General features: G+C 44.4%; 2 protein-coding genes and 1 non-coding gene across 6 annotated transcripts in view; 1 reads left to right on the top strand and 2 right to left on the bottom strand.

Annotated features, from left to right (window-relative positions):
• The first annotated feature begins 17,792 nt into the window (after positions 1–17,792).
• Positions 17,793–72,274, top strand: HLF (HLF transcription factor, PAR bZIP family member). 3 transcript variants are annotated; one of them, XM_024757670.1, is made up of 4 exons: positions 17,793–18,297; positions 20,476–20,811; positions 62,735–62,955; positions 67,946–72,274. In XM_024757670.1, exons 1-4 carry the CDS (start codon positions 18,183–18,185, stop codon positions 68,162–68,164), a joined length of 891 nt encoding a protein of 296 aa, XP_024613438.1. In that variant the 5' UTR covers positions 17,793–18,182; the 3' UTR covers positions 68,165–72,274. The 3 variants fall into 3 exon arrangements, with proteins under 3 accessions (XP_024613438.1, XP_024613439.1, XP_024613440.1); XM_024757671.1 differs by having other exon boundaries at positions 67,949–72,274; XM_024757672.1 differs by lacking the exon at positions 67,946–72,274 and adding an exon at positions 63,388–64,088.
• Positions 72,275–101,267: 28,993 nt separating this feature from the next.
• On the bottom strand, positions 101,268–101,374 carry LOC112408160 (U6 spliceosomal RNA). The gene has a single exon (XR_003004894.1). It is a non-coding gene; the product is annotated as a U6 spliceosomal RNA (small nuclear RNA).
• Positions 101,375–117,978: 16,604 nt separating this feature from the next.
• MMD (monocyte to macrophage differentiation associated) overlaps positions 117,979–144,179 on the bottom strand; it is a 27,360-nt gene continuing 1,159 nt past the window's right edge. The window contains exons 2-7 of one of the 2 annotated variants that reach the window (XM_024757680.1): positions 137,614–137,695; positions 133,374–133,534; positions 129,634–129,708; positions 127,907–128,008; positions 125,660–125,729; positions 117,979–119,890 (exon numbers count right to left, since the gene is read on the bottom strand). In XM_024757680.1, the coding sequence (XP_024613448.1) occupies positions 119,690–119,890; positions 125,660–125,729; positions 127,907–128,008; positions 129,634–129,708; positions 133,374–133,534; positions 137,614–137,695 (691 nt within the window). In that variant the 3' untranslated portion in view covers positions 117,979–119,689. The remainder of the gene's footprint in view (positions 119,891–125,659; positions 125,730–127,906; positions 128,009–129,633; positions 129,709–133,373; positions 133,535–137,613; positions 137,696–144,179) is intronic. The other variant, XM_024757681.1, reaches the window with a different exon arrangement.

Consider the following 144,179-nt stretch of genomic DNA (forward strand, 5'->3'; position numbering starts at 1 on the left):
AAGAAAAGATCACCTTGCCTTTCCCTGACTTTGCTGTCTGGGATGCAAACACAACAACAGCAGAGGGAGCAGCCACCTTGGGTTCAGAAGTAGAAGCATTATCTTAAGGATTGCCTGGCCACCTCCTGATCCTAGGCTTCCTACTTATGGACAGTTATGTGAGAGAAATCAAATCAACTTCCAACTTCTAACCTGTTGGAACCTCTATACTCTTGGCGTCTCTTTGTTACATCATCTTAGATCCTACCTAACTGATATATTTCCTTTCACACTTAAATCTGAAGTCCTTAATGAGAAGACCAGTATGCATAGGGAGGTCAACACCTAGCACAGTGTTTGGAACAAAGTATGCACTAAAAATATGAGTGTCCTGTCCCTCCCCCCACTTCACTCAGCACATAATTTTAATGCCTGGAAACCCCAAGGTCAATGTGACTACGTTTTAATGGGAAACTAAATACCGATAATTACAAAAGGTTGTTCTTAAGAGGATAGCATCACTACATATGTTTGCCAGGAGATATCTTGCTATATTTTTGACATTAAAAAGTTTCCAGTTCTTTGGGAAAGTGAGGCATTGTTGATTTCAAGCCTTATAACTGTCATAGATAGCTCTTCATCCAATCTAAGCCTTAGTTTTCTCACACTTCTCAGAACGCCTGCAGGAACGGATTCATTAGACATTCAGTGGCAGAAGCTTGATGTGTTAGCCCCGTGTGATGGTACAAGCTCTTTTCTTACACTGTTAAGGCCTGTGAATGTCAGCCCACTGCCAGGGCATTAATTAAATTGGGCAACAGTGAGAGCCCTGACTAGAAAATCCGTGGAATAGTGAAGAGAGGTTTCATCTTGTTCAGCCTCCACCAGCTGCTGCCACTACAGAGAGGAAAAGGCAGCCAACAGGGTTTCTACTAAATACCAAGAATGAGACAGGTGCTTTACACACATTGTTTCCTTCATTACTCGCAAGAGCCGGATAAAATTGTCATTACGATCTCCGTTTCATTGATGAGAAAACTGAGGCTTAGGAGACTTGGCTATTTGTCCCCAAGTGCTGAACAAGGAAATTATGAAGTCAGATTTTCTTGTGTTTGTTAAAAACTCATGGTTCTTCTATCCACCCACCCTGCCCCCACCCCCAGGCTTCTGACACTGTGATGAAGGGATGTGAGTTCTGGGTGGGGCCCAGGAAAAGGGGTTCTCAGGACCAGGCACTCGGGGCTCAGTGTCCTTGTCTGAAGGCCGTGGGTGCTGGGGTTGAGCTAGACTATCTCAGGCTCTTGTGGGAAGAAGGCTGTGGAACCTGCAGCTGGTTAGGAATGACACAAAGTGCTTCCCAATCCGCACGTTGGGCCAGTGTCTCTGTTCTCTTTCTTGCAGCCACACACACGCCCTGGGCCGGAGCTTCCTCACAGGCCCCGAGACAGCCAAGGATCAAGGGCTTCATTCACAAAATATGTATTGAGCACCTTCTAGGAGCCTGACCTTGTGCCCTGGTCACACTGATCAACAAGACATGCATGATTCCTGGCTGCATAAAGCTTATACTTTAGTAGGGGGCACAAGCCAGAAACAAACAATTACCCAGTTTTAAAAGTATTTAGGGGCTTCCCTGGTGGTGCAGTGGTTGAGAATCTGCCTGCTAATGCCGGGGACATGGGTTCGAGCCCTGGTCTGGGAGGATCCCACATGCCACGGAGCAACTAGGCCCGTGAGCCACAGCTACTGAGCCTGCACATCTGGAACCTGTGCTCCGCAACGGGAGAGGCCGCGACAGTAAGAGGCCCGCGCACCGTGATGAAGAGTGGCCCCCGCTTGCCACAACTAGAGAAAGCCCTCACACAGAAATGAAGACCCAACACAGCAAAAGTAAATAAATTAATTAATAAACTCCTACCCCCAACATCTTAAAAAAAAAAAAAAGTATTTAGAAAGAAAAAAATAAGGCTTTGAAAAAAAGAGAAAAAGAGTAACTCGACTTTAGAGACAGCAGCTGTGGGGGCAGGGGGCAGACCTGGGAAGGTTAGGTTTTGACTGACCAGTCCGGGCTGGAAGGACTCAGAGTTCTAGAGAAAGTGGCAGGAAGAGCTCCAGGCAGAGGGAACAGCGTGTGTAAAGGCCCGAAAGCTGGAAAGAACATACCAGGTTTGAGGACCGGAGGCTTGAAGAAGTAAAGCTGGAAATCGAATCAGGGGCCAGAATCTGCAAGGCAGGGCTTGAGAGCTGTACTAAGGAGCTTAGATTTTAGCTGAAATGCAGGAGAAAGCCAGAGAAAGATTTTAAACAGGGAAGAAAAGTGATCCAATGCCTCTGTCTTTTTTAATCCTCATGCTTTTCAGGGGGTAAATTTATTGAAGTTCATAAGTTCAGTAAAGTCCACTTATTGTAAGCGTTCGGCTCAATAAATTTTAACAATGTGAAGATCTCTAACCAGCACCCAGATCAAGAAACAGAACATCACCCCAAGCCCAGAATCTCCCCTCATGTCCCATTCCATTCACTTATCCATCCCCGTCTCATGCTGAAGCTGGCTCCTAGTGGCTTGTGAGTTATGAGGATGAAGTTTTCAGGAATTTATGAACTGGTTGTTAAACACAGCAACTATGAAAAAAATTTATACAAACTTCTAATTAAATAAATTATATTAAAAAGAAAGGTAAGAAATTCTAGGAAATGAATAATAATGAATAGTGACAGAAAACAGACCAGTGTATCCTGGAGATGAGGGAGGGCAGGGAGGGAAGGAGGAAGGGGTCGCACAGGGGCATCAGGATATGTTGAGGTTGGTGGATATGTTCATTATCTTGATTGTGGTGATGATTTTGTGGGTGTATATACAGATATCAAAACTTAGATTGTATCCTTAATCATGTGTAGTTTACTTTATGTCGATTGTACTTCAACAGAACTGTCAAAAAGAAAAACTGATTGGAACATAGCTTGCTAAATATTTGTTCATATGCTGAATAAATATAGATAGACTAGGAGGGTTCAAGAACGGTAGAAATCGGGCTTCCCTGGTGGCGCACTGGTTAAGAATCCGCCTGCCAATGCAGGGGACATGGGTTCGAGCACTGGCCCGGGAAGATCCCACATGCCGCGGAGCAACTAAGCCCGTGCGCCATAGCTACTGAGCCTGCACTCTAGAGCCTGCGAGGCACAACTACTGAGCCCATGTGCCACAACTACCGAAGCCTGCACACCTAGAGCCTGGGCTCCACAACAAGAGAAGCCACTGCAGTGAGAAGCCCGTGTACCACAACGAAGAGTAGCCCCCGCTCACCACAACTAGAGAAAGCCGGCACGCAGCAACGAAGACCCAACACAGCCAAAAGTAAATAAATAAAATAAATAAATCTATTTAAAAAAGAAAAAGAATGGTGGAAATCAAGAGGGTATTTGGACATTTGACATCATTTCAGTCCTATGTCTTAGAAGACATTAGCTGCTGGGGCTTTCAAATTTGCATGTGAGTGAGGCACTGGACAGGTCATTTAGTACCCAGAAAAAGGTAATAAATATTCAAAATTCTCCACTTCCTAAGCATTCTAATACATTTTATTAGTATTTATGCTCTTGAGGTTATTTACATCTGTCCAGTGGAAATTCCACATAATGTTGTGCTACAATATAGCTTTTCCCAACTCTGCATTAAATGACATTGCATTAGTAGCTTGAAATTGGCCGAGATAGAAGTATTTACACAGGGAAAACAGTCAATGCTAGAAATCTTGGCTTTCTTTTTCTGAGAGCCAACTGTTAAACATTCATCTGTCCCCCCACCCATCCCTCCAAGAGTAATGGCAACTATACTGGCTTCTAGACCCATAGAAACCTTATACACGGTGCATATACTCTTTTGAATCTTTATCTCTTTGGCTCCATCCATACTGTATTTGTGAGACTCATCCATGTTGTTACGTGGAGTGGATGCACTGAGGAGAGAATGAATAGCAGGGGTACAAGGATGGCAGAGGTAGACACCAGTGAAGAGGTGCTTTTGGCCAGATTTTGCTTTCAGGATAATATCTGAGAAGGGAGTTAGAAAGGTGAGGCAGAGCTTTGCGGTGGAACACAGTGTGGTTGGTTGTTGGCCTTGATCCCAATGTCAAGGAGGGTCACAGCTTCTGGAAACATTCTAAGACCTGGAGTTTTGGGGTAAGAGAAAGGATTGAGGACTGTATGAAAGGTAAAATGTGTCTTGTTTAAAGAGGGGGCAGCTATAGGATTTGTAACCTATAGTTGGAGGATTAGGTGTACAGGAAATAAACATACGGTAAAAGAGACGGGGCTCTTGTAGGCAAGGCAGTTTGCAGCCATGAAATTAAGACGCCCATACTTTTGCTGAAAAAGCAGGTATTATTGTGAATCCTTGGTTTCAAAGACTTCTTTAGTTTGAAGCAGGGGAAGGTGGCTAACACACAAAAAGAGAAAAAGGAGGAATCTTATCTCAATGGTAAAACCATACTGATAAGACATAGGGAAGAGAAAACCAGGATAAGGATTACAGGGAGGAAGGGCTGATTATTTTTCAAGGTTCAATATACAAAACCCTGCATGAGTTGAAAGAAGAGGAAATACTTCCATTCTTTTGTGTGTTTGTTCATTCATTCATGCATTTAATATCTATGTTTCCAGCAGTAGGTTCCATGCGTTTGGTGAAGAGGCAGCGTCTGAGCCTCAAACTTTGCTTTTAGAGCCAAAGGCTTATATTGGCTGGAAAGGAAAGGAATTCAAGAGGGGAGAGAGAGAGGGAGAGGGAGAGAAAAGAGGGAAAAGGAGGGGAGGGGAGGGGAGAGAGCAGTATGGAGCAGAGGAAGGAAGCCAGCCCTTCTGCACTTCCTCCCCTCCTTTTCTTCCACAACAGCAATGTGGGAAGGAAGATGTGCTCTGCCCAGGGGGAGAGCATTCTCTTTTATTTCTTATTTTTCAACTTACTAGTATTCTAGTGTAGAACTGTCTAGATATCATATAAACTAGTACAAAGATAAGCTCTAAAACTGATCCAGGACCTAGGGCAGCATTTTTACAGTATAATCCCAGAACTCCATAAATCAGAATAACTTTCTGTAGTGGGTCGAACTTAATCCCATCAAGAAGATATGTCCAAGTCTTAACCCCCAGTATCAGTGAATGTGACCTTATTTGGAAATAGCATCTTAGCAGATGAAATTAAATTAAGGATCTCCAGATGAAAGCCTCCTATATTTAGGATGAGTTCTAAATCCAATTACTGGTATCCGTATAAGAGAAAGAAGAGGGATATTTGAGACACATCTCAGAGGCAAAGGCCATGTGAAGGTGAAGGCAGAGGCTGAAGTGATGCAGCCACAAGCCAAGGAATGCCCAGAGCCCACAGAAGCTGGAAGATGCAAGGAAGGATTCTTCCTTATGTGCCTTTGAGGGGAACCTCATCTACCAACACCTTCAGTTTGGCCTCCAGAACTGTGAGAGAAAAATTCCTTTTGTTTTCAGACACCAAGTTTTTGGTAATTTGTTAGGGCAGCCCTAGGAAACTATATGCCTTGATGAAAAGGCAAATACTTAGACCCTACCCCAGACTACTGAACGAGAACCATTAATAGCAGGCCCAGGACTCTGCATTCTTACAAACCCCTCTAAAAGTTGGTATATAAAGCTTGATGGCTGCTGATAAAGAACAATGGAGTGTGGCTTCTGTCTTTCAGGACTGAAGTGGCCCAATATTTCAAGATTTTTTTTTTTTTTAATGAAAAAGGAAATCCCATAGGCTGCCTGCCATTTTCTTAGCACAGAACCTAGGATTATTAGGCAGAAGTATGAGATACCCAGATTACTAGTTATTGGAGACATAATTACTTAAGCCCTGACTGTGCAGCAACTGGAGCCACAAGCCTGGAGACCTGGTGGCCGGTCTCATTGTGGGAAACCTCTCAATTGTGTGTGCAGAAACTAATGAGGGAGGAGAGCTGAACGGTCATGGGTTGGTACTGGCAGGTAAACAGAAACCAAGCTGGAGAGGTAATGGAGAATCTGGGAAGCATTGATAACAAACACGACTAACACTTGACGTGGATAAAAGCTGACAGGTGAAGGTGGAAGGACCAAGCTACTGAACTCTGTAAATGATATTTTCCACGCCTTTGAATGTAGGCAAGTAGGAACAGCTGAAATGTGAGAGTTAGAGAAAACAATGGTTAGGTAAACTGATCGGTGCCTTTGGATGACCTGGGCAAACGACTCTAAATTTTGGTGTTGCCCCCATGCTATCTATATTTTTATGCCTTCAAACAGGTATTGTCTTCTATTTGGTGGTACAGAGTTAGGTATGGTGATGAACACCAAGAGGAAAGAACCACACCCTCGAGGAGCAGAGGGAGAGATGGACATGTAAGAAAGAGTTTCAGGAGTACAAAGGAGGAGGAAGTGTTTCTCAGGGTGTCAGGAAGGTTTCAGCAAGGAGTGGTAGCTGAGCTGAGCCCGAAGGTCAAGACAGGCATTCATCAAATGGGGAAAGGAAGGGAGCATGTGCTGTGAGAGCATGACTACTCATATTTATTGAGCTCATACTTTGGGCCAGGCTCTAGCCTAAATTCTTACGTGTATTAATGCATGTAATCCTCACCTGTGAGGTTGGTACAAGTGCTATTCTCATCTTATGACTGGGGAAACCGAAGCACCAAGAAGCTAAGTGACTTGCCTCAAATCATCCAACTGACAGATGGTGGAGCCAGGATTTGAGCCCTAAGGTCTTGTTCCAGAGGCTTCCACCTAAACACTGCATGCTGCCCCCTGCTGGTGGAGAGCAGCAGACGGCAGGAGCTAGAAAGAATCTGGAGGCTGGTGCTCAACTGGGACGGGGTGTCTGCTGCATGGTAAGAAGGCTGGGTTTCACTCTGCAGGTAGTGTGGAGACACTGAAGGCTCGTAAGTAAAACAAAACAAAATAAAATCCAATCAGACTTTTGGAAGATAACTTTGGTGGGAGACTGTTTTGGGGTGGGAGTGAAGAGAGAAAGTACAGGGACAGCAGTAGGTAAGGAGGCGCCCCTCTAAGGAGAGCTGAAGCAAGTCTTAACCAAGCCAACCGCACTGAGGACAGAGGGGAGGGGGTATTTCTGAGAAACAGATAGGATCTGCCTTTGATTTTAAATATTGCATTTAGTCCTCAAAAAGTCAGATTGGGGGGATAAGGAAAAAAGAAGGGTCAATTCTGTAGGTTCTAACTTGGTGACTTGGTAAATTGGTGCTAGTGGTGGCAGGGGGCCGGGGGGGGGGGAGAAGGAAATACAAAAAGGGGAGGAGTTAGTTTATTTGAGAGCAGGAGGAAAGTGGAGTATAACTTAGAGTTATATTGCAAAGAGCATTAGATTCTCAGCTAAGCTTACTTGGTTGAATTAGAAAATTGTGCTAACCAGGCCGTATTGTTTCCATTTTCTATTTTCTTCATATTATGATGGTTTGACATCTTAAAAACCTTTCTGGCTGGGGGGAGACTGCCCCTCTTGGTGCTAGACAATTGTTAGAGATAGCAGAGGACTCAGCTGGGAGCATGCCTTTGATTTACAAACCAACCAACCCAGAGCCATACCTCCTCTAACTGGCCTGCACACCCCTGAAGACAAAATTTCTTTGCCTTAATTATCCCAGGGCTGGGTGCTATGCAGCTAGGGACCATCTCTATAGCCTGGAGCCCGCTGAAATTATTAAATTAGCCAATTGTAGACTGTGTACCCTTCCCTGACTTGCCTTTCCTACAGAAACTCCAGTAAAGGCTGTGGCCCAGGTTCTCCCCTCACTCCTGCCCCTTCTGCCTCTTGACTAGCACTGGCGTTTTCCCATGTGGCCCCGCACGGAGTGCCGTGCCTCCCATTTCTAGGACCTGTGGGTATAATAAACTTGTTTTCCTGAGTCTCTCCTTGTCTCCTCTTGTGGCTGCACCTGACTGATCATCACCTGAAAGAATAAAAAAACACAGGCAAATTCACCAACTCTGAAGCCACAGACTGCGCTATTATCCTTGAGGGGAGAGATAGAAGAATATAGTTACCTCATTGCAAATCCATCTCTTCTCATGGAAAAACAGTTCTAGGCAGAGATAATACGTAATCCTCATATATTGAAAGCATTTTTTTAGACTATCAACTTTAATTTTGATAAAATAATTTAGCTCCAAAGGGTTTGAATTTAATTTTGTCCATTATATGGCATCTAGTTAGCATTTATGTGTACGAGTTGAACCCAGCACTTGAAAACAAGGAGGCAACTCTCTGACAGGGAAACTGATAAGACTCAAAACCGAAAAAAAGGAGGTTGAGATAACCCAACTTATTGTCTGTAAATGCATGGGGAGGAGGCCTGGGGGCCAGCAAAGACCAAGCAAGGTCCTTCGAGAGTGTGGGGCTGTGTAGGGGAGTGGTAATCAGTACTCAGATGGACCAGGGCTTCTCAGCCTTAGCACTACTGCCATTCTTGAGCCAGATCATTCCCTGTGGGGCTGCCCTGTGCAGGGTACAACTTTAGTAGCATCCCTCGCCAGAAGCAGCCCCACCCCCAACCAGAGTTGTGAGGAGCTGAGATATCTCCAGATGTTGCCAGCTGCGCCAAGGGGAGGGTGCAAAATCCTCCCTCTTTGAGAACCACAGAGAAAGACTTAGATTGGATTCCAGTTTCTGCTACTTATTAGCTGTATGACCTCAACATGTTAGTCAGCCTCTCAAGCTTCAATATCCCCATTCCTAAAATAAAGAATGCAAGGGGCATATGTGATTTTGTCTGCCAAGGACCCTCTCCTCTAACTGGTCTTCCTTCCACTCCAACCATTTGGTCCCAGTTGGGTGGTCACATTCTTACCATCTACAACCATTGCTGATTAATCCCAGAATGGGCAGCCAACTTAAGCTGGGCCCATCTGAGCCCTTCTCTGGGATTTTTTTTTTTTTTTTACTAAAACCAAGAAAGATCTGAAGTCAGGGAGCCTGATTCCTCCAGCTCTGTTTTTTTCTTTCTCAAGATTGCTTTGGCCATTCAGGGCCTTTTCTGTTTCATACAAATTGTGAGATTTTTTGTTCTAGTTCTGTGAAAAATGCCATTGGTAGTTTGATAGGGATTGCATTGAACCTGTAGATTGCTTTGGGTAGTATAGTCATTTTCTCAATGTTGCTTCTTCCAATCCAAGAACATGGTATATCTCTCCATCTGTTGGTATCATCTTTAATTTCTTTCACCAGTGTCTTATAGTTTTTTGCATAGAGGTCTTTTGTCTCCTTAGGTAGGTTTATTCCTAGGTATTTTATTCTTTTTGTTGCAATGGTAAATGGGAGTGTTTCCTTAACTTCTCTTTCAGATTTTTCATCATTAATGTATAGGAATGCAAGAGATTTCTGTGCATTAATTTTGTATCCTGCTACTTTACCAAATTCATTGATTAGCTCTAGTAGTTTCCTGGTGGCATCTTTAGGATTCTCTATGTCTAGTATCATGTCATCTGCAAGCAATGACAGTTCTACTTCTTTTCCAATTTGGATTGCTGTGGCTAAAACTTCCAAAACTATGTTGAATAATAGTGGTGACAGTGGGCAACCTTGTCTTGTTCCTGATTTCAGAGGAAATGGTTTCATTTTTTCACCCTTGAGAATGAATGATGGTGGCCGTGGGTTGGTGATATATGGCCTTCATTATGTTGCGGTAAGTTCCCTCTATGCCTACTTTCTGCAGAGTTTTTATAATAAATGGGTGTTGAATATTGTTGAAAGCTTTTTCTGCATCTATTGAGATTATCATATGGTTTTTATTGTTCAATTTGTTAATATGGACAGGACAGGAATAAAGACACAGACATAGAGAATGGACTTGAGGACACGGGGAGGGGGAAGGGTAAGCTGGGATGAAGTGAGAGAGTGACATTGACATATATACACTACCAAATGTAAAATAGATAGCTAGTGGGAAGCAGCTGCATAGCACAGGAAGATCATCTCGGTGCTTTGTGACCACCTAGAGGGGTGGGATAGGGAGGGTGGGAGGGAGATGCAAGACGGAGGGTATATGGGGATATATGTATACATATAGCTGATTCACTTTATTATACGGCAGAAACTAACACAACATTGTAAAGCAATTATACTCCAATAAAGGTGTTAAATAAAACAAATAAAAATAAAAAACCAAGAAGGAGAGTTAGTCCTTCTCTGGTGGAAGAAAGCCAAAGAGTTTAATGAAACTCCTAAACAACCAGAAGTCATATAGTGCACAGAAGAGGCCAGTTTGCAGAAAGAGGGAAGCAAGAGACAATGAGAAGGCAAAGAGGAGCCTTCCCAAGCTCCCCACACTTGCCTCAGCCAGTGTGACTTTGGCTTATGACACCCCAAGAATTTTCATCAATAAAAATATATTAGGGCTTCCCTGGTGGCGCAGTGGTTGAGAGTCCACCTGCCGATGCAGGGGACACGGGTCCGTGCCCCGGTCCGGGAAGATCCTACATGCCGCGGAGCAGCTGGGCCCGTGAGCCATGGCCGCTGAGCCTGCGCGTCCGGAGCCTGTGCTCCGCAACGGGAGAGGCCACAACAGCGAGAGGCCCGCGTATTGCAAAAAAAAAAAAAAAAAAAATTGTGCCCGTCTCATAAGGTTGTCTTGAAGATGGTCTGTGATGATCAAAAGTATTTAGTACAGAGCCTGGCCTGGTCTGTGTTCTGCAAATAGTCATTGTCATGGTTAAGATCATCTGTATCATTCTTATTCTTGTGAACTTGGCATTCCAGAAACTGAAGAGCCCGTAGTTCCAGCTGTGCTATTCCACACCTGTGTACTTTGTACTGGGCAGACCTCTCCTGTTCCCCACCTTCCTAATCTACTCCTATGCTATCTACAAAACCTTCCTGAGGCCCCTCTCTGAAGACTTCCTAAGCCATTCAGACAGAGGCAGTCACTTCCCTCTTCACACCCCCTTTTTCTCTCTCAACTGTTCAGATCATACTGACGTAGGTATCTAGTTAACTGGCTGTCTCCCCACCTGACTGCAGGGAACCCCATACTTCTCTTCTTTGCTTTAATCCTCAGCATCCAGCATGGCACTTGGCCCCGAAGGGTCCTGCATCAGTGTTTTGTGCACTGAGGAGAAGAGGACCTGCAGAATCAGGAAGACAGGCCCGCTGAAAGCTCCTCAATCTTCATGTTCCCTGCCTGACGTTAAAAAAAAAAGCACTAACAGATGGGGAATAGTGTGCTTGAAGTCTAGTAAAAGTGGCACCCAAAGAGTCAGGAAGCCTGCTTCCAGCTCTGTGCAAAGACCAGTAGATGTGAAGCCTGGGAGATATAACCAGTAGGAACGGTGAGCTTAGAACATGTCTGTCAGTGTGTGAGAAGACCTAGCACCACCTCTAGCCAAGAAAGGCCCTTTCTCCTGCTTCTCCCACTCTGGCTCTCAGCCTCTGTGATGTAAATGTCCACATCCTCACAGCTACTCAATGGGAGAGAAGTCCCAGCAAGACTGTGTGCACCCGGCTGGCTCTGCCTGGTGGCATTAAGGCCGTGCAACTCACTTGCCTTACTCTGACTCCATGCCCAGCAAGGGTGCTCCCACGGAGAGTGTCCCTATTATGGGGCAGGGAACACACTGTCCAGCTGACATGAATTTTTAAGGATTGCTTGAAGTTCAACATACCTGGTATGCCCAGAGCTCCTTTCCAAAGGAAAGCCGTGCCAAGTTAATCTGCTGGCACATAGTTTGTGCCACGTGTTTGAGTTAAACCAGCTGCCTTGGCCTCTAGTAATTGAATCGATTACCAATGTCCCAACAAAGACACACACTTATAGGCATCAGGTTGGCCAATCACTTATGAGATGGCAAAACTCGATATAGAATGGTGACGCTGTCTACGGATCAACCTTTGTCTTGGCGTGAAGACACAATGAACAGAGGGAAGTTTGTCCTGCATCCCTGCATGCGGAGAGCCAACTGTTCCTGTTCTCTCCAGGTCTGCGGGATGTGGTGGTCAGGGAAGTGCTTGATCCATGAGAGCGTGTGTCCTTAGCACGATTTTGTGGTCTTCCTCTCTGCATGTTTAGCCTAACAGTAAATTCTCATCACCTCAGGGCATCTGGCCTTACATTTTCCATGCACCTAAAAGAGCCTAATGTGCAGCTTGGAAATTATATTTTAGAGAGTGATTAACGCTAATCGATTTTGCTGAGCCTGATGGACCCTGGATCCTGAGAAAACTGAAGACTAGATTCTCGGTCATGGCAAGTCCTTTCCTCTGTAGCTCAGCTGTCTCTAACTTCCGTTATATTTACTAGATTTGAAATATTTTCACGTGTTAATTAAGCCACAAATTTCTATTCCTCAGCTTTTAGTAAGACAGGAAATGGGCATCCCTCCTCTACTCTGGCTGAAGAGCTATTTGGAATCTGCTTTACTTGATTGTTTCATTGAACTTCAAACTCATATGTCTTTTGGAGTCTGGGAGCAATAGAAGGTGGCTGGCCTGGGGAAAGGGAGAAGAGGGTGAGAAGAGAAAAGGACATGTGTGTTTGGATGAAAAGGAGCATCTAATGTCATGGACCAAATAAACAGAAATGCAAACACACAAGGGGGAGCATCCCTGCAAAGGAGCAGAAAAACAGAAAATGCAAAAAAGCCCCACTAAACAAGTTCTCACATTTGTTTAGTCCTTCACAATTTACCAAGCACCTCCATGTGCACTATCTCATTTAGTCCTCCAAGCGACTCTGTGAGCTTTAGTTTATATTTTACACAAAGAAAGTGGAGATCTGAGAGGTTATTCAAGGTCACACGACAGAGACAGAATTTGAACGAGCTGGAAGCCCAGCAAGTTTATTGGATGGATGATTGCCATTCATTTACTGTATGGAGGTTAAGAGCGTAAGATTTGCAGTCAAGCAGAACCGTTTTCAACTACAGCTTCTCCATGTCTCAGCTAGCCAGAGGACCATGGCAAGTCACTGACTTTTCTGAGTCACACTGCCCTTAACTGTAAAACAGGGATAACAATGCTCCATGCCCTATGCTGTTGTTGCAATTATTATTTTAGTAGGAGCAGCAGTACATACCGAAGTACGTCTCACCCCAAACTCTGTTTATTCTACTGTAACACACTGCATTTTTTTTCTCTCCCTTTTTCACATATATCTTTTTCTTTCCTTCTCTTCAACACAGCTTTTCTTCACCTTCCTTCCTATCACACATCCATAAAGCCTCTGGCTTTCAATAAACACACACATACTTGGCTTACTACCTATCTGTTTGTCCCAGTCTTCCTCACTCACATTTACTAAGCACCCCACGACCCAGAGCTGGGATAGAAAGTCCAGCCATGGTCCTTTGCACGAGTCATCCTTTGGAGGAGAGCTTAGCCTTCCAAACACGTGTTTGATTGTTTTTGGTTTGCATGTTCCTGCACCAAGAAAACAGATTTGAGGGTCTCCAGTAGTTAAGCTAATTCAATATAATTTTCCATTTTCGGTGTTTTAGCTGGGATAGAGGTTTCAGGAAGGAAAGAAAGCTGGGTTAGGTGTATCCAGCTCAACTCCCATGTGCTGCCTTTTACTTCTGATTTAATTCCCTGGATAAAGTGCCCTTTCTGGCAACAAGATGAACATCTTCATCTAGAAGTTTGGCTCGCTGGCATATAAAGACTTTTATAACCCCAGTGCTTATCTCTCTCCACCCAAGGCTCCTAGCCCCTGGTAGGGTACAGTGGCAGGCATTGTGTGCTCAACAAGGTTTCACACCCATTGGGAATCTGAAACACAGACACTATTTACCCTGCAAAGACCTTTCTGCAGACCTGCAGGGCCAGTGCCAAGGTGGCTGCATCACATCTGCCCCCACTGGGCTGCGAGAAAGACTTCCTTACCCAACCTCACTATTCAAACTCCTGAAATAAGACAGGTAGAAACCATTGGCTGGGCAGAAGGCTGATTTTCAGAGCTTCGGGGCAGAGTAGGGCTGTGCTGGCATCTTTTAAGAAGTGGATTCTGAGAAACCTTTCTTCTATGGTCATTTCTATTTTTAGGACAGTTCCATACCCTGGAAGCCTCTGTTATCCTTCCTCGCTTGAAGAGGCAACTGAAGAGTTTTCCACTGACTTGTCAAATGTTCTCTTTATAGTATTTATTTGTTTGGATTTATGCAACAGAGGTTTAGTTTTGATTTTTTTCCCCCTCAAGCACATGCAGGTTAGGACAGGAGTGCTAAAAATGTTCATAGTGTAACCAAAAACATCCAATAGACTTGATTATTTGCACATATACATAAAAAGCAAATTGGCCATTGCCTCTGACTCTAGGCTCTTATTTACCTTAATGTAGACAACTTTGTAGAAGGTCTTGTAACAAACCAAAGGAGCCATCGAAAGTGAGCCATTCATTTTAGCTATGAACTTGGATGAACTTTGTTCTGTTGCTTGATATGAATCAGAGCCCAGGAAACTTAGAAATAGCATTATTCTGTCCTTGGAAATAAAGCACCCACTTTCCCTTGGGGTCAAAGGTTTTGGTCACCCACAAATATACAATCAAATAATTTTCAATAAATGCACTAAAGCCATTCAAGGGGGAAATAAAAGTCTTTCAAACAGTTGCTGCTAGAACAATCAGATATTCCCATGAGAAAAAAATAGAACCTCAACCCCTACCTCAGTGCTATTCACAAAAATTAATTTGAGGTGGGTCATTGACCTAAAAGGAAAAGCTTAAGCTATAAAACTTTAGAGGAAAATATCTCCAAAACTCAGGATTCTTAGTTCACAGAAGGTAATAACCATGAAAAAATTTTAATAAATTTCATCAAATTAAAGTTCCATGAGTCCATGAGTTTTTGCTCATGGAAAGACAATGTTAAGAAAATTAATAGGCAAGCAACAGATTGGAAGGAAACACAACACATATATTTGTCAAAGGACCTGTACCCAAAGTATATAAAGAACTCCTAAAATTCAATAATAATAATAAAAAAACGATTTAAAAATGGACAAGGCACTTGAACAGACACTTTGCACGGAAAGATGTACAAATGACTAATAAGCACATGAAAAAGTGCTTACCATCACTTGTTATCATGAAAATTCAAATTAAAAGCGCAATGAGACATCCACCCACTTCAATGGCTAAAATACTTTAAAATTGACACCACCAAATATTGGTGAGAATCCAGAGCAACCAGAATCCTCAACTGCTGCTGGAAACGTAGAATAAGTCACCTACTTCAGGAAGGTGTTTGGCGGTTTCTCGGAAAGTAAAACATGTATCTACCCAATGAAACCATTTCCACTCCTATTTGTTTATCCAAGAGAAATGAAAACACATTCACAAATTGTCAGTTTCCTTTCTCCATATCTTTACCCATGTCATTCCCTTCTGGAATTCCCTTTTTCCTATCCCATCCCTGATTTCTGCATGTACAAATACTATGCAGTCTTCATGTCCTGTTTTGAGGAAGCTTCCTGGTTCCCTTCCCTTCTCTTTATCCTCCAGACCTCTTCTGTACTCTTCCAGTGTTTCTCATAGAACATCACTTTTCACATTGGTTACATATGGCATATCGCCAGCCAGTCTCTAAGCTCCCATCCGACCTGATCCCTCTGGTCTGATTTATCTTTGCACAGCCCTCAGAGCTTTACAGTACCGAATGAATGACTGAGTGGACACATATTCATCCAATGACATGCTGGACTTATGGTCAGAAGATCTTGGTCCAAATGCTGGCTCTGTCCAATGACGTTGGATAAATTCTCTGATCTTATTTGCCTTTATTTAAGATAAAATAACTTAATGACTGTGGTAGACTCTTACTTTGGGGGCCTCCCAATGAAGTATGCCACCCAACTTCCATGCCCTTGTATGGTACCTTCACACACCAACTCGAGGCTTGGCCACATGTCTTGCTTTGACCAGTGGAACATTAGCAAGAAAAGTCCTGATGAGCACTGCACACTGGGGCTTACCTTGGATGGATGGCTCTTGGCAGCCCTGAGCTGCCACGTCAGAAGTCAGACTACACTGCTGGAGAGACCACACAAAAAGACCATGTAAGGAGGCCACATGAAAGTAGAGAAACCTTGACCCTCCATAGAGAGGAAGAGAAGGCTGGCCATCTCAGAGTCCCAGCTGAGCCTAGGCCAGATTGCAGGATGATGAGAGAAAATAAAATGGTTGTTCTTTTAAGCCAGTAGGTTTTTGAGTGATTTGTTTGGAGATGTCACTTCCATCTATCCATTTTTGCTCATTTAAGACAATCTTATAATGCACATATATGCCAGGCCTGAAACTAAACTTCCTTGAGGGTTAGATATGTCTTATTCATCTTTTTCTCCCCAGTTCCAGCATAGTCCCTGGCATACAGTTGGTGCTCAATAAATGTATGTGGCATTAGCTAAGTCTGATGTTTTTGGAATTTGGTTGAAATCTGAAACATTACAGCACCGTCTCACTTAGAACGGTACCTCATCTTTCGTCATAATTTTCTAGTGAGGAGAAATGTAGAGGTCACTTGATCATGTGCCTTTTACGAGGAAACTGCAGCTCAAAGAGGGAAGGGCACTTGCCAGTAGTCACCCTGCCAGGGGCACCCTGCACCTGGTCTCCTGGCTTCCAGATGCCATCAGGGGCTCCAGGGAAGAGCCACTGAGACTCCAGCATATCCCACCTCAGAGGCAGTCTTTACAGAGGCCTTTCTGCCTCATTGAAAGAATGTTTTCTTTAATTTGTGCCCATTCCTTCTTTCAGTCCTTTCCCCAGATGACAGTACCCTAATCTTAGCGAGGAGACAAAGGTGGGGTGGAAGACCCCGATGCCTGCTGTGAGCTCTCCAAGCCTGGATGCCAGCGCTTCCACCCAACCCACACCCAGTTGCTGGCAGTGCTCAGCGACCACCAGTGCCCTGAGACCAAACTGGCAAAGCTGCAGCCGCTGCGATCGTCCTGAACGCCTATACCACTTTAAGGGAAACTTTGCAAAATTATTTCAATTACCGTGCAGATCTGTAACCCAGGCACAGTCATATGTTCTCTCCTAGAGCAAATATTTCTGAAATACCATGCCCTGTGTGTCTCTCTCCTGTCCTCACTCAACTTCAGGCCAAAGTTTATCCCTATGAATAGCCCCTTCAAAGCGTGGGAAACAGTTCACAACGAGTCTCTGTCGTCCCCCTCTCTGCTTTTTGTAACTCATTAGAACTTCTAGCAAGTACGGGGCAAGAGAGAGGGTGCTAAGCTTGGCTGGCGCCAGGAGAAATATTTAGAAGGGTATTTTCAATTCGATCTAAACCAATCATTGTCGAACTTGGCTGCTCCTTAAAACCACTCCGGGAGCTTTAAAAACTAATGTTGCCTGGATGTCAGGCCGGAGGTCCGATTTAATTCATCTAGGATGCGGCCTGGACATCTGGATTTTTTTTTTTTTTTTTAACTCCCTAGATTATTCCCAGGTTAAAAACTACTGAGATAAATTTCTCATTCCTCTTCTTGCTCTGAAAAAGTTAGATTCTCAGCCCAGGTCTGTGGCCCAGGGGACCTGATGCCCCGACGCCTGTCTCTTTGCAGCCCGCCAGAGCCACACGGTGCCAGAAAATTGGAGCGCGCGACGACGCTAAACACGCGGCGGCGGATGGGCGGGCCCGCGTGGGGCCCCGCCCCCGCACGCCTATCGGCGCGCGGTGCGGGCCCTGACGTCACTCTTGTCAGGCCGCGGCACATGGGCGGCCGGATGCGCTGAGCCCGGCGCTGCGGGGCAGCGGAGCGCGGGGGAGCAGCGGCCGCTGGCTCGGGGAGGGGGGTGGGGTGGGACGGCCCGCGGCCTCTGAGCTAGCGCTACGCGGCCGGGCGGTGCGGTGCCTTCCGCCCTCTGCAGCTGTCTGCATATTTTTTCTTTCTTTTTCGCAATTTTGAACATTTAACAAGACGAGGGGTTCGAAGCAAGTGAGAGCATCCTGCACGTCGTGGAGGAGCCCGCGGGCACTTGGCGCGCTCTCTGGGGACTGCGTTGGGAACCCGAAAGTTTTTTGTTTTTATATTTTTACGCAGATGTATTTATAAAGACATAAGTAATTTTTTTTTCTTCCCTGTCTGCACCGCCTTGAAAGCGATAACTTTTGGCAAAGGACGGAGGAAAAAGCTCAGCAACATTTTTGGGGGAGGTTGGGGTTGTTTTTTATTTTTTAAGAAAAAAAAAATTGAGTGCATCGCGATGGAGAAAATGTCCCGACAGCTCCCACTGAATCCCACCTTTATCCCGCCTCCCTACGGCGTGCTCAGGTCCTTGCTGGAGAACCCGCTGAAGCTCCCCCTTCATCACGAAGATGGTGAGCGCTGCCCTCCTGGCTGCCCCGCTCTGGGAAGGAACAACGCTTCCGGGGCCCCCTCCTGGGCCGGGCACCCCCGCTGGAGCATCCATACCCCTCCGTCCCTGCCCCCGGCACCCCGGCCTTGTTTTGATGAAATCGAGGAGCTCACCTATCGCCCCATCCCTCCTCCTCAAAAAGGGGAGGGACCCCCTCGCTGAGCAACGTTTAAAATAGCGTTGGGGACCCGGCCGGGCCTTCCCGGGTCCCGCTCGGGCGGCGCAGGTGGGAGATAGAACTTGACAGGTCAGTGTTCCCTAGATTGAGGTTCACCCGCACGCAGAGGGAAACCGCCTGCACGCAGGCAGAGTAGCGCGGGCTGGGAAGAGAAACCACAGGGCCGGCTTCCACGCGGGTGGGGGCTCGAGTCGGGGGGGTCTCACTGCGGAGCCTGGGTATTGGGATCGTGCTTATCGCTGCTGTTAGTTGTTAGTGTTTGGAACACCCGAGGTGAAAGCGGAGATGCCTGTTCTCCCGGGCTGGGTGCTTCAGAAAGGGGGTTGTTGGCTGGGGTTGGCTGGGGGAGTGGTCTCTGGGCGGGATGCCGCGCACGCCCCCAGCGCTGCCACCTTCCCAGTGCACTTTTCCTGGTGGGAGGGGAGAGCGGAGCAGGCTCACGTGTAACCGCGCAGGAGCCTCCTCTGGCTTGAGCCTTTTCTTGGTAAGTCCCAAACCTTCCCCAGGCAACCTTGGTTGGAGCGGGCCAGGAGGGGTCGTGCGAGGAGGCGCCGAACCCAGCTGGTGCCGCCAGGGATTTGCCGTTTGGGTTTCATGCCTTCGATATCATGGTAGCAGATATGAACCGTGCGGTGAACCGTGCGGCTCAGAGTGTAAAGTCTTGAAAGATCATTTGGCTACAAGTAGCCCGGGATTACTCGCATCTTCTTTCCTAGGGCAACCTGTTGCATTACAAGAGTTGAGGGGTTTGGTTCGCCGTCTGCAGAACATAGCTTCCCTCTTAACTCCCCTTTAAGGAGGAGCACTTGGGAGGAAGGTGCTGCCTGCAGTCTTTTGCATCTGTGGGTGTTTTAAAGTCAGATTCTTGAGAGATGAGACCGTAGAGGATTAGAATGAATGGCGATGGAGACTGTGTTTCTGTGAGGAAGAAGCTCAGAAGCCAAATTGCTTAATCCCAGATGCCACCCGCACCTGAGTACTAGACTTGTCCAAATCCAGAGCGCTGGTTAAAGACCTAATGGGGTGAGTGATACTTCCAGGTAGAAAGCAGCTGCACACCTCCATCACAGGTATCCAGAGGAACCACCTTTTCTGATATTTGTGCTTTTGACAGGTTGCATACATGTATAATTTTTGAGTTGGATCATACTTCAGTGTTTGGGGAAGAGGAGGAAGAAAACACTTCGTATTTAAAACCAAAACAAAACAAAAAACTCCTTTTGTAAAATACAACGTACCTCAGTGGCTTTAGAAGCAAAGCACATTGTGGGCTAGGCAGTTCTCAGCTTTCCGCTCTGCAATGTGAGGCATTGGTCAAGCTCCTATCAAGTCTCAGAGCCTCCGTTGCTTCATTGTGAATGGGGATCGTCGCTATTTGCAAGTTTATTATGAGATTCTTTTGGGGGGAAAATATATGGAAAGAACCAGGTATGTTAGTAGGTGCTCAGTACATGGTATCAAAGAAGGGTGGAGAGTCCCTGCTTTACCAAAATTAGAATTATGAATGCATGCACTGGCTTTCTAAATATGAATGACCTCATATTGTTACTGTAGTCAATTTCCTGGAGGATAAATCATGCCTGGTTATTGGCTGTGTTCTTAAAAATCACAGCAGTTGTATGTAATTGCAGGTGTTATTTTACCACTGTAGATTTAAATTATCGTCTCCTCAAATAATGCACTGAATCCTGTGCTGTCTTGTTTATATCCCAGATCAGTCTCTAGCCCTGTCCCGAGGACTAGTGCTTTCTTTCCAAAGTAAATAGGAAGATGTTGAAAAACAGGCAGAGATCCATGTCCTGCCTGAACTTTTAACTCTAGGTCCACAAGAACCAGCAGCTAGAGAAGGACCCCGGCATTTGTGGGAAGTAGTCTTGTAGCAGAAGCCAGGAGGAGTGATTAAAAAAGCAAGACTTTTTCATTTTCTTTTTTAAACTCCAATTCCCCCCCCCCTTTTTGCAGCATTTAGTAAAGATAAAGACAAGGAAAAGAAGCTGGATGATGAGAGTAATAGCCCGACGGTCCCTCAGTCAGCATTCTTGGGACCCACCTTATGGGACAAAACTCTTCCCTATGACGGAGATACTTTCCAGTTGGAATACATGGACCTGGAGGAGTTTTTGTCGGAAAATGGCATTCCCCCCAGCCCGTCTCAGCATGACCACAGCCCTCACCCTCCCGGGCTACAGCCGGCTTCCTCAGCTGCCCCCTCCGTCATGGACCTCAGCAGTCGGACCTCTGCACCCATTCACCCTGGCATCCCATCCCCAAACTGTATGCAGAGCCCCATCAGACCAGGTAAACTCTCAGAAGGTTCTCCCTTCAGGTGGGGAGGAGGGAGAAGGAGGGAGAGGGTGTGGGTGATATAAACGTCTTAACGAACAGGGGTGCTTTAGCACACTTGAAAAGTGGAGTCTTGTATTTCATTGTAGTGGTTGTCCCACTTCAATGAGCATATCACCTGGAGAGTCAGCTAAAGGCAGATTCTATGGAACCTACCCCCAGAAAGTCTGATTTTTCAGGTCTGGATGAGGCCCAGGGATATGCATTTTTAACCGGCCCCCTGGGGGATTCTAATGCAGCTGATCCAAGGACTGCAGTTTAAGAAATACCAACCTACAGTTAATGATTTGGATAATTTAGGCATCCATCTCATCTTCTGTCTCTTTTCCTCATTCCCCAAATACACAGATAATAGGACCTTGCTGAAGGATTTGGGTAGACTGTCTATAAGGCTGTGGTTTACCTATATGCATTGTTCTCTGGCCCAAAGGAAAAAAATGTGAGTCAGGGGTGTGGGGCAGATAGCTTTTCCATCCATTTCATCTTGTGTTGTCGTCGATTGAGAAACTAAATCTAAAAGCAGCTCTCACATTAAGCGTGGCTTAACCATCTTCAGCATCAGATCCCGCCTCTCTCTTTTCCCCATTCCTATAAACCAAATTGTTCTTATATATATTTTTTCATTTTCATCTGTTCACCACACATAATCCACTTTTATCAAAACCCACAAGGCCCCAAGGCTGGCTTTAAATGGTGTTGAAATATTACACAAAAACGTTACCTGAAATGACCAGTACTTCAAAACCCACCGCCAAATGCTCAGATATAAACACAAGTTGAGGGAGCTCTGTCTTCGTGCCTTTAGTACCCTGTCGTACAAAATGAACAGGAAGAAAGGCCACTTCACGAGCGAGCGCAGGTAACCAGGAACAAAGATGAAGCCAGATTAATTGTCAGGAAGGTCGCTGAGCCAAGGGCCTTAGCTGTGGGGAGGACAGAAAGCAGGACAATGGGAGACTTGTGCTAGAGATCATTCCTGAAGTCTATGTCCTCAACTCGTGTAGAATTTCTGTGACACACAGAGCGAGATTAAAATGAAACGAAACGGTGCAGAGGAGGAAGAGAACGCCCCTGCCTTGAAATGTTAGTGTTGAAGCTCTCCCATCAAATCTCTCTGTGCTGCCCCTTCTCCAAAACCCACTTTGAATTATAACTTCAAGGCTACTGGCTGGAATGGCTTTAAGTCTTAGCCTCTGACCACCTCAGAAGGCCACGGAAGCTTAGGGAAACACTCCTTTATGTGACCCTGAGCCCCTGTTACTTAGGACACACAGGCCGTTTTCCCAGAACAGACAACAAAATAAATAACCATTCAGAGTGAGAAAACAACCAGGAGGAAGGGGACAGAGCCTCAGGGAGAAGGCGCAGTTATGCCTCAGTCATCTTCTCTGCAGAATGAGACTGACCACTTCGTAGCCGTGTGACCTTACAAAGTGATACAGTCTTTCCGGGCCTCAGTTTCCCTTTGTGTAGGAGGGTATAATTTCTATTTGATTGGACTATTGTGAAAATTAGAGACAGTATGTATAAAGGGTCAAATGACAAGCACTAGTTATTTTTTAATGAGAGCAGTTACGATCATTATTCTGTGTCAACTTTTATCATTTATTCCAATTCCTGCCTTCTGAAATACCTTCATAAAGCAATTAGGTACAGTATATAACCCTTTTTTCTGGAGAGAAATGTCAGGAGATTTTGACCAATAGTTTTTGGCTTGGGGTATTCTAAGCCTAACACATATACTCAGTTGACAAGTATTTCTCAGTTTTCTCTCACGTACAGGATATGTGCCATGTTAGAAACTCTGTATTTTTTCCCAAGAGGCATTTAGATATTGGGACCCCACCCTTAGGTTTCTACTGAAAAATCAAGAATTGGGGTTTTGGAGTTTGAAGCTTCCTTAAAAGTCACTTGTCAGGCCTCACAGAATCAGTATTAATGACTTTCAGAAACGTCTGATGCCCGAATCAGGTTTGCAGTCCGTAACAAAGGACTGCTGAGTTTCAGTGGCTATCATTCGGTTAGGTTATGGAGTTAAAGGCACTAGGATCAGACGGGGCACTGGCATCTAGAAATAAGCTCTTCATGTAAACGTCCTTTTTCATAATGGAAACACACTTCAAAATAATACTCTTCAATTCAGTTAAACTCGGTGATAGTCCTGACAAAAAAGGAAAAGAAGTTAGAGCTCTTCTTAAAATACCAAATGCAGGTAAAACAACACTGCTTTTCGTACAGTGCCGGCCATTATAAAGGTGATGATGCAAAGTAAAGTTCTAGGCAGTGTTGGGTGGCGTATCCCAAGCAAACCTGAAAAAGGAGGAAGTTCCTGATCATTCTCTGTAATCACAGTGGTGACCAGAATAGAAATACCAAGTTAATCTTGAGGAAAATAAGTCCTCAGAAGGGAAGAGCACAGATGTAGCTGTGAACATTCTGGGAATTGTAGAATTTCAGTCTAGAGCAAGATTTCTCAGCTTTGGCACTGTTTGACGTTTCAGGTTAAGTCTTTGTTGTCAGGACTGTCCTGTGCATTGTAGGATGTTTAAGGGCATCCCTGGCTTCTGTCCTCCAGAAGGCAGTAAAACTACCCCCTCCCACAACCTGTGACAAGTAAAAATGTCTCCAGTTACTGCCAAATGTCCCCTGAGGGCAAAATCACCCGCGTTGAGAACTACTGATCTCGACTTTCGATTTGAATGACAAAATCTGGGCTTAATTCAGGGTCCTGTCACACACATGGATGCTTTTTACCTCCTGTAATGCTTTATGGCAAAACTTTTGAGAAGGTCAGGAGACCTTAAGTTGCCAAGAAGAAATATAATGTTAATAAGAGTATACTTACACACTTTTAGTTGATAAAACTGAGACATCAGACTAATCAGGAGATAATTGCAAAGCAATTTTATTAAACATTTGTTTTCTGCTCTCTGCTCAGCGTGCATCTTTTGAGTTACACTCAGTAACATTGTGCCATTAGTGCTGCCTGTGTGGTTGAAAGGAAATGAAGCTGTGAGGTGACAAATTATGCATTTCTAGGTTTACCCCAAGCGTGTCTTGGGACGACAAGGTGAGCGTTCTTGTGAATTCTCTTACCATTTACCCTCACTGCCCTCCAACCCCTTTCCTGTTTTATATACTCATCCTTATTCCTCTGTCTAGCTACCTGATCAAAGAATGAATTAAATATCTGAATACTATGTTCCTTGAAGAAATAACCCAGGGATCCATTGAAACCTCCTGTGGCTATGGGGTTATTGCTAAGCTTTCTGGGGTGACATCTTAATGAAGGAAGAGTGGTGGTTCCCGGATGCTATAGCCACCTGCATGGGCTTCTCAGTCACCTGAGATGCAGCTTCCTGGACTTTCCCAGGCAGGAAATCATCCTGACCACTTCGATGTTTGCATGTCAGATGCTATCAGAGGTGGTACCTGGGAGTGCTTTCCTGGAGGTATGTGCTGCGTACTGGAAAAATAAGAATCAGTTTGCCCTGAGAATTGAGCAATTGCTTTAAGGACAGCAGTCCCTTTAGGGAAGTCATCTATAGCAGACAAAGGCAGAGTTATTTTTAAATCACATGCTTGTAAAGCCAGATTTGAAATTGTTTCCTCTGGTGGTTTTTCTTTGAATAGCTTGAGGGTGTCCTACCACTTTAGACCCGTATTCAGCTGAGAATTACGAAGCCTCTCTTTCCAGTTCTGAGCACAGAGCCTAGGTTGTGATGAAGGCTGGTTACGGAGTGAAGTGAAAACCCTTACATGTGGTGGTGAGTGGGAAGAGGAGGGCATGAATGGGTGGCCCAAGGAGAGTGAGGAGGTAGGGGAGACCCCATGGTACCCTTGCAGGATGGAATCCGTGTCCTGGAATTGCCGACCTTGCCTTGTAATGAGCTTTTCACATGGAAGGAAGATGCTGGCTCTGGGTTCTGAACCATGGTGGAGGGGAGTTCTGTGCTGGTGGTTCTGGGATTATGAGTCCTGCTTAGGCAACAGGCTTCTTTTGGTTTTTCCAGTATCATGAGATGAAGCTTCAGTTTCTCCCTCCCCTTCAGGTCATGCAGTTCATATATTTTCCCTTCCAGCATGTTGATAAATCTGCAGATTGGCAGCGCCCTGATTGAGTTGAGGTGCACTGTGCCCCAGGTATATCTTGAAAGTGCTTTTCATTCATCAGGTTCAAGGAGATCACGAGGGGAGAGAGACAGCTTTGTTCTGGAAGCAGGCAGACTTTTTTGTTTCTTGTAAGGGTTTGTCTTCTCCACCACACCTTGTAGAGGACAGACCTGCCCTGTTCTCTTGGCTTTGTTGTGCGAAACATTGCCAGGACAGTGGATCCTAGCCTTCTGGCAAGAGGTATTCCCAGACAGGTATGGACAGCAAGGGTGACTGGGTGCTTAAGAGTATCAGCTCTGGACCCAGGGACTTGGGTTCACATCCTGGATTTGTAACCAGAGGTCAATTCCTTGACCTCTTTAAGCCTTGGTTTTCTCATCAGTAGAATGGAGACTGTAAATAATCCCCCTTTTGTGGGGTTTTAACAGGGTGTGTGGCACATGCATACTCAGAGCCTGGAGCTAGAATGATGTCGTGGCTTGCAAGTAGGGAAAGGAATGGCTTATTCCCAAACCTGTTCTCCATTTAGGGATTTGTTTCATCCAGTGCCCTTCCCTCTGCAAAAGTAGGACGTGCGTTTTTTTTTGTTGTTGTTGTTGTTTTTTCCCCAGCATGCCCAGGCCCTATTCCTTAGAGCCTGCCTGACTTTTCTCCTCTGCTCTGGGTTGAGACGAGCCACTTCCCTGACGTTACCCCAGCAGCTGCGCTTCTGGGTTAGCAACTCCTGTTCCTCCAGTGTGGAAACAGCCGCTCACTGGCTACCCAGCCCCCAGGTCTCGTGCGAGCTCCGGGCACCCTGGCTGCCTGCCTGCGTGACCGTGTGCTCCAGGCACGTGGCTGTGCCCTGTGGAGCTCGCCCAGCTCTGGGTGGCGTGCTGGCTGCCTGCCACCCTCCCACCCCCACTCTCGCTTCCCTTCCCAGGCCAACCACAGCGAGTGCCAGCGAGGAACTGTAATCCTGACCCTGGCATGAGAAAGTTGAGCTCTGGAGGGCCGTTCCCATGCCAGGGAAACCTGCTCTGCCCCACATTCTAGCCAGACCCCAAATGCGGCCCTCTCTCCTGCCCGTCTGCCCAGAGGCGCTGTGTTCTCTGCGCTGCTACAGGAGGCGGGATTCCTGCAGGCCAGCGCCTGCCAGGGGGCTTGTCAGAGTCTTTGCAGTTCAGCGCTGTGTCTACCAGACTAGAAAAATAGCAACATCAAGACAGAACTCGGTAGAGAAGGAAGGGGGTGGGGGTGTGGGTGCGAAGAAAGGCGCTGTGATAACGTCCTGGTGTAGAGAGCCAGAGGGTGAGAGACAGCGGTGACTTACTAGGTTTCTCAGAAACCTCCCCTCCAACCGGCACTAATCACTTTCACCCAGGAATCATTTTTTATGTCTCAGCAGTGGAAATGGAGGAGAGAGGGAAGGTAGTAGGGGAAGTAATGAGATTGAAAAAAACATCGGAAAAGAATACATGAGAGAGGGACGGGGAGGTACAGGGCCTGTATTTCGTTCTGTAAGGGAATGATTGAGAGTATTGGTCCCATCTAATGTCTTCCTTTATTATAATATTTGGTGTCCCCGCAGCAAATGTCTTAATCTGAAACCACTAAACCATTGTTTTGGAATAAACTGAAATGTGCTGCAGACCTAGATGCCTGCTGGCTCACCATTCAAATGTCCATCAGAATGACCTGTGTTTGAAAAGACACAGATCCATCCCGGCAAAATCCCGCCCCTGCCATGCCTGCTCACGATCTCAGGCAGGTCCTTCAAATGATCTGAGCTTCGGATTTCCCACCTGGAACTTCGGAGTAATCCCTGGACCTGCCTCCTAGGATTGCTGAAGTTTATATGGAGATTACTTGGCACAGTGACGGGCACACAGCAACGCCCAATAACAGCTGCTCCGAGTGGCTTTCTCATTACCATCTGATCTCATTTCTCATAGGAGGACCTCACACTGGACTCCTAGGCAGTCTCCATACTTTTCCCTTCCTAGCCAGTTAAGGCCTCTGGAGTTGGAATTCCTCCTCTGCTTCTCTGCCGAGCCTTTCTCGCCCCTCTCTTCGCCTCTGAGTTTTAAGTAGCCTTGGGTAGCTAACTTTATTCAGTCCTCCTTGTTCATGAGATTAAAAAAATCAAGCAAGCCAAACGCAGTTCAAAGAAGTTCTTGAGTAGAGGATTTCTCCAGGACATATATGGCTAGTAAATCAGTCAATCAACTGTTGTTACTATTGTGAATTTTTACTAGTAGGCAGTAATTATACTTGAAGGAAATACAGTGACCTCAGGGGTAAAGGAACCATAAAGGCGTGTTAGGGTGCTGGGAGAGGAGGGGAGTCTAGTTCATCTTCCTGCTTACAAGTAAGACTTTACATAAGCATTCCAGAATAATAATTCCTCCTTCCCCCCAGTGGTCCTTTAATGGATAAATCTTTCTCTTTCCACACATTTATTTTCTCATCTGCAAAGTAGCATTTTGGTTGGGTCGATGTGAGCTTTCTAATGTGCATGAAGGGCCAGCATGGTACCTACCCTAGTTGGCCAGCCCTTACCCGAGATCCATACCGTTACTTTCCTGCAGTCAATGGTATGAAGATGAGAAAGCCGCAGAGGAAGCTGGTGGGGTGGGGAGCCATGTGGACGGTCCCCAGCAATAACGCCAGCTTTGGCTTTGTGCTGCCCCCTGGGGAAGACAGACAAGGGTGTGATTTGGCTGTTGGTCTCCAGGAGATGGCAGCTTAGTAGGGAAGATAGAACTTGTAGGTAAAAAGATGAGTGACAGGACAAGCTCGCATGTCCTCAGTGCCAAGTGATGTGTACATAGAAGCCTCCAATATCTACTGAAAAGAGGAGGGTGAAACAGTAAGCAAGAAAGTGAGTAAAACATTTGAAAATTAATAAGGGAGCAGTGCAGACGGTGAGGGCTGCCAGGCCTCACAGGAAGCAGTCAGTGCCTGGGGCGAGAGGGCCTGGGGCGAAGCTTCTTGCAGGAGTTGGACCTTCCGTTGGGCCTTCAAGTGAGTGGTGGAGGAGCCAAGATGGTGAACGGCAGAACGTGGAGGCAGGGATGCCCATGGGTGTTTAGGGAACAAGGTGTGGATCCAGTTTGGCTGGTGCAGAAAATTCATATGAAGGAGGCAGGAGTGTGAGTCTGGAGAGGCAGGTGCCAGCCAGGCTGGCAGCTTCATGCATGCCAGGCTACCGAGCTTGAACTTGATCCAGGAGGCAGTGGGGAGCCATTGAAGGTTTTTGATCAGGGAAGTGGCATGTGGACGTTTCCTCTCGGGTTCAAGGTTGGATTTGAAACATTTTTAGATACTTCACAATAGTTTCCTCTGGCGAACCGGGACTTCCTTATTTTTGTTATTTCGAAAATAAATACTCTCCCTTGAACATAAAACAGCTTTTCAAAACACAATGTTCTAATGATCTAGAGAAAGTAATTCAAAAACACAGGGTTTAAGTTTCACTTCTGAAGCCCATAATTTTGGCAATTAGGGGAAACACTCTTTGGCAAGAAAATAGTTTGAGGGATTTGAATGATTCAGAATTTGAAAGTCCAAAAGCAGGCCTGATCTCATAGGAGTAGAAAAATAGATTTTAATAAGCCCAAGCCATTAATATTCATGACTTTACAATGCCTCTGTTATAAAGCTTACTGGGTTTGCAAACAAGTATGTTAAACCTATTTCTATGAGTGTAGGTTTTTGTTTTTCTTTGAGTGTGTGTATATGTGTATGTGAGAGAGAGAAAGAAGGAAGGTCTCAGTGATACAAATAGTACTTGATTATAAGGATTACCTGCAGCAGTAATATCAGGCTGAAAACACTTAGGCAAGTGTTTGGCCAGCTTAGTAATTTTACTCCTGAGAGACAAAGGAGTCCTTATTACAGTTTTGTATTCGTTTTTTTTTTTTTTTTTCCGGTACGCGGGCCTCTCACTGCTGTGGCCTCTCCCGTTGCGGAGCACAGGCTCCAGACGCGCAGGCTCAGCGGCCATGGCTCACGGGCCCAGCCGCTCCGCGGCATGTGGGATCTTCCTGGACCAGGGCACGAACCCATGTCCCCTGAATTGGCAGGTGGACTCTCAACCACTGCACCACCTGGGAAGCCCCAGTTTTGTATTCTTGAGTCCTGACCTTGTATTTGTGGCTCCCTTCTTCCCTGAAGCCAGAATTAGCTGCACAGCATGCAGAGATCTGGTGGCTGGGGTTGGGGGGTGCTGCTGGAGGAAAGGGACTTTGTGGGAGCAGACAGGCTCTGCGAGAGCAATGGGAGCTGCTGAATGGCACCTGCACAAAGTAACTCACTCAGGTACCCCTGAAGTGTTCTCTGAGATCAAGCCAAGATGACAGAAATAAGGAGGAGTTGCCCTAACCCAAACCAGTTCCCTTAAGTAAAAGAAAAAAAACAAAACAGTCAATGTGTGCAGTTTCACCTCCAGCTATGTACAATAGACAATTACAGGAGTGTTGGCAGAATCAGGCATCTGTTAGGGGAAAACTATTCAGTACTTGTTTCTGTCAAATTGGCTTCTGGTGGATATACACTCCATGACTTAATGTGAAAATTCCTGAAATGTTTGTTTTCCTTCTTTTCTGACTTTAGCAAGTATTGTTACTGTCTCAAGTCCCTAACCATCCAGCTCATAATGGGAATCCAGTCTCATTTTCTGTCCTGAAAAATTATACAGTTCTACTGTCACACAGATCTCCTAAAAGTTTTGTTTTTAGAAGTTTAATCTAGGATTTTTTTTTTTTCATTAATGATTTTTGGAAGAATGCTTTGGAATTTAGGGTCTTGTAATGAGAGATGGCTTGTGGCTAATTAAACCCCTTTCCCTCTCAAATCTTGCCTGGGAGACCCTAGATTCCTAAAAACAATGAGTGCATGCTGCAGAAGGGTGCTCCAGGGAGCTACAACATTAAATCATCTGTGACAAAATGTTCTCTTAGAAAGTGAGATTGCATAAATGGTTCAGCAGAAATAAGTGCTTTGGCAGAAACTCCTTGAGTGGGAAAGAGCAGTGCTTTCTTTTGTAATTAGCTCTGGGTAACAGTCTGCTTTGATGTCCTTGCAGTGGATCCCAAGCATGGATAGTGGAGCAGAGAAGGAAAGCCTCACTGCTGCTCTGTAAGTGTTTTTGCACTTAATGGAAAGAGTTAAGTGAGGCTGTCCATTCATGCACAATAAATGCCTCTTGAATTGAATTGAATGGGTAAAATGAAGGTTTGTTTGGGGAAGGATGCCACCAGGCCCTGACCAATGGGAATCAGGGCTGTAAACCAGATGAACAAGATCATCTAGATAGGCAGTAATCAGATTGCTCAGAACAGAGATCTCAGTACCCCAAGGTAGGAAGAGTTCTTCTAAGGAGAGTGACAAAGAGTCAAACTCCATCTGCCAAAAGGATTGATCAGAAGACTTAGTTCACCTTAGAATGGATTCATTGTGCTGTGGGCTTAGTATCACTGAAGGAGATTATGGAGGCTTTTACTAGAGAAAACTTTAAAAATAGGATGGAGATCTCATATCCAGTTGGAATAATACTGCTTTTAGAGACCAAATGCCACTGAAAGATTTATAGAGGAAAGAGTAAATAATATAAAATGTAAAAATAGAAATAAAGCCTTGATGGAGTTTCTGAGGCTAAAAAAGGAAAATTTGTAGAACTGACTTCATAGGAATTTCACAGAATTCATTTCATTACAGTTGATTTCTTTTTATTAATACACTTTACCAGGGGAGTTGGATGCTTTTTTTTCCCTCATGGAATCTAAAGTATGTTTATTTCAAATGGCCTGTAACACATGAATGATTTTTAAAGTAATATTTATATTCATGTCAAAAATATTTTTTAGCATTGTAAATGAAATTGGCCCAAATATAACAGGGCATTTAGTGATATTTAGTTATTGGATTCCTTAGATGTTTAAAGGCAAACGACAGGAAGTTTCAGTATTGCAAAAATTAGGTATAAAGAAGCAATTTGAGTTTACTTACAGTCTACTTATTTCTCTTTACCCTCAAGCTTACCTGGCAGTAACGTTGCATTGATTCAGATTTTGTGATCATTTGATCTTACACTGATGATTAAACTGAAATTGGTATCTTTGTCTTCTTTATAAAGATATTGCCAAACACATTAATTATGCAAATATAATTTTAGGAGGCACTTATTTGAGTACAAGATAGGCTTTAAAGACATTAGCTGCGTGTATATACATTGATGTTCTTAATCACAGCGTATATTAGCGAGGAGCAAAAGAATTTCTGTCCTTTAGATGTTTCAGTAATTGGGATTAGTGTTCCCACCAAGTTGTTGCAGTTTATCTCTCTCTGCCCTTCTCTCCCACTTGTCTCCACCCACTAAATTTTCATATTTTTAAACTTAGATTTTCATTTAAGGAAATATATGGAAACGAAAGAACGTTTTTGTTCAATTATGTACCGCCAGAGAGGATGTCATAGACCAATCTGCAAAGATGGTGGTTTTCTCTCGAATTTTACTAATGAAATAATCATCCCCTAGAGCAGCCTGCTCTCATTCTTCGCTTCCTCTCACCGACGGGCAGCATAATGTGGTTAAAATTCCAGACTCGGCTTAGATCTTGGCTCTCAGAGCCAGATTGCCCTGCTCTCTAACTCTTCTGCCTTTGTTTTCTCCTCTGTAAGTGGAGGTGGCAGTACCTGCTCGAGCCGATTCCTGGACCAGTAAACGAGATGCTCTAGGGGAAGCACTTAGAACAGCGGCCGATCTGAATGAAAGCTTTCACCACTTTCATTTGTATTCTTTTTTTTTTTAATTTGAGAGATTCTATTTCTTTTTTAAAAAATATTTTTCTATTTATTTATTTATTTTTGGCTGCGTTGGGTCTTCGTTGCTGTGTGCGGGCTTTCTCTAGTTGCGGTGAGCAGGGGCTACTCTCCCTTGCGGTGCGCGGGCTTCTCATTGTGGTGGCTTCTCTTGTTGTGGAGCGTGGGCTCTAGGTGCACAGGCCTCAGCAGTTGTGGCACGTGGGCTCAGTAGTTGTGGCTTGTGGGCTCTAGAGCGTGGGCTCAGTAGTTGTGGCGCATGGGCTTAGTTGCTCCGCGGCATGTAGGATCTTCCTGGACCAGGGCTCGAACCCATGTCCCCTGCATGGGCAGGCAGATTCTTAACCACTGCGCACCAGGGAAGCCCCATGTTTATTCTACGATTACTATTTTTCTCTTTTCCTACTTAAGTGGGAACGAATCTTGTGCTGTAGTAGTGATGGCCAGCGATGATTGCTGTAGCAATGCTCTCCGCCCCTTGAGTCATTGTAGGGAAGAAAGGGTGATGGAGAGGCAGAGCTGGAGCATTCTAGGTACTGACATCTGTGAGAAGATATACCCCACCCCCCAAAAAAACCCGTTTGTGATCCCGTAACAGTGTAAGTGCCTGTTTCCTTGGATAGCTCCGTGGGCAAGGGCTGTGTCTTTCATCTTCACACCCCTTACCATCCTCTGACTCTGTTCCTGGAAGACCTTGAGGGGGTGAAGGGGGAAATGTGACTTAATTCGTTTCTGTTAGTGCTCTCAAGCTTTTCCAGCGTGCTATAGGATTTGTGACTGGGGTTTCTCCTTTTTCCTTTTTTGGTGACACCTTTGGGTTGTGGAATGGAGGACTGGCAGTGCCCCTAGCTGTGAGTGATGGGCTGCTGAGTGGGGGAGGCAGGACCGAGGGTTTCCATGGTAACGAACCCCCTAGGCTTCTGCTCCCCCTGGTGTAAATCTCTCAAACATTTTCTTAACCCTCCCTACAAGATGAAAACCTGGCAGGGGGTGTCTTCAGAGAGGAAAAATAGACGCTTCTGTCAAGGTACAATGGAAACATGAGGAAACTGAGAAAACAGAGGTAAATTATTCAGAAGAAAAGTGTGAAAATAGTTTTTTACACAAAAGGGAAAGCTGTAAGTCAGTTAATTTAAGAATTGGGATTAACCTGATATAACTTTGCTTTGCAGCCAGATCAGAGATGTGGAGTTCTTGGCATGGGTCTTAATATAGTACAGTGTGTACATATGGGTGTGGCAGGATAAACCTTTTAAAGGTACAACAGTCCTGCCTTAAGGATAACAAAGTACATCAGCATCAAACTAGTCAAGACCGTTCCCTCTTGTGAGGGGCGTTTGAGTTCCCTCACAAGAGGGAACTAAAGCTCCCTCAGCATATTTTTACATCCGATCAGATACCTGAGCTTTTATAAAAGAGTAGGCACAATGCTCCTAAGTTTAAATGAGCTAATTGCATATGAAATCATAGCCATACCCATTATGTGTTAAAGCTGGGGTGCTGCCAAGCACTCAGTGGAAGAGGTTGTAGGAAATCAAGTCAGTCATATTAGAAATGAAATTGGGGGACTTCCCTGGTGGCACAGTGGTTAAGAACCCGCCTGCCACTGCAGGGGACACGGGTTCGAGCCCTGGTCTGGGGAGATCCCACATGCCGTGGAGCAACTAAGCGCATGCACCACAAATGCTGAGCCTGCGATCTAGAGCCTGCGAGCCACAACTACTGAGCCCTCACGTCGCAACTACTGAAGCCCGCGCGCCTAGAGCCCATGCTCTGCAACTAGAGAAGCCACCGCAGTGAGAAGCCCACGCACAGCAACGAAGAGTAGCCCCTGCTCGCTGCAACAAGAGAAAGCCCACATGCAGCAACAAAGACCCAACACAACCAAAATTAATTAATTAATTAATTTAAAAAAAGACATGTAATTGGTTCCTGGAATTTAGTCTGCTCGCAAGAGGATTGGCTGTTGAGGATTCACTGCCAAAGCGTGTTTTCTCTCTTCTTTGTCAGCCCTTCCATCCTGATTACAAGCTGCTTAAAAATAAATGTGGGCCCATCTCAGGGGCCAAAAACCATGGTGATCAGGATGAAATCATTTTTAGGCAGAAATAACAAGCTTTGATAAAGACATTCAGAGAAGCACAGTCTTCATAGCATCAGCACACTCTTGCTGGAGCCTTTAGACACCAAACTGTTATAAATCAGATTTGGAGTCAGAGGTCGCCTGAGAAGCCATGATACCCAGGGCAAGTCACTTAAATTCTGAGCCCTGTTTCCTCGTCTGGATCATAGCGACCTATTTTGTAGGAATGCTGTGAGGGTTAAATGCCATTAAATGGGCTAATCAGTGAGCAGACCTGGGAGAGTTGTCACTCAGTAAGTTTTAACTCAGAGTGATAAACTGGTATTTAAACATCACTTTCTACAAGAATGTACTTGTAGTTCATACCTTTGGAGTCTCACTTTTAGAATTCCGACTTGCTGGGCTGAGTCTTTTCAAGCCCCATGATGCTCCTTTAGGTACACTAACAGATCTAATTTATTGTCTCAGCTATGCTGTTAATTACCTTAAGCAAGTTGTCAGCCTCTCTGGGCTTCACTTCTTCATTTGTAAGATGGTAATAATCTATGTTTTTCTAACTTACAAATAAATATAAAATAAGATAGTCAATTAGAAAATTGACCAATCTAAATTCAAATCAAAGTATAAATTGTGTTAGCATTTTTATTTACATTGGGTTTTAAGTGGTAAGAGGGGAAAACACATAGCAATAATTTCAAGGTAGACCATTTACAAAGAACACAGAATTTGGAATCAGCCAATCTAGGTGCCGGACCTGGTTTGCAAGGATTGGTGGTGTGTCTCTGGACAGGTCATTGAATCTCTCAAGGCCTCAGTTTTCTTATCTGTCAAACACGGGTGCTATTTTTAGCTCTGTGACCCTGTATTCTAAGACTACTATGAATCGAAAGACAAATATTCAAATTTTGGTGCAAAAAATGTAAAGCTTCTTGGGGTGATGGTGCTGCTTCCAAGCTGGTCAATGGATTAAGAGTCTGACGTTCTGCCACTCACAAAGGATGACAGAGTTCAGAAACTAAAACTGTAAAGCAAAAGACATTTGACACCTTTGGGAAAAAAAGGCAACAGCATTAAAGCTCGTTACTTCCTAAAGAATGGTCTTCATTCTGAATGGGAACCACTGGCTTCTCTCTGGTGTTCAGCATTCCAGAGGAAGCCTGAAAGCAAGTTATCTGGCTAGAGTCATTGCTCCAAGGGTTAGATTTTTTTAAGCAGGGTTTTTTATTAGCCAGAGAAAAGAATTTTTAAGAAAGGAAAACCCCAAGACCCACAGCTAGCTTTGATGGCAACTTTTCTAGAAGGGCAGTTGCCAGCTGCGCTTTGGCTTTGCTCCTCTGGGCGGCCAGATCCCGGCTTGAAGGAGCTTCCCATGCAGCAGGTTTCACCTCGGCCGGTTTGGATGGATTAGTAGGTACCTGGAATGTCATCTCGAAAGACTGAAACTTGGTCTGGGCTCAGTGGAAAGAGTTCTGTGATTGATTAGGGATGTCTGCCCTGGGCTTAGGTAGGACCATATTTGTGCCAGGTGTTTGCTCTCCTGACAGAGCAGGTTATGAAGGATCCTTTAGTACTTGTCCCTCCAGTGGGCAGAAGATCAAGGACTCGGGCCAGTGCTGTTTCCGGTGTCCTGGAAAAGTGTTTATCCAAGACCCTGGCAAGTATTGTTTTTTTGTCAGCGGAAGTGTTAACTCTGGTTAGCTTCACAGAATGGAAGAAGGGAAGTCTGTTGATTCTGTACCATGGTCACAGGACAGGAGTGGCCAGGTGGAAGGAAGCTATAATTCCAACAGTCCCCGTCAGATTCCCGTGGATACTCCAGTGGAGCACAGACTGGGGTGCTTACTGCTCAGCAGAGGCAGCCACAAGCCATAGAGCCTGGCAGGCTGTGGCCAGCGGTCACGGCTGCAGAGTCCCTGGAAAACTGGCCCTTGGAAGGACGAGGAGGCTGGGCCCTCGGGACTCCACACACTGTGATTCTTTTTTTTTATATATATAAATTTTTTTATTTTTGGCTGTGTTGGATCTTCGTTGCTGCACACAGGCTTTCTCTAGTTGCGGCGAGTGGGGGCTACTCTTCATTGCAGTGTGTGGGCTTCTCATCGCAGTGGTTTCTCTTGTTGTGGAGCACGGGCTCTAGGTACATGGGCTTCAGTAGTTGTGGCACATGGGCTCAGTAGTTGTGGCTCATGGGCTCTAAAGCACAGGCTCAGTAGTTGTGGCACACGGGCTTAGTTGCTCCGCGGCATGTGGGATCTTCCCAGACCAGGGCTTGAACCTGTGTCCCCTGCATTGGCAGGCAGATTCTTAACCACTGAGCCACCAGGGAAGTCCCTACACACTGTGATTCTTGACATTGAATACAGAAGTTCTGTTACCTTCCTTAAAAAGCATTGGAGAATTTACCAGTCTCCTTAGGATTGGAGGTGACCTTCAGTTACCCATGTTAGTAGTTCTGAAGTTTTTTTCTCTTCAGCTTTGGAATGTGCTTTATGTTTTTGTGCTGTTGATCTGCTTTCCTAGAGATGTTTGAACGCTTCAGATTTTTCTTTTTGTAAAGCATGCTCTGGGGGAGTGTAGTGCTCTTCACAGCTCCCCCAGTGTGCTTCCCCTAGCCAGCCAAATGTCTTGGAGACCCCCTAATCTCCTAACTTTAAATCCATCAACTACACTAGTGGATTAATAATAGTTGCGATTTATTGAGCACTTAGTATGTGCCTCCAGGCACCAGGGTCACTGTGTGACAAGGGATTGGTGCAGGAGTGTATGGGGGCAGTGGGGTGAAGTGGGCTCAAGTTTAAACATTGTCTATGGAGAAGCTACAGAAGAGTTCACTGAGAGTGGACCTGACTTCCTCTGCTACTGCGGTTTCCTGCTGTTTCCAGTGACTGCACTTGAGCTGTGCATATTATTAACTTTCAGTTATCCTGAACCAATTAACCGGTTTGCAGATTAACCAAGGTGAAGGCTCACCTGGGCCTAGGAGGTGCTCATCATCTCCACTGCTCCATAATCAGCTGGTTATGGCTGATTGCATACCCCGTGGTCCAGGAGCCTGAGGGCTGGGCTGCTGCAAGGGAGGGGAGACAAGGAGCAGTGTCTTCTAGGACCTTCCACCCCCTTCAACGAGAGGAGCCCACTGGCTCATAAAATCCTGCAGTCCCTGGTACAGTCCCTGGGAGGTTCAGAGGCTCCTGGGGTCCTGGGTGCTCTGCCCCTGTCCCCGGTACCTTCCAAGTTGGGAAGATCAAGTTGGCTGGAGGGCACAGTGCATTTGAAATTCCCAGAGATGAAGTGATCTAATATGTTGAAAGGGGTGCAGTGAGCAGGGGCACTAATCCCCCTTTTCTTCCTCAGCCCGTGAACCACCCTTCCATCGCCACCCCAAAGATGTAGTTGACAGGCTTGAGACCCTGAGCAATGGATCCCTCCTGTGGTCATAGGAGGCCAAGGCCACAGTGGCAACGAGGTGGGAGTTGCCCATAAAAGCAAGGTGTTTGCCACACCTTACACCAGCCCAGAGTATACACAGTTTAACCCGGGAGCCAAACTCCTGCCATACTTGGAGTGATCTCAGTTTTGTGGGGAGGAACCTTGAATCCCAGGTAAACTCCAAATCTTGAGAAAGTGTCCATGACGGACTTTGGTCTATGGCCTGTCAAGGAGGAACAAGCCTTTGCACAGGATGGTGTTTGATGGGCTTCTGTGGATTATCTTTATGTCTTAAGCAGTGTTCACCCGAGCACCTGGCACGTCCTTTCACCTCTGACTCCGTGATCATCCTGCACCTGCCAGGCCTGGAGGCCTTGCCTCAGTACAACCCAGTTTGCCGACAGCTGCGTTCCCTTCTCAGCCTGAGCCATGGGTTTCCTTGGGTCCTTCTCTTTGGCTCACGTTTTCCCAGGGCTGCTTGTGTGTACAGTCTAGAGATCACATTTTATTAACACAAAGAAATCTGCTCGGGCTGCCTGGCTCTCACAGTCACATGGAGAGAAATGTGCTCCTTCGCTTCGCCAGCCCTCAGCTCTCTGTGCAGATTACAGCCGAGAGCTGGGCACCAGGCCAAGCTTACATTTCACTTTGGAACACACTTTCACATCACTCGTTGGCAGGACATCCACGGCGGTGTCTATTTGGGGGGTAAGTCAGAGAAGTGTTATTTCCCTCTTCTGCGTGTCGAGAGATAGGCCCTTTAAAAAATGTTTGACCAGGGCTTCCCGGGTGGCACAGTGGTTGAGAGTCCACCTGCCGATGCAGGGGACACGGGTTCGTGCCCCGGTCCGGAAAGATCCCACATGCCACGGAGCGGCTGCGCCCGTGAGCCATGGCCGCTGAGCCTGTGCATCCGGAGCCTGTGCTCCGCAACGGGAGAGGCCACAACAGTGAGAGGCCCGCGTACCGCAAAAAAAAAAATAATAATAAAATAAAAAAATAAAAATAAATAAAAAATGTTTGACCTTTCCCCATCCTTGTTGTCTGCAAGGTGCCCAGGTAGTTAGGTGATCCAGCGAAGCGTGGCAGCAGCACATGAGAGAAGCCCCCTCCCTCCCAGTGTCCCCTGTTTCCTAAATCAGTAAACATAGGCAGGACTGCCTGGGACAGAGAAACTCAGGCCAAGGTAATAACATCAAAACCAAAGTCCTGGAACTCTTGAGTAAACTAGTTACCCTCCCAGATAAAACAACTTTGTTGTCCAAATCTTCCTTTCCAAAGATCTAAGACTTTTCAAATGCTGGTCCAAGGCCAACCATTGAAAGAGAGAACTTCAGCAAGCCTCCTGGAATGGAAAACACTGTTAAAGTAAACAAACGAGCCTCTTCCATTCAGTTTTCCCTTACTGGTCTATTTTTATGTCTTATTTTACCACCCCCCACCCCAGTACTTAACATTTTGTAATACTCTCCCTTCTCCACTTCTACTCCCATCTCCGTCTCACTTTTCTCAGGGAGCAAGCTGATCATTTTGCCTTCGGTAGCACAGATATCCAATTTCAAAAAGAGGAGTTGGGGGAAAGAGGTGGTATAATTCACTTCTTTTGGTGTCCCCTCATACTCAGCTCTTGCACGTGGATGCCTGAAGCCTGACTTGGGTTTGAAAAGAAATTTGATCCTGGAATTTTAAACCCTTTTTAGGAAAGATCGGAATGGTTAGAAAACAAAGATTTACTGGAATAATACTGACTTTTCTCAATGAAATAGATCCCTCTTGAAACAAAAAAGTTGAAAGTAAACTCTTCCTTCCCCATCACACCAACCCATAAATTCCATGAGGATTTCCCAAGTGCCAAAGCTTATTCTGATTCTAGTGTTGACTACTTTGGGATGTTGCTTTTGCTGTCGGTCCCATCCAGCCAAGCAACAACTAATCAAGATTTAAAGAAACTTTTTCCCACAAGATGCATATGCCACCTGCTGCTTCGTAGGACAGGCCACCCGTGGGAAGCCCCCTCTCACTGAGAAGGATGCCCAGAACCTTGGGGACCCGGATGCAGTCTCCTGGGACCCGGATGCAGTCTCCTGCCAGTCACCTGGTGAAGCTTATGCTTACTCTGCAGAAGGGAGGTGGCAGAAACCCATTCCACCTGCAAGTAAGTAGCTTTAAAAATAATGCCAAGATCTCATATGGTGGGTAGGTGCCTCAGCTCAGTGCAGGGTGGAAAGAGTGCTACTTCACAGAGTAAAAACGTTGCAATCACATTACTCATTTCAGGAGAGGTCAGATAAAGTTTATTGGAGAGATGAAAGTCACCCTGCAGTTTCAAAGAGTTCTCCTGAAAGCATTGAGAAATGGTTGAAGTTCAGAAGTTGATTTGAAGCTTTGTTTCCCTTCCCCTTATAAGCGAGACAGGTATTTTTTAGCCACATTTTCCTTTTTGATGGACAGAAGATCTGGCGGATGACTGGGATGGTCTGATCTGCAGTCAGCGGCAGGTCTGTTGTGTGGGTCATCTGCTTTCTGCATGGGCCGTGGTGAATGTGTAAGCTCTGGCTAGTTGCCATCTGCCACCCAGCAAGACAGCACCTCGAGGCTTTAACCCTCTGCCCTCGCTTGGGGAGGTGTTCAGGGAATGTAATTTCATGTTATAATTAACTGAAGCAATGTGCAGTGCTTTTCCTTAGTGTGTTATAGTGGCACGACACTTATCACTCAGAATTGACTGTATCGGGACTGCTTTGACAATCAGTAGGTTAAGTGGTTGGGCCTGAGTTTGGCCTACTCTTGTGCCAGTGTGGGTACTTGAATCCTGTGAGAGTTTTGCATAAAACGGGTAGAGGTGTGTTGAACCCAGTTTTCCCCAAAGCACTTCTGTGGACTCGGCACTCGGCTTGCGAGTGTCTCAGAGGCACAGGAAAGGGTTTTCTCTAGGGCACCTAAGCCCATGCTTTACACTGTAGTTGGTGTAAGTGTTTACTCAGTAAACATTTGTTCAATGATTGAAATAACAAAGACATTACTTTCATTATAAATGGTTTTACAAGAGCACTTGTGCTCACTTTAATATCTTCAGTGATGCTGGCAGAATTCAGTTCAACATGGCGAGTCTTTGCACAAGGTCACGTGAGTGTGTTGAGCTCCTTTGGGGGCAGAACTGAGTCAGGGTGGTCTTGGAGGAAGGGACATGCAGACAGAACCCTGTGGACAGTGACAGGGCCAGGGCTCACCACAAGGCTTTGGTGAGCTGCTCTTCCATGTGAACTTTTTGCTATTTTCTGATTGGTTGTTAAATAGCCAAGGACGAAGTGTTTTCAGATGAGAGATCACAAGTAAAGGTGGATACTCAGCCCTGACTTTCCATCTTCAATGACAGACACAACTGGAAGTCAGCAGCTCCAGACTCTACAGTATTCCCAGATCACCTGTAAGAGTTCTTGAAACTCATCTAACAGTTTTTTTTTAAAATAAATTTATTTATTTTATTTATTTATTTTTGGCTGCATTGGGCTTCTTCGTTGCTGCATGCGGGCTTTCTCTAGTTGCGGAGAGTGGGGGCAACTCTTGGTTGTGGTGCGCGGGCTTCTCATCGCGGTGGCTTCTCTTCTTGCAGAGCACGGGCTCTAGGAGCACAGGCTTCAGTAGTTGTGGCACACGGGCTCAGTAGTTGTGGCTCATGGGCTCTAGAGCACAGGCTCAGTAGTTGTGGCACACGGGCTTAGTTGCTCTGTGGCATGTGGGATCTTCCCGGACCAGGCCTCGAACCCGTGTTCCCTGCCTTGGCAGGCGGATTCTTAACCACTGCACCACCAGGGGAGCCCATCTAACAGGTTCTTAATTGGAATTTTTTTAAACATGGAATTCATAATATTTTATTTTATTATTTTTTGGCCACTCCACGCGGCATGTGGGATCTTAGTTCCCCAACCACGGATCGAGCCCAGACCGCCTGCAGTGGAAGTGAAGTAGAAGTGTGGAGTCTTAACCACTGGACCACCAGGGAAGTCCCCTCTTAATTGGAATTTTAACTGAGCAAGTAAGAAGTCCCATGTTGGGCTGGGGGAAGGGAGGAATGGAGAGGGATGTCGATTTTTTTTAGAAAACACCAACTTATATTTCTTTGGCTAATAGATGCGGAGGAGGCCTCTCTGGCTGGCGTGTGAGGATGTAACTTCCTTGAGCATAGGATTTGATTGGTTTATGGAGTGGTGCTTCTGCCCTTACCTGCCAGTGGTTGGGGTCCCTAAAACACAGCCCTGCTGGAGAGGAGAGGTTCTTCCGAGGTCCACCCCAGGAGCAGCTGCAGCCCGCCACTGAGGGGTGTCAGGAGGCTGCCCTTCTGGCTCACTGCCTCCACAGCAACAGGTGAAGAGTTAGAATAGGTTGATGGCTGGACTTGTGATGTCCTCAGCAGTCCCTGAGCAGAATTCATTCTAAGCCCCCAACATGCTCTGTGCCCACACCAGGGAATACAGTGTGAAGCTTCTAGCAACACCCGGAGATGCTCGACCCTTCCCACGTATGCATGTTCAGTTTGCTGTATCTCAATTTAGTAGAACGTTGGGGAGAATAACCTCCCTCCTCCCAGGGTGAGGTTGCAAAGGTCTCTGGAAGGAACAGTGCAGAAAATTATTCAAATAACTGAGGCATGTGAAAAATTATTTTGAGAAAGATTTAAAATATTCTTAAAAATACATAGCAAGCACCCTTCCTCCATTATCCAGAATTAACAACTTGGCATATTTACCATATATGTTCGTATATAAATTTATATAGTCATCTATGAATTTAAACATTATAGATCAAGTTGGGGTCTTGGGGAACTTTTTAAAAAAAGCTGTGTGTGAACTCATAAGGCAGAGCAGAAATAACTCCAAATCTGCTTTCTCAGATGTGAATCCCTCCTGGCACTTTGGGTCTGTTGTATTAATAAATAAGCCTGGTTTTAGTCTAGTTAGAAAAGAAGGCCAGGCTGGTGCATCAGAGCACTGCATTCCTTTTGGTTAGACTTTGTCAGAGGACAGGCAGGCGGCTCTTTGGCACAGAGTTTCTGGGTGTTTCCCTTTGGAATATAAAAGGAGTATCCCTTAACCCCAGGAGAGACTGCACACCAGAGCCATCTTCTTCCCTCGGTGCTGAAGAAAAACAGACAAATACGCACAACCAACATTCAAGAAGGGCGTGGTGCAGCCTGAAGACAGGTAGTGAGCTGTGACACTGGCTCACTCCAAGGACTGCAGTGTCATAGGGATGCCCGTTAGAGGTGGCAGCCGGAGTGGTCACCATTGTGCCTTCTCTCCTGGTTGGTGAAATCCTGTGAATCAGGCAATCTACAGTGTGCACCAGTTTTCCTCTGAACACAGAGCTTCCATCAAACAGATGGGTGAAAAGAAACAGCGTGAGAGTAGCTAACCCTTCTCTAGTGTTTACTGTAGTCTGGGCACTAGGCTAAGTACATGTATTATCTCATTAAAACTCAAAACAAACCCTGGGCGCTGCTATTTTTAGTACTAGGTAGGTACTATTATGATGGTCCTTTCACAGATGAGAAAACCAAGACCCAGAGAACCGAGTAAATGCTGACGGGAGCCCAGTTAGTAGACAGCAGGGCTGGTACGTGCAGCCCCACGGCCTGGCACCAGCATCCATGCGCTGAGCCGCTACCTCTCCTGCTTCTCCATAGGAGGCACTTTGCTTCATGGAAGGTGGAGAACTCCTGGGACCTCAGAACTCCCATGTGGATGGCACAACACAGTGTCTTAGGTGTACTGGGAACCTGGGTGTGGAGGGGATGCAGACGAAAGGAGCAACAAAGCCAGGCCAGTCAAATGCATTGTCTCTGGCGGCCCTGAGGTCTCCGCAGCCAGGGCCTGGAGAGGCCAGCTTTCAGAGCACAGGCTTTACTTTTAAATCATGAAGGGTTTAATTTAAAAATGGATTCTGTGCTTTGGTGTGACTCTCAAATCCACAGTGCCTTCCAATTTCTTAAAAGTGAAACTCTGTGAAATGATAAACACAGACATCCAGAAAGAGTCAGGGACAGTCTAGAGGGGTATTGGGAACATGTCATGCCTTGGTGCCAAGCCCACGGCACAGTCCACGTGAGGCAGAGAGCAGGGATCATCCTCCTGGTGCCCATTCTTTGCAGATCTGCCCTGGTACAATAGTGAGACCCACCAGTCCAGAGAATCTCAGTCTTCCACGCAGAGATCCCCCACTTCAGCCGCCCTGAGAAGCCCACGTACAGAAGCATGCATGGCTGTGTGGATGTGCTGGGCGGCAGCTCTGCACTTTGCCGTCAGCCAGGTGGATGGAGTGTTCACCGTCACGTGCTTCTCAGAGATGTGCTTGCTGAGAGCTCCTTGCAGATTCAAAACATGGGGGACGTGTGTTCTTGAGAGCTGTGTATGTGAAGCAGCACAGAGCATGCCGCCGGCACTTGGTAAATATTAGTTCCCTTCCCCTTCCTGTGTGTGAGGCAAGTCGTACAAGGGAAGCATCAGCAGTTCGGATGCAAAAATAGATCTCCATGTGAGGATGCGGCCTCTTTTCCTTGAGTGTGGACCAGATGTCAGGCTGCCTGGTGAGGACTCCAGGAACGTGACAGCTTCCTTCTTAGGGGCTTCATTGCTTCTTCACTCTATGGAGAGGCCTCCCTCTCCATGCACTTCTTGCATCTGAAAAACAAGAATGAAAAAGAGGATGGTAATAAAAGTCCCAGGAATGAACTTTCTGTTTTCTCCTTCTTAAAAAGGATTTGCATGTTATTTGGATCTTACTTTCAAGTCTGATACCTGTTCATCACATCATTATCCCTGTTATTTAATAACGTGACAAAAATTAATGTAGAACCACAGCAAATGGACATTTGTTTTGAGTGTGTTTATCTTTTTCCTTACGTGACATTTACTGAGGGCCAACTATTTACCAGGCACTGAGCTAGGTGTTGGGAATTCAGAGATAAGGAAGGGTCTATCCCTTGAGCTTGAGCAGTTTATGAATTGCAAAGAGATAGTTAAATAATTGCGAATAAAGTGTTAAGGGTATGTACAAAGTGAAGGCAAGAGAGGTCAGCTCTGAATGGGGTGCGGAGGTAAGATCAGAGATGATCTTTGAATTGTGTATTGAAGAATAAGCACAAATTGTTCAATAAGAAGGATACATTTAAGTGACTCATTGAGTTTTTCTTGTCTGATATTAAGTTAATTTCCATTAAATATGCTCAAGAATTAATTCAGGTCATAGTGTTAAGGGACATGGGACTGGAATAAAAAAAAAATGAGGGGGAAAAAGGAGAATTAAAAAGAATGTATAGGGTGGTTAATCCACAGAGGGGCTAACTAACTCCCTCCTACCCAGAGAAGGGAAACCTTGCTGCATGGTGAGGGACCCGGGCTCTGCACTGCCAGGGCAGCCGAGCCACGTGTCTCAAACATGCCATGTTTAAAGAAGTTGGGAGGTTATAGGCGGCATAACAGATGTGATTTGACAGTTGCTGTGGCAACACACCCACTTCCAGAAAATCAGTTAGTGGGAGAGCAGGAGAACTCATGGTACTTGCCCTGGGCTGCCCTGTGCCCCACACTGCCTGTTCTGGGCCAAAGGTGTGGACAGATTGAGAAGGACAAATGCCCCACATGGCTGACTGCCACCTGCCTTTGTGGAATTGACTCTGGAATAAGATAGGAGATGCGTAAACCAGAACAAAGACAACAGGGGAACAGTGTGGGGGAGGAAGGGGAGTTCTGAGCAAGCAGTGCCAACTCCTTTCAGGAAAATACCTCCCAAGCATTGTATTTGAATATATTGAATGACCCATGGATTTCTGTGAAAAAATGCATATGGCATAAATATGTATAAATCTCCCTTTATGGAAGCAGCAGCAGCGAAGAATGCTGTAGGCATAAGTAAAAGCGTCCCTAGAGTAGCAAAAGGACTTGAGTTAATGAAAAATTGGTTTTGAAGTTTTGGCTGAAGAGCTGGGTGATTGCCTCTGTGGCACCACCTTCTGGCAAATCAGAGATATCACATGGTGTGAATCCTCGGACTGTATAGGTGGTGGGTTTTCCAAGCTTCAGTGTACCAGCTGCTTACCTCCACAGGGGCTATTTCCTCCAGACTATTGGTTCTCAACCTTGGCCTCACTTGAGAATCACCCGTGGAGATTTTGGAAAAAGTTATTTAGAAATATTTAATTACAAAGTAATATATGACCGTTGTAAAATAAAGTCAGAACTGTGCAGGTGTACAGCTTGAGTTCCTATATCCCATTCCTAGATTTAACAGTCAACAGTTCCTTGGATACTCATCCAGACATTTCCTTTGTGTTTATAAGCATATGTGAGTGTGTATATAAATATATTTGTACATATATTTATATAGAGATGGATTGTGTGTGCACAGAAGTATGGAAATATATGCATATGCACACACTATACATGGACTATATACTATACATAGTGCATATATACTATACATAATGTGCAACTTGCCTTCTTTACTTAATATCTTTTGGATATCTTTTCATACTAGTACATATAGATCTATCAGCTGCATGGAATCCCATTGCCTGGATATGCCATCATTTATTTAACAAGTACCTTTAGCTTGTTTCCATCCTTGGTTGCCATTCTCTGTACATTCAGCATACCTAAAGTTTAAATCCCTAGATGTGGAACTGTTGGATCAAAGTATGTAGGCTCCAGGGGCTTCCCTGGTGGCACAGTGGTTGAGAGTCCGCCTGCTGATGCAGGGGACTCAGGTCCGTAACCCGGTCTGGGAAGATCCCACATGCCTCGGAGCGGCTGGGCCGCTGAGCCTGCACGTCCGGAGCCTGTGCTCCACAGCGGGAGAGGCCACAACAGTGAGAGGCCCGCGTAGCACACACACACAAAAAAGAAAAACAAACAAAAAAAAAACTGTAGGCTCCAAAAGAATTGTACTAGTTCATACTCCCACCAAAAGTGTGTGCGAAGGCTATTTCTCCTTTCATAAATAAGTAAAACAAAACAAAAATACAGAGCCCCAGGCCCCATTTTCAGAGCTTCTGATTGAGGTGGGAGGGGTGCTGAGCATCTTTATTTTTTTAGATCCACAGGTGAACCTGGTCCATAACCAGGGTTGGGAACTATGGCCTTAGATAGAGGGGGTAAAGTTAGGAGCCGTTCTCCTAAATGCTGATGCCTTGGTTATGCCCTTTCAGACGCAAACAGCAAGATTTCCCTTGCTGTGGCCAGTTGGGGAATAGAGCTACCCATTTCCTCTGAAGTTCTTCTTAAACTAGAGATCTTTATTTAGACAGACATAAAATTAAATGAACCTGTATTTATTAGAGTAGGATTAAAGCTACAAGAACCAGAGAAGTAACACCTAGGTACAGTTTGATACTTTTCTCACTATTCGGTAATTATTTGTTCATAAGTCATTTCTCCTTTAAAGACTTTTAAGAAATAATTGTTTAATTCCTTTCCGTGTGGCTTCAGATTCTATTAGAAGAGGTAGAGTTTGTGGATATTAAAGTCAGTACCTTGTTCTCTGATTTCAGTATGAAGAGCCCCTGGGCTGGTAGGCAGCTGGCCAGCTTTGGGAAGTAACCAAAGTGTCTCCTTTATGTTGCTTAGTTAGCCACAGTAGGTGGAGAGAGAGAAAAATGGCATCTCTTTTCCAGAGAACCTGTTGTAAGCATTCTCCATCTTGGGGAATGATTCCTCCTTCACAGCCTGTTTCATTCCTCCCCTTGAGGCCGTGCCTTGCCATCCTCTTCTGTGTCTCTGTCCACTGAGCTGCTACCAAGGACGGTGTCCCTTGCTCTGTGGCATTAGGAAGCTGTGTCACGCCTTCACTCCTCCCACCAACCCGAAGACCATTGCCTGCAATCTAACAGCAAGTCTGTCTTTGCCTTTTTGAGGAAACACCCCTGCGCCTTCCCGTTTGTCGTTTGCCCACATTTCTTTTCAGTTGGTCTCTTTATCTCACTTCCATGTTTAGGTAAGAACTGCCTTCCGTTAAGTTTATATTAGGAAATCTGAGCCGATTGGGATGGTGGGGGGAAGGGGGCGGGGGTCTGGTGCGCACTGGAATGACAAAGGATCTCAGAGGTGCTTGGACACTCTGGGTCCACAGAAAGGTTGCAGGCTATGCTGGGCCTTCCCGTCTCATGTCTGTCTCATGCGTGGTCCTGACGGGCCCCGGCCTGAAGCTAAAGAAGAAGGTGTGCCACAACACTAAGGAACCCGCACAAGTGTTTGATGATGACTTAGTGTCTCATTGCTGTTTACCCAAGAGGCACACAGACCTCACCTGTGCCTGTGGAATAGAAAGGCAGATTTCTGCCCCATACAGATTTCTCTACATGAGGCAGGAGCCAGATGGGTTTAGCTTGGCTAATCTTAGTACAAGCTGGAAAATTCCAATTTTTCCAAAACAACACATTTCTCAGAAATTGTCTGGTTTAGAATATTATTCTAGCATATGTAAGGGAACCGCATGACTATGGGCTGACTTACTGCGGGCTTATAAATATGTATGAGAATTTACCTGCGGCTCCCTTTGTCCCGCACCAACGTGGTGGTGGTAAGAACTGCACTCAGTAAGCCCCTCCATTTTTATTCCTCGTCAGAATCAGTGGCTGTTGGGCAATTTTTCCCTTGTGTGGGACTTGAAGTTATTTGAGAAAACCTGAGTGTACGCCTTTTCCCAAGCCTTGGCTTGCATCTGGATGTAAAATCAGATGCATGACGCATGCTTATTGAATGTTGACTCAGATTATAGATCACTGGAAACTGTATGTGTTGCTCTTTAGTCTTCCCTTTTCCTCTGCCCAGATGACTGAGACTGAGCTGTCACTTCTTTAAAATAGAATTCCTCCCGTGATACCTCATCACAAATGTATATGCCGGTCAGGCGATAACAAGACCGATGAGTACCTACATGAAGCAGAGTGCCTGGCAGCTGCTGCAGAGGCTGGCAGTGCTCACCCCACCCCGGATGAGACACTGGGGGGCACAAAATCCATTGTGTTTAGTTACCAGCTGACTCTGTGGAATTAAGTTGATTTTCCCCCCAAGAATCCAGATCCCTGACTTAGCGTAACGCCACCCCTCACCCCCACCGCAGCTTCTGTTGCCTAGCAATAGTTATTTAGTAACCTTTCAGAAGTATCGTTAACTAATAAAGGAAGAGGAAGAGAACATCCCTATTCCGTGTTATATACACAGCCTGCGTTACAGACCTCTCTGTTGTTGGCTGGAGGGGGTGTCTACGGTCATTTTAATCTGTCACCCTCCCTCTCTCTCCATAGCCCCTGCCCTCCAGCCCGCAGCATACACTCTCTAGACCAAGAGTAAAAAAAGATGTCATAGGCCAACAACGTAATAGGCTGGGTCGCTCAACACCGCTCACAGAGATCTCCCTCAGAGAAGGCAGGGCAGACAGGAACGTCCTGAGGACCATGTCAGAGCCCCAGGATTCCTGCCACAGGTGGGGTCTAGGTGTGGGCTGCTTGAAGGGAATTGTTGGCCACCGGCCTGTGGCATTACTTTTGTGGGTGGGCACGTGCGGGTGGCAGTGGAAGTGTAGAGAGGAGGGTTAGGGCTTTGGAGCTGGCCCTGGTTTGAACGTAGGCTCTTCCAACTCACTAGCTGTTTGACCTTGAGCAAGTTACCCAAGCTGGTCGGTTGCTTCTCCTTTGTTCAGTGGAGATGATACAGCTCCCTGGTTTGGAGGCGCAGGGACTGCCTGTGAGGGGTTGATAACATAGCTAGGAGAACCCTTCCTCAGTCAGTCCCGCTGCACCAACCTGTCCAAGGATTAGTTTACCTCCTGCCTTTCTGGCTCCTCTAAAGTACTGTCCACGGGGTCCTCTTCATCTACCCATCCCTGAAATGTCCATGGCCCCCCAAGGCCTTGTCTTTGGTTTTCTTCTTGCTCTGTATTCTCTCCTGGGGGAATCTCGAGGCTATGAAATCTGCATCTCCACTTAGGATTGCTCTCCTGCAGCCTGGACTGATGTGTAAAGCTGAGATCCACGTCCTTCAGCATCTTTATCTGTAGCCCAGAGGAGCCTTGGACTTGAAGGATCCACAAGCAGATGCGGCCTTTTCTTCTGGATGTGCTCAGGACACTGTGTTCCGCATCTCAGTGAATTTTACCACCTCCTTTCTGGCTGTCCAGGCTGGAAACCTGAAAGTTAACTTGCTCTCTCCTTCTCTCTCCCTTATGTTGACTTGACTGAGACTTATATTAAAGTCTCTTAAAGGTTATTATATAATAACCTTTAAGGGTTATTAATAACCCTTAAATCTACCTGGTCCTCTGCCATTGATGTGGGCGAACCTCTCACCATTTCCTGTCTCCCCTCCGATGCCTTCTCCTCTTGGTTGCCACAGCGTTATTTCCTCGATTGCTCACCATTCCCTTGAGGATAAGATCTGACCATCAAGGGCCCCTCTCTGTCTGATCTCAACTCTTCCTACCCCTCTCCTTGCCCTCTGAGCTCTAACTACCAACTGCTTTCAGTTCCCTGCCTGGCCCATGAGTTCCGTCACATCTTCATGTCTTCACAGATTCTGTTCCTCTGCCTTGATTACCCCTTATCTCTTTACTTTCTGGCCAATTTCAAGAATCCACCAAGATGCCAACTCCCTCTGAGAAGCATTTCCTGATGCCCCTGCACTCCCTCCAAGGATCTGGATTAGTGATCCACTTTTGGATTCCACCCTTTGGTTCCCCGGGCAAAGCCCTCCCATAGCACTTAGCACCTGTACTATGAACACCTGTTTGCTTACCTGTTTCCACTTCCAGACTGTGTGCTCCCAGCCGTGGGTTTTATTTATATATTTCCAGAGCTTAGTCTGTAGTATGTCTCAATATATGTTTGTTAAACAAATCAGTGTTTTAATCAACAGGCCTTTGTTAATCATCTTCTATGTGAGGCATTGGTAAGGGCTTTGCCTGAAAAGATTTCCAGTCTAGTTTGAGAATAGATAATTGCTTAAAAGCTATAGAGTCACTTAACCTGATAAAACTTCCAGGCCAGCATGTGCTTAAGTGCAAGAGGATATAGATCTTAAGTGTGAGGGAAGTTGGAAGTTGTCACCAACACTGGGACAGTCAGCGGGATGAGGACTTGACTTAGGCCTTGAGGGATGGTGCGACAGGTAGAGGCAGAGAGGATGAGAAGCGAGACCAGTGTGCCCGGAGCAGAGAGCAGAGGTGGGAGTGAGGACGTCCTTGACCTCCAGATGGAGAGCTTGGACTGGAAGGCAGTGGGAGGCCACTGCTGCCGTTGATCATGGTAGAGATGTTCCAGGAAGAGGAACCTGGTGGTCGTGTTGCAGGACAGGATTGCAGGTGGCAGACAGGCCAGTTAGGAAGGCACTGAATTTGTCCAGGTCCTCAGAGGAATGGCCTGCCCTGCACTGGCCTGTGACAGGGATCTGAACCACAGCGGAAAACCTTCACTGAACTTAAGGATAATTTATTGCAAGAGCTAGAATGAGCCTTTGCTGTCATCCCAAACTGTTGTCCCATTATATAACGGGTGGTCAAACCGAAGCCCAGGGATTCTCCCCCACAGTTCCCACTACTGGCGTGGTCTCTGGATTTCGATCCTTCTGCATGAGAGGGGTGTGGTTAAAGTTCAGAGCGTGATGGAAAGGCGACGACAGTTCTCAGGCTGATGGTCCCTGGGAGCTTGGAGGATGAGTTTGGCTTTGAGACAACAGTGAGCCATGACCAGCAGCGCCCAGACCAGTGCAGGATTCTCTGTGAACTCTGGGGTGAGGGAATTTCAGAGAGCGCTGGCCAGGTGCCAAGGCAGGAGGCTTTAGAAAAGCTTGTTTACTTTTGGGTACTCAACTTGGAGACTCGCACAGGAAGGAATTTTTGTGGATCTCCTTGAGCAGCCACAGAACCACAGACACACCTGAATCCTATTCACGTTCATCCGGAAACTCAGGCTTTAAAACAATTCTGGTTTTCTTCCTATGTTTGTTTGGACTGGTTGGGGGGTTGAGAGAGGAGGAAGGGTGTTGCTCAGGAGAGTGTGGGCCACTTGTTTGCAGTCGGTTCCTGGGTTCACAGTGGACGTCAGCAAGCCCTGCACTTACCTCATGCTCTGCTTCACTCTCTCCTCTAAATCCAAACCAAAAACTCACATGGCCCAAAGGAGAATAGTCAGTTTAATAACTCAGCGTGACAGCAATTTGAAGACTGCGGGTTTCAAATGACTAGGCCTGCACATTTGGACCATCTCAGACAGTTAAAGAGACTCCAGGGACCGAGGTGGTGCTGATTCCAGCGGTGCATGTTGTCATTAAAGATGGAAAGAGCCTCCAGGTATAGAGAGCTTGTTTCTCTGCTTGATAAGAAGGTAGCCCCAGCCTAGGGGGACCTCAGTAAGTTGCTTAGTGGCTCAATTTCTCCGCAGGTAAAATGTGCCCATGGGCCCTACGTGCTTCGCAGGGTTGTCAGGAGGGCGGGATGAGGCTATAGATATTCAGCGTGCACTTGAACCAGGTCTAGATGCAGCACGTAAATGCAGGCAGGAGCCCCTCCTCTGCTCCTGCCTGGAAAGCTGACATCACCACCGTGCACACATGGGGGCTCTGAGGAGGGGCTGAGGTTAGGACTCTAGTCCCCTCTTTATCCTTTCCAGATGTCTCTTGTTGCTTATCCTCTAGCATGTGGAGTTGCAGAAGGGCTTGAAGTAGCCATTCTGGATTATAGCCACTATCACTGTTACAGCCTTGGGAGGATTGGGCCTCTGCTCTCTCAGAAGACATGGCTGCGGGGACTTCCCTGGTGGCTCAGTGGTTAAGAATCCTCCTGCCAATGCAGGGGACACAGGTTCAAGCCCTGGTCCTGGAAGATCCCACATGCTGTGGAGCAACTGAGCCCATGCACCACAACTACTGAGTCTGTGCTCTAGAGCCTGCGAACCACAACTACTGAGCCCGTGTGCCACAACTACTGAAGCCCACACACCTAGAGTCCGTGCTCCGCAACAAGAGAAGCCACCACAATGAGAAGCTCGCACACCGCAACAACAACAAGAGTAGCCCCCACTCGCCACAACTAGAGGAAGCCTGTACGTAGCAACAAAGACCCAGCACAGCCAAAAATAAATAAATTAAAAAATAAAAAAGAAGGGATGGCTGCTGCACAGAGCATTTGAAGACTGGGCAAGCAGGCAGTTGGTGGGACTCAACCTTGCACTTCCCAGGTCTTCACCCACCTGCATTTCCTACAAGTGCAGAGGAAGCCAGGAGGCCTGCTTTTCTCCAGCCATGCATGTTCCATGACTTGGGGTGGAGTGGCAAGGGACATGAGTGTGTGTGGGGGAAGAACAATGCACCTTGTTTCCAGCTTATGACACTCCCTACGCACCTGTGACGGGGCAAGGGTGGGGGTTAGTGTTGCAAGATCTGAAATCCAGTTCACGCAGGCTTTGGTCTCTGGCGCTGTGAGTACATTTCTGGCCACGCTGTTACTTGTCTGCACACGGAGGTGCTGTGACAGCAGTGGGGAGAGGCTCTTAGCCCCCGGGAGAGCAGGTGAAGGGGATTCTGCTGCTCTGTCTTGGGGACAGTGGCGTGGTGGCCAGGGGGCCCACACGTGCCCTGACCCCTGAATGGAAGTGATCTGCGCCATGTCACTGACTGCCAGCGGGCGTGGCTCTGAGCCGCTCTGCTCTCGCCTCTCAAGTTCACCTCAAGGAGGCAGGTTTCTTGCTGACTCCACTGGCAAGACACGTGGCTGATCCGCAGCCTTGGAATGAGAGGCCTTGCTAATCCAGTCGCAGCCTCTGCCAGATCAGGAGCTGCCAAGTCAAGTCAGGGCCATTTTGGGTACTGGTGCACCATCCCAGGGCAGCATGCTGGTCCTGGACACAGGTCACACTTGGTGACATCCGGCAGGCTTTTCTTGGGCTGCAGCCGGAGGGAGGTGTGTGCTGGGGGGCTCAGGGAGGGATGTGTGGACTCCACACCCCCGCCCCCGAGTGGCCTCCCCACATCCTGCCCATCCCAGCCGGCCCCAGCGGACAGAGGAGGGAGCAGTACTCTGCATGGGGGAGTGGCTGGCCCCAAGCCACAGAGCTATTTAGGGGCAAAGGCACCGTGAGTCCAGGTCTGTCTGTGCTTTCTGATGAACCGAGCCATCTCCCAGGATGGGTCAAAGTGAGGGACGAAGGCCAGAGCAGGAGCCTGGAACGGTGTTCCAGCTGTCTCTGCCCAAACCCAGACCCAGTATTAATTGGCATACTGATAATTCAAGGGTATAGACCTAAAACATGCCTCCCCCATGACGTGGCCTCTGTAGCCATATCCCATAACAGAATAAATGAGGCGTGGTCTCTGGCTATCCAGAATCTCTTTAAAGATGCCTGAGTGAGATGTAGTGTTGACAGGAGCCCTAGCCCTGAGGCTCATTAGTTGTTTTGTCATTGAAGGAGTGCTCTTGGCAGGAGCTCGCCATTCAGGAGGACCGAAGTGGTGGAGGAGGGAAGGGAGGGAAAGGAAATGGGGTGGCTGGCTGCCCAAAAGTTCCTGGGGCTCTTATTCATAGACAGAGGCATTCCTGCCTCCTTGGGGGACCATCTGCTGCCCAGGAACCCGGTGGGCCATGGGAGACTGAACCCCACCAACCTCCCTCCAGCTTTCTGGCTGCATGACTTTGTGTATGGGTGTTGGGGGCAGATTTCACCTCTGACCCTCCACTTCGTCATTCATAAAATGTGGCGCGAGCTGATGGGTCAGTGGAACATTGTACTTGAGGCCAGGAGACCCAGGTCCTGATGCAAAACTCTCAGTTGAGAAGCACACAGTCCCTTGCTGTCCTTTGAAGCATTTACATGCTTAAGAACTTGGGCTTTAGAATCAGAAGAGTTGGGAGGTGAGATTCCGTTTCATGTACTAGTTGGGCAACCTTGGGCAAATCATTTAGCTTTCTGAGCTTGTCTTAAACTGTCTGGAAAATGGGGTTACTAATGATTCCACCTTCACACAGCTATCTTTTTTTTAAATTTCTTTATTTTATTCTTTATTTTAGTTTGGCTGCATTGGGTCTTCATTGCTGCGTGCAGACTTTTCTCTAGTTGGGGAGAGGGGGGCTACTCTTTGTTGCGGTGCGCGGACTTCTCATTGCAGTGGCTTTTGTTATTGTGGAGCACGGGCTCTAGGCACGTGGGCTTCAGTAGTTGTGGCACTCGTGTTCAGTAGTTGTGGCTCACGGGCTCTAGAGGGCAGGCTAAGTAGTTGTGGCTCACGGGCTTAGTTGCTCCGCAGCATGTAGGATCTTCCCGGACCAGGGCTCGAACCTGTGTCCCCTGCATTGGCAGGCGGATTCTTAACCACTGCGCCACGAGGGAAGCCCCACACAACTATCTTGAGGATTAAGTGAGGTGATACACTGGCAGGGCCTTGGCGAGGGGGTGGTCCTCCCGGCCACTCATCACTGTGACTAACTGGTTACTCAGCGGGCAGGGGAGGCCTGTCTGCCAGCCCACGGGACTGCGTTTCATTCGCCCTCTCAGTAAATGGTAACAGACAGACCCTTCCTAATGTTTACAAGTAATGGATTGGGCTGGCTTCTCGGTGCTGTGCTTTACCCATAGTTCTGTTGACAGCCTGTTACTGGGTGGAGAGAGTTGTTGGAAAAGAGCTGCTTTGATCAAAGTAATCTTTATAGAGGACCTTTCAGTGTATTTGGTCCACAATCATAGACAGCACTTACTGGGCACCTTGTCTGGATATGGCACAAATGAAGTGTGTGTGTGTGTGTGTGTGTGTGTGTGTGTGTGTGTGTGTGTGTGTGTGTGTGTGTGAGAGATGGCAGGTGGGGATTTGTTTTTGCCTCGAAGTCAGTGTATCAGCTGAGTAAGGCTCAGGACACTTGAAAATTCTCAGGGTTATGACAGATTCCCAGCCGCTGGAGTTGAGAAGGACTCTTTCTAATATAATCTTTGGTTAAGCCTTTTCTTTCTCCTCCTCTTCTTCCTTTCTGGGGGTTTGAATGGTCTTTTCTTGACAGTATTTAACACAGCCTCTTGAAGGTTATATATGTGCAAAGTCCATTTTTAGAGGATAATTTTTATTTCTGTCTTTGAAAGTAAACGTTGCTCATTATAGACAATTTGAAAAATATAACAAATAAAAAGAAAAAATAGTCCCTGTTCCCCACAACAGTCCTTGTTAGGAACCAGGGGTGTTTATCTCCAGTTACTCAGTAGTTAGTACTAAGCATCTTCTCCATGCAGGCTCCTTCTAGAAGCCAGGGATGCAGCAGCAAAGAAGACAAGGTCCCCGTTCCCTGGAGCTTACATGCAAATGGAAGGAGGTCACTGACAAAGGTCAAACAAATACAAAAGATAATTTGGGTGGGGGGAGATAAATTTTGCAAAGGAAATGAAACAGGGTGGTTTGATAGGTGGTGAGTTGGGGCAGAGGAAAGTCAGAGGGTTTGAAGATGTGGCATTTGAACTGGTGTCTAAAGCGTGCAGAAGGACCAGGCAGGCAGAGAGCAGGGGGAAAGTGTTTAGGTGGAGGGAATACTAAGGACACAGGCCTTGGGGGAGGGAGGTGCCCTGCTTAGGGCAGTTGAGGAGCAGAAGGAAGGCCGGCATGGCTGGGCATGTGCGGTAAGGAGGGGCCTTGAGTGTTACCATGTGTGGCAGTGCAAAGCCTTTGGAGGGTTTGAGGTAGGGGGTGACCTGCATAGGTTTCTGTTTTTAGAGTGTTTCCTAGTGGCTGTGTGGAGAGTGCATTGTGGGGACTCCAGTGGAAGGAGGGGAACAGTAAGGAGGATGTGGAGAGATGCTCAAGGGAGATACCGTGCCAGCTTGGATGAGGAGGCAGTCTTTTTACTTGATTTTTTTTAAAGTATCTGGGATCATAGTATCTGTCTATCTCTATATATATTTTGGCTTGCGGCTTGCAGAATCTTAGCTCCCCAACCAGGGATCAAACCCGGGCCATGGCAGTGAAAGCGCTGAGTCCTAACCACTGGACCACCAGGGAATTCCCCACAGTATCTATACTTTATATTTGTGTTTACGTGGAGACTACTGATTGCTTTCCAGGCACTGTGCATTATGTTAAGCACTCTATAAATACCTTGTCTCATTCATGTCTCACGTAGCCCTATGAGGCGGGCATTGTAATCTCCATTTGCAGATGAAAAAACTGGAACTAAGAGAGGTAGGTTTAAAAAAAGGAAGAAAATTCACCAGTAGTTCCTGTCCTCACAACAGACCTTACTAGGAAATGCGGAATATTTCTTTCTGGCCCTTTATTCTCAAACACTCAAGTTTATACCGTATAGGTGGTGGAATGAGAATCAAACCTAAGTCTGACTCACTTCACAGCTTAACCACTACCCGGTACATTTTAAAACCTTACTGTGATATTAATGTTATTGTATACGCATGTCCCCAAATATACTAGCTCAGCTTGTAGATCAGTCATCTATTGCCATGACAGTGTTTACCAAACACTCACAAATACTTGGTGGGTTTATTGTTCACTCGTCTGAAATTGCTGTGGGTTGGTCAGGTAGCTCTGCTGATCTTGGCTGGACTCGCACATCTCAGGAACAAGTGATCTGGGCTGACCTAGACTGGCCTGCCCCACGTGCCCTTCACACCCCCGAGGAGGCTAGACCAAGCATGTATATATGGTGGTGACGAAAGTGCTACAGAGAACCAGCGGGACATGCAAAACCTCTTTAGGCCCAGCCTCAGAACTGACACTCTGTCACTTCTGCCACAAGGCCAGCCCAGATTCAAGGGGTGGGGAAATAGACTCAGCCTGGAACTGCAGAGTCACGTGGAACAGGACATGGGCAGAGGGAGGGATGAGACCTCTGGCCGTTAGGACATTGTTGCCTTTGCAGAGTGCTTGTTGGACAAGTTAACAGGTTCCTGCCATCAGAATAGAGACTAGCTAAATCATCCTCAGAGTTCAGAAAGCCTGCATCCTGAGGGTGTACTTTTGAGGCCTTTATTTAATCTCCGTACCTCGTATGGTAACACTTTACATACCCTCGAGTGTTACTGCAGTCTTCTAAGTTAATTGGCACCCTGTAATGTAAGGATTCTCGGAAGCAGGGTGTTTTGCAGTGAAGGGAGCCCCGATGATGGTTCTCTTCTGAAAGCAGTTGGTACAAAGAGGGTCAGAAGTGCTATTTCAAACTCAAATTATGACTCTCTAGGGTCAAAGAGGTCGTGAGAGGCAAACAGACCACAGACTGTTTATGGGAAGGAGAGGAAGATGATGAACCAAACTGAATCACAAGGAATTTCACCCATCAGTTCTAATAGAGAACCCACGGGCCCAAACCAAATCGTTTTCTCTCTTCTCAGCATTCTTTATAGAGGATAATGTTCATCAGCTGGCCGATGCTCGTCAGTGGTAACACTAGGATATGGCGTCTGTCCTGACAGTACGGCTGTGTTTAACTTCCTGAATGGGGAGCACATCAGAAAGGTTGGAGATGCTGTAGTTAGTCTTGAGGGTTAAATTGTAAGCGTAGCTACAGTTTATTACTTTGTTGCAGCCGTAAACTAAAGAAATAAACCATCAACTTCAGATTGGGACACGGAACACAGATTGTGGCTGTACCCATTCATTGATGACTTCTAGCTAATCAGCTAATTGAATGTGAGATGCTAAATTCTTGTTAAGTATGTAAGAATAAAAAACATCCTATCTTCAGTTATGCTATTTGGAGGTTTAGGCATGCCTGCTCTATGACAAAAGTGGAGGCCAATTTTGGGTTTGAAGGTAAAACTTCTAATCTTCTAGATTTAAGCCCTTTGTTCCACCCTTTCCACCAGAAATCCTCCTTGGCTCTCCTGGAAGTGACTTTCATTAAGATGCTTTTAAAAAGAAGAAAACAATGTTCCAGCAAACTGCAGTCTACACCGTGGGGTTGATCCTGTCCACCCCTGATATTTCAAAGAAAGCCTTGGAGAAATACCAAGCTCAGACTTAACAAATACAGGAAAAAACCACATGATCGTCTCAACAGATACCAAAAGAGTCATTTGAGGAAATTTAATATGTGATTTCTGATTTTAAAAAAACAACTCTCAGTGCAGTAGGGCTGGAAGGGTTGGAAATGCCTTAGCTTGTCAAACTGTTATCTGCTAGGATTCTATAACAGACCTTAAGGATATGAAGCATTAAAAGTTTTTTCATTAAAGTTTGGGACAAGCAGGGACCTCCAGTCTCATCCCTTTTACCTATTGCCTTGCAGAGCCCAGCCAGTGCAGGGAGGTGTTTTTTTTAAGGTAGGAATTATAAACATTGAGGCAACAACTATCTCTAGAGGCAGAAAAGATTATTTACCTAGAAAACTCAGAGAAGTTAGAACTATTAGAACTAATAAAGGAGTAAAGTGGCTGGATATAAACCCAGCATTTTAAAACCAGTAGCTTCTTATATGTCAGCAGTAACCAATTAGTAAGTCTAACAAGGGAAATTTACATTAGCAACAATTATGAGAAAACATTGAAGGGATAAACTTAGCAAAAAATGTGAAAGTTTAAAGTGAAGAAAACTGTGAAACTTAAAGATGTAAGAAAAAGAACAAAAAATAAAAATGGGGAGTATACTAAGGTTATATTGAATATTTAAAAGGTATCAGTTGTCCCTAAATTAACCTATGGCTTTCATGCAATCTTCATTCAAAAATTCCATTAATAATTTTAAATATAACTTAATATATCCTGAAATTCATCTAGAAGAGTGTAAGAATACTGAATAAAATTTTACGAAAAGAACAATAAAGAGGGAAGAACTTGCCCTATCAAATATCAAACCTTACTTACCATTATATTAAGACACTTGGAGAATACTGTGTAATGCCCCTTGCATGTACTTTATACAAAAATAAATCTTAGGTGATTCAAAATCCTAAAAATATAAATTAATTATAGTTGTATTAGAGAAAAGTATAGAGTAATATATGTACACACACGTATGTACACACATGTATATGTATACAAACATACTTGTATACGTGCATGCATATAATATAATTTGGGGATAGAGAAGGTATGAAATTAGAAGCCATAAAGGAGAAAATTTTAAGACATTATTACCATATTACAGTGTAAGATCTTGTCAGTAGTGCAAAACTCTATAAGCAAAGTTAGAAAACAAACAGTCTGGGAGAAAATATTTTCTACAAATAAAACAGATGAAAGGATTATATCCATCGTCTATAAAGAGTTCTTTCTATAAAGAATTCTTACAAATGAATAAGCAACAAAATCCATTTAAAAAGAAGCAAAAGATATGAAGAGGGTGGTATACAGGAGAAGAAATGGATCCAATGGACATGTGAGATGCTCAGTCTCACTAGTAAGGAAATGTAAATTCAACAATAGTGATATTTGTATATATCAGATTGGCAATATTTTAAAAATTCATATTGTACAAAACTGCACTCTTAGAAATGTTGGTACAACTATAAATAGATAAGATTCAGCAATGCTTTTAGAAATATAAAATATACATGTCTTTTGCATGAACAGTCTCACTTCTAGACATCCCTTCTATAAAAATACTCACATATCTAAAAATCCTTCCATTGGGGAATGATTAAGTAAATTGTTACATATCCAAGCTATGGAATACTACTCACCCTTTAAAAAGCACAGAGTAGTTCTGTTTGTACTAACATGGGAAATTGCATATGGTATACTGGTATATTGAAAAAGTAATTTAAGATCTGTGGGTAGAATAATCCTATTTGGGTTAAATCATTTATATGTAAAAACCAAGGATTGAGAGGTTCACAGCAAGCAGTTAAGGGTGGTCTCCTCTGGGAAGAGCAGCAAGGTAGATTGGGGGCAAGGGAGACACATTTCTGCATTTGTTGAAATTTTGCAATGAACATCTTTGGTAATTTAAAAAAATTAATGTAGGGCTTCCCTGGTGGCGCAGTGGTTGAGAGTCCGCCTGCTGATGCAGGGGACACGCGTTCATGCTCCAGTCCGGGAAGATCCCACATGCCGCAGAGCAGCTGGGCCCGTGAGCCATGGCCTCTGAGCCTGTGCGTCCAGATCCTGTGCTCCGCAATGGGAGAGGTCACAACAGTGAGAGGCCCGCATACCGAAAAAAAAAAAAAAATTAATGTAATGATGCATTCTTAACTTGAAAATTCTTATATTAAAAATTTGCAAATCCACAAAAGGTAGGAAAAAATAATAAAGATCTTCCTCTCTGTTACTCAGTGATACTGTGGACATTTAGGAATAAAGGGGGGAAAATGAGTCCAGCAGAGTTAATACAGTAGAAAATATAGACAAACAAGATGATGCAAGGGTATCTTGGGAGAAAAGAGACCGAGCTGTGTTTCTCATGTACTTTGCTGGTTGCTCTGTGATGCTGGGGAAGCTATTGAAAGCCATTGACTCGTCTGTGGTCCAGTTAGGTTTTCTCTGTGCTGCAGGTAGGGCTGACCTACTTCCACTGGGAGAAAGGGCTCGAGAGAAAGAATGCAGATAAAGCTTCTGCCTAAATGTGAAGTGTTATTGTTAGAATGTTCATGAATGAATGTCAGCGCCCAGCATCTCAGAGGGCCCCCGTTAAATGAGGAGTATTCTTTGTAGAAGCAGAACTCTGAAGTAGGCACCACCGTGAGGAGTGGGGTGGGGATAAAATAGAGAAAACATGAAAGACCATGTGGTCTGGTAGAGGAGGGTGTGTGTGTGTGTGTAAACCTTAACATGTATAAATCAATAAGGGGGATTTAAATACAACATAATTAACAGAATACTGAAGTACTAGGGAAGAACTTGAAGTAACTTTGAGCAATTAGATTTGGGAAATATTAATTAAGACATGCTTCCAGAGGGGAGTAGAGGGTGTATCTACCTGTGGGTGTGTGTATGTGATGCGGGGGTGACGCATGGGGCGTGGTGGTTGAACTGAGAGGGCATTGGGTAGCTTTATTATTAAGTTCAAAGAGAGTTTCTAAAGGGAAAGTAAAATACCTGTTTGACTCAGATATGGTCCATTTTCTAAGGCAATGTCGAGAGGCACAAGATCAAATTTAGCTTGACCCCATCCAGTGCAGAACTCAGCAGCCTCTAGAAGCTGGAGCTGAACTGAGCGTGGCTAATGAGAAATCTCCATCCTCTGCCAATGCCTTGGGACCCATCTCTTCCTCTTTGGCAAACAGGATACAAAGAGAGCTCAAAGCAGAGTGGGGACCAAAAGGTCCCCAGAACGTTCATTCTGCAAGCTCCCCACCAGGCCTTTCTGGAAAACAGACGAGCCTGGTTTCACAGGTTAGCCAGAAAGCAAGTCGATGGCTTTGCCCTTCAACCCGGAGTAGTTTCTAATGGCACCTACAGGATACTCTGCATGGTGTCCAGCCTTCAGCAGTGAGGGAGAAGAGGACTTGTGCTAAGCTGAGCTGAGCTGTATCCTCTCATTTATTCTCTGGGCATGAAAGGGGTGATTGTAAAATTCAAATGGAACTAGAAGTTGAGGTTCAGAGCTCCCCACATAAACGCTGCAGTCTGTTATTCCAAAATGCAGTCCACCCTCTTTCGAGGACCTTTGTGCATTTCAGTGGTTTGGTTTGCAGAACCGTCAAGTGGAAGTTAGATCATCTCCGTTGCATCTTTTCCATTTTGCTCAATATTCCTTGAATGCACACATGGCTTAGCACCACAGCCTGGTAGCTCATCTCCTGTCTCCAGTCCTGCCCCCTTCAGTTCACTCCTCACACTTCTTTCCACACTTCAGCTCTGCTTCTCACTTCAGTGCTCAGAACCCCTCAGTGACATTCAAGGCCTTTTATAACATCCCTACTGCCCACCTTCCTTGACCACGTCTCTTGCATTTATGTCTCTCTCCTTTCCATCTTGTGTTCTGATACAGCTACCCAAGACTACTTGTGGTTCCTCAAAAATGCAACCCTCTGTCTTGTATCTGTCCGTGGATTACGGTTTTTACTAATTAATGTGTGTCTCAAGACGCCGCTATACCAAGCATCTTCTCTAGGAGTGTTCCCTAACCTGCTTCGGGTTATGTCCTTTCCCCCCACACTCTGGAAGCACGTGTGGTTTCCTTTCATCCCTTCACTATATCTCACTGGCTAGTTTTGGTCTGATTCCCTGACTCACCTGGAAAACACCTTAAAGGTAAAAAAGAGTACCTGACACATAGTTGGTGCTTCATGAATATGTTGTAGGACGGAATGAATGCATGTATTTTTTAATTTAGTTTGTGAATATGTGTATGTGGGTCCTTGTTTTCCCTGATCTGACATGAGTAAAGCCATTCAGCCTGCTGTGCCTCAGGAACGATGTTAGAGTCACATTAAAGTAAGTTTAAGACTCTTGCCCTCATCCTCATACTTGAGCATCATCAAGTAGCTGTCTCCTGGGCCTCCATAGAGTGTGCATGAATTAAAACTCCTGTGTTGTTCCAGGCCAGCTGTTGCCAGCCAACCGCAATACTCCGAGCCCCATTGACCCTGACACCATCCAGGTCCCGGTGGGCTATGAGCCAGACCCGGCCGACCTTGCCCTCTCCAGCATCCCCGGGCAGGAAATGTTTGACCCTCGCAAACGCAAGTTCTCTGAGGAAGAACTGAAGCCACAGCCCATGATTAAGAAAGCTCGCAAAGTCTTCATCCCAGATGATCTGAAGGTAAATTGGAACTGGTAATTAGGCTGTGGGCAAGTGGAGAGTGGGATCAAGAGGCAGCTTAAAAGGGTGACCCCAGGAAAATCACACAAGCTAGTGAACAAAGACTTGTGATTTCTGATCCCATTTCTTGGCACGTGACGAGGCAAGTTGCTTCCTCTCTGGGTGTCTTCTGAACTACGCCTTCCATATCTTGATAATGCATAGATATAAGGAAAAGCAATAAAATGGAGTGCTTTGCAGCCCATGAAGGAAGCAAACCCACTACTATCTGCAAGGAAACCTATGAAAGCCTAATAAAATCAAACCAGGATCTTTCAAGGTTGAAAAGAGAAAAAAAAATTACTTGGGAAGGGCATCTGGACCTCATAGTCTCCAAGGGTTACCTTTCCTTTGGGAATTTAACACTAATTAACTGCTTCCATTTCTCTGTAGGCCTCAGGGAGTAACAGCCAGAGACAGGACCTCTCTCCACATTGCCAGACTTGGATGCTAGGGTGGGACTTTTAAGGAAGCTGGTGGGTTTCCTGACACTATTTATAAGTAATATTCACTCTGTGTCTCAAGTAAAGATCACCTGAGTATCTCAACAAAAGGTTAATTTGGGGTTGGTTTTTCTCTACTATGTTGAAGGCACACATTATTTATAAAGGAAAATAGCCTTACCTTAGGAAATCAGATACAACTTAAAATTAATCTGACACATTTAATGATACCTTAGGAAGAGAATTCTTTCTAAACTTACGCCACGCCTACTAATACCAAAAAAGAACCATTTTTGATTGCCCATTGCTTAGAATTTTTTGTGTTTATGTTGCTTTCCAATCATATCTTCCAATAGAGATATGATTGTATACATTCAAGGCATTGGAAGCAGACATAATTTCTAACTGCTGACCACCATTTCTCAAACCTAAATATGGTTCACATGAAGAGACACTCCTGTTGGGAAAATGGGAGTTTGGGACATTGTCCTGGAACTGATTTAGACCATTTACTTCTGCTTTTCACATATACAAAGAGCACTGGAGGAAAATGTACCCGGCAGATTTAAGTCACTGCTGTCATCCAATACCTCAGATTACCTTCAGTGATGCAGAATCATAAAATGTCCGGGTTTTGGGACTTCCCTGGTGGTGCAGTGGTTAAGAATCCACCAGCCAATGCAGAGGACATGGGTTCGAGCCCTGGTCCGGGAAGATCCTACATGCCGCGGAGCAACTGTGCCTGTGCACCACAACTACTGAGCCTGCGCTCTGGAGCCCGCGAGCCACAACTACTGAGCCCGTGTGCCACAACTACTGAAGCCCACATGTCTAGAGCCCATGCTCCACAACAGGAGAAGCCACCACAAGGAGAAGCCCTCTCACCACAACGAAGAGTAGTAGCCCCCGCTCGCTGCAACTAGAGAAAGCCCGCACGCAGCAACAAAGACATAATGTAGCCAAAAATAAATAAATAAATAAATTTATTAAAAAATAAAATGTCGGGTTTTAAAAGGGACCTCAGAGATTCACTGGACCAAAGTGATCATTTTACCACTGAGGAAATGGAAACACAGAAAGGTAGAGGTGAGCACTGCTAGTTAGTGTAAGGCCCAGCTTCGTCCCCAAGTCGGCTAGCTTCCAGAAAGGTCACTGAAGCATGTTGGCCCTGACAGGAGCTACATCGGGAGCCTTTGGGTGACAAACCAATAGCTGTCACCCTGAGAATCAAAACAGGAAAGTGCATAGTAAAAACACCAGAAAATTGAAGCTAGTCAGGGAATCGATGGTTAGACTAAGATGGGGTAAGAAAGGGGCCCCGTGGGATTAGGTCCTGGGTGATTAGGCATCTTCTTTCAGCTCATGCTTTTCCTCATCTTGTGTTCTTAGCCATACAATTCTGTGTGCACTTTGGAACTTGCCTCTTAAACTAAACTGGGGAGCCCATTCAGTAGGGATTTCCTCTTGAATGGAGGCAAGTTTGAAGGGATGCTGCTGAGTAGTAGATACAACTTCCAGCCAGACCTGCACATGGTCTCCAAATTTACACATTTAAAGCAAAGAGCAGGCTTACTTAATTACCCTGGTAACCTCAGCCACAAAGAGGCCACGTGAAAAACGTCTGTGCTGGAATTATGCACGTTACTGCCACCGTGGCTGGGCCTGGCCTTCTCACGTGCCAGTGAGGGGAGCGGGCAGGAACACTGTCCTGCCAGGTGTCCCTGGATTCCTTCAGTTGTGAGTAAAGTCTCAGGCCCCAGAGCATGAGCAATGGTGAAGCAAGAAGCAGAGCTGTAAGATGTTTCTCGTGTGGCAGGAGGACTGAGCTGGGTGGGGCAGGTGACCTCCAGCCCCGGATGAGCAGACCGAGTGAGTGAAGTGGCTCTCCCTGCCACTGCCTGCACTCTCTCTCTGGAGCCATTCATTTGGGTTAGCGGGCAGCCCCAGGAGGATGAAGGGGTGGCATGCTGATTCCTAGCTGAGAATCAGTTTAATCGCCTTGGTGTCTTTCAAACACCCATTCATTTACTTGATAAATATTTTTCAAATGCTAGTGTCTGCCAGGTCCGATGTCAGGGCCTGGGGATTCCAAGGTGAGCCACTACTGACATTGTTCCTGCCCCCAAGTGAGAAAAAGGGAGTGTTGACATGTCAGGGGGGGCCTGCTGGGCAGAGGTGTCATCAAACACCAGACCCTCAAGAAGATGGGACTGGACTGAGGAGTTCTTTGCCAGGTAGGGGTACCTCCGTAGCCAGATGGCATCTGCCCCTGGGAGATAGAGGGAAAGGGTACAGGTGATGTATCAGCCCCACTCAATATCCCGCTCTCCCCGCCCCCCCATTTCTGTGCTGACAAAGGTGGGAACGCTGGTTTTTCTTGTCTGGGACAGTCCTCCTATCCTATCCAGTCCTCCTATCCTCCGGTCCTATTCCCAGCTCCCCTCCCACCTGAGATGGTCCCCATTCCACACCTTGCCCAGCTCATCTGCACATGTGGACAGGTGAGGCTGGGAAATGAAAGCACCTTAGAAGTGAGAAGAGCTCAGAAACTGGTTGCTACACTGAGGTCAGCTGGTGACTCCCCTGGTCCTTAAGACCCGGTCACAAACCACCAAGTCCATAGCCTATGGTGGTACCGCTTCCCCATCCTCCTGCGTGCTGCACACAGCTTCTCCTTGTTCTCATGTAACCCTTCTCTCCCCGGCCCCTGTGTGCGGGTTCTGATACATCCTAAGCCAACCCCTCTTTCCAATCATCTTGGAAACTACACTCCTGGGAACACTAATGAGTATGGTAGATTCACAGATTGACCAAGGGGGTGGAATTGGGGCTTACAAAGTAACGCAGACAACTTGCATCAGAGCTGGAGCTTTCACTCTTGTTAATGTGCCTTAGGCTGTCTCACCCCTGTGGAGTCTTGTGCTCTCTCAGCTCCTCCCAGCTTCTCTGGGCCAGCGCCCTAGTCTCTCACCCCTTCCTCCCGCCTCTGCACCCTTTCTGAAGGAAAGCAACAAATCCTGCCCCAAGCTTAATTATCCAGGTATTTTCCAAAGGACAACCTCCTCTCTAAGAAGAATTCTGGCACTAGCTATTATGAAGATCACCTTTTTCACTTTGTTACACATTATTATGAAATGTATAGCAAGCTGGGAGTGGTTTATAAATAAGAGAACAGTACTAGCCTGTGAAGGGCAGATAGAAGGTGCTTGCATATGCTTTCTGTCTCACACTTCCTGTCTTTGTGCTGGGCAAGTGTTGGCTCAGGATAAATGGCAGGGATGGCACAGACCACTGACCTTGGACTTTGCTCGCAGCCTTGGCCTCAAACCATGTGACCTCCTCCAGTGCCAAATGCCTCTTGGAATCCTGGGGGAGGGGAAGAACTGGCTCACTCACTTATTCTGGGTGGCACATAACTGCAGGTATTAGCTTTGCTAGGATTGAGGAATTTACTGTTGCAAGTTGTTGAAAAAAGGGGGTTGCAAAACCCACCAGGTGGCACCATAAATGGAAGAAGACTTACATTTCTTAGTCCTCCTAGGAAGGTTTTCCCTTTTTTGGCAGTGATGGGGGGGGAGGGAAAGGAGGGATTGCTTTCATGTTGACCACAGTTAAACATCACTTAGGCTAAGACAGCCTAGAAAACAGTTGAACAGGAAATTCGAGTACATTATTTAAATGTTAGCCACCAATATGAGTATATTGAGCAGTGGCAGGTGGAACTTTTTAAATTTGTTTTTAATTGCCAAAGTATACATGCCCATTATAGAATATTCTAGTAGTTCAGAAGGATATAAAATAAAAGGTGAAAGATCCTACCTCTCTCCTTGGCTCCCTCCTTCAATCCCCTTTCCAAAGCCACCACTTTTAATAGCTGCGTATAAATCTTCTGGGCCTCTTTCTATGAATATATATTATTATAATTTTTAAACCAAAGTGGGATGAGGAACCTATTGATCTTCAAATTGCCACTGTTTCTACCCACATAGTGATATGTCGCTAGCATCTTTCTGGTTCAGCTGGATCATTATTTTTAACAGTTGTGTGAATTTATCATGATGTAGTTATTAAAGCTCCTGATAATTAGGGGGGTTTGCCCATTATTTTCTATTACAAACAATGCTGCAGTAAAAATTTTGTGCCCGTGTGTGCGCACGAGCGTGAGGACTGCGCTAGGGTGCGAGCCCAGAGGCACGGTGCAGATACTGCCTGGTCGCCTTTCAACAATACTGTATCAACTTATTCAGGAAGGCACGCTCCCAGGGAAGAAAAGGGTTTAACATTTCCAGCAAAGAGAGGGAAGGAGTTAGGCTTGTCCTTCAGGGAGTGCGGGAGGCTAGGCTTTGCTTGGGGACGTGCGCTCTGTTGGGCGGGAGAGGCGGCCCGGCGAAGGGCGGGTGCCCTCGGCTAGCAGAGCCGGAGCCGGAGCCTGGGACGGGAAGCCCGGTGGGGATGCGGGACGCGGGCCGAGGTCTAACCGCGTCGGTGTGTGTTTCCCCCGCCCCGAGCAGGACGACAAGTACTGGGCGCGGCGCCGGAAGAACAACATGGCGGCCAAGCGCTCGCGTGATGCGCGGCGCCTCAAGGAGAACCAGATCGCCATCCGCGCGTCCTTCCTGGAGAAGGAGAACTCGGCGCTGCGCCAGGAGGTGGCCGACCTGCGCAAGGAGCTGGGCAAGTGCAAGAACATCCTGGCCAAGTACGAGGCCCGGCACGGGCCCCTGTAGGCCGGCGTCCGCGGGCGGCCTCAGGCCCCGGACAGGGGTCTCCTGGTTGGTTGCACCGCACCTACCGACCTTCCTGACATCAGCACTTTACCAGATGCATCAACAGGACGGACTCACATTTTGGCGTGGGTGTGTGTATGTGCTTGTGCTCATGTGTGGTCAACGTGTGTGTGTGTGTGTGTGTGTGTGTGTGCGCGCGCGCGCGCGCGTGCGTCCCTTTGCACTTGCCATTTTGATAGCCCTCCATCGTCTTTTAGTTCCAAAATGAAAGGTGCCATGTTTTTACTGGACTGCGGAGACCTCTCGTGGGTTTCCTGACCCCCTTCCTCCTCCACTCCTGCCCTTTCCGCGTGGCTTCGTGTTGGCACTTACCTACTCTTCCAGGACCCTCTGGTGGGGTTCACTAAGAAGGGCCCTGGTGAAATAGTAGATCTTGGTTTTCAAGACCACAGGCTCTTGTTTCTGTTTAATCTGTAAGTTACCATATGCTAATAAGGTGCACAGGATAATTTAGCACTACGCTGCAGCTCCATTCAGTTACAGGTTGCTTCCCTCCTATCTTCCGTTTTGGTGATAATCGTCTTCAAATTTAAAGTGCTGTTTAGATTTATTAGATCCCATATTTACTTACTGCTGTCTACTAAGTTTCCTTTTAACTCTACCAACCCCGGCAAGTAAGAGTACTATTATAGAACACAGAGTGTGTTTTTGCACTGTCTGTACCTAAAGCAATACTCCTATTGTACGCTAGAGCATGCTGCCTGAGTATTACTAGTGGACGTAGGATATTTTCCCTACCTAAGAATTTCACTGTCTTTTAAAAAACAAAAATTACGGTAATGCATTTGAGCATGACCAGAACATCCCCAGGACAGAGAAGCAGAGGGAAATGCCAGGTCTAAGAACGAGGGGTTAACTTATCAGTATACAGCCAAAAAAATGCATCTTGGAACAGTTTTTGACATTGATGTGTTTGCTTTTGTTTTCTCCTCTTTCCCATACCCTTAGCCCCCAGTTTTCTAGTTAACTTTTTCCACATCCCTCTTGATATTCAATACAATTCAATTAAGATTCAGTTTTCCCCATTTTTTGTAATATATATGTTTTTGTGAATTATACCTTGTCGTTTTTAAAAATCAGTCAGTTAAGTTAATAAGTTGATGTTTTGTAAAACCCTTTTTCCTAGTGGTGTCATTTTTGAATGCTTCATAAATTAATGATTTTGGAGCTTATGTTTCTTATTCTCTGTTTGCTTTTGAACGTATGTGCTCTTATAAAATGGACTTCTGAAAAATGAATGTAAAAGACACTGGTGTATCTCAGAAGGGGATGGTGTTGTCACAAACTGTGGTTAATCCAATCAATTTAAATGTTTACTGTAGACCAAAAGGAGAGATTATTAAATTGTTTAATGTTTATACAGAGTAATTATAGGAAGTTCTTTTTGTACAGTATTTTTCAGATATAAATACTGACGATGTATTTTGGAAGACATATATTATATATAGCAAAGAGAAAAGGAAAACTATTCCATGTTTTAAAATTATATAGCAAAGATATATATTCATCAATGTTGTACAGAGAAGAAGTGCTTGGGTGTTTTTGAAGTCTTTAATATTTTAAGCCTATCACTGACACATCAGCATGTTTTCTGCTTTAAATTAAACTTTTACAACAGTATCGAAGCTTGCTGTGACAAATTCTGCTCTAAAACATCAAAGGAGCTTTCTTATTTCCTATTAGGTCTCAGAAAGAAGTCACTTAACATCACCCAAAAGCACAAAGTGGATGTTAGTCAAATATTTATTGGACGATACAGTGTTTTTCAGGAAAAGCATCTGCCACAAAAATGTTCACTTCAAAATTATGAGTTCCTGGAATGGAACATCACTGCAAGCATCCCAAACAATTCTGTTCTCCTCTGTGAGCACGTGCGTCTGACGCAATATAAGGTTAACATTGGTGCTATGTGGATGGTTTATCATTTGATAGATGTTTTGACTTTAAAGACAATTGTTCTTTTGTGTCACTAACTTGGGTCGAGAGATTCTGCTGTTGTTGCAAAGAAACATTTTCCGCAAGATTAAAATACCCTTTTAATCAGTGGGGTTTTCTAGTTTCCTGTGTCCAGAGTATGTAATTCTTTAGTGACCTGGTGGTCTCCTTGTCAATCCGTCAGCAATGCTTCTCTCATAGTGTCATAGTCTTGGAAAATCTGAATAGTAAAATATTCCTGCTAGGTATCCATTTTGTCCCAAGCTACAGATTATGGTGGGAGATGGGAGAGTATTGGAATTGAAATACATTGTTCAGGTAAATAACCAATAAAATAAACAAGACCTTTGGCAAACTTAAGCGGAACTGAATAAGTGTTATTCAGAGAAACAAGTGGACATGGAGTTGGCCTTTTTATAGGTAAAGAGACGAATTGCCGCAGAATTGTTAAATCGTCACTAAAACAGAAACAAATGACATCTTTAAGTGGAGAAGTGTTGAAGGATTGTACTGAAGACCATCTAAATTCATTGACGTTTAAAATGGTAGCTGAAAAAACTGTATTTGAGTACTGGTCTTTCTGAAATTAGGTTGTTTGTATCAAATGAGCATCATAAATGTTTTCTGCAGAAGAAATAAGATCATAATAAAACATTCTTTGGCGTGCCAAGGGAGGTTTCAGAAACCTACCTCGTCTTAAAAATTTTAAAACTTTGGAGTCTGTATAGGTGCCTTATATGTAGTTTATTGTCACCACACCACATGAGCACTCAACTCCTGGACTCACTGCCTTCTGTCCAGGGCAGTCAACTAGTAAATAAAGCAGTTCTGCTAAATGGTATGGGAAGCCTGGCCCAATTTGGAATGACTTGGATCATCCAGGGTCAAATGAGTTCTGCAGACTGAAGCTATTAAAAGAGTCCTGTTGTAATTTTTCACCTTTTCATCATAAGCATCTTTCAGAGATTAATTACTTGGCCATTAAAAATGAATCCAAATCATATTATGCCAACATCATTTAGACATGATTTGGAATGAGCGGCCTAGAACATCCTGACAAGGTCACATCATCATTTCTTTTGACTAGACTTGCGAAGAAAGGCAAAAATTGGTCCGCCTATCCTTCTGCTTGTGCCGCCTTGAGGACATAGGTAGGGAATGGGAGGGAGGTAAGTGATCACTTCCTCCCCTTGAGAAAGTGGCCACTTTTGACCATTCAAAACCCACAGTGAGCAGGATAGTGACAGGCCTTTCATCTTCAAATATAACAGACCACTGTGAAACCATCCTTTGAAGCAGAAGGACCATTTGTTTGAGGAGCGTGCAGACGAAATTCTGGCATTGGGTGGGGAGGAAGCTGTATGAGAAAGCCCAGAGGTTCCTTCCAACTCACCAGTTTTGTGAGGGAACTCACAATAATTCTGAATGTACATTTGAAAGGTCTCGAGTCTGTTTTCAGAAGAGTCAAGAAGAATTTTAAGTAGAGTCCTTCCCACCTCCCACCCCCACCCCAAAGTAAAACAAAGGTCATTCTGTAAAACGCAAGGAGTTTATCTACTTTTCCCCTAATGTTCCTTTTAGGAAAACTCAAACTTGATCAGCGTTAGTCAGACCAATCCCAGAAGGTGGTAGACACCTGCTCTCAGTCCGCCAGCTTCCTGCTGAGGGCTTCTAGGCCCCCACTGGGAAGGCCAAGATCTCCTCTAGGTTTTCTCTACAATTAACAATGTCATTTTTAAATGAGCAAAGCCATGTCTTCAATCTTGATGCATTGGATTTGGCAACTGAAGTCAGTACATTTTGCAAAGGGCCAAGTGTATGTAGAGGAATGTGTGTGCGTGTGTGTGCGTGTGTGTGTGTGTGTGTGTGTGTGTGAATAGTTAAGGCATAAAATCTTTCATTTTGGAGCACCTTACCGAACATAACAATAATCACTGTTATCCTTTTGGCAACACCACAAAGATTGCATCTGTTAAACAGGTACAAGTTCACTTGAGGCCAGTGTAATTGTACACCATGGTATTGGTGGTGTTTATTGATGATAAGTCCAAACCTTTATCTGTCTGTTATTCTTAATGTTTAATAAACTTTGGATTGTTTCCTGTCTTTCCTTTATTTTTGTTGACAGTCTGCTGGAAATTGGATTCTGTTCCCAATTCTATCATAAAGAAGCCATTGACAGAGATTAATTACATAGATGATAAAGTAATAATACTATATAGTTAGTGAAAAATCAACATTTATTGAGTACTTACATGCCAGGCACTATGCTAAACACCTGCATGGAATATTTTATTTAATCCCATGTCAACCCTACGAGGTAGGGACAATTGTTATCTCCATTTACAGAAGAAAGATAGAAGGTTCGGGAGCTTAAGTGGCTGGTAGAAGTGACAGAAAAGAGTTCTGATCCATCAAATGAGTGTCATTTAGAGTGGTGGTTCCCAAAAACCAGTCCAAAGACTGTTTTCTTGTTGGATGTATGAGAATCACCTGGGACCACATTACAAGACTGCAGATCCAGTGATGCTGAATCAGTACATCTGGGACGGGGTCTGGAAATCTGAATTTCTTAAAGGTTCACAGCTAACTCCCATGTGTGGCCAAGTAATTAGAGCCAAGGATTTACAGACTTGACCTTAATTTGAGTTCATGACCTTGGGGGATCCATGTAGAAGCTTCAAAACTTCCATAATTACCTGAAACTGTATGCAACTTTTTGTGTATAAACATGTATTTTTCTGTAGAGGAGATCCATAGCTTCCCCACCCTCCAAAGGAATCTGTGACGCAAGATGGAACAAAACCCCCTGATTAACAGGAAGGCTGATGTAGAATGGTGGTTCCCGGCCCAGGCAGCCCATTAGGATCACCTGGGGAGCTCAAAACACTGGCGCTCATGTGCCACGGTCCAGGCCAAGGAGCTCAGCATCTGTGGCAGGAGAGAAGGGAGCCCTGGTGAGGAGTTCAGTGGTTCAGATCTGTCACTTAGCGCGTGTGTGACCTTGAACAGCTACTAAGCACTTTTAAACCTAAATCTCCCATCTGTGAGAAGGTCAGCTCTCCACCCCTGAGGGTTTTGGGGAGAACTAATGACATAAATGCATAGTCTCTGGTACATCATCGGCCCTCAATAAATAACTGCCACAGGGACCTGAGGAGTAGAATGTGTACCTGCTGCACTTTTTCCAGTTCAATATTTCAGACCATTTGTTCCTTCAAAGAAGTCAGAAAACAGTTCTGTGCAGAAGAAGGGGTAGGTGGCTGGTGGCGAGAGAACAGGTGATGCCCCAGCATGGGTGTGGTTCATACTCTGACATCCCTAGTAGATCAGAGCTTTGACCACAGATTGGGGGACGTCCATCCAGGTGGCACCTTCCGATTTAAGCAGCTACAAGTCAGGGGTCAGCTCTATTTCTCCATTAAACAACTTTCTCCTTTCTCAGAGGAATAGGTACAATGACCTTAGCAAGATTCCCTTTGAGTAACTGATTTTATATTTTTGCATCTTCGAACCTCTTGGAGGAAATGACTGCTTCTCCATGCCTGGAGAGACTTGTGACTTTAGGATGGCAGGAACTGATGTGAAGCCCAGCTGTGTAGATGCCCAGTCACTCATGAGCCCTCAGTCCCCAGGGCCCATCACATGCTGCCCTTGGGATGGCTTTTCCATTCCCATTTAAACCTAACAAACCTTCAACTGCCAAGCCCTTCTCTTCAAAGCACAGGAATTCCATTCCCTCTTTGAAAATCACTGGCTTAGAAGTCTCTTTGGGCATCTTTAGCAAGGATCTGGGTGGGAATTGTGGAAGTCTTGCCTTTGTGGTCGGGAGATGGCTTCTTGGTAATAAATGTAAATGACCCTATTGGAGGAGAAAGACCCAGGTAAAGAAGGTGGTGAGCGTTCTCTGCCTCTCTGGGCTTTGAGTCAGTGAAGACTTACATCCAAAGGCCCCTCTGTGACTTCTCTTCATCCTGCAAAGCCTGGCACGATAGGAAAAGCTGACAGTTACTGAACCCTGTACTAAACTAAAAGCTGACAGGTACTAAACCGTGTACCTGCCACATCTCACTTCCTTCTCATGCTATGAAATTGCTACTAATATTTTTCCTGTTTTAAAGAAACAGGCTCATGGAAATGAAGTAAGCAGAATTTAAGCCCAGGCAGGAAGACTGATTCCAGAGTTTGTGTTCTGTGCTACTGTACTCCATGGCTTAAACTACGGGCTCAACAAAGGCAAAAGGCAATCCCTGTAATTAGGAGGGTGAGCCTGGAGCAGGCAAACCTGGGCTTGAATCCTGTCTCTATTATTTACTGTGTGACCATAGAAAATTCAGCAAATTGCCCTGAGTTTTACCTGCAAAATGGACAAACTACAACTCTCCTTATATGGTTGTTATTAGGATTAAGTGAGAACATGCATTGAAAACACTTGGATCAATGTGCAGAGTATAACAGGAATTCAACAAAGATTTGCTTTTTGTAATAATCATAGCAATTATTAATAAATGTTGCTTGATTTGATTTCACTGGTGATGTGTTACAATAGAGTCAGACTATATATTGTGTATTTTAGTGGGTGCATTTTTTTTTTTTTTTTTTTTTTTTTTTTTTACGGGGGCCTCTCACTGCTGTGGTCTCTCCCATTGCGGAGCACAGGCTCCGGACGCGCAGGCTCAGCGGCCACGGCTCATGGGCCCTGCCACTCCGCGGCATGTGGGATCCTCCCGGACCGGGGCACGAACCCGTGTCCCTGCATCGGCAGGCGGACTCTCAACCACTGCGCCACCAGGGAAGCCCTAGTGGGTGCACTTTTATTCTGCAAATACTTGATTCAAGAGCCTCTTCTACATTTTGGTGACATCCCTGTTTTATGGATGAGTAAACAGCGGAGAGAGTGTGGTCACTTTATGAGCGAAGTTGTGTTTCTGAGATTGATTTTATAAACATAAAATTCATGAAGCATCACCAATTTTAAGCCAACTCTGTTGCCTCTGATATTGTTGGGATCTTGGAGACCTTTACTTTAACGAATGTACTGAATGGTACTGAAAGTCTGACCCTTGCAGTGTGAGGGAAGGCTCCCGCTCACACAGAGATGAGAAGTCGTGGGTGGTTCCCAAGGGTCTTTTGTTAGCTTCTGCCTTCAGGCCTGCCCCAGTCTCCATGCTATACATATATATCTATACCTCTATCTATCTATCATCTATCTATCTATCATGTATCTATCTATGTATCTATCTCTCTCTCTCTCTCTATCATCTGTCATCTTTTTTTAGCTCCTGCTAATAACATGTAGAGCCAGGCCCAGACCCCCATGGTCTATGACAAGGCTGAGAACTATGTCAGCAGCTTACTAAACCCATTGCTTTCCCTTCTAGACATTCACCTAGACCACCTTTTCCAGCCTTCCTTTCATTTCATGTGGCCAGACAACTGAATTCTGACCAATAGAACATGAGCAGGAGTGATCCTGGGTGTCACTTCACGGCTGGCCCACAAACATCTCCATCTACCCTTCTTCCTCTTCTCCTTCTTCTGGCTCCAGCAGATGCTCTGAGAAGAAGGAGACTTAAGGAGGAAGGGACCTAGGTCTCTTGAGTCACTGAACTGTTACATGAGGGAGAAAAAAACCTTCCTGTACTAAGCCTTTGAGAACCTGGGGTTGGCTGTTGCAGTGGTCAGCCTACCCCGATTTGAGAACCTTCTGCAGTCCAGTGTCCTTATTTGAAGTCTTCACATCTTTGCCAGCCTCTTCCCCAGGCTAGGGAGTGGAGGAGGGTTCCTCGTTAAAACCCAGACTCATCACCTCTCGCATACAGGACCTTGTGGTTTACCTACCTCCAGGACAGACCTCCCACCCTGGTTTGGCCCAGCCTGTTGGGCTAGACCTTCAGAATATCACTGCCTGCCTCTTGCCTCAGTTTTTCCTGCATTTGAACAGTGTCCAGATGCCCTCAGGGGACCAGCCTCTGTATCTATCCCTCCCCTAGCCTAGACCCTCTCCCTGGCCACTTGGTCCCTCCTTCATCCCTCACACCAGATATTCAGTTACATACCTAGAAATGAGGCCTAAAGTTTCCTAGAGCACTGATCTTCCCATTTTTTAAAGAATAAATTTATTTTATTTATTTATTTATTTTTGGCTGCATTCGATCTTCGTTGCTGTGCGCACTTTCTCTAGTTGCAGGGAGCAGGCTTCTCATTGTGGTGGCTTCTTCCCATATTTTAACTCACATAACTCCCTAAAATTCTTTGTTAACCATGAACCCACATTGCACATTATAAAGCTAACATCTAAAAATTTTCACCACAAGTATAAATAGGTACAAACAGAGCACTAGCTGCTCTAAATATCAGCATTTTAGTAAAGCACGACATGGCTCTTAATGTAGCCAGTGAGGTACAAAACCCCAAGTGATCAGATACCTGCCAACATCCATTTGAAAAATGCAGGGCTTCCCTGGTGGCACAGTGGTTAAGAATCCGCCTGCCAATGCAGGGGACACGGGTTCAAACCCTGGTCCCAGAAGATCCCACATGCCGCGAGCAACTAAGCCCGTGCGCCACAACTACTGAGCCCACACTCTAGAGCCCGCGAGCCACAACTATTCAGTATGCGAGCCACAACTACTGAAGCCTGTGCACCTAGAGCCCCTGCTCTACAGCAAGAGAAGTCACCACAATGAGAGACCCGTGCACTACAACAGAGTAGCCCCTGCTCGCTGCAACTAGAGAAAACCTGCGCACAGCAACAAAGACCCAATGCAGCCAAAAATAAAATAAAATGTAAAAATTTTTAAAAAAAGAGTAAAAAAGAAATGCAGTTGGAATTTGTACATCACTTCTTTTTCCCTCAAAATCGTTATTTTCATGGTATTGTCCCTCATTGAATTTGTTTCTGATGTAATATATTTTGGGGCTTAAAAGTCTTGTATTGACCCTCCATATTTTTCAGCCGTGAAACCATATCTAGAGACTGCGATTATTATTTTATTCTCTCTGAACATAAGGCTCAAAAAGTTTTAAAAATGTTTCTTTAGGTGTGATTTACAGTTACCTCGGCTACTACTATGCAACTGATCAAAACCACATATATATGTTAATCTTTTTAATTTATTTTTTTGAAGTATAGTTGATTTACAATGTTGTGTTAATTTCTGCTGTACAGCAAAGTGATTCAGTTATACATATATATACATTCTTTTTCATATTCTTTTTCATTATGGTTTATCATAGGATATTGAATATAGTTTCCTGTGTTATATAGTAGGACCTAGTTGGTTATCCATTCTATATATAATAGCTTGCATCTGCTAATCCCAAATTACCAATCCATCCCTCCCCCACCCCCTCTCCCCCATGGCAACCACAAGTCTGTTCTCTATGTCTGTGAGTCTTATAAATTCATTTGTGTCATATTTTAGATTCCACATATAAGTGATATCATATGGTATTTGTCTTTCTCTTTCTGACTTACTTCACTTAGTATGATAATCTCTAGATCCATCCATACATATGTTAAATTTTTTGATAAATTTACTACTGACCTTTAAAAGCAAAACTTCGGTGGAATTGCAAATCTTGTGGAGATGGATGTGAGTGATTGTGGTGCCTTGACAACAAAAGACTTTGAAGACAGCCAACTTCCTCTTCATCCCTTGGTGCCCCAGGCATTTTTACACCTGGAGCCAGAGCCCCCCCCCCCCCCCCCCAAGTCTGTTTATTTTTGGTAAAGAGAGAGGAGTATGATTTTGAAAGGGGAGGAAAGGAAAGGAGTCCTCATCAACAGCACTTCCTTGGGCAGATCAGTTTAAGAAAAAGTACATATAGAAGTTGAGGATCTAGAAATTCCCTTAAAACTCGCCTGTGCACACATATCCCACTACTTGCATGGCTCCTCCAATTTGAAGGTTATGCTAGCTCAAAGCAGTGTGTTGGAGTGGGATGGATGGGGGGGTAGGGAGCAGGGAGGTCATTTGGCCAAGTCTTACATTTTTGAAGGGTTTAGTTTGTTCAATTAGGATGTTTGAGTTGTCATCAAATGAATATAAATTCACAGAGATAGAATGGCAATTTTTTTTGTAACTTTCTCTGGGCACTTCTTCACCTTTTGGAATATACCTTAAAAGCCATAAAATAGGAGTGGCCCCAAGCCTCCCTCACTCTCTGATGGGGAACAGGGTGGGTCTTGGGGGGCTCTACAAGGGAGGGTGATGGTTGAGCTGAGTGAGGAAAAGCAAGAGTTTGTGAGGAAAAGATGGGCAGTGATATTCCAGGTAGAAGCACAGAGGTGAGAGAAACCAGAACCCTCATTGGGGTGACAGCATTGTTGGATCATAGGGTCTTAGAGGCAGCATGGTGGAAAACGAGGTGTGGCCAGATGATGAATGTCCTTGCACATCACTCCGAGGCCTTTGGACTTTATCCTGATCAGGAGAATGACATTAGCAGATTCCTTATTAGAAAGATTATACTGGCAGCTATGTGGAAGATGGATTGCAAGGAATTAGGAGGAGTTGGAGGGTGAGGGAGGATCTTACGTTAGTCTCTGAATAAGGCTCTAGAGATGAGATGGATGGATAGATTGGGAGGTTGAGTCCACAGGATTTGGTAGAAGAGTCAAGGATAGCTCTAAGGTTTCATTTATATGACCTCAGTTGATCAATGGGTCACAGCCAGGGATGAACAGAAGGATCATCTGGGGAGCTTGTAAAGACACCCTTGCCTGCACCACCCTGAGACACGCAGCCTCTGGTGTGGAAGACCAGCCTGTTTTCCCTAGAAAATTCTCCTACTTGAGTCTCCCCTGTACACCCTTGGTTGAAGAGCACTGCACTGACTCTCAAAACACCCTGAGAGGAATATGGATCCAAGATTGGCAACTTTTCTCTGGCAAGCCTCAGAAAGTAAGGGAGGCTTCAGGCTATTTCTATCTTACGGATGTTAAGGTACATTTCAAAAGGTGAAGGAGTGCCCAACGTTACCAAAAGAGTTTCCATTCTATCTCTATGAATGTGTATTCATTTGGTGACAAATCAAACACCCTAATTTGAGACCCTTCACCTTTGACTTAAAGAAACCAAGGCTCAAAGAGTTCTGAAATCAGAATTTCTGGAGCAGAGCTCACAAATATGGAAAAGTAATGCCAGGATTCACACCAAGCATTTTGGACTCCCAAGCCCTCTACTGCTCCAGATGTGCTGATCCTTGCCCACCTGCCCTATACAGTCCCAAGTGGGGCTGGTGTGTTTATACCTTGTGAGCCCCAGCTCCATCTATGGCTGCCTGAACTAGGAGGGACACCTAACTCCAGAGAAGCCACTCCCTCTAACCAGCTGAGAGTTTGATCTAAGACAGTGGCTCTTAAACCTTGCCCCTCATTTGAATCACTTGGGGAACTTTTAAAAATATTCTGATTCCCAGGTCATATTCAAACCAGTTGTTATCAGAATCTGCTGGGGTAGGTGGAACCCAGACATCAGTAGTTTAAAAAATTCCCCAGGTGATTCCAGTTGCAGCTTGTGAATTAATACTCTAATGCTTTGGAGTTTACACTTGGGTTCAAACCCTGCCTCTGACATCCATTTATTTAATGAACAAATATTCATTGAGCATTCACTATGGAGAAGCTCTTTTTAGCTAGTAACACTGTACTTGATTTTTCTGAGTCTCAGAGTCATTTAATGTCACCTTGTTTGCATTAAGCAACACATATAAAGCACCTGGCAACTTGAAATATTAGACATTCAACAAGTATTAGTTCCTTCTCTCACACTACCCAGCTTCTCCTCTCCTTGACCTTGCAGGAGTTAAATAAGAAGCTCCAGGTAGGAGGGGCCCAGAGTTGGAGTCCTCATTCTGGCCTTTGAAATTCAAATGAGTAACACAGGACAGGACGGGACAGAACACAATGAGACCTTTTAGCACTTTTGTCCCTTAAGCTAGATTTACTTGTAAGATTCCTATTCTAACATATTATAGGAGAGTGAATGGATTAAAAAAGGACTCTTGGAGAATCTCTCATCTACTACCCTTATTTTAAGATTAGAAATCAAACATTTGCTAGTGGAGACTGGATTCCATCGTAGGTTTGCAAACTCCTGGTCTAATGCCAATGCTGAAACATCAACCTTGCCTCCTAAGAAATGAAACCGAGAAGGACCCTGTGGGGCTCCTGGCCATGGAAGTCTTTCTATGTCCCCCATTTCTTATTTGTAGAGAGTAGATAGACTCTAGCCTCCAAGACCTTCCCTGAGTTCCAAAGGGCAGATACCAACAGTTGCTAATCTGGGAAGGGAGGTTAGGGTCCTGGTTCTGCTTCAAGGCATACACATAACAATATCTTTGAGCTCTTTACAGAACTTAAAACCCCCAACAAATGGAAGATGTTAGCATTCTTAAGTCCAGATTAAAGGAACCAGAGAAACTCATCAAGATTAAGAGACCACTTGAGACCAGATTAAAGGAGTGGGGGTGGGGGGGTGGGGCCCTGCACACACCCTAATCCTTATCAGCAACCCTGCCCTTGAACCACCGCTATAAAACCCCTCACCAAATCCTGCCTGGTGGCGATACACAGTTTTTGAGGTGCACGTGTCTGCTCTGTCCCCCTTTGCCTGGCAAAGCAATAAAGGTATTCTTCTCTACTTCACCTAAAACTCTGTCTCAGAGGTTCCATTCAGCTCTGGTGCACAGAGGCCAAGTTTTCGGACCAGAACCATCATCACGTCTTTAATTTTTCACTCCAAGGAAAACTGGTAACAGAGCATCATGGAATATTCTACCCCATGATCAGCACTAATTTCTGAAAGCTTCCCCAAATTAGCATGTAAAACCATAATGCTTGCTTTGCTAACATGACTGCACCCCACTCCCCAAACAGATTGCAGCCCCTAAGCCACTTCTACCTAGAAATTCTGAAGTCACCCCTGAAAATGAGTCCTAGGATGTAAGGATTCAGAGATTTTTGCCCTTCAGTGTGGACCCACAGGAAAATTGTGCAGTTTTCCTGGGGAGTAGGTGGCTTCCAGCATGACACAAGGTCCAGCTACAAGCCAGGTTTCTTCTCCAATTCTGTCCTTTCCCCTGGCAGCCTCCTGTGACTTGAGAAGGGGGTGAAAGGAAGGAGAGAGAAGGGCGGGTCTCTTCCTGAAACTCTCACATGAGGAAGACTCACTCAGGGAAGGAAATGATTCCCTTCCCTGTGCTGAGGCTCCCGACATGTCTGAACGCCATTGCACCTCCGAGTGGTCCCTCATCTGTTTCTCATTCGGGCCCTTTCAGCAACCCTGTGAGGTGCTCCAGGTAGAATAAACAATGAAACCGAGGGCTGGCCCAAGTTCAAAGAGGAGGGGGCAACCTGAGCTGCAGAGTGGCTTTGATATCCCTACATTCCCTAAGGGACTGTACTGACCCCAGCCCATCATATGCCTCCTCAATGCTCTGAAAACATACCCTGACTTCCTCAGCTATAATTAATGAATTTTGAATATATTAAAAAAAAAAAATGCCTCTGACAGGGTGCTGACTCCCCAACTTGCACCTGGTGCCTCGTCACCCACAACCTCTGAGATCAGATTAGACTTTGTGAGCGAGAAGCCGGGGCTCGGGTGATTTAATCCGCGACAGGACTGCCTTTCCTAAAAATGAATCTTCCCCACCTATACCCTTATTCTCCTCTTCCTAACTTTTTTGTTCATAGCTTTGAAGGCCAGAATATGAGCCCTTTGACAAGGCTTCCGTGACAGCCCAGGGATGCCCCTCCTGCCCTGGGACCTTGAGAACCCCTTCTTTCAGGTGCCCCCTCCCCCTGCTGCCTCCCCAGAACTACAGAGGGATGTGGACACCCACAAAAGCCTCGTGAAAAGAAAGACCAAAGGGCCTTTCTTTCTTTTGAATGAAGATGAATCTCAGAAATAGAGGAAAAATTTTTAAAAGGAGACGGAGGTGGGAGAGCGGAAAGGAGATGAGACTTCCTTGGTCTCACAGTTCTCGGTGGGAAGCTTGGATTTGAGCTATTTGTGCACTGAGATGGTTATTCTCCCCTCCCTCTGTCTCCTGCAGTCTCTCCCCTCCCCAACCCTCCTTCTTTCTCTCCCTTCCCGCACTCCCTCCCTCTCTCCCTTCTTCTCTCCCTTTATGTGGTGGTGGAGGGGTATGTGAGCGGGTGGATGTGAATGAGAGGTGGGGATGACCACAGATGGAATAGGAAAAGCCCAGACTTCCTGGCCCCCTCTCTGTGACCTTGTAAACACCACAGCTGACTCCCTGAAGCAATACCCATTTGCTAAAGTGACTATGTGAACAGGAAGCCCAGTGCCCATTCTCAGAAATCCACCCCAAGGCCCTTTTAGGATCGTGCAATAATGTTTGAGTCAGAGGATGCCTTTGAGATATTTCAGTGGGTAAACCCTTTCGTGTTGTAGCCTAGAGAAGGAAAAGGACTTGCTGACTATCACACACAGCTAAGTGCAACTACAGTGATCCCCTACCTCCCAGGCCGGGCTCTGTTCAATAGAGCACCTGTCTCCTCTTGTGTTATTCTCCGTGTAGACCCAAGGGGTAGAGATGATGGAGAAATAGAGGCCCTGGCTTCTAGGCCTTAGCATAGTCTTTAAGTATGCAAATCCCACTCATTCTTCAGGACAAACTGAAATGTCACTTTTCCCGTGAAATCTCCTCTAGTCTCCTGGTTGGATGCAGTTACTCCCTCCTCTGGACCTCACTCCATTTCCAACCCAAGCTCTCCACCTGTCCTGCTCTTGTGAGGGCTAACATCCTACAATGATACATTTGTCTAGAAAGTAGCCCCTCCACAAAGACATCAACATCTTTGTGGGCAGAGACTGTATATTATGGACGGAAAACCGAACGTAACCCTAACTAACACAATGTTTCCTTTTTATTCTTTAATGTGTTTCTGTATTTGCATATCTTTTATGCCAAGAGTGAAATAAAAGTGAAAAAAGAAGGACCTCATGGTGGAACACTGGTTCCATGAAGGCTGCCTGACCACACAGATCCTCCCCTAACAAAGTAAAAATGGAACTTACTTCCTCCAGGAAGTGTCTACCGAGGGCTGGGCGGGCTAGGGGGTAGGATAGGTCAGCCCTGGGTGTAGGCAGTAAGGGCTTCATTGTTTGAAGTGATTTTTAAAAATGATAATATCAATGTTCTCTGTTATTCAGTCATTTTCTGTTTTTGCAGAAGAAACATTTTCGAAGATTTTAACCAAATGCAATGAAATTAGATGGATTTTCTGCTGAAGGTATTTTAGTAGAAATTCTCAACTGTGGAGACTTTGGAAAGCTGCTAGAATACATCCTGAAGGGAAACAAAGACACGAGGAGTATTGCAATTTCTGGAATTTATTGAGAAATGGGATATTTTATGTATCTCAGCCAAACTCACCCTTAGGTAGGTATTAAAATTCCTATTTGTAAAACTGTTGCTTTGTGTGAAAGAAAATTTCAAAATTAAGACTGACTAGTAAAAAAATTTGTTGGTCTACAATGAGTGAAGATAGCTTGACAAAGCTGGCTGCATTGTCTACTGAACATGAATACGCGAAGAAGACTAATTTTGACAGAGAAGACTAATTTTAACAAAATCATTGACAAATTGATAGAAGTCAAGGCATGAACATAGAAGTTATAATATTATTCATTATTGCGGAAGACCAATATATAGGTATACTTTTTCTCCTTTGAAAGAAAATACATTCAGGGCTTCCCTGTTGGTGCAGTGGTTAAGAATCCGCCTACCAATGCAGGGAACAAGGATTCGAGCCCTGGTCTGGGAAGATCCCACATGCTGCGAAGCCACTAAGCCCGTGTGCCACAACTACTGAGCCCGTGCACCTAGAGCCCGTGCTCCGCAACAAGAGAAGCCACCACAATGAGAAGCCCATGCACAGCAACAAAGAGTAGCCCTGCTTGCTGCAACTAGAGGAAGCCCGTGCGCAGCAACGAAGACTCAAAGCAGCCAAAAATAAATAAATAAATTTATAAAAAATAAAATACATTCATATAATTTAAAAGTATTAATATAGTACTCTTTTCCTTTTTACTATATTTATCTTTTTATTACTGACAATTATGTATATGATATTCAATTTAAAAAATTGTCTTCTGGCTGTTATTATTCGTTTTAATTTGATTGTTACTGAATATAATCGTGTTGTACAGAGGAAAGGAAGTTAAAAATGATCTGTTCCAAATACACCCTGGGTGCCAGCTTGCCAAGGATGCACACAATTTCCTCTTGATCCAATAAAACCTTTGACTTATCCATCCCCCACAGCATTTCAGAAACGAAGCTCCAATGAGGCTATGTCTCTGGTAAGTTAAGTTTTATCAGTTGTGTCTTCCTTATTAAATAGTAATCACCTTGGCTCTGGGTCCTAGTTCATTTTCACAAGTGTGAAAGGAGAGAGACAATTTCCCCCTTGGAATCAATCCCCTATAATGTATGTATCAGAGGGTTTCTTCACCTTGGCACTAGACATTTGGGGCCCGATCATTCTTTGCTGGGGCCGTTCTTTGCACCACAGGTTGTTCACCAGCATCCCTGGCCACTACCCACTGGGTGCCAATAGCATCCCTCCCCTCAGTGTGACAACCAAAATTGTCTCCAGAAACAGCCCCAGCCGAGAACCACTACATTAGGCGGAGATTCAGCAGCTGGTGTTGAAATGGACATGGAAGAGGCCCTCTCATAAATTGTTGAACTTGAACAAGGCTCTGACCATCATTGAGCCTCTGTTTTCTGCAGCTATAAAGTTGGAATAAAACATCTACTTTGATTTGATGTCAAGTTCAAAAATGATAATAATGTATGTGAAGATGATTCATAGGCTCTAAATTTGTTTGTGAATGTGTAAGCACATCATTAGAGAGAGGTAAAAATTTCTACACTGCAATTCAGTTGTGCAAAAAAAAAAGAAAAGAAAATTGCAGCACTAAAAAGTATCTATAATTGATTCATCAATTTATTTGAGTTCCCAGAAAGTTTAATTGGCCAATTAAAAGTAATTTCCTCTTTTCCAATTTAAAGCAGGCTTTTTCATTCAACTTGAACCCTTTGGGTTAATAATTCAATCAATTCAAAGTACAAATGTCCAGGACAGTTTCTCTCAAGATATCTCTCCACCTTCCTCTCTTTCTCCAGGGTGGAGGTGGAGGTGTCTGGGTGGAGATGGAACTTAAAAGTCCTACAGTAGCAGGGGGTAGTCACAGTTCCATGTGCTGCTATTGGGTATGTGCTGACCCGTGGGCCATTCTGGTCTGGTTCCTGGGTATATACCTGGGAAAGAAATCCCGCCTGGTCCTTCGGAGCTTTGTGTGGGGTCCCCGACTTGGCCTCCAGGGGTGAGTTGCCACTCCCTGCAGCTATCTTATCTACCACCCAGATCTATTCTGGTGCTTCCTTTATTTCAGCCTCTGCATCTCCCTGTGGGTCCAGGAACTCTCAGATGTGTACCCCGCACCAAGCTGGACTCTGCAAGTCTCTGCAAGTTGGATCTCCTGGAAAACTTCCTCAGCCCTGATGTCTGCTGCCCTGGGCTAAGACATCTGCATTTCCTGGGGTCGGGATGGGTAAGTCATCCTATTTCCCTATCTGGGTGTTTCTAACCCCTGATAAATATCTTTCCTCCCCTCCTACCCACAACAACCTGAGTTTGACCTGGAGTGGAGGAGCAGAAACACCCACACCTCATACTTCTTGCCCTGACTTCTCTCTCTTCTACGCCCTCTTCTGAGACATGCAAATGCATTTCCTCCCCTTTACTGCTGGGTGTGGAATTCCCTTAATAACCTGTCTTCCTTCTTTGCTACTCCGTAGCTTTCCTCTCCCTCCCAGTGGCCATATGGCTGAAGGGATCCTGGGAAAGAAACGGATTCGTCAATAAGAGAAAATACATTTAGATGTATTTCAAAAATATTGCAGTGAGGGCTCAGGGCCCAGTGGTGGGAAAGAAGAATTCTCTGAACATAAAAAGCATGCCCCAAACAAGCATGCATGGGGTGACATGCCCCAGTCACCCTTCAGCTTACTGTTCTACACAGAGACCAACTCCTGCCCTTGCAAAGCAAAACCCGTCCTCAGAGAGAATGTCTCTTAAACCTTTTAGACCTGCTTGCCCTTCTGAGTTTTCCTTTCTTTTCTTTTCCTCCTTGTTTTTCCATTGTCATCTCCTCTCTATCTGGATTTGGTTTCCTGTATGGTTTGCTCTTGGGAGTTGTCCCCTGGAAAGAGCCCCCTGGGTTAGCAGAGGGAGCTCTGCTTGCTTTCCCTTCTTTTCTGGGGAAGCTGGGCTGACACAGCTGCTCTGGCAACCATCGTTTCCAAGGAGAGCCGCCAAGCATTTGGAGCCTCCACAGAGGAAGCTGGGACAGCATCTCCTCACGGAAAAGCCATTCCAGTGGGTTCCTTCAGAGCCACCTAATAGGGCCAAGGCAGCCCCCAGAGTTACTCACCAGCCTGAGGCGCTCAGAAAGCAATCCCCAGTGGCTCCATCAACAGCTCCCTTTGAAAATTCATATCCTACAACCTGTTCACGGCCAACTATGCATTCTTGATAGCACTCCAAACTCACACTATGAGCGCACGCGCGTGCGCACACATGCGCACACACACACACACACACACACACCCGAACACATCTCCCCTTCGGCTCTGTTGAAAAGCCTGGATTAATATAATGGAACTTCCTCTGCCTTACGGACTAAAATAACTCTGGCATCCCCCTTCTGGATGGATTTTAATTAGGAAAGACACAGCATTTAAATTATGCTTGTTATTTGCAGTTGCTTGCTGTGGGTTTAGGAAAAGGCAATAGAAGTCATGTGAGCTGGAGTTTTTAATGGGATGCCTCTGGAAGGGAAAAAATGCCAAGGGCATTTTTAATCTTTTCTCCCCTTGTAATCATCCTGGCTGAGAAAAGAAGTCCAGGTTCCAATATCATCATCATTATCATCACCTTCATCACTACTAATGTTCCTTGAGTGCCTACTCCATGCCAGAATACCAGCTAATAAGCATTTTATATGCATTGTCTTTTTAGTCAAAAGAATTAGAATTTGACCAACAGAACCTATTAGGGACCATCCATTTCTAGGGAAGACCAGGAACAAACCCTTAGCATGAATCAAGGGTTCCTTTCCTCCCTGGAGCTGCCAGGTGCCTATCATAGTACCGGCTAAGAGTACGTATGTGATGAATCGATGTATCAATAAGTAAATGACTGAATGTAGCAGATGTGCTCAGAATGAATCACATGCAGAAGAAGCGTGTGTGGGAATAGAGTCCATCACTCCTTGGGGTTGAGTCCTGGTCACAGACCTTGCTTTTGAGTAGACCAGACAGGCAATGCATTATTCCATTCTCCAATGGATGGATAACATGATGGTGGGATTTAAAATTTGGAAGAATAGAGAGAATTTCTCTCCCTAAAAGGTCTATTGGTATCTCAAAGGGGATAAACTTCCAGGCCACAATTATGATTTTAGGCAAGTTGTTAAACTCATCTGATTTTCCATTTCCTCAACTGTAAAGTGGCTGTGATGGTAATATCCACCTCAGGGAGTTTTCTGAGGATAATAAAAGATCAGATATGTAGCTAAGGAATGGGGGCTCCAATATATTAAATGCCTTTCCCATCATTACTCATTCAACAAATATTTGATTATCTATTATGGTCCATACTCTATTCTAGATGCTGAGGATACGACAGTGAAAGGGACAGACCAGGCTCATTAGAGGGTCGTGGGGGGGCAGACAATAAACAAATAAAGTAGATAATTCCAGATTACAACAAATATGAGAGTAAAAGAAAGCAGAGTGAAAGGGCTGTGATAGAGTAGGGTGGGGAAATTTTACGAAATCCTCAAGGAAGAACTCTAACAAAAAAGTACCTGTGGGGCTTCCCTGGTGGTGCAGTGGTTGAGAGTCCGCCTGCCAATGCAGGGGACACGGGTTCGTGCCCCGGTCCGGGAAGATCCCACATGCCGCGGAGCGGCTGGGCCCGTGAGCCATGGCCGCTGAGCCTGCGCGTCTGGAGCCTGTGCTCCGCAACAGGAGAGGCCACAACAGTGAGAGGCCCGCGTACCACCAAACAAACAAACAAAAAGTACCTGTGAAGCTGAGATTTGAATCATAAGAGGGAGAAGCCATGCAACTGGTGAAGAGCAGTTCAGTCAACAAAAACAGCAGCGCAGAGGCCCTGAGGCAGAAAGGACATTACCGCAATGTGGAAACAGAAGGTCAGTGAGCTTGGTGAGTGAGAAGGAGGGGGTCCAGGATAGAGCTAGACAGGTAGGCAGATGCCAGATCATGGGAGGTGTTACAGGACTTGGTGAGGAGTTTGGATTTTATTTTACGTGCAGTGAAAATATTTGGAAAGTTTTAGTAGGGGAGAGCATGTTCTGATTTACATTTTTAAAAGATCCCTCTGGCTGCCATATGGAGGATGAATTACAATGAGACGTATGTGGAAGTTAAGTAGAATGGTTGAGGGCAGAGGTGATGGTAGCAGGACTATGGGACAGTGACTCAAAGGAAAAGCTTGGGTTCAGGCAGTCAGGGAACTGGGAATAGAGCCTGGCCTGCTGCAGCACCTGCCCTTCCGGCCCGCTGTGTGCTGAGAGAAATACTCCTGCTTTTCTTTCCTTTTAAGTAGATTTCCCATTTAACAGTGTTTCTTGGAGAGCCAAGAGGTCCCTGAGAACTGCTAAGGTCCACACCTGAGCAAAATTAGCGTGCTGGTGTGATATGCATTCATCAGTGTCTCCACAGTTCACTCACCTGCAGTGCTGGGCCTGAAAGGGTCCAGGAGGCCCCAGGAAGAGCAGGAAAAGAGGGGCTGGTGGGATCCCAGGGCTCCTGCAAAGTATGGGGTTTCTCATCCAGAAGGTGCAGATCTGCGGAATACACAGTAGGGGTTACAGCCCATTCCCACATAATAGCAGCAAGCTTGCTGGCAGCACAAGGAGAGAGACCCGTGTGGAGGGTGCTGGGGGACAGTCAGTGGGAGCCCATGGCCTCTTTGTTTGTGAGTCCACCTCTCCCATGGAAGAGCAGTCTCTCTGAAAGTGTCTTATTGACTTTTCATCCTTGGACCATATCAAAGGAATTGGTAGGCAGTTAGCAAAGACTGCTGAACAGTCAGATGTATGACATTTCTAGAAGCACGGAGCCAAAGAATTGCTCCAAGTTGGATGATAAGAACTTGTAAATCAATAAGTCCTGGGATTCTAAGCCATTGTTGGTCACAGACCCTTTTGAGAAAACAATGATATCCATGGATACTTTCTGCAAAATTCCACATATAAAAATTCTTCTAATATGCAATTTTTAACAGATGGGAAAAATGGAGGAGCAGAAAACAGAAGTGACTTATCCAAAGCCACCAAACTTTCTATGATGGTCATACCCGGAAGCCCAGGTGTCTTGACTCTCCCCTCCTGTGCCTGGGCAGAGCATGTGGACTCTTCCATAGATGATGTCACACGGAAGGTACAAAGATAACAGTCAGAACCATCCCAAGAACTGGCCCCCCAGGAGAGTTCTTAGAACACAGTTGATTGCAGAGATAGTAAGCTACTGCCTGGGGCTGCATGATCACCTACACCTATCCTGGGCAGGCTAGGAAGAGCCCATCTTGGATTCAAGTCCTGAAAGTGAATGACTACTCAATTGTCTCTGAAAGTGAGGCAACAATACCAGGTGTGTGTTCAGGAATCCAAACCTAATTGTAACCATTAATGAGCTCATTTTCCACCTCCTAGGCACAAACACCTGGAAGCAGCAAAGCTCCATCTTTACATAGAGGTTTATTTAGGACAAAGTCATAGGGCAATGCAGGGACCTGGACCTGTCCTGTCTGCGTGGCTGAAGCAGGAGGAAACACGTCTGCTAGGTTTATCTCACCCCCTCCCACGTAGAGAGAGAGAGAGAGAGAGAGAGAGAGAGAGAGAGAATGTATTGGAAGAAATGAAAGAAGAGGAGGAATTAGTATACGATTCCTTAACAGTTCTCTGGGTCTTCATGGCCTAAAAATGCCTTCTCAATGTTATGTCACAGAATCCCCCAGCACTGGTTGCAATGGCTGAGAAGACCTGGAGGAAAAAAAAGTAATATTCTCTGTAACCATCCTGACCATTTTCTTCCTTCAAGAGCCATAAGGCTGGGTTCTCAGGAAAACAGAACAAAACAAAACACTCAAAAAAAGACAACCAGCTTCCCTCTGAGGATTGTCATTAAACACCAGATGTCCAGGAGGGAGACTCTAAACCAAAGCAGCTGTGTGGACAAGGCTGCTTCCAGCCTCTTCAGACTACAAGTCCCTGTGCCTTTCAGCCTGACGGCAGTTGCATCCCCGGCCCCTGCCCTTGATGGGTAGGGATGATCCCAAGGCTGTTGCTCTCTCCCCTTGTGGGCAGGCTCCCTCCCTTCTCCGGCCCTCCAGGCCTCTGGCAAATTCTGTTCAGTCTTATTCAGCTCAAATGTTATCCCTTCCATGCTGCTTTTATTCTTAGACCCACTCTTTCCTCTGTGCTGAAGATGAGGACGGCTAACATTTATGTGTCTATTGTGTATCCACCATGTGCTACATACAGTCTCCTAAGTCTCAGATCTAGGAATAGCTGGGCTTCTTCAGAACTCCTCTGCATTTATCTCAGCACTCTGAATCATAACTAACCATATTTCCTTTCTTACTGCCTTGGATGCTAAGAAGCTCAAAGCCAAATTTGTGCCCCGTCACTAGCAATTATACAGACGCTTACGATGGGAGCTAAGATCCTAACCTTGTCTCTTGTTTTTTCTATCCTTGATTTTAAGACCTATTCTAAAAAAAAGTCATTGGGCTAATTTCTGTTTTTGAGTAGGTAAATTCAAAACCTATCTAAAATGGGTCATGATACAAATAAAAGGTGAAAGGTACTGTATACACATTTCTGTAATTTTCATGATAATCTTTCAACTTGCAAAGCAAGTAGAGCTCAGAGAGTTTACATAACTTATTCAAGATCATGCAAGATCTTAAGCCAAAGAGCAGGGCATCAAATCGACACCTGACAGACTTCAAAGCTCATGCCCTTGACAGTCATAATTGCTTATACTCACAGGCGTGCTTACTATGTACCAGGTTTTATGCTTATTATCCTAAGTATATTATCTCATGTATCCTTACAACAATCCTATGAAATAGCCACAATGATTACAAACATTTTTGAGATGAAGGAATTGAGGCTCAGAGAGATCAACTGTTTGTCCAAGGTTGCTCAGCGCTCTGAGATTCAAATCCACATGCCTGAACTTTGAAACTCTGCACTCTTTCCAGGTCCTTTAACTTATAATAGAGGTAAACATATAAAAAGCCAGCATCCTAATTAAGTGTTTGACTTCTTTGGAATGCCCAACTGCCTGGTTATATCACAAAGGCTTAACAACTGACAAATCCTAGTGGAGAAATGGGTGTCTGGCTGGAAGTAGGTATTTCTGAGTTTCACAGTTCTTCATGGAGCAGATGGATCAAAAACACAAAGTCTGTGTGCAATACTGGATTTTAAATACCAGCCTGAGCACTGACAGAGGAAGAGAACTACCTCGCACCAAGGGGTGGAAATGAAAGCCTTTGGAAAGGGCAGCGCTGCTCACAGGCGCCATCTTGCAGTAGAGGTGGGAAATTGCTCCCAGAAAGAAACCCACATACAAAATGGAATTCCCCAAAGTACAGCTTATTGGGCCTCTTGTGTTCTGAGTGCTTAATGCACGTATTTTTCTTTCATACCATTCCTGCAAGAGAGATATGATTATTTTTATTTTATAAATGAGAAATTTAAAACTCAGAGATATTAAGTAACTTGCCAAGATGTTTGACCATAGTGTGAGTAGCCTCTCTCAACCTCCATTCCCACTGGACCAGGTAAACTCTCAACAGCAGTGTTCCTTAGGGGCTCCTGCCTTCTCCAGTTCCTCTCAGCTGGAATCACAGGTGCTCCACCCTCCACCTTGAGCCATTCGTGAGACAGGCAGGAGCCACGTCAGCAGAGGGATCAATAGGGCTGTGCCCACAGTTGCCCGACTCACAGCACAGAACCCCTGCCCTGCGGGCTATGTCAGAAACTCCACCCCAAACTGCAGTCAGCTTAGCTGGGCCTTATTAGGCCATGCTACTTTCAGCAGCCCCCCTCGTAGGGAGTGGGGAATGCAGGTTTCTCCTCCCTCTGTCCACTAATCATTGACTAGGTGCTCTCATGATTACAGAAAGAAAAAAAAAAAGCCAGCTCTGAACCCCACCACAGTCCTCTGAGTGCAGTTTGGAACTCTGATCTTGTTGACTTCCCGTGACACCACACCTGGAACTAGGGATTAGCTGCCCAGGCTGCCTACACTGGAACCAGTCTCTGTAGCTAAGCCAGCTTTCACCCGACCATGCTCCTCCGGGCCCTCCCTTCATCGCAAGACTGCTGAGGACGCAGATGAATTCTCACCCAGGTGTTGTTGTCCTTTGGGAAATATGTGAAGAGATGAAAAAGGGGCTAGGAACTTGAGGGTAGACCAACGCTGCCTCAATTTTCAAAAAGGAGCAGTGATGGCTCCTTGATATTTCACTAAGTGTAACGTTCTTTAGAAAGAAATGATGTGTGAACAGCAAAGAAATAGTGAAACATGAGAGTTAGAAAATTTTGCTATGAATAAATCATGGAAAATTAACCAACTTTCCTTTTGAGAAAAAGTTGTCTTACTAGTAGATTTTGGAACGCTAGAGGCACAGTTTGGAAACAGGTAAGGATTCCAAAAGATTTTAATGGACTAAAAGTCCCCCTGGAGGGGTACCCGGTGAAGCAGCAGAAGACTGGTCTGCACTCTGACTCAGCCAGGGATGTTGTCCGTGACTTAAATGAAACTAAAAAGCACACTTACTGATGCAGGATTCACAATTATTTGACATCTTGGAAAAACAACAATAAAGAAAAACGAAATTGAATTAGTGAAGATGAAAAGTCTTAAGCCTCCTTAAAAACAATTAAATACAGGCAGGAGCAGCCAGGAGCTCCTGACAAAAGACTGCAGCTTTTGATGACTACAAGCCAAGTATGAGCGAGAGCGCGATGCTGCTGCTTTAGAAAGTCCTGCAGCCAGGCTTCCAGTTTGCACAATGGCAGAGTAGAGACTTTGAAACTCTGCTCTTCCACAAAGCAATGAGAACACTGACCATTTGGTCAAAATGGCCAGAATCAGCATTTTCAGAGCTCTGGAAATTAACCAAAGTCTTGCAACAATCTGAGCAGTATTTATTACGAAAAAATGCCTGAATCTCATCAAAAACAGTGTCCTTTGTGCATGTAAACTTGTCCTATTCCTATCTGCCTCCCTTATATTTATAAAAATATAAATATATAAAAATACGTGTATGAACTTAGCAATGTGCCTGGTACATAACCACCACTTAATAAATTTTAGCTTTAACGTTTCTTTTTTTCCCTTCCTGTAGTAGTTCTGCCTCCATATATGATGACTTGCTAGGTCTCCTTCATTTTTCTTCCCTAATTTTCACCGGAGCTAGAAAATCCTGGCAAAAGTAGTGGTCTTCTGGGTCCATGCTAGGGCTCCAATGTATAGGACTGGGGCAGGCCGGGTTGCCTCTGGGGAGGAGAGGCAAATGTGAATTATAACCAAGGACCAGACCGAGATTAATGCCAACGGGGGCTCAGACCCTGAGCCTGTGCTTGTGTAAGACAATGAGCAGAATGCAGGGGAGCAGGAGAGGGGGGCAAGGAGGAAGGGAGTGATGTGCCCAGTCTGCAGCGTGGGCTGAGCAAGGCTGCCGGCAGCAGGTATAAGTGCTGGTCACCTTTCCGCTCCATCCTCTTCATCCTCATAGGCATCCTTTATCCCGTATCTCCATCCACTCACTGTACTCTTTGGACAATTGCAGGTGTTTTCAAATTGTGCTACCCAGAGGTGCACCCAAGGTTCTCCCAACGTCTGATTTTATTTTTAAAAACTATAGCCAATTCACCATTTGCGAGCTGTAAGAAGGTAAGAAAGAGGCCTAGTAGATGAAGACCCAGGTTCCATACTCCTGTTTCAGTCAGAACAACAGCTTCATTTTTATTTCTCTTAACTACTGGGGTTTCTCTTAAAATTCAGCTTTATTAAGAGTTTTTGCTGTAACAATATTTGGCATCACATTGGTCTACTGCAACATTGCCAGGGCATCCCTGATTTTGCCACTTATTTTTCCTGCACCCACTCTAAATAAATCATTCTAAGTGCTTCTTCATTAAGGTACCTCCCCCCTGATCCAGAACATTTGTTGACTTTTTATCATCCTCTGAACAAATCAAATCCCCAGCTGAGCCCCTGGGTCCTCTTCAATCAGAATGAAAGGAATGGGGACTTCCCTGGTGGCACAGTGGATTAGAATCCTCCTGCCAATGCAGGGTACACGGGTTCAGTCCCTGGTCCAGGAAGATCCCACATGCCACAGAGCAGCTAAGTCTGTGTGCCACAACTACTGAGCCCCCGTGCCACAAGTACTGAAGCCCACGCTCCACAACAAGAGAAGCCACTGCAATGAGAAGCCCTCGCACTGCAACGAAGAGTATCCTCCGGTTGCCCCAACTAGAGAAAGCCTGCTCACAGCAGTGAAGACCCAACACAGACAAAAATAAACAAACAAATAAACAAAATTTTAAGAAAAGAATGAAAGGAATGGGGGGATGCCTGACACTGTTTAGAACACTTAGCACATGGCAGGCACTCAATAAGTAAATACCAACTTATGATATTTGTTCCTTAAGGGAAGTTTTGCATCCTCCCAACTCCTAGAACATGACCTTGCACGCAGGACCTTCCTCTTCACAGCATAATTCCTCGTACACAGCTCAATTTCCATGGGGAAGCGACCTGGTGATGTTTAGGAAGGTCCCGAATTTCTATTTTCTGTGGAAAATGGTGTGGTGATGTTTAGGAAGTGCCTTCCACTTCCATCTTCTGTTGTCTGGAAAAATACCTACTTCTGTTGGCTTACAGATGGAACTATTGGGATGACCTAACTGAATCCCTGGGGTGGTTCATCATTAACCTGGCTCTTGGTGCCCCCTTGTGGCAATCTGCCACCATGCAGAGTTCAACAAGAGGGTGAGAGCCATCCTTCACTGGGTGGCGAACTCTGAGCCAAATATCACACTAGGCGTAGCTCATTCATCCTCACCACATTCCTCTGAGGTAGCTGCCATTGGTTTAATAACTCGTTCTTAGCAGCATAGCTAACAAGTGGCAGAATAGAGACTTGAACCTAAGCTGGTTTGTCTGGGGCTTGTGCTGCTGATGGCTATGCTAACATGCCAAGAGACGTTTTGGTGGGCATATAAAGATGAATTAAGAGGCAGCATTTCTGGAATAAAGGAGTAGAAATCTTGGCAGACCTTATCCCCAGCAAAATAACAATCGAACTGAGAATATTATTTTAAATAGTCATCATTGAAAGTCTCTGGAAAGTGTCCTAAGGGCATACAGCAAAAGAGAAACATTCGTTCAAGAAAATCTATAATATCTCAATCAAAACCGTGAAACTCTGTGGTGTTTGAGCCCCACTCTGCTCCATTGCCCTCCCCACAAGCTCCATGTTATGGAGGTTCTGCCCAGGGCAGGTACAGCCAAGGGCTCCATCTCTCCTGAGATCCCAGTCTGGGGTTGTGGTTTGATCCCAGAGGAGGCAGGATGCTGGTGCATCTTGGCCCCCAGCCCCATTTTTCAGAAGTCGTACTGCAGATAGGCACTCCAAGAGGACCAGGCCCCTCACTTGTGGGGCGGAAGCTCTGCTCCAGGCTTGGCAAGTCAGGGTACTAGGGCCCTGGTTGCCCACACCCCAGCTCACTTGCAGGGCAGAGATTCTGTGCTGAGCTGACAAGGGGTTTCTACATCCTCCTCCCCCAGAACCCACTTGTAAAGCAAGCACATCACTCTGGGAGAAGGGTCTCTGGCCCAGCTCCAGTGCAGTGGTAGAGGGGTGCGGCCTAGTGGGAAAGGCAGGCCATAAGGAGGAAAGCTTCCACAGCTCTGAGTTTCTTTGGAATAAAGAGTGGAGAACTCCATGCCTAAGAGTGCTGTTGAAAATACCCCTGATCTTTGTGGAGAGCAATGAAGGAGGCTGATATCTGCATGATACAAGCAAAGCGGCGGAGCAGAAGCCTAATAGAGAAAACCAGGGAAAGAGAAACACAGAAGAACTCCCCGTCGATCACAGCCAACTCCGGGGGGGGGGGGGGGTCATGCTGCTCCCTCGGGAGCAGTCAGAGCAGCATGAGGACAGAGGAATCACTGTGGGCTCAGACAGAAGCCATTCTGGAGTGGTGAGGGGAGAAAGCAGACCAGAGTGGGCACAACAGTGAAGGGGGAGTCTGAATGGGAAGAGAAGACGTGGAGACAGACCACCCATCTGAACTAAATGCCCCAGAGGAAGGCAATGCTTGTCTACACAGGTCTGGTCTGCCCAACAGCTGAGTCAGAACTGTGTCCAGCCATCCACTGCTCTGAATACAGGACAGCAAGCCCTCTGCAATGGCCCAGCTGTTGATCAGCAATGGCATTTGTTGGGACCACAGAGACCCAGTTCCTCTTCCTCTTGCTAAGAAACAGAGCCGTTCACTGGGGCCCTATTTAAAGATATTACATTGATAAATTAAATGGAATAATATATCCAGCTTGCCTAGCGCATAGGAAGGCTACTTTCCTCCACTTCAATTATAAAAACACAATGAAACAATGGAGAACACACATTGCTCTAAAGAATTGTTTTTCCCTCTGAATTCTAAAATTGCAATAATTGTAATACTGAAACTATTATTGCTATTGTTGATCCTAAATCACTCTCTTGGCATTGGCTGGAATTCCATTTGAAGTGAGTCTTTCCTTGGCCCCTACCAAATAGGCTTAGTGATGCAGCCTGGTCTAGAAGGTGTTCTCGCAGCAATATTACCACCCGTAGTGAGATGTTCCTGCGTGTCAGTTAGGTGCTGTGCTTGACATACATTATCCCCATTTTTCCAGAAACTCTGTGAGAAAGGTAATCGGCAGCCCAGCTTAATGGATGAAGAAACTGAAGCTTAGGAGAGTCTTGGCCAAGACTATTTTATTCATGATGAAATTCATAAATAAAAGGTTTTATTTGATGCCTGTCATGTCATTGGTGAAGCATAGCTAACCTTTGATTAGAATCTTCTGAAGAATTTTAAAGTTCTTTGAAACTGTTTCCTAAGCTTCGGTCATTGTGATCAAACACAAGAGGCATACAGTTGAAAATGGCAAGTGGAAATTCACGCCTATCTTATCTTTCTTGAACACTGCTGATTTTTGATCAAAACATAACTCCAACTATGGGAATCTGCCCTTGGGTTTTCCCTTGTCCTTTGCCATTGTCTCTCTGTGCAACCTCACTCAGGCTTAGGGCTTTAACTGCCAACTCTATTCTGAGGACTTCTAAATCTTTAATTACAGTTCAGTCTCTTTCCTGAGTTCCAACCCACTTATATCCAGTTACTCATGAGGTAGGTGTCTCCTCCTGGGTGTTCCTAAGGGACCTCAAACTCAATATATCCCAAACTGAACTCATACCATTTTGTCCCAAACAAGCATCACCTCTTCTAGTTTCCATCTACCCAGACAGCTGTGGCAGAAACCTGCAGTTCACAGAATTCTCCCACTCCCTCTCTCTCTCTTCCTGTTACCCTATTGGTGGCCAAGTCCTATAGAGGGGAGATTCTCGGAGTAAGGTCTCTAGATCACCAGCGGCAACAGCATCTGGGAGGTAGTTAGAAATAAAGATGCTTAGGGGCTTCCCTGGTGGCGCAGTGGTTGAGAGTCCGCCTACCGATGCAGGCGACACGGGTTCGTGCCCTGGTCTGGGAAGATCCCACAAGCCGCGGAGCGGCTGAGCCCATGAGCCATGGCCGCTGAGCCTGCGCGTCCAGAGCCTGTGCTCCGCGGTGGGAGGGGCCATGGCAGTGAGAGACCCGCGTACCGCAAAAAATAATAATAATAATAATAAAAATAAATAAATAAATGAAGATGCTTGGACTCCGTCCTCATTCAGAACCAGCATCTTTGGGGCGGGGACGCAGCAATCTGTGGTGTAACCAGCCCTCCAGGTGATCCTGGTGACGCTGTAAATTGGCCTTCCTTATTATCTCTCTAATTTCTCCATTCCTAAAGCTCCTAAGTCAGGCCCTCCTCTTCTCACAGCTGAACTATTGCAATCATTTCCTAACCGTGTACCTTTCTCCAGCCGTAGATCTCTCCACGCTTCCTCTCCTTTCCTGCCAGAATGTTCCCTCCAAATGCAAATCTGATCATGTCTCTACCCTACATAAAATTCTTCAGTGTTCCCCCAGTGCCTAAGTGGCACCGTCCCCAAGGAAATATAATGCAGGCTCATATGTAATCGTTTTATGTGGCTACTAGAAATTTTTTTAATTAAAAAAAGAAATTCCTTTCTTTCCTTTTTTCTTTTGTTTTTTTGGCCATGCTGCATGAGGGATCTTAGTTCCCCGACAAGGGATCGAACCCGTGCTCCCTGCAGTGGAAGCATGGAGTCTTAACCACTGCACTGGACCGCCAGGGAAGTCTCCAAAAGAAATTAATTTAAATAATATATTATTAAATCAAATATATCAAAAATATTATTTCATCATCTACACAATATGTGGGTCATTAATGAGATAATTTACATTCTTTTTTTCATGCCAAATCATTGAAATCTGGTATATATTTTTATGCTTACAGGTGTATCTCAATTCAGATGTTAAATTTTCATTGAAAATACTCAATTTATATTTCATAAAATTTACAGGTGAGTTGAAAGAGTAGTTGTACTTATCCAAGTTGCTCCAAACATACTTAAGCATTTTTCAGTAGTTGAATTAACACCTTTAAAAGTTAAATGAATTAAAATTAAAAATTAACTTCTCAGTCACGCTACCACATTTCAAATGCTCTATAGTCACGTGTGGTTGTGCTACCGTGTCGGTCAGCACGGCTTAAAGGACAAAATCCTAACCCTCAGCCCTCCCTCCAGGACGTGGCTTCTTCCCCTGGTCTCCAGTCTCGGCCCCGTCGCATCCCTGCTGCACAGTGATTCATTACAGGGAAGCACATTTCCTGAGATATTTCTTGTCATTTCCTGCCTCAGGACCTTCCCCCACGAAACCTCCTCTCCCTCCACTGCCCTGTCCCTCATCTCCTTCTTCACGTGGCAAAACCCACTTATTTTTTAGAGTCAGCCCAAGAGGTGCCTCCTCTATTAAGCCTCCTACCTCTCCTCCCCAGGAATGACCAATCATTGAATTTTATTTGAATATAAAATTTTATTTGAATATAAAATTTATTTGAATATAAAATTTATTTGAATTTTATTGAATTTTATTTATTTGTTCACATGTCTCTTTTTTTGAGATTTAAAAAAAATTATTTTATATTGGAGTAGAGTTGAGTAACAATGTTGTGTTAGTTTCAGGTGCACAGCAAAGTGATTCAGTTATATATATACATGTGTATGTGTCCCTTGTTACTAGGGAGTGAACTCCTAAAATCTTGTTATTCATCTTTTTTATCCCTAGCACCTAGAACACCATCACTAATAGCCATTAATAAATGTTGTTGAATGAACACGTGATTAATACCCAAATCTGCACCCTTTTGTTATCACACACTCCCCTCCATGGGCCTGAAGGGCAGCAGTTCACTGTCACTGAAGAAGTAGTGCTCTTGTGATTGTCACATCATGGCAATTTCCCCAAAGCTGAAGGAAAGAGATAGGCTTTTCACTTTTTTTTTTTTAACATCTTTACTGGAGTATAATTGCTTTACAATGTTGTGTTATTTTCTGCTGTATAACAAAGTGAATCAGCTATACGTATACATATATCCCCATATCTCCTCCCTCTTGCGTCTACCTCCCACGCCTCTAGGTGGTCACAAAGCACCAAGCTGATCTCCCTGTGCTATACAGCTGCTTCCCACTAGCTGTCTATTTTACATTTGGTAGTGTATATATGTCAATGCCACTCTCTCACTTCATCCCAGCTTACCCTTCCCCCAGCCTGTGTCCTCAAGTCCATTCTCTACACCTGGCCTTTATCCTGTTCTGCCCCTAGGTTCTTCAGAACGTTTTTTTTTAGATGTGTTAGTATACGGTATTTGTTTTTCTCTTTCTGACTTACTTCACTCTGTATGACAGACTCTAGGTTCATCCACCTCACTACAAATAACTCAATTTCATTTCTTTTTATGGCTGAGTAATATTCCATTGTACATATGTGTCACATCTTTTCTATCCATTCATCTGTTGATGGACATTTAGGTTGCTTCCATGTCCTGGCTACTGTAAATAGAGCTGCAGTGAACATTTTGGTACATGACTCTTTTTGAATTATGGTTTTCTCAGGGTATATGCCCAGTAGTGGGATTGCTGGGTCGTATGGTAGTTCTATTTTTAGTTTTTTAAGGAACCTCCATACTGTTCTCCATAGTGGCTGTACCAATTTACATTCCCACCAACAGTGCAAGACGGTTCCCTTTTCTCCACACCCTCTCTAGCATTTATTGTTTGTACATTTTTTGATGATGGCCATTCTGGCTGGTGTGAGGTGATATCTCATTGTAGTTTTGATTTCCATTTCTCTAATAATTAGTGATGTTGAGCATCCTTTCTTGTGTTTGTTGGCAGTCTGTATATCTTCTTTGAAGAAATGTCTATTTAGGTCTTCTGCCCATTTTTGGATTGGGTTTGTTTTTTTTTTTTTGATATTGAGCTGCATGAGCTGCTTGTATATTTTGGAGCTTAATCCTTTGTCAGTTTCCTCGTTTGCCAATATTTTCTCCCATTCTGAGGGTTGTCTCTTTGTCTTGTTTATGGTTTCCTTTGCTGTGCAAAACCTTTTAAGTTTCATTAGGTCCCATTTGTTTATTTTTGTTTTTATTTCCATTTCTCTAGGAGGTGGGTCAAAAAGGATCTTGTTGTGATTTATGTCATAGAGTGTTCTGCCTATGTTTTCCTCTAAGAGTTTTATAGTGTCTGGCCTCACATTTAGCTCTTAAAAATATGGAACACTTCACGAATTCGGGTGTCATCCTTGCGCAGGGGCCATGCTAATCTTCTCTGTATTGTTCCAATTTTAGTGTATGTGCTGTCAAAGCAAGCACTGGGCTTTTCACTTTGCCATTTGTTCTTACTGCAAGGTGATGAGGCACTCCTATGAGTGCACCCTTCACAAAGGATTTAGAAACAGAAGACTGTGAGCTCTGATGATTGTTATCTTTCTCTGGTTTGCACAGACCAAATCCCTTAACCTCTCTGAACCTCGGTGTCCTTTTCCGTAAAATGGGGATGTGATAACCTAATGAACTAAAGGTTGTAAAATGCTTGGTAGACTACGCTGAGTAAAGCACACCTATGGTTCTATTGTCATTTAAGGTCAGAAGGTCACCAACACAGACAAGATGAGAGGAAACACCTCCTTTATGCGGGAGTCTACAGAGCCTGGGGAGGCAAGTGAGGAGTGAAGTGTGTGTATGAAGCGTGGATGAAGACATGGGCTGCCTCGTCCTGTTTCTTCATCACATTATGTTCCTAGAGGGAGAAGATGCCCCTTTGCACTCTCATTGGTGTTGGGTGTTACCCAGCTGCTACATCTGGCCTTTCCCCCTCCAAACCTTCTTTTACCGTCTTGAGATCTTTCTGTACACAGGCCGCTACATAAAAGGTCTCTGGAGTTCAAGGTGGGACTAAAAAGCAAGAACAACATTGTCAACTTATTGGGTGTGAAGATCACCGTCGTAATCCAGGTGTAAGCTGAAGTGATTTAGCCCAGGATACTTGCTGAAGCTGGGTACCCCCTGCCCATCTCCATCTCCCAAGGGGAAGAACGTTAGAAGGTTGGAAGGAAAACAAGAAAGCAGATGGTGAGTGTACCTGAGAAGGGACCAACACCCCCCCAGAGTCAGCTTCAAGGGGGGTGAGATGAATGTCCCCAGGTGATTGTGAATATCCAGGAGTAGGGGAGCCCTGACCTGGGCCTGGGACCCAGCATGCAGGTGTTCCTTACACCCCTGTGGCCTGAGAGCAGTAGGTAGAGGTTATTATGCCAGAGGCTGAGAGTAGAGAGAGTCCAAAGCAGCCACTCACAGTTTCCTAGGCTCCACAGGAGCGTGGGAGAATTCTAAATTTCCCGGTGTGTCCAAGAAGGATTATGAGAGACAGCCACCTGGTAGACCCTGATGGTGTCTGTGTCACAATGAAGCAGATGGTCAGGAAACCACACCTGAGGATCAGGTGGAGGCCAGCACAATAGTGACAAGTGCCACCCAGGCATCTGATGCCCCCCCAACCTCTAATGCCCACTCAGCATATGATGCTTAGAACTCAGACACAGTCCTAGGAAGTGCTAGGAAGGAAAACACGGGATTGACTGGGACAGCCTGGAATTGGCTTGACTAAGAAGTGAGTGAGGCGGGGGATGGAGACTTTTATAGAGATGAAGTCAAGTTACAGAAAATAACAAAGTAGGGATGTGTTTCTGGCATCCATGAGATATATCACATCCTCTGTGGACAGTTGTTTGTGTGCCTGGATCCCTGCTAGACTGTAAACTCCTTCATGGTATGTTTTGTGTCTCGTGCATCCCTGCTCTCCCCAAGCCCAGGGTCTGCACATCATAGGTCCAACTGATAAGTTTGCTCTGAAATGAGACGAGATGGAGGTATGTTTGCCTGGCACACCTGGGCTGTGTCGTGTCTTTTCCATTTGCTCACCTGTTGTCACAGTTCAGGAAGTGTGTGTGCCTTCTTTCATTTGCTCACTCATTCATTCACTCAGAAAATATTTATCAAGTTCTTGAACTGTGAAGCTTTACAGAGTGAGTTAGGAGGGGAAAGGAGATTTCAAATGTATTTGCATGGTTTGTTTTTAATTTTCTAGAGTCCTTTCCTACCTACTGTCTCACTTTTGCTTCACAGCCGTAGTAGAGGTAAAGGGGAGAGGAGTGTGTTAACTTCACCGTACAGGTGAAGAAAAAAGAAAGACAAGTTGAGATTTGACCAAAACAACACAGAAACTTGTGGTAGAGATGGAGTGGGGGTGGGGTGGGGGGAACATCTGTCCCCCCTTTGCTTCATTGTTCTTAGGTAAAAAGACATCAGAATGTATATTCGGCCAGTGGAAAGAGTTCCGAACGGCCAAAGCCAGAACAATCCGAACAATTAAAATAAAGTAATATTGGATTATATCCATGACTCTATAGTGATAGAAATAAAGGATTGAATAAATAAATGGGAAGAATAGCTAACTTTCCCTGCAGAATTCCAGATAATTGATGTAGATATTCTGTCCTCAAGGACGGGGAGCAAACTCCCTGCTCCTTAGTGTGGCTGTGCGTGGTGACTTCCTTCCCAAGAGCACAGTGTGGAAAGATAGGAAAAAGGGTAACTTGACAGTGGAGAAAGCTGACAGGCACTGCCTCAGCCAGGTGACCCAGGCCAGCATCAGCAGTGGTAGGTCGTGTGGATAGTAGGCATCCCTGGTATGACGTGATGAGAACAGCACTTCAACTCGATCGATCTCCCTCTCAAAACCCATAACCCCTGGGCTTCCCTGGTGGCGCAGTGGTTGAGAGTCCGCCTGCCGATGCAGGGGACACGGGTTGGTGCCCCGGTCTGGGAAGATCCCACATGCCGCGGAGCGGCTAGGCCCGTGAGCCATGGCCACTGAGCCTGCGCGTCCGGAGCCTGTGCTCCGCAACGGGAGAGGCCACAACAGTGAGAGGCCCGCATACCGCAAAAAATAAAAAAATTTAAAAAATTAAAAGTTTATGGGAAATGAAATGAATTTTTTGTCGTTGTTAAAAATAAATGACTTTAATCCCAATCTCCCAATTCATCACACCACCACCACCCTCGCCACTTTCCCCCCTTGGTGTCCATACGTTTGCTCTCTACATCTGTGTCTCTATTGTTGCCCTGCAAACCGGTTCATCTGTACCATTTTTCTAGGTTCCACATATATGCGTTAATATACGATATTTGTTTTTCTCTTTCTGACTTACTTCACTCTGTATGACAGTCTCTAGATCCATCCACGTCTCTACAGAAAAAAAAAAGAAAAAGAAAAAGGAACGAAATTGGGTCATTTGTAGAAATGAATTTTTAAAAAAGATTAATTGGGACTTCCCTGGCAGTCCAGTGGTTAAGACCCCATGCTTCCACCGCGGGGGGCATGGGTTCGATCCACATGTTGCACGGTATGGCCAAAAAAAAAGAAAGATGAATTGCACAATGAAAAAAAGTGCTGTAAACTTATTGCTGGCATTATTAGGGTGGTGGTGGGAGGCAGCTGCTGTATAAGCCTCTATCCTAGTTTCCCATGAGTCAAGAGGGATTCAGTCAGCTTTGGCTGAAGTAACACAGAAAAGAGCTCTTGTGTTCCTATCACAAACATGTGGTCCCTTCCATGCCTGGCTGATTCTGGATAAACACATTTTCCACACCATCATCTCCAGAATCTTTGCTCTCCGAGGTCAATAAGGCTATGAACATCTCTTTGGTTGTTCCTGGAGCTTGAATATATACTTCATGAACCAGCTTATTTTCAGAATCCAGAAAAGAGTGGGAAACTGGGAGTCAGAGTACCTTTGAGTATCACCTGATTGCCATGCTCCTTGACTTGACCTTTCTCATTCCTTACTTCTTTATCCATAAACTGACGATAATGATGGCCCCTGGGGTAGTACAAGGTGAAAGGGTAGAAAATATATGAAAGCTTTCTGTGACCTAGAAAGGGTTGCAACGTTTTATTTTGGAACGTCTTTGGCTTTGGGAGACTAGGGCTTCCTGTGTGTCATCCCTTTTTAAGCAGTGCTCCGGCTTATTCACTCCATTCATCTCCACAGACATTTGTCAAGTATCATTACTATGTCAGGCACGTGAAGAAGTGCCTTACCTGGGTAATGGCATCCCTGGAAAAGTAAGAAGTGGAGAAACTCAGGTTTGTCAGAACCTTCATGGCTTTGAAGAGCTGCACATGGCTGGATGGATAAGCTGCTTGTATGGGGATTATAACCCACAAGAGGCATTCATTAGTCATGATGACTTTGGCTGTTGGGCATTGAAAACCCAAATCAAAATGTCCTGGACAAGCTGTTGGCTCACCTAACTAGGATGTCCAGAGTTAGGTGGGCTTCAGGATTCAGTGATACATTGGCTTAACCACAGCACCAAGGATACAATTTTTCCTTTTTCTGTTATCTATAGTGATGGTGTTATCCTATAACTAGCTCCTTTTAGGGTATGGGATGGCTGCCAGCAGCTAGTGGAGCTCTTAGCTTCCTTGTTCATGATGAGGCAGGGTGGGGAGGGCACTTACAAAACTAAAGCCACAACTCATGACCTTGGCCATCCTATATTAATTAGCTGCTCCTACCTCCAGTCTCTTGCTCCAGTCTCTCTACATTATCTCTTACACAATTTGAACTATTATTTATTTTTTATTTTGCTTATTATTTATTTGTATGTTTACTCATTTATAGTCAGCTCCCTTTCTGGAATATGAGCTTCATGAGGTCATGGATTTCATCTTGTTCACCACTGGTCCCTAAACCACCTTCTAAGCAGCTTGGGGTCCGTCCTCAACACACAGGAGAGAGGCTGAGTGTACAAAAGGGATCTTCTTTCCCTGCCATCCTTTCTAAGCCCACGATGCTTGCTGCCTGGGTCGTGACTACTGGAAGGAGGTACTGCCAATCAGAATATTACTGGAATATGAGGATCACAGGTGCCACTTGGAAGAGATCTTTCTAATTTTTTCTTTTTTTTTTTTGGCTGTGCCACGCAGCATGTGGGATCTTAGTTCCCTGACCAGGGATCAAACCCATGCCCCCTGTAGTGGAAGCACGGAGTCTTAACTACTGGACCACCAGGGAAGTCCCAGAAGAGGTCTTTGTAAACAAAGGCAATCTGAGTTGGTCTAGTCTGGGTGGAAAAACAGAATTGCGGACAAGAGAAACCTAGGTAAAGTTGGGAAGACAAGACTGATGGACAAATTATCCTTGAAGCGAGAAGGAAAAGTAGTAGTGGGCAGCAAGGCTGGTAGTCAAATGGGTGAAAAGCAAAATGGCACGAGATGACCAGTTCAGGACCAAGTCCAAACAGAGGGCGGGCATGACAGACAGAGCTCCTGTCCCACAGACCTCTGTCTACGTTCCTGAGCACATTAACTACACTTTTGCATACACCTTGGCGATGTTCCAAGGGCCCTGTGAAAGATACACAATAGCTCTTTGCAGTTTAAGAGCATTTCGTAACTTACAAAACATATTCCCAGACATTATCTCATTTCATTGTCATAGCCATTCTGTGGGGTTGGCTTTATTACTCCTATTTTGCAAGTGAAGAAACCAAGCCTCAGAGTGACTTTCCAAAAGCCACGCAGTTCAGAAGAGGAAAAGCTGGGTGCAGACATTTTCCTTCAAAGCTTGAGTTCATGCTGCCTCAGTGTAGTTGAAGAAAAATGGACTAAGGATTTCCTGAGATGAAAATACATACTTAGGCCTAGGTTTTTTATTTTGCACTATTTGTCTTTCTGTTTAGAGTTGAGTTGCTGTGTACTTTTGTACACATATGTAATTTTCCATAATGAAAAATTTAAAACATTGAAAGGATAGGGCTGAGTGGCTTGGGCAGCCCTCAGCAGAGAGAATCAAGGGAAGGTCAGGCCCCAAGAAAGTCAGGTGCTGAAGGGTTTGGGCTTCAGTGATTTAAGATTTCACTCATTAAAAAAAAAAAAAAAAAAGAACATTTGGGAATAAGAAATAAGAAAAAAATCATATGTGTGCTCAAGCAGCTAAAAAAAAAGGCACAGAGGAATGAGTTGCTCCCTCCAGGTTTTATATTCTCTTGCCAGATCCTTTAATTATGCTTCTATTCTTTTTTCCCAAATTTAATTTTCCCCCAGACTTAAATAAAGAGCAGCTGATGCTTCATAGAAGACTTGGTGAAGCAGACTTTCAGAAGGTATTTTTGCCCAGGTGCAGGTCCTGGCTTGATGTCCGTTTCACCGTGTGATGTTGGGTTATTATTTCCCTCCTAAGAGGTTCACTTTCTTCAACTGTAGCATAGGAGTTACGTTATTTGCCAACAAATGGCCTCCCAAGAAAACTGAAAAAGAAAGCGGGGTGATAGCCATGAAGGCTCTTGGAAAATTTCCAAAGTAGAATGTCTTAAGCTGGGAGACATTATTATTAGAACTTTCCTTGAACTCACCTGGGTTTGTGGGTTACTAGAGTCCAGGGCACTGGCAGCCTCTGCTGCCCTGGAATTAAATCTGAAAGGACCTTAGTGATTGACCTGCCTGGAATGGAACCTCAGTGCTTTGGAAGCTGGATGCCTCCTGGTTGATTTGGTTGGTTGGACACAACTTTCACCCCATAAGGTGTTATGAATTTGCACTGATGCTTCAGGAAGCAGTGTCCTGAGAAAGAGATGTGGTCTGTCCTTGATTATCCATGCTAAGGGGCAGATCAAAATCTCAAAGGGCAGATCTTCTCGAGGAATGGGATCATTTTAATTCAACATTGCAATACTACTATTTTTTTTTTTTATTTTTGCGGTACGCGGGCCTCTCACTGTTGTGGCCTCTCCCGTTGCGGAGCACAGGCCCCGGATGCGCAGGCCCAGCCGCTTTGCGGCACGTGGGATCCTCCCAGACTGGGGCACGAACCTGCATCCCCTGCCTCGGCAGGCGGACTCTCAACCACTGCGCCACCAGGGAAGCCCCCCCTTTTTTTTTTTTTAACCTCCTTAAATTTGTTTGCTCAGGCTTAGTTTTGCAAAACAGAAGGGAGAGGTGACCCAGATAGATACTGGGTGGGGGGAGGAAGGTCATCTGGGATTAAGCCTGGCTCAAGACTTGTCTCTTTGCTTTCACTTTCAAAGACATCAGTACACGTGCTGATGGCTCATCTGACAGCCTGGTCTCCCAGCTTCTTGTCTTCTCAGTTTTATGGATGCTCTTTCAACAAATGCTCCCTTCAGTGCCACTGACCATCAAGTCTTCATTTAATCATTCATTCATTTGCTTATTCAATGTATGTTCCAAGTAGCTCCTATGTGTTGAGAACTTCTTAAGGATCAGGTGTACAAAGATTAGAAACCCTTCTTTACCTTGAGGTCTGTTGTGGGAGACAGGTGAGCACCATATGGTGGGATGAATAACTATCATAGGGGAATGCCTTTGGTGACTGTGAAGGAGGAGCACTTTCTAAGCCCAGTGGAGTCAGAAAAGACTTTCAGGAGGTGGTAACACTTGGACTTGAAGCCTAAGTAGGAATTTATCATGTGGATGGGTGAAGGTGAATGTGGGGGGAGGGAGGGCATTCTAAGAAGAGGGCACAGCATGTGCAAAGCCATGAAGGCGTGATATAGCAGTGGCATAGTTGAGGAGCAGCAAGCATTCTGAGTGCCTGGAGGGTACCTGTGGAATGGCAGGAGAGATGAGTAAGTAGGTAAGTAGGTGCCAGACCCAGCACTAGGCTTATCCTGAAGGACATGGGGAACTACTTTGGGGAATTGAGTCAGATTCTCATTTTAGAAAGAATGCTCTGGCAGAAATGTGGAGATTAGAATAGAGACATGTGAGATTGAAGGAGTGGGGTGGGTGGCAGAAAGACCTGTTGGGAGCATTCACCATGAACCAGCTGAAAATGGGTAAGGGCCTCCACTCAGCCAGTGCTGGTGGAGGAGGGGAGGGTTGGAGAGAGAGATCTGAGCAGAGGGTATGAGACTCGGGAACTGACGGAATATGGGGGACAGATGTGAGGGAGGGAAAGTCTAGAGTGGCTCCCAGATTCCTGGTGACACCGAGCAGGGCCCTGTGGGGCTCCTGGGCACAAAGCCTTCCTGTGTCCCCATTTCTTTGATGACCTTCATTCAGCCTCCATGACCTTCCCTTTGTTCCAATGGGGAGATTCAAGCAGTTGTTCATTAGGGAAGGGAGGGGATGCGAGACCAGGGAGAAACAAACAGTCAAGAGAAGCAATAGTGCAGCCTTGGGGTAAGGTACTGGTTCCCCATCAACAGATACACACAGCAATTATCTTTGAGCTGTTTTGCAGATACGGAAAGCCTTTACAGGTGGGAGAAGTTAACGATTAACGGTGGTATGCCGCCCACAAACATGTAGACCCCAGGCCAGCTGGAACCTGAAGGTTGATGATGCTGACTGCTACTTAACTCACCACCAACCCATCAGAAGAATGTCCACGAGTTGATCACACCCTCTTTGAACCATTACTATAAAACTTCTCACTATCCTCTCCAAGTTGGGACACATAGTGTTTTGAGGCAGGAGCCTGCTGTGTCCCCCTTTGCCTGGCAAAGTAATAAAGCTATCCTTTCCTACTTCAGCCAAAACTCTGTCTCCGAGATTTGATTCAGCACTGGTGTACAGAGAAGCTGAGCTTTCAGCGTCACTGGCTTAGGTGACTGTAGATGATCAGACTGCTGGCACCTAGGACACACAGGAGGAGAATCAGCTTTGGGAGGGAGATGATTTATTTAGCTTTGAAAAGATTGAGGTGAGTGTGGGACATCTATGTGGGAATAGCCAGTATGCAAATAGGTTTGAGGATTTGGAACACAAGAGTGTTTGAGGCTAGAGACCCTCACCATGGGCATCAGTGAGATCACCGAGGCTGAGTAGGGGAAGAGAGGAAGCAGGAGGGCCAAGGAGGACCCCAGGAAGCCAACATTTTAGGTCAAGTAGAGCAGGATGATCCAGGAAAGAAGACTGAGAAAGAGAGTCCAAAAATGCAGGGGGGGAACCACGAGGCAGCATGCCAGGGAGGACAGGGCAGATTTCAGGAGGGAGAGTGGACAGTGCTGTCAGGTTCCTAGGGAGGGCAAGTCTGATGAAGGTGAAAAACGAGGGGCGTGGTTGGTAGAGCATGGGCCCCATAGCTGATGGGCTTGAGGAAGAGCCTTAGCTAGGAGGAGGGCCACACTTCACTCACATGGGATAAGAGGAGCTGGGGAGGAGAGCCATCTGCCTTACCCTAGTTCCTAGCCAAGATCCTAGCCAAGAGCTATTTCACATTCTCCAGAGCGCCTCTGATGAGGAAGAGCAGTTGGAAATGGAATTCAGCACCTAGTGATTGTCAGGTCCTGTGTTGGACATTTCATGCAAATAATCTCACCATAGCCCGGTGAGGTGACAGCATAATCTTCCCTTTCAAACTGAGGACATCAAGGCTGAGTCAAGTCACTTATCCATCTTTCCTCTGCCCAGGTCACAGCCCCCAAAACAGATCTCTGAAGAGCCAGCCTTTCATCTCTCACTGGCTCAAGTTCCTAAAGCTGATAAAGAATAAAGATAGGCTTGGGCCAGATACAGAGTAGATTTCTACCACTGAGGCCTCCACATGGACAAGTTAAATCAATGGGCAGAAGAGTGGTGGAGACCCTGAACAAAGCAGCTTTCTTTTTCAGGAGCGAAGATAAGCCAGGGAAGGGTGGAGGTGGGGGTACTTGTAGGGGAGGAAGGTCAGCTCCCTCCATGACTTAGCTGCAAATCTCCCTCCCAAACAATTAGATAGTTCAAGGCTGCTTGGGAGGGAATACACAGGACCACTTTTTATCTCTAAGATTGGTGCTTGTTTTAAAATGAATAATGTTAGGTGTTTCACTATCCTCTGAGGTCGGTCTTATTACTAAAATCTCCATTTTAAAGATAAACAAACCAAAACGCAGGGACTTGCCCATGTCCTTTCTGATATTTAGGAGCCAGAACTCAATTCATTATGTAGAGCCCAGCGTTGGGATCTCTCTAACCCTGAGATGTGGATGATCCCACGGAATCCCATCACTAATAACAACCCCACACATGCACCCGGGGACCTTACAGTGGCTTCCAAGCCCCTATGTATCCGTCATTCCGTTCCCCTATTAAAGAAAAAATTATCCATGACACTTGTTAAAGATGGGAAGTCACACATCATTCAGGGGCTACTGCAGTGGGGTTTTGGAGTAAGGAAACTCAACTCAATACAACGACAAGTGCGGAGTTATAGCCCAAAGACCAGGGCTGGCGGGGGAGAGGGGGTGGCCAGAGGATGGAAAATTACTAAGATATCAATGGTTGGGGGATGAGGAATTTCATTAGCTATCAAGGGTGGGGGATTTTCTACTGAACTGACCCAGCAGGATTCTTGCTAAAACTGGACTAAATGCGCCAAGGACAGAGCCCAAGGTCAGGGACTATACAGAAAGAGGACTCAGGAGGCTGACTCAAGTCTGGTCAAAGGAGATGCTCTTTATCAGCCTCTCTGACCTCATCTCCAGAGCTGCTCTTCCCTCGCTCAGAATGCTCCTCACAGGCCTCCTTCTGTGCCTGGCACACTCCATCCTCAGGCCTTCCCAGGAATGCCTTTCCCAGCAGGAATCATGCCCCCCGCAGGTCTTTACTCAATCTCCCCTTGCCAGAGAAGCCTTCTCGGGCCATCTGTGAGCGCAAGTCCACCGCTGCCCTCGCACTCCCCCTGCCCCTTTCCTATTGATTTTGCTCCATAGCACTTATCACCATCTAACACGCTGAGTGTTTTACTTACACATCTTATTTATAGTCTGTTTCCCCCCCAGGAGAATGTCAGTCCCATGAGGCAGGAACTTGTGTCTGTTTTGTTCACTGTTGTATCCCCAGCACCTGGAACAGCATCTGGCACGTAGGAGGGGCTCATTCTTTGCTGAATGAATTGGATGCCTGGATAATGGTCTCCATAATAGCCTCAAATCTTGATTATCTATGTCAACAGCAAAGGATAACAGTCCCCAGTGTTGGAAGACCCATCCAACCAACTCATAATGTACTAAACCACGCGTTATTTCAAATTTTATACAGTAACCCAGGAGCTAGCTCAGATGAACCGCGGAATATTTGCCTCCCATAAGAATTCTATAGTGTTATGTGCTTAGGAGAGGTTGAAAAAAGGAAAAGGAAGCCCAGAAATACTGGAAAAAAGAAACCCGTCTAGGATTCAGAGTTTGCGGCAGAAAAATCCACGTGCGTATGGGATCATATTCCTCGCTCTCCAAAAGAACAGATGAGTCAGTCTCCCTCTCTCTCTCTCTCTCCCCTCTCCAGAGAGATCATGTATAACAGGCCCTTAGCTGGCACTCAATCCATATAAGCTGTTACTACTATGTTATCATCATCTTCCCTCCAGACACCCTATGCGGCGTTTCCCAAGTGCACCCCATGCTGTTCCTGAAACTTGCCCTGCTTTCAGCTGCCAGGCGCCCCTGCACTTGCTGTTCCTATGCCTGGAATGTTGTCTTCCCCCACCCTGTCTCTACCCACTGCCCCTTCACTTCTCGTCTCCCTAGTAATTCTTCACACACCCTTCAAGTCTCAGCTGAAATTGCCTCTATAGGGAGGACTTGGGATTCCCCTGGGTAGAGTTAATCACTCCTTCAGGAATAGCAGCCAATATAAACACTGTGATTAGGTTGCATTATAATTGCTAGTTTGTTCCCTTGACCTCCCTAGGAGAATGTGGGAGCATGGAGGGCACAGACTTACCTTATTTTGTACTGTCTGACACATGTCCGATACACCCCAGGACTGGCGTGAACAATGGGGGGCTACAGGCAGCCCAGGCACTGTCAACACCAAGAGGAACATCTCCCTGGTCAGGTGTTTCTCATTCCTCACCCATTGCCTGGGAGGCTTGGGAAAGCCTGCTTCAAAGGCACCCTGACACACTTGAACTTATGAGCTTCTGGGGTGCTGGGTGGCTCGCTCCCTCTCAGGGGTCACACATCGGAGGGCAGAGTTCACACAGGGTTCCTCTAAAGCATAAGCTGCTTTCAGTGCTCTTCCAAAGCAAGAACTGATTTTCAGACAGGGAATTCGAACCTGGCCCAGCAGATGCAAACCTATTGAACCAAGCAAGGCACCCCTGTCGAAAAGCTAGTTAAACCAGCATCACTTTCTACTTGCCTGTTCACACTGTCGTGTTCACTGGCTACGTTCATCTGGAAAGTGCCAAAAACAGGTCAGCAAAACCTCACCAAGGCCTCGGAACCAGATGAGGGAGTGGAGCCAGGGGATCATCTGGCCTGAGTGACAGGCAGGGGTTTTGTCTTTTTATAGCATCCCCAGTGGTGGATCAGTCCCTAGCATAGACTTGACACCCATTAAACATTTGATGAATGAATGTGCAACTTCACTGGGAAAGAAACAAGATGGAGGAGACATTGTAGCACTGTAGTTAGAAGTAATTCTTTAACAAGCCAACAAAGGTGCACCTGGTAGGTGAGCCTACCAAGTGGCACGCTCAGGTAACAACAGACAGGGACCAAATTGCTGTCCAAGAGTGTGGGCCCAGTTAACTAGAGGCCTTTGGGTTGACTAAGTGGAGGAAGCATCCTCTCTGTGCACAGAAGTAGAACTACCCAGCCTTCCTTGCCCATCCTTTGTCCACATAGCGCTCAGCGTCTGTTTCAAGAAATATTGAATATTGAAAGAACATTTGTTACAGAGGGCACAAAATCATTAGAAAGCCAGGGGTGACCACATGCCTCCGTTTAGCTTTGGCCACACTTCCATATATTTTTAAGAGCTAAAAACTGAGCAAGACTTTTTAAGGGTGCCACTAACTGTTCCTTCAGTTTGCTTCTGCATGTAAATCTCTGCAGGGGGGCTACAATCATTTTAAAAGCTCAGCCATATGGGAAGGAAGCTAACATTTGTCTAGTGCCAGTCACATGCCAGAATGCATGAACTAGACACTTTGGGGGTATCATTTCATCCTAGGGCTGCACCACGAGGGACGTGCTGGACCCCTTCTGCAGGTAGGAACGGAGGCTCCAAGGTCACGAGGGACTTGCCTAAGTTCACCGGCCAATCTGTCCCAGGCTGACTCAACACACAGCTCGCAGATGAGATCAGAAAACACTCGTGATTTTAAGAGAACCGAATCTTTTTGATGGATAAAGTTTCCTGACCCTTTCGGTGGCTGACACATTTGTTTGGGTGTACTAAGTTTGGCCTGGCACAGAACAGCAAGGGGACCTGTGACCTCTCCCAGGAGATAAGGTAAGGCTGAAAGCATGTTTCCCAAGCCCGCCTGAAGCCTAGCCAGTGTTTTGACTTAGTCTGAGGGACAGTGAGCTGTGTAGGAGAATGCGAATGTGCTGTGGTGTTGAACAGGCCCCTGAAGGGAATAAGCTCCCTTTGCAAATGGCTACACTGCAGAGTGGTGCTGTTTCTTGAAAAAAATCACCCATCACTGGGATGTAGGAAGATGCACAGAATGTACGAACAGGTTGGCACTGTCTGTTCCAACCAGCAAAAGCAGCAGAAAGACATGAATGCAGTAATTCTAACCTTGTTAAACTAAAGACATTCCTTGTGTCCTCTTGGGCCACTTTATTTTGCTTCCCAAGGAGGGAGGTGAGTCGGCTTCCTCGAGGTCAGTTTCATTTGGAGATTTTCTTCTTCCACTCTCCATTTAATTGGCACATGAGAAGAGCAGACATAACCTGAAGATGCCAAGTAAAAATTTGGAGGTTTGGAGTGCGTTTTATGTTTAAAAGGTCTTCCTTTGGGTAAACCCATTAATGAAACTTTGACCCAGGGATTACACTCCTGAGAATGAAAACACTAAGACTCCAGGCTTCCTGGGTTTAATCAGGCACTAACACTTACCTTGGACAAGGAAATTCATTCATCTGTGCTTGTCTCCTAATCTGTAAAATGGAGATAATAAAATTATCTACACTTAAGGTTTTCTGTAAAGAGTGAGATAATCCATGTAACTAGCACAGTACCAGTCCCCCAAACATAGGAAGCACTCGATTGTTTCTTATTATTAACTTAAAAATTGTTTCTTATTATTACCTGAAAGACCCAGTCACAAACATGGACAAAGCTTTACGCAAAGCTGTTCACACAGCACTGTTTACAATAATGAAACATCTGAATCTAAAAACCCCAGATTAGGTGAATGACTAAGCAAAACTGGCTGCGTGTCTGGTCTGGAAAGATGATGGAACCATTAAAAATTCTGGCTATGAAAACTATATAACAGGGACTTCCCTGGTGGTGCAGTGGTTAAGAATCCACCTGCCAATGCAGGGGACACGGGTTCGATCCCTGATCCAGGAAGATCCCACAGGCTGTGGAGCAACTAACCCTGTGCGCCACAACTCTGAGCCCGCATGCCACAACTACTGAAGCCCGTGAGCCTAGAGCCCGTGCTCCGCAACAAAAGAAGCTACCCCAATGAGAAGCCTGTGCACCGCAACGAGAAGTAGCCCCCACTCGCCGCAACTAGAGAAAGCCTGTGTGCAGCAATGAAGACCCAACGCAGCCAAAAATAAAAAAAATTTAAAAAACTATATAATCATTTTTAAAGTGTTTATAATGTAATAAGTGGGAAAAAGCAGTGTAATGATTGCAAATGCGGCATACTTACAACTGTATAAAACAGAAACCAAATCCCATAAATGGGGGGAAAGAAGAATGGCAGGAAATACATGAACATGCATTAGGATGAGTGAACTCTATGTAATTTTCAGTTTTCTGAGATTAAAAATATATAAAATGATATGTAGAATTATGTTAAAGTTGTTGCTTTCTGAGTGCAGTCTGCACCGAGGTTCAAGGGTTGCAGAACTGAGTGCTATTTCAGTTTATTATTATGTTCAGAGAAGAGGACCAGAGGGATGCAGGGTAGGCAAAATCGTTTTTCAGACTTTTAAATGATGGATAGTTGGTCCTCTGGACTCTTCAGTAAACAAGCTTGGATTTTTCCTTATTTAGGACACACTGTCTAATGTTTCCATGCCAATTTCTCATCAACTCTGCTGTGGTTGCTACAAATGTTCTAGCTGGCTCTTGGTCAGGGAAGCCAGTGAGGCCAAGGAACTGAAAGTCAGGCTTCAGCCAGTCAGTGAGAGCCACCTTGACTTGCATGGACCAGATCAACAGGGTGAAAATCAAGTCCACCCTAAAAACACTTTATTTTCAGTCTCTCTCTTCCGTGACACCATCCTCCAGCCCACCTCTCCCTCTCTTCTTTCATTCCCAAGCCCTCTTTCCACTCCTACTGTGAGCCCAGAGCTCTGCTGGGGACAGAGGTGGACGAGACTCAGCTCCTGCCATGAGAGAGGGCAATCCCCAGCCACAGAGGGAGCAGACAAGCAAATGCATCCCAGTGCAACATGACAGGGGCCACGAAGGAGCGTCAGTGCTGCAGCGTCAAAGAGGCCTGGGCCTGGCTGGCATCGGTGGAGGTTTGGACCCAGCAAATGTTTCAGGGCAGGGAAAGGGCTGGGGTAAAGGCATTCCAGGCCGAGGAACAGCAGGTACGAAAGCACGGTTACAAAAGCACCATGAGGGCAAGGTGTTGTCGTGGGACTGGTCTGTGGGGTTCAGCAGGGAGGAAGGTTCAGGACAAGTTAGCATGTGAAGAGGCCACAAGAAAGAGACTGGCTTGAGTCATATAGACTCATAGTCAACGGCAGTTTTGAAGCAGGGGAGAGACATGCTCAGATTCTTTCAGGAAGATAATGCTGGTAAGTGTGGAGAATGAGCCTGTCTGATAGGTGTGACCAGGGCAGGGGTACAAATAAGGTGACTACAGTAGTCTGAAGACAGCTAACTAGGGCTTTTTAGGGCCCTGCAGTGGGAAGGGGGTGAGAAACCAGATCAGGGAGCTGGGCCTAAAGTGGAGGTGACAGTTCTGGCTGACTGCTTGGATGTGGGGGGTGAGAGAAATCAAGGATATAGATGGCTATGGCCATGCCATTAACCAGGATAGGATGCTTCAGATAAGTGGGTTTGGTGGGGGAATAAAGAAAGATAATGCACTCAGTTTAGGACAGGGTGAGTAAAATGTTCCGGAGGTGGGGAAGGGGGGCATCTGGGAAGTTGATTAGAGAGGCCTGGCCTTCAGAAAAGTTTTAGGCTGGAGATACTGATAAGGAAGATGATAGCACAGAATTGAGGGCTGATGCTCTAGAGAGAGATGAGGTTACCCTGGTGGACTAGAGGACAGAATTCTTGGGAATAATAACGCTTCAAGACACTCAATCTTCAAAATTAGACTCGATGGAGGTTTCCCCAAGGGTTTTTTTAGGCTCTAAACTGCGTGACTATTTGTTTTCTTTTCCATGTGCATGCCTGATGAATTTTCAGTTCAAATTTTTCAATTCACTTGTTTTTGCTGTGGTGTAAAGTGAATGGGAGGCTTCAGAGCTGGAGAGACCTGGGTTCCTGTCTCAGCTACCTAAGCATGAAGCAGTCAGAGCAGCTCTGACTCTGTTTCCCACACTGTAGAAGAGGGAGAATGAAATCTTAACAAATACAGAGTTGTTACGTTTGCAATATGTGTGTCTGCTTGGTAACAAAAAAGTGTGTAACCTCAGTCCTACGGCATATTATATAAACTAAACCAAAAGTCTTCTCTGGGATGAAGATACATCGTTTATAAAATTTATAATCTTTAGGCCCAGACTAGTATATTTTAAACTGAAAAATGTGGTTTGATTTTAATGTTTGCACTGGTTCTGGCAATTCAATTATTAAAAAGTGGACTAGAAAATTCTAGATGTCAGGGTACATTTGTTTTTCTTCCCATCCTGACTTTTCAAAAAAAAAAAAAAGGCTACTATACGTATTACATATGTTAGATGAGCTCAGGCTTTCAAAAATGCATTATCATTTTCACAGTCATCTAATTTAGAGACAGTGGAACAAATCCAAGTAACAATTTTATTTTAGTCTACAGCACAATTTTTTAACATACATTTTAGTGGTTTTGACAGTGGTACTTTTGAGCAGACTTTAAATGAATCCACAAAAGTTAATACATTTAAAATAAAATATACACAATAAAACGAGAGGCATCCAGATGTTCAGAATCATGCAGAAGGGGTGGTCTGGTCGGTGTTATCACTGGATACCTTGCCTATTTAAGAATTCACCAGCAAGAGGCCATTCTTCTGTTCTTCATTCCCACATAATTTAACAAAGTCAAAGAGTTCTAAACATACACACACAATATAAACCCTCATTTAAAAGCTACATCAGTACAAAATTTCAATGAATTGAATTCAATGTATTGTCAAACCAACAATTCAATGATCAAACCCATCACTAGAAAACAGGCGATAACAGCACCTGATCTAAAGGCAAGGTTATCTCATTTATTAAAACACCAACAGGAGATTAACCAACAAAGCAACTAATATGTTAATATAAGACACTGAAGGAAAACCAAAAACAATATATTAAATACCACTCCACTGAGCCAGGATATAACCCATGGACGACAGACACATGAGTTTATCTGTCAATCAGTGCTTTAAATACTTTTCCATGAAAAAGAGGAAGGTGTATCAGAAGATGCAACGGAAAGGTAGAAATGTGAATTTATGCATCTAGTTCCATAATTTAAAATGACTATCAAACTGATAATATAAAGCTAAGTGACAATGACTTAACCATTGGGCACCAAACAGGTATGACCACTATTCGCTGTAATCCATAACACTCTTCAGGAGTTTTCAGTGGATGGCCAACCCAACAATACTCCCTTAGTACAGACTAGGTACTCATCCGCTGTTGAAAGAGACCCTGAAGAAGACATGGCAAAGGCATAGAGAAAAAGTTGAACCTTTTGAAAAAGTTAATGGTATCAAAATACTTTTCCATTGCTGGGAAATCAAACTAGGTCAAGTATACAGCCCAAAGCAACATGGAATTCAGAGTCAGAGGCTGGCAGAAGAGTTTTGGAAAACCTGTAGTTTTTAAAAATTGGCAATTTCTCCATGCTTAGTAAAACTATCAGAAGAGGTATAATGTTTGTTCATTTGTGGAATGTTGACAGCTTGCTGCAAAAATTCACATGAATGAGGAACTGCAGAAATGCGCTTCAATGAAGTATTTTTTAAAAATTTACAAAAAACTGAAGTTTCTATTTAAAAAAGAACCATGTTATGCCAAGATGAAACATGGTAAAAAGTAGTGTAAATTCTGTCCACGATTCTTCACACAGCTAATGGGAAAGTGATAGAAACCATTTTCTCTTAAAAAGGAAGTTTTGTTATTGCACTGACTTTTACAGCCTGACCTAGTAATTTAGAAAAATTATGTAGTAAAATCTGTAAAATTAAAATACAAAATTCTGGTTTGTAAACATCAGTTGGCCAAGTCTATCCAGAGTACTTCGTGATAGCGGAATGGAATGAATAATTAATTCACTACCTTATTTATCTGCTGTGAGGGGGAAAATTCCAGAACACAGCTTTTATACTTTCACAGTAATTATATTCAAAAGTTATAAAGTCAGTACAGCTGTCTTCTTCTTCTTTTTTTTTTTTTTTTCCCTCTGTGCAGTTTTCAGCTCTTACCCCGCTCCTAAGTGTCATAATTGAAATAATACTGGTTTGGAGACCTAGTAAAATTGGTCATAAATGACGCATAAAGTCTGTAGGACTTCGGTAAAGATATTTCCAAATGGCATAGTAATGCACTGCAGCTGCCGTGGCCACGAACAGGTGCCAGATGGCATGGGCAAATGGAATGATGCCATCGCTCTTGAAGAACACAACGCCCAGGCAATAAAGTAAGCCCCCACAGGCAAGTTCCTGAAGTCCATCGGTGTTACTCTGTCAACAGAGGAAAAAAATTAAAAGGTGTTGATGTTATTCTGATATGACAAGCTAAAGAGATCACTGCAATTTCCCCTAAGTCTCCTGATTTTCTAGACAATGAAGTAGCTCTGAACAGACAGAATCCTCATCTGTAAACACGAATTACACTTAAATTGACCTGGGTTACCCTCTGAATCGGCCGTCTTGATTTGACCAAGCAGTCAGGTTACAGGTCCCATGGGAAAAAGAAGCACCTTCTGCTCGTTTATACCATGTTTAAGCAGACTGCAATCGCATCTAAAATGAACAACAGCTCATTTTAATAAAGTACAATCCTTGGCTTTCATCTTCCTCTTTAGGAGCTTTCTTCCCTACACCCATGCCACTCCATTTATAATCCACATCTCAGCCTGGTTTTCACTCCCTTTGTCCTCCTCAAACACTGTTCTACACTAATCGCTTTTCCCAGACTCTTCACCTGCTTCTGTGAGCTTATGGCTTCCTTATGGCTGACACGAGAAAATCATAGCTAGGAGTGACCTCTGAGATCTGAGACCATGTAGCACAATATATTTCCTAACCTTCTAGGTGTTGCCAGGCCTTTTTGTCTTTGTGCCTGGGAGTTTCTTAGCTTAGGAGGAAATTAACAGTCAGGTGTGCTTTAGCACAAAAAGGAATATTTATAGGCTACTCTTGGTTTTCAAAGACCTCAACCCATCTACAAGATTAGACTGGGCTGTATGAATGAGAGGGGAAGAGAACAGAGGCAGGGCTTAAGAAGCTGACAGAGAAACAAGTCAGGATTTCTGGGGACCAGGAATAGAAAGGCCTCAGGTTCTGCAAGGTGAGTGGAAGCCTAAGCCAAATCGTGGCAAGGCCTTGGAAGGGGACAGGTGTGTGGGTGTCCCAGAGGCCTGGGCACTGATGGCTGTAACCCTGTTAGCCTTGGAGCAGGTCCTGGTGGCCAAGTCCAACAAGGAACATGGGGAAGCTCCAGTGCAGCCACCTACTTGAATGGCCCCATTGGCCTCGGCCAGAGCAGTGGCAGCAACAGACACGAGCTAAAAACCAAGCGTGAGGATCCAGGGCCAGGGGTGAGGATTAGCCCTATTTTCAAAGTTCACATAAGCACCGTGGTTTTCGTAAGATCAAAAGATGAGGAAGGAGCCAATCCAGACTGACTGATACTGGACTTCTCCTTAACCTTGGTAAGATGGCACATCAGTCAGATTTCGTTTTATTTAAAAAGTAAAACATAGCAAAACAAAACACCAGCTACATTTATTAGTTCCTAGAGGTTATAAAGCAATTAGTATCCATTAATTATACAAAATTCTCTGTGTATGTGTTATTAGAGGCATTTTCCTAGAGAGGATTGAGGTTTTCATGGGATTCTCACAGGGGCATCTGACTCCCCAGTGAAGACTCACTCATCCAACACAACCTCCTTAATTTAGAGATGAAGAGGCTAAGGCCAGAGAAATAAGTAGCCTGAACAAAGTCACACAGCTGGTTGCTGCCCCGAAAGACACCACTCCTGCTTCTTCCACTAAAACAATAAACAAGAGACCAAACCAAGCACACAGGTTGGTTTTGACATACATTCTGTTAATAGGTAGTTCCTCAAGATACCACATCTGCTTATCAACTTTCAAAGAACCAGAACATAGTTAATCCTAAAACAAACAAAACCAGGTATGTTTTCTTCATTATCAATGTCATTACTATGTTTCTATGTACCAGGACTTGTTTGAAGCACTCATTTAATCTTCACAACCCTAACTTAGGTACTATTTTTATCCAAACTTTACAGATGAGAAAACTAGAATACATAGAGGTTAAATAATCTACCAAGGTCACGTAACTTTTAAGTGTCAGAATCAGGATTTGAACCAAGAACTAAAGTGTTTTATTTCCTGAACTTATATTCTTTTTTTGGGGGGAGGGGGTGTTTTAAAAATTGATGATTAATTTACATAGTGTAATGCATAGATATTAAGTGAACAATAAGGTTTGCCCTTCCACTAAGGCAACCACTGTTCTTATTGCTATTACCACAGACTAAGCCTCTCCGTTCTAGAACCTCACATAAATGGAATTAAACTGTATGTACATTTTTGTGTCTGGCTTCCTTTTTGTTCAACATAATGTTTTTGAGATTCATGCATGTGCTACTGTATATCAGTTATTCATTCCTTTCTATTACTTAGCATTCCATTGAATTATTTAACATAATTTGTTTGTCCTTTCCATTTTGGGGCTATCATGAATAAAATTAACATTTATATTGTTTTACAAGTCCTTTTGTAGATACATGTTTTCACTTTTGTTGTCATAAATTTATGCTTAATTTTATAATAAACTGCTAAACAAATTTCCAAAGTGGTTATACCATTTTATACTCTCCCCAACAATGAATTAGGGTTCTAGTTATTTCACATCCTTGCTGGGTTTTGGTGGCATCAGTCTTTTTAATTTAACTTTAACTATTCTATAGGGTGTGTAGTGGTGGCATGTTGAGGTTTTAATTTTCATTTCCCTGATTTCTCTGATGACTAGTTACATTGAGCAGTTTTTCAAGGGCTTACTGGATACTTGTATCTCTTTCTTTGTAAAGTGTCTGTTCAAGTGTTTTACCCATTTTTATAGGATTGGCTTTTTATTATTGACTTAGAGTGCTACAATATTTGATATACATCCTTTGTCAGATACTTATAGAGAAAGCAAATATTTTCTCCCAGTCTGAGGCCTGACTATTCATTTTCAAGTTCATTGATCTTTTCTTCTGCAGTATCCCATCTGTTGTTAAACCCCTCCAAATAAATTTTTTTCTTAACATATAGTTTTCAGATCTAGAATTTCCATTTGGCCCTTCTTGTTTGTCTAGTAGTATTTGTTTGGATAATGGATGTCGAGTTGTTAAAGAGTATAGATTTTGTTGTCTTCCTCGAAGGAATGTTGAGTTTGTTCCAGTAGGCAGTTTATTTACCAAAGGATCAATTTTATCCTTTCGAGGTTTCTGGGCTTTGTTATGGCAGTGCCAGAGCCGCCCTCACTCTAGGGCCAGAGTAGCTCTTATCCTGAGGTGTGGTCTTGCTAGGGTCAATGGAATACCTAAGTTGTTCAGCATGGTCTCCCCGCTCTGGCTGGCTGGAACTCTGGTATCTCCCAGTACTAGGCTCCTTCTGGAATCTCCATTGATCTCACAGCCTTCCAACAGCTATCCTCAGCCAGGGCACGCAGAGTGTTGCCCTGCACAAATGCAGCTTAGTATTCAGGCAAGGACTCAAGGAAACCCCTTGCAGATTTCTGGAGACTCTTCTCTGTGAAGTTCCCTCCTCTCCAGTACCCTGCCCCAAAACTGCAGCTGGCTCGGGAGGTGAAATGCTGATTTGTTTCCTCCACCCAGACTGCTGCTCTTGGACTCCATTTTCTTTCGCAGTTTGGAAAGCATTCCAGGGAGAAAACTGCAGTGCGTGTGAAGTTCATCTCTTGGTTTCTCTCCCCGCAAGGATCATAGTCCTATATGTCTGTGTCCAACGCCAAAAAATAGTTGTTTCACATACTTTTCCCACTTTTATAAGTTCTTTATGGCAGAAGGGTAATTCCGATACCCATTATTCTAACCGGAACACCAAAGGTTTGAGTCTTCATCACTTGTACCGTTCCTTTGTTCCTTCAGATGGCCTGTGGGGCTCTTTTTGATCTGGTCTCTGTCTAGCTCACCAGCTTCATCACGAGACTTGTGCTACCTGCATAATCACACCCCTCATGCATACATGCATATTCAGATGCTCGTGCTCTCCGCATCTCTGGGGCTTCCTTCATGCTGTACCCTTTTTCTGTACCACCTGCATCACTCCTTCCATCTCTTGGCTCCTATTTGTCTTTCTGAATCAGCTTAAATAGCATTTCCTCTGGTAAATCTATCATGTGCTCCCATAGCAGGCTGTACTTTCCCCAATCAAAGACACTGTAAAACTTTACGGTAAATTCTTATTTTATATGAATTGTATTTTCCTGCTTGATTCTAAGTTCTATCTGGGCAAGTGTGGGGATTTTCCTGTTTGATTAACATAAACATTAGTCACTTGCTATTGTATTTGAAAATGTCAATGAAAGATTTAGGGTAGTAAAAATACTGGATAAACTTGCTCTTATGATACCCAGAGGGAATTTACTTGAAGTTACACTCTAATGATTAGTGACCCATCAACATAGACCTTGCTCTGGGTGTCTTCAATCGCCCTCTACCTATATGGCCTTCAAGGAAGATCTTCTCATTTCTGACTTTCACCTCCCTCCCCTCACTATTCCCTGTTGCCTTTACCAGCTAAAGTGTATGTATTTTTGCTACGATGTAATTATTAAAGCCATTATGAATCTCATATCTCAAAGAACATATCTTGATACATTGTCATAAGACATACCCTCTAAAAAAACATAAGCAAACATATAAATCCTAAACCTTTTACAGGTGTTTTTGTGACCAGGGCAAGAACTATACACGACAAAATTACATTCTTATAACTTGCCTATGAGCTCAGGAGGAAATTATAGGTACAATTCTGACCCTTGTAGCCTGAGAAGCGAGTTCAAACTGAACACACAGTGGCTGGTGCCCCAAAATGCAGAGTGTAGGACTGGGAAAACATAAGCTAAAGGCACAAGTGACCAGTAGATGGGATCGTGAGGTTGTTATGTTATTGTTTTAAATTGACAGATAAACTGATGTCTCAACAGTAATCAGTCTGAATGGGAGTACAAAGCACATAAGTGCAAATGCCTACTACAGGTAATGAATGCCACACTTTCACCCATCAAAGTCCCCAAAAGAAAATTTCAAGCAAAGTTAAAAAAAAAAGCACTTTCCTGAGAAAGAGAAATAATATGACTTAAAAGCAAGTGAAAGGAAAAGTTAGAGTGAAGGAATTTGAGAAATATCCAATAAAATATTGAGCCAAATGACCTTTTGAGGTCCTTCCAATTCTTAAGTTTTAAGAAGTCATGGGAGTTCCCTGATGGCACAGTGGTTAAGAATACGCCTGCCAATGCAGGGGACATGGGTTCGAGCCCTGGTCTGGGAAGATCCCACATGCTGTGGAGCAACTAAGCCCGTGCGTCACAACTACTGAGCCTGCGTGCCACAACTACTGAAGCCCGCATGCCTAGAGCCAGTGCTCTGCAACGAGAAGCCGCCACAATGAGAAGCCCGCACGCTGCAATGAAGAGTAGCCCCTGCTCGCCACAACTAGAGAAAGCCTGCTTGCAGCAACGAAGACCAACACAGAATAAATTAATTAATTTATTAAATAAATTAATTAATTAAGAAAAAAAATTTCTGCTCTAAAAAAAGAGAAGTCACTAATTTATATTTTCTTCATTGTAAGAAACCTCAAAATTTACCCTCACCATGGATTTAGGGTTAAGACACTAAGTAATCCAAGCAGAAATTTCCACCTTCAAATAATCTCACAGTTCTTTGGGAAAAGGGTGGGAATGGAGGGGGGGTGAACAGAAGGGTTATCCCAAAGAACAAATGCAGCAGATTATCATATGGAAGGAGTCACACTTAGATGTATAGCTTTTCCAAACTACAGACAGTAGGTAGTACAAGTTGTGGCACTTTGTAATTTATATATTTTTCTTTTGAATCTCTAGTTATTGGACATGTCATAACTTCAGAAAGAAAAGCTTCAGATCGTATCTACAGACATATTAAGAGTCACAGTGATTTAAAAGAAAATAAGGTGGAATAACTTAAATTATGAAGTAACGTCTTACCATTGATGTCACCACCAAGGCTGGAGAAAACCCCATTGTGAGATAGAAAAAGAGCTCAACCACCTTATACCTGCAGAATAGAAATGTGTTAATTTAATTTAATTTAATATATCTATTCCTACAACACTCAGACTATTTCCTTACCAGTTTTTCCCTTTTTCTTTTGAAAAACAAATGTTAACTCTTGACTATTCAAATGAAATGTATTTTCCCTGTAGGAGACCATTAGGGCTCTAACTGAAATACTGTAGTTGAGTAACAATGAAATAGCATTTCTTTCAGGATTGATAAGGCATCAAATTCCACATACTACATGCAAAACGTTCTCTGCCAAAAGCTATCATTGAATCCAATTCACATGCATTTTCCGTTTCTAATCCCAGAGTGTTTGCCTTCATCACCATTCCAATCCATCGTTATAAGACACTGAAATTATGAAGCTGCACAGGGAATAGCTTGGAGCAGTTTATCAGTGGCAAAGAGATGGGAGCCCTAAGGAACTAAGGGCATGTGTTTTTTGTTGTTATTGTTTTTGTTTTTTTTACTTTTTTTTTGGTATTTTTTTATTTTTTGAGGGCATGTGTTTTTGATTGTCTCTTAATTTTGTATCTGTACAAACTCCAGTTTGTAAGGCTCATCACCTTAGGTGCAGAAGTCTGAAAATGCTAAAAAAACACTGTACTGAAATTCAACTTATATTTATGCCTAATCAAATTAGACTCTAAGTTCCTCGAAGGCAGGGACCAAGTTCTGTTTATGTTTGGGTCTGCAGGGCCTAGAACAGTATGTGGCACCATTTAGGTTCTCTGTAATACCTGCCAAACCAAATGGCCAAGGGTGACTCGCATCTCATTCTTAGTGTTTTATACTCAAAGTCCACCATGAAGTCATCATATCAGGGAACTGGGGATGAATGTGGGTTTGGTTTATATTAGAAAGCTTTGAATAGGAGAAAAGATAGTTGTCTTGCTTTACTTCCTAATTTATCCAAGGATATAAATTAGGGGTTTGAGCCTGAGAAGCAAACTGTTCCCTTGGATATATATATAACGCATAATACCACTCAGAATTGCTAATTATGGTCAAAAATGCATTTAAGTGAATTTCAAAGTCAGAGAGAAGTTAGCTAAAACTACCACTTTCTTCTGAAAAGAGAAAACAATTTATTACTTTGTGACAAACACACGTTATGTTTAATTCTGAGGGCCATTCTGCCAAAAACAATAGATAAATAATTTAATAAACTGTATCCAATGACAATTATTTCATGGTTGTGAGTTTCTCAAGTTCAGGCATGTGAAATAATGAAAAGAGCCATGGAACAGGAACTAGGACACATGGGTCCTAATTCCAGATGAGTCACTAATTTGATGCATGTACTAAACATTCTCTTTTTTTTTTTTTTGCGGTACGTGGGCCTCTCACTATTGTGGCCTCTCCTGTTGCGTAGTGCAAGCTCAGCGGCCATGGCTCACGGGTCCAACCGCTCCGCGGCGTATGGGATCTTTCCGGACCGGGGCACGAACCCGTGTCCCCTGCATCGGCAGGCGGACTCTCAACCACTGCGCCACCAGGGAAGCCCAACATTCTCATTTTTTAAACATGAAGCACAAATAGGTGACCTTGAAGGTCTCCTCTAGAACTAAGCTGCTAAATTTCAATACGTTTTCTTTTCATATTGCTTCACACTTAAGACTAGGAGATATGAATAACAGGTTAAAAAGGTGTGTCCCATGGTGAGGATACTAAGCATTTAGATGCCCTTCCAAATGTCCCCTTTCTCAGGGAGTCCTAGGTTGGAACATCCTCTGGGTTTCTAACTAGGTGCTCTGTGGGAACTTAATAGCTATTATCTTCAACCTTCAAAGAAACTTAGAAAAGCAGTTATTTTTCTCATGTGGTAACTGTAAGTCATAGAGGATAAGGCTAGTTTGCTAAGACTAGCCTGCCTGAGGATGTGAAATGAGGTCTGACTGACTCCAAAACTGTCATTTTAGATGAGGGACAAGTGCACCTTGTCCTTCAACTATGTCATATATCACACAGGCACCATTCATTTCTGTCTGCAGCAATCTGTAGACCAATGATGAATATCAAATGGTTCTAAAGATTTGTTAAAACAATATATATTCTATTTATGTATTTCTACTATTTTGAACTGCAAATATAAAGTAAATTATACTGTAATGTAGATAAAATTTAGGAAGTTAATTTTAAAGCTATCAAATGTAAATTATTTTCTCTTACTTTTCATGGTAGAGAAATACATAAATGGTTCCTCCAGCTGCCATGAGCCAGATAAACCAACGCATATGAGATGCCAGGGGTCCAAGTTCACGGAGATTTAACCTAAAAATGTAAACAAGACAACAAAGAACAGAAGTGATAAATGAAGGGAATTCATACAACCTGTGTTTTCCTCTGCTCTTGAAAACTGGGGGAGAAGGTACCAGGACAAGAGCAGAAAGAAAAAGCAGTCAACATGCGGTTGGAAGTATTTGGGCAACTGGGATAAAATTAATAACTCAAGGATAAAATTGTCATTCAAGCTTTAAGACTAAGAATTAGTTCCAATGTGGTTTAAAAATAGAACCAGCTAAAAGGAGACATGTAGAAGTAAGTCCCAGCACATCTGTGATGCCTGACTTTCCTTATTAGGCAGACTGCTGTAAAGGCTACTTGCCTTATTGTTTCTGACTACGTATTTGGGAGCAGATTGTTTACAAAGCTTACTGAGAACGCAACAAAACCCTGAACCAGGTCACATACACACAGTGGATACCTAATACACAGACCAAGTGTCTCTATTATCAATTTCTCCACCAAGAGAGAACATGAGAAGGTCTAGCCTAATACATGTTATGGAAGATACTCTGTAGGTTAGAATTTAACCATGGACTCTCGTGAGGCCTGAATTTAAAATGCTGCAAATTCATCTGTACTAAATTCAGATTAAGAATAGACATGAAAATAAAATGTTCTGAATGGCTATTACTACAAAATTAATATTTCCAAATGGAAAAGGTTCCACCTGCATATCGATGACTACATGCGAACAAACTGCCTACTGTAATATTTGATTCCTCAGTCTACATCTAAAATTTGTATTTACTTATTTTAAATTGAGGTATACTTCACAAAAGCCTTTAAGTATTCTCGTTCCAGTATGATTCAGACCTATTATTTAGTAACAGTTACTGGGGAGAGACAGCACTTACTTTTTACTCCAACAGATAATTAGGTTTCTTTTGAATGATGGATGCTGCATTAGTCAGAATCTAGAGGCCTGCTGTTTCTAATGATATATAGTTGATGGCATAATATGAATTTCTGAGTGGTTAAAACTGGACCATATCTTGATAGAGGAAAATCAATGTTTCTTTAATTATGGGTTACAGAGCAGCAAAAGACTCTATCTGATCTATACCAAAAAGGCAGGAAGAACAAGGACACTGAACTGAATACTAGGTATTTTAAATAGCTAACTAATTAGGCTAGTTCTCTTATTCATATAGCTAAAGAAATGAGAAATGCACTCCATACATAGTAGCTACTGTGCTGTGAAGACCAACAGTATAAATTTCAAAAGTGACCTTGTTTTCTTTGTACGTATTTACAGTATTCCTACTTAAACAATTAGGTGTCCAGGTATTCTGAGCAGCAGCAGAAGCATATAGAAAGAATATGGAAGGCAAAGGTAACATATTTCAAAGGTGAGCATGCTGCCTACACACAACTTAGTAGCACTTCTCTCAAACAATCCAGTGCCAGATATGTATTCTGAATGGCAGTAACATTCTCCCCTTAAAATCTGCAATCTGACCCAAGTAAATCAAAATGGGAAAGAAAAAAAAGCATGTATGTGTGTTGGGATGGGGGAACCGGGAAGCAGGGATAGGAAGAAGGGAGGGAAGGAGGACCGAGAATTCTCTCATAAAAACACTATCTTCAAAAATATAAAGACTGTATCTTACCATGGGGCGTAAGATGCAGCAATGAAGAAATAGATAACCATTCTATCACACATGTGAAAGCAATGCTCCACTGTCCTGTGGGGGGGGGAACAAGTTAGAGTTTTCAGAAAATTTTACAACTGAAAGTAGGGGTTATCACTCCACTATGTCACAACTGCCACTCTTGTTCTTGGTTCTCATGGCATTTATAACTTGGCCTTCAAAGTTGTACAGCTATTTTTAATAATATGGGGCCACAAGTAAAAGCTCTACATTATTTTTAAGATTGCATATACCATAGATCCTCTCCATGTAAGAACCCCACAATAATCAGGAACTCAAAATCTGTCTTTTCTGATATTTTCTATTTTTTTTAGATCCTATCTAATAGGAAAATGAAATTCCTTGAGGGCAGACCACCTCTCAACCCCTATCATAGTGCAGGGCACAAAATCATGAAGGCTCAGTAAATACTCCCCAAAGCCACATTCTTTTTAGAATGTCTTAGAAGCAGCTTTTACTCCAAATCTTAGTGTAGACAGTAAGCTTCAATAAAGCAAATTTAGAAACTAATTTAGGAACAGCAATAACACAAACCAGAAAAAAAAGAAACCCTCATTTGCTGTCAAGAGGGTAGCCACCTGGGCTGTTTCTTCTTTTTTTGTTTTAACAAACTTATTTATTTTTGGCTGCATTGGGCTTTTGTTGCTGCACGCAGACTTTCTCTAGTTGCAGTGAGTGGGGGCTACTCTTCGTTGCGGTGCACAGGTTTCACAATGCAGTGGCTTTTCGTTGTGGAGCACGGGCTCTAGGTGCACAAGCCTTAGTAGTTGTGGCTCACAGGCTCTAGAGCCCAGGCTCAGTAGTTGTGGCACACGGGCTTAGTTGCTCCGTGGCATGTGGGATCTTCCCGGACCAGGGATCGAACCCATGTCCCCTGCATTGGCAGGCGGATTCTCATCCACTGTGCCAACGGGGAAGCCCCGCGACCTGGGCTTCTAACCAAGTTTTTCCTTCTAAAACTGAAGAGTCAGGAAACGTACAAAGATTTGGCTCATTCACAAAACAGATTAGACAGAATCCGCCCTTTACTGAGGTTTTTATTTATAAATTTTTGGCCACACCGTACAGCGTGCGGGATCTTAGCTCCCCGACCAGGGATCAAACCTGCGCCCCCTGCAGTGGAAGCGCAGAGTGTTAACCACTGGACTGCTAGGGAAGTTCCTGAGGTAATTTAAAAGTATAAATGCATCGCATTGTCTTGAATCCATTTTCAGTCCAAGGGGTAGTAGCTGTGGTTTGGTGGCGCACAAGTATTAGATTTTGCCTCATCACACACTCTGTGTCGACCAAAGCAGGCTGAGGATGTTTTAGTCACTGTTAGTGCTAGTCACATGTTAGTGAAGAAGTGAAAATAATTTAGGTGTAAAAAAGCAAACACTAGATTAATGTTTCTCAAACTTGACTGCCTTGCAGAATTGCCTGGGGAGCTTATAAAATACAGTCGCAAACTCCAGTCCAGAAGATCCCGATTTAAAAGGGCTAGAAGATGTGGTAGAAGATGCAGGGAAGAGAAGAATAACTCCTTGGATGACTGATTCCAAGCCAGGTCTGGGGTCTTTCTAATTCTGCTTTCTAGACTGTTATGCACTGTTGCAGAAGGTAAAGTCAAGCGTGCAGTTTTATTCAAGACCCACCACCCATCTCTGACCCTCACTCTCCTCAAGAGTGAAGCAGAAGTAATATCATCTCTATCACAGAGTGCGTGTGAACATTAAATGAGACGATGTAGCCATGCATTTAGCACAGCACCTAGTAGGTACTCAATAAATGCTTGTTCCCTTCCCTCTTTTACTTAAATTAAGGCTATACTTGGGATATTTTAAAGAATTAATGCAGAGCAAAAATCCACATGTGGCTTATGATTCTAGCAGTGCTATTTCAAGGTTCAAGAGAGACTGATTTCAATTACACCTTCTCAGGCCCTGGCAGGGAGGCCCTGAATAACGAAGCAGGCACGTACAACTCTGATTCAGATATCTAGACAGCAAAGCCAAGTCAGCCAAGGGAACCACAAGCACTGGATCGTGCCAAGAAGATAATGAAGTGCTCCTGCCTCTGGGTTCTGCAACAGTGCACCCTGAAGAGCCAGGACAAGTACTTATGAGGCTTGCTTTTGAGTGTACCAGAGCTCCCTTGTGATTCAATGTTGTGGTTTTATGTTAAGCCCTGGGAACTGTCAGCTTATAGGCAAAGGTAGCAGACTGCCAACTAGAAGCAATATTGTAAAGGGTGCAGTGGAAATAAACCTCAGGACTGGGAGTCAGAGATCCTGGGATGATGATCAGATTCTGCTGGAATCACTGAGTCTCAGTTTCCCCAGGAGAAAATTATGGGGTTTGGATCAGATGTTCCCTAAGGATCCTTCCAGCTCTAAAAGTCTGATTTTACATGAGGAAACTAGTAATCATCATATGAATCCCAAATCCTGCTCTTAAATAAAGCATATCTTTTTAATATTAGATTGTTTGAATAACGAGATTTTTTTGAACATTCTATCTATAAAACCAAAAGTTACCTTGTTTTTAAATTTAATTTATTTATTTATTGTCTGTGTTGGGTCTTCGTTGCTGTGCACAGGTTTTTCTCTAGTTGCGGCGAGCAGGGGCTACTCTTCGTTTTGGTGTGTGGGCTTCTCAGCGCGGTGGCTTCTCTTGTTGCGCAGCACGGGCTCTAGGCGCGTGGGCTTCAGTAGTTGTGGCTCATGGGCTCTAGAGCACAGGCTCAGTAGTTGTGGTGCACGGGCTTAGTTGCTCTGCAGCATGTGGGATCTTCCTGGACCAGGGCTCGAACCTGTGTCCCCTGCATTGGCAGGCAGGATTCTTAACCACTGCGCCACCAGGGAAGCCCCCAAAAGTTATCTTCTAATATTACATTAAATCACTCTAAGTCTGTTCTGAGTCCTCCTTTTTGAGAAGGAACTTTGTCCTTTGGGGTTGTGCAGAATCCATTTCATAAGCAACTAGATGGTGTGCTGCTACCTTTGTATCACCCAAATTAACCCTTCACTCAAAGGATGAATGCTTTTATGTCCTCATTGGGAGGCTAGGGATCACAATATCGTTTGGAAAGTGCTTGACAGCTAACTGTAGCAACATATGTGAATTTCGTTTGAGTAGATGCACGGAACCTAATTCTGAAAGCTGAACTTTGCAAAACAGTAAACCCGAGCTGTAATATACCTGTAGCACAGCTGTAGTGATTTATAATTTTCAAATCATTCTCACAGGCATCATCTCATTCACCTATCACAACAGCCCGCCAGTCGGGCATTACCATTCTCATTTTAGTGATGAAGAAACTGAGGCTACACGAGACTAAGTGGCAGGGCTTGGACTCAAAGCCCAACTGGTGACTGCAAGTCCAGAGTACTGGTCATCACCCTGCAGCTGCCATGCTCATCCTTAGTGTGCTGACACGCTGGAAAACAGGTGTCAGGACTGTACATTGTAAGTCCTGGGGAAGCAATGTGGTTTTGTTCGGTTTCCGAGCAAAGACCTGCTTTCTTAAGACACAGATAGGGGTGCTCAAATTCTGTCCAATCCGTAGGAAATTTCCTGAGTGTTGGGACAGCATTAGACTCTACCAGGCAGGAAAATGTCCACTCTTTGCCTCACCTGACCAAAGCATGCCAGCGTGAGAGGCTAACCCGAGCCAACCATTGTGAGTGACCTGTTGAAACAGCGTACCATCCACTGTACCTTAAGTGGCTCTTTTTCCATGATACGATGTGAAATACTGTGGAAACAATGAAGAGGGCACAGAGGCCCATTCCATAAATCCATGCTGTTATCTTTTCCCAGCAGTCATCAGACAGCCGGTGGAGGAGGGCACTGCCCACAATGGCTGGAACAATGAGGAACTGAGAGAAAGGGAAAGAAAAGTAAATACTCAGCAAAACACTGAATTGAGAACTTTATTAAAAATACATAGGTTTACCAGGGGCAATTTTAGGAAGATCATTTTAAAACAAACATTTGCCTTTCCTGGATAATCATAACGAGAGCCAGATGAAGTTGTCCGTTTACGGCACTGAAAACAAGTACTGCTGTTTAGGGCCCAGGACCTGTGTCCACCAATGGGTACACAGTCAAGCAGTAAGAATGAAACATTACTCAATTGTTGCAAAACAAATGTCCTCTATCCTAATTTCGTTAGTTAAGAACATGTTTCATCCTATTCTCTAATGTGATTTAGGGTAGGCACTTAAAATATTCAAATGGCAAGCATGTACCCAGATTTCCCAGGGAGGTCTTGATCTTTAAATATCCTTTCCTGTTTCCCCCATGTGCTACTGAAATCCCAATATTTCAGCAAAGGGTATCTAAATGAATCAAGTCAGTAACTATTATGTACATACCACACTCAAATAAATCATTTGTTCAAATCATATGTCCTGATTTCTAGTTTGGATGTCTACATTCCACCAATTTCTGAGCTACTGCAGAGTGAAAGGGTTATTTCATTTTTAATAGCACCTTTCATGTAGGCAAGAGTAATACACTCCTACTTATTCAAATAATTTTAAGAGACTAGAATCTTAGAGAGAACTTTGCTTTCTGCACCACATTTTACACTACATATTGACACAAATTTCAATGTCTAGACATATCAGTGTGACTAGTAAACATTTAATAATAACAGAAATCATCAGAAGAAATAAACTACTTTATTAGATAGCGGAATAAACATAACTGGCAAAGAACGCAAACTTTAGCAATCTTATGTTTTTTATCTCCAACACCTTCTATTTCCCTCTTGAAACAGAATATTAAATCTCCCAGATGAGATCAGCACTGAATTTCAAATGCTGAAGTATTCAATGGCCCAGAACAGAAAGAAAATTAAGGACAACAAAGTTTTTCATAAAACAATTTAATTTTGAGATTATGTCCTTTCTACTTTTTTCATGTTAAAGTATCTTCTCTTTAATGAAATGATGACATTAGATGGAAGTTTCTTGTTTTGTCAGTTTTAGAAATTTTACTGCTCTCTGAAATCCAAAAATCAGGGATACAGTTTAGTAAGTTTAATAAGATGACATTTTCTGTTCTAAAAAATTAATGTGGATGCTTTGTCAGTTTTCCCTTAACTTTGGTTTCTACAAGTGTCCCTTGTGACAATCCAGAAGAGATAAACTAAGGGATTATTCAGGTCTATCTCAAGCAAATATTCTTCTTAAAGGTGAGCTGTGCATCTCAACAGCCAAACCATTATATTTAAATGCTCAACATTATGCTAAGTAATAAGCATTTCATTGGTCGCTTTATTTATTTATTTTTATTTTAAATTTATTATTTATTTATTTATTTTGGCTGCGCTGGGTCTTCACTGCAGCACGAAGACTTCAGTTGTGGTATATGGGATCTTAGTTCCCTGACCAGGGATTGAACCTGGGCCCCCTGGATTGGGAGTGTGGAGTCTTAACCAATGGACCACCAGGGAAGTCCCTCATTGGTTGCTTTTATTGGTCAGTATTATAAAAACTATCAGAGCACTATTTTGATAACTTTTATCAGTGTTTTGCAGTTGGTAAAGGCATATCCATAAAATGGTGGATGTACATTGGAACAATAAGTGAAGGAACAGGACATATAAACTATTATTCAAACTTTTATATTCTTTTATCCTAATGCTGACCTAGATTTAAATACACACACCCTTACATTTTCTTAGGGGCCTGTGGACAATTAACTTCAGAAGTAACTTTAATCTCTGTTAAATTCATCAGACATTTAGTTAAGAATAAAAGATGGAAACCAAACGCCCATCGACAGATGAATGGATATATATATTATACACACACACACACACACACACACACACAATGGACTATTACTCAGCCTAAAAAAGCATGAAATATTGACAATTTGCAGCAACGTGGATGGACCTAGAGATTATCATACTAAGTGAAGTAAGTCAGAGAAAGACAAATACATATCACTTCTACATGAAATCTAAAAAATAATATAAATGAATCTATATACAAAACAGAAACAGACACAGATATAGAAACTTATGGTTCCCAAAGGGGAAAGGGAGTGGGGGATAAATTAGCAGTATGGGATTAACAAACACACACTACTATATATAAAATAGATAAGCAGCAAGGACTCACTGTATAGCACAGGGAACTATACTCAATATTTTGTAATAACCTATAATGGAAAACAACCTGAAAAATATGTGTGTGTGTGTGTGTGTGTGTGTGTGTGTGTGTGTGTGTATATAAAACTGAATCACTTTGCTGTACACCTAAAACTGACGTAATATTGTAAATATTATACTTATACTTCAATTAAAAAAAAAAGAATAAAAGACGGATATCCAGGCAAGTATGGCTGACAATCAAATTAGGCTGTGCATTCTTTAAAACCAAGTTTGGACTCTAAACATTTTGACCACCTGGTGTTGTGAAGCTCACTTCACAAAGCGTTCACTAATGCAAAGATAGGGGTCAGCTCAAGGCTAGAGAATTTCACTAAATCCTTCCTGCCCTGAGAATCCAAACCATGGGTCCAGGGAGACTGTCCACTAGTGAGGTTACTCCAAATTTCATTATTGAAGCCCTTTTATGGAATCCAGGGCAGGCATGTCAGGTACAAACTTTCTTCTAAAGAAAAAACACTTAGTAAGATTTCAGCATATTAATTATTTAAATAAAAATCTTTTGAGCACCTAAAGAAAAAGGACAGTGATGAGAATAACGTTTCAGTATTACCAAGTAGTATTTGAATTCCACTATTACAATACATAAAACTGATACTTTATAAAGTTTGATTTCTGGTAAGTAATGACTAAACAGCATTGTTCTATTAGATTACAAAGAAAGCCACCAAAAACTAGCTTATTTCGGGTTTATTTGGTATCATGACCTCTTTATAGAAATACTGACTATTCTTTGAAGAAGGGTTCAAGAAATGAAAAGGCACAACTTGAATTCAAGCAAGTTTTATTCTAATAACATATGTATATAACCTACACATTGTACTAACACTGTCTAAAATAATTAAATTAGCCTGTTCTAACACTTCACTAAAGGAATAAATTGGTCTCCTTCTCTATTTCTTGTCTTTAGACTATATACCAGCCACCACTTTCGCCTCAAAAGTCTCACTAAATACAACTTTCAAAGGGAATAATGAAATCATAGATAAAAGGAAATTTATATGACACAAGAAAATGCCAATAAAATGAAATTAATAGGAAAACTATGAAAATACACACATATTTACAAACACCACAGGCAAAAAGAAGAAGTGCATCCAAGTGTTAGCAATTTATTTCTAGGTAGTTCTGTTTTTCTCATATATTCTTCAGTATTTTCTATGTTTCTTATAATGAATATGTTTTGTTTTTATAAGGAAGAAAAAATTAGGAATTTAGGGATTAAATCAGCTTTTTCTTCTACTATCAAAAAAATTAAGAATTTAGGGATTAAATCGAACTTTTCTTCTACAATATGGACTAACATCTGAGAAGCAATGACCACAGTGGAGATGGAGAGGATGTGGCTACCTGTTTTAGGGGATCACTCAGGGAAAAAAAACCACCTTTTTCAACAAATGGTGAATTCTTCTTGCCAATAAACAGCTGACTGTCTTGAAAAGGTGATTCATTTCATTCCAGGGGCGACAGTCTTCATAGTTTTCTTTGTCTTTTTTTTTATAACTAAGGTACTTACTATTATTATTCTTTCAAAGACGATCTTGTCTGAGAAAGCAAGTCCAGGATAGACAGAGCTGACTGTAGTCGGAGCACTCAAGGTGTCTGACATGCTCACAGTTTCTGGTGACATGACCTAGCACTGACACTTTGGCAGGTAAGGTCACAGAGATGGGTACACCCGACTAATGGGGCTGAGGTTAACAGAGATGATTGCCCCTTCCTCCCACCAAAGCCCTTTGTGAAGGATGGAAAAGGCAGAAAACTCATACTCACTGCATGTGTGTAACAGTTAGCAGCATGTTCATAACAAGTTGGTTTGTAGCGGCCATTGGCTGGGGCCCGGTGGTTCATGAACCTGTAGAGACAAAGACATCACATGAGAAAAGCTCAGAGCGTGTAAAGAACAATGGTGAAGCTTGTCAGTGGTTGTTTGGTCTATTCTAACTGAAGAGGTGACTGCTGGAAATACCTAGTTACGGGATCAAAACCAAAGCCACTAAACAGGTGTAAACTGAGCCAACAGCCATAATCCTAAAGCGAATGCCCTAGTTTACTGGATTAAGTATTCTTTCAGTTCATTTAGAAGAAAAATTTTCTACCTACCAAAAACAAACAAAAACCATATCCACAACTGGTACCCCCACAGTAAAAAAAATTAAAAATAAAAAAAATGGTACAACCAAATCTTAAATCTTAACAGAAAAAAAAAAAAAATCAAGGTCATTTTTCTAAAGTTAACAAATACCAGAAACCACCATTTAATGCAAATTCAGTGATTTGAAAGGTTTCTATTTCTTCTCTCAAAATGTATAAAGCTTATACATGTAGATCTTTAAAGCTTCCATCCCATGATTGGCATGCCTGTTGAACTAGTTTCCGTCTATTGCATTACTTGTTCTGGCACCAGACAGCTTAAATAAATGATACCTGGCTGCCTCCTGGCACCTGAAACAAGAGGTACGTTTTCACCTGCATTCTTCCTGAATTAAAAGTTTCCTTCAAAATCTAAATATGTGACTAGCACCAGATACACTGGCTATAAAATTCATAAACACGTGTATGTATATAAATATCAAAATCTGTTACACATATAGACATACACCCATATTCCATATCCCCTTTGGGCTAATTTTGTGGCAACCAGCAAAGCGGTGAAAAGCACAAATACCATCAGACATGAAGAGATAAACAGCCTTCTTCTATTTCAGTGTGTGGGTGAGGATCCCCCCAGCCCCAATTCATACCCATGCCATGTTTCATGAGGGATTCTGGTTTAGTCTGTGTGTTCTTTAGAAGGAGGGAGATGTAAACTCAGGAAGATAAAAAGGCAGCTGCCTGAAAGAAGCAGATGCAGAGAAATAATGCAGGTAAGACAGCCATGATGGCATTCAGGTCTCAGCATTCAAGCAGCATTCCTGTGCTTGGGGCATGCAAGATGTCAACAGGCTTTGCACAATAAAGTAGCTTTTTGCTTGAGCTAGGTTAAGGGGGTAGGGGGAGGAGATTCCGTCACTAGTCACTAGTCGCACCTTATTAATTAACATGATGAAAAAATGGTACCAGGCTAAACCAAATGGCACAGCCAGGTTGCCAAAAACTGACTAAAACACATGGTCAAGCGATTCCAAACAGTGCTCACTTTAAGAAAAGACTAGCCAATACTTTCTCCCTGAATTAAGAAGGGCCTGTTATCCCTAGAGCAAATAAATAAAGTGGCAGTCCCTGCTAACCCAACATAGAGAGTTCAAGTGGCAGATCCACTAGGAAATGGATTTGGGACCTTGAAGATACCTTACTTGGACCACCAATGGGTAGCTATCTAACTAGCGTGCAAAATATACACATATGGAATGGAATTCACCAGATGGCTTGGAAACTGTTTAAGAGAAATGTGCAGTTAACAGCTTCAGAATTATTCCAAGCTATTCTCACACATAGATAAATAAATCTTTTTTCCCCTGACAATCCTTTAAATAATTTTACTAAATTTCCTAAGGAACGAGAGTGTTGCTATACGGCAGTTATTAGTAAAAAGGAAAATAATTACACTCTTGGGAAGGATGCTTTAAAAGTGTCCCTAGCATTCAAGGATCTACCAAATCATTAGCCTGAGACATAACTACAGGGCTATAAGTAGCATGTCCTATTAGGAATTGAAAAGGGTAATAAAGAGCAAGGCTCCGGGATGGTTGAAGGTAGATTAAACTGTGAGCACTCTGTGCAGGGTACAGTAGGTAGGGTTTGACTACCCACCACCAGGCTGCAAACTAAAATAGCAATTTATATCTCTGGCAGCCCAATCTAAAAATAGTCAGGCTATTACACAGTGACAGGGATAGACTTTCAAATTTTCTCCTAAAAGCAGAGAAACTCGGTGGCCATGTTTGTGACAGCTTAGTTCCTGCCCACCTGGAATCACTCAGGTTAAAAATAAACTCAGAAGTTGCAGAGAAAAATATCCCACCCATGTGACTTAAGGTAGTTTCTCCTTAAGGGCAGGGCCAAGATTCCTGCAATACAGAAAGGGAAGAGCAAGTATTCCAGGCACAGATCACTGCCTGGGGCCCCATGGGACAGCACATGGTTCTGCCGGGAAATTTACAGTGCATTTTTCCATTTCTCTCTGATCTGCCAGGGTACAATCAAGCCTCCAACAAGGCCTCCTGCAGAAATCACTATGAAGAAATTAGTCGCCCAAGACCTAAATGGAAAAGCAGATGTAAAATGCAAATAAACTCCCACACACTGAGCCTATTCTCTTCCCCCCAAAAAGAATGAGGAAGGTTATCAAGAGTTATGGCAAACAGCACCCACTTATGGAAGACACCTCTACTTAAAGCAAAGCCACCCTAATGGTTATCCAGTGCTAGAAGACAGCATCCAGCCAGCTTCAGAGGGTTTGAGGGAAGGTGATTAAAGTTTTTAGTTGACGAGGGTTTCTTCATTCATCCCCTCACTTTCTCTTTCAACACTCTCTCCACTTCCCCTGGCCCAGTGTCCTCATGCTCTCAAAACTATGGAGAGAGGGACCTGGGGACACTCCTTAGCACACTTTAAATTTAGCCCAAAGCAGTGGCCTTCCGAAGGTAAATATGCAACCCACCAGCAGATCTCAGAGGCCTAAGATCAAATCTCAGAAGTTGTCCTTGATTCCTCTGTGTTCCCCATACTCCACATGCAAGCACCATCAATGTTACCTTCAAAATATATTCCAAATCAGTTCCGCTCTCTACAGTTCCAAAGACCCTACCTTAAATCGAGACATCGACACCTCTGGTCTGTAAACATACAAAGTCTCTGGTCTCCCTGCCTGCCCACACATGGACTCTCTTCTTTACTCAGCAGCCACAAGTCTATCAGCACCAGATCACATCATACACTAACCAGAGCTTAAAATCTGTCTGGCTTCCCAAAGTGCTTGGGATAACACTGCATCCTCCGCAGGCCACAAGCCCTCACCCACTTCTCCAGCCTGGTGCTACCTTCCTCTCACTCTCTGCCTCCAACCAACCGCATCCTTTCTGCTCCTCAAACGACCCAGGTCTTATCTGCCTCAGGGTGTCTGTGTTTGCTGTTTACTTCTAACTCGAACATTCTTCTCCAGAATGCCCAGCTCTCCTCTCACCGGTCAAACTCATCTCAAATGTAACCTCCTTAGAGAGGTTTCCCTGACCATCCTACCTAAAGTATCACTTCAGCCCTCCTCACTCCACCAGAGCCCTTATCACAATTAGTAAGAACTGGACTTTTTGAACTTGTTTATTTTTTATTTCATTTTCTCCCACTGTAATGTGAATTCCATGAAGGCCATCTTGTCCACCATTTCATTTCCAGTTCCAAACACAAGGCCCAGCTTATTGCTGGAGCTTAATAAGTAAGTGCTGAATGAATGAATAGAAAGACAGGCATTCTGCCTGCTGCTGAAGTATTTTATCCTACCCGAGAAAGATCCACTTGTCAATTAGTTTCACTGGGGATTCTGTATGCAACAAAGAAAAACAGGCAGTCTTAGGGCAAAGAGAATCCTCGATCTCATGAAAATAAAATTCTCAAAGGCCAATACCATGGACATTCCAAGGGCTCCTTCAACATCACTTGATGGGGCAACATAAGCTGACCCCTGCTCACAACCTTACTAATTAGCTCCCTATATGAATAAGCATGATGTCTAGGAAAAGTGTCTGCTGCCAGAGGTAGTGATAGTGGTGGGATACATTTAACTTAAATAAGGGAAATGGCACATATAAGGAGACTACCCCATGCCTATGATTCAATGCTCTGAGAACACGCCAAAAAACAAACAAACAAAAAAAGGCAATAGGCAGTCCTGGAAGACTTCTAGTGCTTTAGAATTATATGGTTTGCCACATATTCAATTTGAAGCTAACCGGTGGTCATGAGGCTGGGGTTAAGGAAAGGAGCATCCTTTTCCTTGGATTTTTGGTTGCCAGGCTGGAGAAACGAGCATGCACCAGTGAGATACCAATAAGATACATTAGAAGCTCTGGGTCCTAGGCCTCTGCGCTGTCATACAGATGTTGTGATGTGGGCGGGGAGACAGAGGTGAATGGCTGCATGGGTGGTGGAGAGGGACATGATATTGAACCCTTCAGTGTGCCCCTTCCTTGCTGTGCGATGATGGCAAGCTCTCTTTTACTCTCTAACCCTATTTGTTCTTCTATTAAATGGGTATAAAATTTGCCTCCTAGGGTTACAGTTGAGGATGAGATGAGTAATCTACAAATACCCAGCTACTGCCTGGCACCAGGAGGTACTTAATAAATGTTAGCAGGTATTCTATCAGTCAGAGATGCTGTGAAAGGGAGAGAATGACTCTGTGTGGAGGGGTGGTGGAATCAAGTATGGAAGGGTTAAAGCACAAAAGATAAAAGGTGTCCCACTGGGGTTTTTCACATCCTAAGCTTTTTGAGAAGCCATGCCTGCATAAAGCCCTCCACTTATTACACTGGGCTAGGCATCCCTACAGCCCTCCTCCACAGATATGTCAGAACTCTGGAAGTTGATCCAAAGCCACAGTGACCACCAAGTTTCCATTATGAACAAACCAGCAAGGTGTTCAGGTTTTCTTATAATTTAGACATAGCCACAAACTATGGCCTAATGAAATGTTTTTACTGCAGTCAAATGCTCGTCAATGGAGTCCTGGTAAATCTACCAGGAGGAACACATGGGTTCAAAGATAGTGTATTCCTCTTTCTAGTTCCTCTGTCATTGACCTACTTGTATCTCTCCTGAATGCTCAAAAGATGTATAAGAAACACAGTTTTTAAGAGATGCAGAACAGTACTCTCAACATGTCAACGTGTGGACCACAAAAACCATGATTTTTTTTGTTATATTACTTTCTATTTGCAGGCTTTATTTCTAAGTTCAAATTGACTCTTAGAAATATCTTTCCATTTTAGCTTATAATACACAAAAACAAGAAATTATGGGATCATTCATTGTTCAAAGAAAATCGGGGTAGTTCTAGATGTCATCAAGAAAATAACTGTTAAGTATCCATTGATATTGTGCAGCCGCTGAGAAAATTACAATGTCTATGTTGCACTAAAAGAAAACACCTGTAGTTTTTCATTGTTAAATGAATGAAGTAGAGCGCAAAATCACCTTACAACTGTGATAATAAGGACTGGATAGATTAGCGTCCAGCAAAAAGAAAAGTTCAGGGCTTCCCTGGTGGCACAGTGGTTAAGAATCCACTTGCCAATGCAGGGGACACGGGTTCTAGCCCTGGCCCAGGAAGATCCCACATGCCACAGAGCAACAAAGCCCATGTGCCACAACTACTGAGCCTGTGCTCTAGAGCCCGTGAGCCACAACTACTGAGCTCACGTGCCACAACTACTGAAGCCCGCATGCCTAGAGCCCATGCTCTCCAACAAGAGAAGCCACCACAACGAGAAGCCCGTGTACCACAATGAAGAGCAGCCCCCGCTCGCTGCAACTAGAGAATGCCCACGCGCATCAACGAAGACCCTACACAGCCAAAAATAAATAAATAAATAAATTTATTTAAAAAAAAAAAGTTCCATCAGCTGAAATGGTAGTGTCCTAAATAAGGTTTGTTTGTTTTTCATTTCTCTTAACACTTTTAATGTTTGTGCGACAAACAATAAAACAGGTTCCTTTTCTTTTTCTTCTTTCTAGAGAAGAATTGAAAGGATAGAAAAGAAATACAACTCTTAATCTAACAAAAACCAGTAATTTCACAGAATATTGCCACTGTTCTCTGAAAACAGGAAGAGCAGAGATGTGCAGAGAAGTAAGACCAAATCAAACAAACCACATGCACTGAGCTTTGCCAACCATTACTGAACCTGTGTTACATCCTCCCTTAAAGCCCCTCCAGTCCTCATGGCTGACTTCATGTTCTCAAGCCAGAACACCATGGTTTCGTTTTGCCTTTAGAAGTACTGATATGATATCCCACTAGGGGAATACTGCCAGGCATTCAACACCCTGAGTGATGAGCAATATTCGGAAGTTAATCCAAGTCTTCAAACTGATCACCCTTCTGATGGCACAATCCACCACAACTCTCCCTGTGCATATTTCACTCCTTACCCTGTGGGACTGGAGGAGGAATAAGATCAGAATGGGAGAGGGGGCGTCAAGGGATTAGGAAGTTGGAAAGAAAAAAAAAAGTGCACTTTAAAATCTTGAAATAAAAAGCAGTGCCTAAAAACTCAACAATAACCTCCTTGGAAGACTTCATGCATTCTTTGTCTTTTTTCAAATTCCCCCTGTCACTGCACACTAAGCTAGCCTGCTCAGGCTGAAGGTCTGGGAATGGGGACGGCTGCCTGATTCAGACA

This window comes from Neophocaena asiaeorientalis, unplaced genomic scaffold (assembly GCF_003031525.2).
Source record: "Neophocaena asiaeorientalis asiaeorientalis breed wild unplaced genomic scaffold, Neophocaena_asiaeorientalis_V1.1 scaffold327, whole genome shotgun sequence".
Lineage (NCBI taxonomy): Eukaryota > Metazoa > Chordata > Mammalia > Artiodactyla > Phocoenidae > Neophocaena > Neophocaena asiaeorientalis.

Excerpts from the sequence above, each read along its gene's own strand:
- HLF (XM_024757670.1), top strand. The coding sequence starts at position 18,183 with ATGGAGAAAATGTCCCGACAGCTCCCACTGAATCCCACCTTTATCCCG. Across the intron at positions 18,298-20,475 it reads CCCCCTTCATCACGAAGATG|CATTTAGTAAAGATAAAGAC; the intron begins GTGAGCGCTGCC and ends CCCTTTTTGCAG. Across the intron at positions 20,812-62,734 it reads GCAGAGCCCCATCAGACCAG|GCCAGCTGTTGCCAGCCAAC; the intron begins GTAAACTCTCAG and ends GTGTTGTTCCAG.